This window comes from Salmo trutta, chromosome 21 (assembly GCF_901001165.1).
Source record: "Salmo trutta chromosome 21, fSalTru1.1, whole genome shotgun sequence".
In the NCBI taxonomy this organism is placed as follows: domain Eukaryota; kingdom Metazoa; phylum Chordata; class Actinopteri; order Salmoniformes; family Salmonidae; genus Salmo; species Salmo trutta.
The window spans coordinates 17,794,496-17,938,674 of record NC_042977.1 but is presented as its reverse complement, the minus strand read 5'-3'; the positions used below and the strand labels follow the sequence as shown (position 1 = coordinate 17,938,674).

The window sequence follows — 144,179 nt, the reverse complement described above, 5'->3', positions numbered from 1 at the left end:
ATCAAGATTAAATTGTAGGATGGCCGGGGTGTTAAGCATGTCCCAGTTTAGGTCACCTAACAGCACGAGCTCTGAAGATAGATGGGGGGCAATCAATTCACATACTACGTCGGTAGTCCAGGGCACAGCTTGGGGCTGAAGGTGGTCTATAGCAAGCGGCAACGGTGAGAGACTTGTTTCTGGAAAGGTGGATTTTTAAAAGTAGAAGCTCAAATTGTTTGGGCACAGACCTGGATAGTAAGACAGAACTCTGCAGGATATCTCTGCAGTAGATTGCAACTCCGCCCCCTTTGGCAGTTCTATCTTGTCGGAAAATGTTATAGTTAGGAATGGAAATTTCAGGGTTTTTGGTGGCCTTCATAAGCCAGGACATCCGGGTTGGCAGAGTGTGCTAAAGCAGTGAATTAAACAAACTTAGGGAGGAGGCTTCTAATGTTAACATGCATGAAACCAAGGCTTTCACAGTTACAGAAGTCAACAAATGAGAGCACCTGGGGAATGGGAGTGATGCTGGGGGCTGCAGGGCCTGGATTAACCTCTACATCACCAGAGGAACAGAGAAGGAGTAGGATAAGGGTACGGCTAAAGGATATAAGAACGTTTGTGAACAGAGAGTAAGAGGAGCAGGTTTGTGGGCGCGGTAGAATAGATTCAAGGCATAATGCACAGACAAAGGTGTGGTAGGATGTGAATACAGTGGAGGTAAACCTAGGCATTGAGTGACGATGAGAGAGGTATTGTCTCTAGAGACACCATTTAAACCAGGTGAGGTCACCGCATGTGTGGGAGGTGGAACAAAAGGGTTAGCTAAGGCATATTGAGCAGGGCTGGAGGCTCTACAGTGAAATAAGATAATAATCACTAACGAAAACAGTAATAGACAAGACATATTGACATTAGGGAGAGGCATGCGTAGCCGAGTGATCATAGGGTCCAGTGAGTAGCTAGGCGGGCTGCAGACACGGCGATTCAGACAGCTAGCGGGCCGGGGCTAGCAGGCTAGCAGAAGGGCCTTAGAGGGACGTTGCGACAGAAGAAGTCTGTTGTAGCCTCCTTGTGCGGTTACGTCGGCAGACCAGTCGTGATGGATCAGCAGGGCTCCGTGTAGTAAAAGGGTCCAGGCCAATTGGAAAAATAGGTATAGTAGCCCAAGAAATTGGCTGATGGACCTCTTCAGCTAACAGTCCAATATGCTCTAGACAGCTAGCGGGCCGCGGCTAGCAGATGGGCAATCAGGGGACGTCGCGACGGAGGAGCCTGTTGAATTGGAGGAGCCTGTTGACTACGTCAGTAGTCCAGTCGTGATGAATTGGCGGGGCTCCGTATCGACAGTAAAAGGGGTCCAGGCCAATTGGCAAAATAGGTATTGTATCCCAAGGAGTGGCTGATGGACCTTTTCAGCTAGATGGGAGATGGGCCTAGCATAGGCTAGCTCCAGGCTAATTGGTGCTTGCTTTGGACAGAGACGTTAGCCAGGAGTAGCCACTCGGATAGCAGCTAGCTAGCTGCGATGATCCAGGTGAAAAGGTTCAGAGCTTGCGGTAGGAATCCGGAGATATGGAGAAGAAGAAGTCCGATATGCTCTGGGTTGAATCGTGCTGTGCAGACGGCCAGGAGTTGTCCGGGATTAAGGTTAGCTGATGACCGCTTCTGTTGGGTGTTCCGGTTGTAAAGTAAAGAAAATAGCAGATTCATACCACATTGGGTGAGGCGGGTCTCATGAGAGTATGTTGAAATTGAGGCTAAGAAAAATTTTAAAAATATATGCGAAGAAAAAGGATATAGCAAGATATATACACGGGACACGACAAGACGAAGATAAAGACGCCTGACTGCTACGCCATCTTGGATTTCCGGCTATGCAACGTCATGACAGTATTCATAAAATATTAAGGACATTTAAACTTACAGATGTTGCCAGCAATAAGGGCTATAAAAGACAGGATGATAAAGGATGGAAGATGATTACATTCCGGATCGTCAAAAACAGTAGCTCGCTAACAACAACCAACTACTTCCTTCTTTGTCTTCTGCGGTCGCGAAAAGCCAGTGTAGTCTGTTGTGACTACTTATTTACTACCAACATCAAGTAGTAAAGATCTACCTATTTACTACTGGAAGCACTGTTTTCCTACTGAACACTACAAAACTCTACTTGCATATCCTGAGTAGTGCATAAACTACACATTCACTGAACAATCCCTACAAGTCTCTACATAGTCACTACTGCACTAAAGTGTTTGTGCAGTAATTCAGTAGTTTTTTTTCATAAGCGGGAGGTGCCTTACAACTGGGCTTACTCTCCCAGATGACCTGCTAGGCTCTACTGCTGACACCTTCATCCTGTCCCTGAGGAGCAAAGGAGCATACGCAACAAAAGATCACTTCAACCCCAGCCTTTCCATCAAATCCAGTGGTTACGACAATGGTTATGACAAGGCGCTTATCACAATGACGCAAAAGCAAATCTACCTGGTAGTCGTTGCCTGTTTGATGTTATGAAACAAGTTTAACAAAGGAAAATAATTGGCCAGTTCACACTTCAGAACAGACACCCAATAAGGTAGGGGCCTGGCTGGTATCCAATAAACCGCGAGTAACCTAACGTAGCAGATGTAAAAGAAACGTCTGAAACTAGATCCCCTACATACTGGTCTTGACAAGAAGAAAACAACTGTTGGGGGGAGGTTCTGTTCTACACGGTTCAACCAATCTGGTAAATGTGGAGGAGTTAAGATGGAGTGTTGCCTTGTTAACGTCCAAAAGCGGAAGTCACGTCACAGGATCTCTCCATTTCCCCTAAAAAACAGAATATCCGATTGTTGTGGACTCGGTAGAGGCTAGTATCCAATAAACACCCACCAGATCAGCCCGACTTAGACTGAAATCCAATAAGAGATCCTGAGTCTAGCCCGACTCAAAAATAAAAAAAATCATAAAATATAAATATAGGACAAAACACACATCACGACAAGAGAGACAACACAACACTACATAAAGAGAGACCGAAGACAACAACATAGCAAGGCAGTAACATATGACAACACAGCATGGTAGCAAGCAACACAACTTGACAACAACATGGTAGTATCACAACATGGCAGCAGCAAAACATGGTACAAACATTATTGGGCACAGACAACAGCACAAAGGGCAAGAAGGTAAAGACAACAATACATCACGCAAAGCAGCCACAACTGTTAGTAAGAGTGTCCATGATTGAGTCTTTGAATGAAGAGATTGAGATAAAACTGTCCAGTTTGAGTGTTTGTTGCAGCTCGTTCCAGTCGCTAGCTGCAGTGAACTGAAAACACGAGCGACCCAGGGATGTGTGTGCTTTGGGGACCTTTAACAGAATGTGACTGGCAGAACGGGTGTTGTATGTGGAGGATGAGGGCTGCAGTAGATATCTCAGATAGGGGGGAGTGAGGGGGTTTTATAAATAAGCATCAACCAGTGGGTCTTGCGGCAGATATACAGAGATGACCAGTTTACTAGGAGTATAGAGTGCAGTGATGTGTCCTATAAGGAGCATTGGTGGTAAACCTGATGGCCGAATGGTAAATAACATCTAGCCGCTCTAGAGCACCCTTACCTGCCGATCTATAAATTCTATAAAACGTCTCCGTAATCTAGCATGGGTAGGATGGTCATCTGAATCAGGGTTAGTTTGGCAGCTGGGGTGAAAGAGGAGTGATTACAATAGAGGAAACCAAGTCTAGATTTAACTTTAGCCTGCAGCTTTGATATGTGCTGAGAGAAGGACAGTGTACCGTCTAGCCATACACCCAAGTACGTGTATGAGGTGACTACCTCAAGCTCTAAACCCTCAGAGGTAGTAATCACACCTGTGGGGAGAGGGGCATTCTTCTTACCAAACCACATGACCTTTGTTTCTGCAACAGACCTGCTGAGGACATGCCAAACGTACGTTGTCAAGACAACAGACAGTGAACAAACAATATTGCCTTTGACCAAACTACGCTGTAAAGTTGTAACTACATTATGTGAGATGGTAATGTGTGGCATTGGAGAAGTGCTTCTGTATCTCCAACTCGATCTCATGGCGGTTTGTTTGTTGTGTTGTCTTCCTCTTTTATGAAAGATAAAGCTGTTGAGTCATTTCTGGGATAATTACTGAGCAGGTGGTCAGTAAGTCGGGGTAGAGAAAAACATACCAAAGAAGACTCTGAGCCTTTATATTGAGTATAGAGGAGGGTGGGGGTGGAGGGGATGTGTGTGCTTCATCTGTGAGAAGGCTTATTGTAACGAGCCTAAAATAACTGCAGCCAATAAAAGGGCATCATTAGCTTTGCGTCGCTGCCAGATGCTTTGATGTTGTAACCAGACAAAGATGTGGCAACATGTGATAACATGCTGCGTTCCCATCCCAATCCCTTACCATAAACACATGACGTGACCCGTCTTGTGTTGGAGAGATGCTAAACTCGAAGATTAAAAAAAACAAAACAATGACTTCCGATGGCTCAGTTGATAGGAACACTAGTGCTTGACGGAAACAAAGTTGAGGGTTTGAGTCCCACATGGTACCACATAGACTGAATGTGTGAGTAGACTGTAAGTTGCATTCTCATATGACATTATAACTGATAATAAAAATGCAACTGTGTGTTGTGATCTGAGCAGCCTTGGTAGACCGCAGAATTTCATTATTTGAGCCACACAGTGATGAGAGGTGCTATATCTAAACAGGCCAAGGAAGCAGCTGCCAACTGTAGCGCGCGTGTGCTTATGAATGGAGTGGCTCCACGTCTGCCCTCTAATTGATATATCTCCAAAGCGCTAGATCAGCAAGCCCTCGTAATATCGATACGGAGCGCTTTGCGGGCGTGTTTAGGGTAATGAAATATTTTGTGTATGAAGAGTGGGTGGGTGGCGGGCGGGTTGAATTAAGAGTAAACAATGCATAGAAAATGTATAAATGTCTAATTCTTGTGCAATTCATATCTACAGACTACATTGAGGGTTTCCTTTCAATATTTTTATCTGGCATTAGTGCGTAGTCTAAGCCTAAGCTTTAGGGCCTTATTGTAGCGTGCCAAATATTGTTTTTAGTTTTTATGTCTTTTTTTATTTAACTAGGCAAGTTATTTAAGAACAAATTCTTATTTACAATGACAGCCTACTCCAGCCAAACCCAGACGACGCTGGGCCAATTGTGCTCCGCCCTATGGGACTCCCAATCACGGCCGGATGTGATACAGCTTGGATTCTTGCACTGAGATGCATTGCCTTAGACCACCGCACCACACTCCAATTGCCAATTGCTTTTGGGAACTTGGGCAGAAAAAGATCATTTCAATTCACTGAGGCAAAAAGGACAATGTCGGATTTTAGAAAATCTTTCAAAATGGAGAGTTGAAAAGAAGAAGGGAGGGCGAGAACAGTAGCCTAATGTTTGGGAAAGATTTGGTGAAGTGGTAAAAGAGGATGATAGCAGTGCTGGCTATGTTATGCGTGATGATTGTGAGGCGCTAAACAAATTCAACAGTCACAAGATGGGGACTTCGAAATGGCACATCAAGGGAACTGTAGGCTACTGTTCAGATGGGTTAAATGGAATCTGGACATTGACACTAGGTCTGTAACCTCTCATATAGCCTAATATAATATTAACTCCTGCAGAATTAATCATTTCTTGCAGTAAAATGATACACCAAATGTACATTTTTACTCAGGAACAGGAGTGGAGAAATATTATTTCTTTCTTTCAGCATCTTGAGAGAATGAATGCGCAGTTAGGGACCGTCTGTAAAGATTCTATCTTTATTGGCATCATAAAAGCTGATAGTATTTCAACCACATTAAATATGCATCCAAGCCGAGCTGATATCTTGCCAGAAACATGTTTACACAGCTTTTAATTTCCTTACAAATTATGTAATTTGGAACATATTGCATTTTCTCTTTGGTCCCTAAATGTCTTTGCTGCACGAGAGAAGCACAGATGAAAGAGAAAAACCTTACCAATGCCAACTAAAATGAAGCATTCATTCTACTGATTTATGACATTATTCTGGTGAGCGAGGGATTATTTTGTATTCTAAGGCATCAAGTAATGACAGAAGAGATGTATGTACCTAATTATTGCATGTACCTAATTATATTCAAGTTGACTAACAAATAGCTTACCAAAATGTTGGAAATTATAAGCAGAAACATAGGCCTATCTAAAAAGGTCTGTAAAAAAAATTGCTGCGCTATCTCTGTACAGCACATTTTCTATTTTTGTGGATCAGGGTCAGGTGCAGGCCTCAGATTTTCACTTATAGTTGGGCGGTTGCAGATGGGTTATTGCAATTGCGGACGGGTGTGAGTGAACAAACAAGCTGGCTCTAATGTTCCCCGCAGCCACACTCCTAAGGCGCACACGTGAATGAAACGCAGCACTGTAAACCTAAAGCAAACACAGAATTATTAAAAAAGCGAAGGTTTCGGCACTTCAAATATCAAGCGTTGCTATGCTTGGCATTTGATCTGAGAGTCTTAGTTGTACACACACACACCCTCGTATTCTCTCCCCCCCCCCCCCCCCCCCCCCCCCCCCAATCCCCTGGTCAGCACTTTGAAGAGGGAATGGGCCTGACCCAAAGCAATCTCTTCTGGACCACTCTAAATAAAAAGAAACAAACAAGAGTTTAGAGCAAATATGGTTGTGTTGAATTAGCTGGGGGTAGTGGAGTTGAGGGAGAGATGGAGGAAGTGAGTGAGAGAGATAGAAAAATAGAGTGTGAGCAATTAGATGGAAAACTGAAGGAGAAAAATGTAGAGCACTCAATTTAAGGGGAAAGTCTACTGGTCTGGAAACCCAGACCAGTAGACTTTCCCTCTCTACAGTACAGTACAGTATGGATGGAAACACAGCAACACATGCCAGTCATTCCAACCTTATGCCTCTTCTCTCACTTTGTCCCCAATCACAAACACACATATCAGTCCAAACCTCACTCTATCCTCGAGGCCTGTCAGCTGCTGTCTATAGAAAATAAAGGAAAGCCGCACACTCTAAGAGCTCAGATGCAAAAATTTTAATAACCAACGTTTCGACAGCTAAGCTGTCTTCATCAGGGTATCATCACAAACACTGAGAGATGAGTCATTTATATAGTGTCAAGAGACACACAGGTGTTTGTAATCATGGCCAAGTATGGCCTAATATCATTGGTTAACTGAAATATTAAAAAAATGGTATACAAGGAACATACAAAAAGACAAACAAATGGATAACATATGATCATAGCATTTGTAGTCTAAAAAGTATTTAACAAACAATTACAATGGCAAAATCACAATAATCACAAGAATGGCTTCAGATCAAAGTCTATGTTGAGACCGAAGGGAGCAAGTGTCTTTAAATTAAAGATCCAGGCAGCCTCTCGTTTTAACAATAAATTATCAAGGTCACCCCCTCTCCTCGGGAGGGTGACATGTTCGATGCCAATATAACGCAGAGACGAAATCGAATGGCCTGCCTCCAAAAAGTGGGCCGCAACTGGGTAAGTCAGGTTTTTGCACCTAATGGTGCTACGGTGCTCTGAGATACGTACTTTTAATTCACGCTTTGTTTTACCCACATAATTTTTACCACAGGGACAAGTTATAAGGTAAATAACTGACTTAGTGGAACACGTAATAACACCTTTAATTGGGATAGATTTCCCTGTTTGGGGGTGTTTGAAGGATCTACATTTGTAAGTGCCATTGCATTGAGCACAGCCATTACACTTGTAATTTCCATCCAGTATGGGCGCAAATAGGCGTTGTTCAGGAATATCTTGGGCTGGTAAATCAGAGTGTACCAATTGGTCTCTGAGATTTCTGCCCCGCGAGAATACGACCAGGGGAAGATCAGAAAACACATTACCAAGACTATCATCGTATTTCAGAATGTGCCAATGTTTGTGAACGATTCCTTTAATTTGTTCAGAGCACTTTGAATAGCGGGTAGTAAGAACGCATGAATGCGTCTTTTTGCGAGACTGACCTTGAAAAAGGTCATGTCTCGTTTTGTTTTGAATTTTCTCAATGGCAATATTAATCTGATCATTGTTGTACCCCCTCTCCTTGAACTTATCCTGAGTCTCAGCCATATTTCTGTCGAAATCTGATTGTTTAATGCAAATTCTTTTGATTCGACAGAATTGGCTGTAGGGCAAACTATTTTTCAAGGGAAGTGGGTGACAACTGTCAGCCCTCAACAAACTGTTACGATCAGTAGGTTTCCTGTAAAGATCAGTGTATAAAACATTATCTTCACACAAGATCAGAAGATCAAGAAAACTGATTTGACGTGTATCAGATTGCATAGTAAATCTCAAATGTTCAGAACAGGAGTTAAGAAAAGCATAAAACGACTGGAGCAGTTCTGCATCACCCCTCCATAGAACAAAAATATCGTCAATATACCGTTTCCAAATAATGATGTTAGGCAAGAAAACATTTTTGAGAGGGTTAAGCTGCTGTCTATACCCTGCCTGCTGCACTTTCACTGCAAGCTGTAAACGCTTGTCATGCAGCGGCTCAAATGCTTCCATTCAGACTGGTGACACCTTCACAAGGCCCAGTCCCCCTGCGTTGTCTCACAAGGGGCTTACAACCAGCTACCAGCTCTGCCTGGAAATTACATGCACCGTCCGTTGCCCGGGACGACGCCACCGCCACCAAAACAAACATAGTGAGTGGTTTGGATGCACCTCTAGGTATGTTCGACGGGAGGCTATCTGTTGCTCTTCTCCCTGTTACAGCAAACCGAGTCAGAAAACATTAAGTGGCAGTGGCCTCTACCCCTGGATGTGGTGCAGAGCGAGACACAGCCTGCCAGTGGCTGTGGTTTGTGTCTACATCGGTATTAGATGTCACATGGATCTGAGTCATCTCTGGAAGCAGCTAGTCATCTGCTCCTTTTCAAAGGACACACAACGGTTTCTAGGAGAGGGCAAGCCCGAGATTAAAACTCTTTTTTCACATCCACAATGTTCTTATTAAATTTAAATAGTAATCAATCCGGGCGTAGAAACCCAAAACAGTCAGGGTTCCTCAAGACGGCAAACATTATTTCTGTTTCCAAAACCGCAGATATTTGAAAAATGGAATAGCTAAGAAGAGTAGGATAAAGAGAAGAGAGGCTCGGTTGGCTTTGGTGAGGATAACCACCTTGTCCTCTAAATATTCCTTTGGTGAGGATAACCACCTTGTCCTCTAAACATTCCTTTGGTGAGGATAACCACCTTGTCCTCTAAACATTCCTTTGTGTTATTTTCACATGTGAAGGCATGAGAAGGAAAGACAGACAAATGTTACCACACACATCACGAAGAGAAACAGAACCACAGGGAAGAGAAAAGAGACAGGAGTGTAGTTAGGCCTGGTGATGATACAGATGTATGATCTTAGTTCGACCAGTATTGTCGCAGCAAAATAATCCTGTAGCAACAGGATTTGAACGTCCGTGAAGTTGCTTGATCTAACGTTAGGCTATTAGCTGGCCAAAATTAGGCTACATGAAAAGTGCAATACTGTTAATATACTGAACAAAACTATAAATGCAACATGTAAAGTGTTGGTCCCATGTTTCATGAGTTGAAATAAAAGATCCCAGAAATGTTCCATATTTGCAAAAAGCTAATTTCGCTCAAATTTTGTGCACAAATTTGTTTACATCCGTTAGTGAGCATTTCTCCATTGCCAAGATAATCCATCCACCTGACAGGTGTAGCATATCAAGAAGCTGATTAAAAAGCATGATCATTACACAGGTGCACCTTGTGCTGGGGACAATAAAAGGCCACTATAAAATGTGCAGTTTTGTAACAAAACACAATGTCACAGATGTCTCAAGTTTTGAGGGAGTGTGCAATTTGCATGCTGACTGTAGGAATGTCCAACAGAGCTGTTGCCAGATAATTGAATGTTAATTTCTCTACCATAAGGCGCCTCCAACATCATTTTAGAGAATTTGCCAGTACGTCCAACCGGCCTCTCAACCGCAGACCACGTGTAACCACGCCAGCCAAAGGACCACATCCGGCTTCTTCACCTGTGGGATCATCTGAGTGGGGATGGGGGTTCTGAGGAGTATTTCTGTCTGTAATAAAGCCCTTTTGTGGGGAAAAATGTATTCTGATTGGCTGGGCCTGACTCCCCAGTGGGTGGGCCTGGCACCCATGGCTGTGCCCCTGCCTAATGAGTTTATTTCAATTGACTGATTTCCTTCCATGGTCTGTAACTCAGCACATTTTTTTTAATTGTTGCATGTTGCGTTTATATTTTTGTTCAGTATTTAACCAACCGTGTGTTAGTGCAGGCTTTCAGTTAAAGTATGTAAATCATGAAGCTCATCTGCATTTCCTTCACTGTCACGCCCTGACCATAGAGAGCCCTTGGTTCTCTATGGTGTAGTAGGACAGGGCGTGACTAGGGGGTGTTCTAGTTTATAATTTCTATGTTGGTGCTAATATGGTTCCCAATTAGAGGCAGCTGTTTATTGTTGCCTCTGATTGGGGATCATATTTAGGTAGCTATTTCCCCACCTGTGTTTTGTGAGATATTGTTTTTGAGTGAGTGCATGTAGCCCCTCAGTACTGCACGGTCATTGTTTGTTTCTTGGTTTATTTTAAGTTTCACTAAAATAAAGATGTGGAACTCCAATCACGCTGCGCCTTGGTCCGTCACTCCACACGATCGTGACATTCATCAAATGAAGATCCTATATCTGTAAGTGCCTTGTTTCTCTCCTAGGCATCACCAGGGCTAAATATGCTGACAACCTCCTTTTGTTTATCTCCAACCCTGATACCTCATTGCCACGTGCCTTATCTGTTCTTAAAAGGTTTGGATCAATCTCAGGGTACAAGCTGAATCTAGGCAAGAGTGAGCTTTTTCCTGTAAATAAGGCTGCTTTAAAGTGCTCTTTTACAAGCTTTCAGTTTATTGGAAGGATTAATGTCATTAAAATGAGTGTTGCCCAATTTTTTTTCAATGTTTACCTATTTTTATTCAAATCTTTTTTTAATTCACTGAATAAAACATTCATGTATTTTATTTGGGATGGCAAGGTACCACGGATTGGTCGAAAACAACATTTACAGAAGCCTAAGGCATTGGGTGTTTTAGCTCTACCAAATTTTCAGACATGCTATTGTGCTGCAAATTTCAGAGCCCTTTTGTACTGGCTGCAGACTGATCCTACTGGCCCTAGACCACTCTGGGTCCAGATGAAGTCTGAATCGTGTAAACCTGCTGCACTTTCTTCTTTGTTGTGCTTGTCTCTCCCAGTGTCCCTAGGCAAAAGGTGTCAACCCAATTGTAAAGCAGTCTCTTAAAATTTAGAATCGGTTCCGTTTTAGCCTTTAGCCTCTGAGGCTTTTCTCTATCAGGCCCAATCAATCAGAACATTTTATTTCCTCCATCTTTAAATGATGGGGCTTTTGGCATCTCACTCACTAGGCCTCTCCTCACTAGCCCAATTATTCTTCGATGATACATTTGCCTTTTTTGCTCAGCTACAGGAAAAAGTTCAACCTCCCCCAATCCCACCTTTTCCGCTATCTCCAGACTAGGAACTTTGTAGGCCTGCGAATACAGCTATAGAGAGCATCTTTGAGCTGAACAAGCTTCCTAGGGGTGCAATTTCAGATGTATATGCAATCATTAATTACTTACAGAACCCTTTGGTGCCTTTAAAGACTCGATGGGAAAAGGATTTAGGGGAGGAACTTGGGGAAGACACCTGGGAATCTGTGCTGCACAGGGTGCATTCGTCCTCTTTTAGCACTAGACACAGCCTCATTCAATTCACGGTGGTTCACCGTATCCACTGGTCCGGGGCCAAACTAGGAAGAATATTCTCTGATTTTGACCTGTGTCCGATGTAAAACGGAACCAGCCACACTGTATCATATATTTTGGGACTGTCACAAACTGTCAGGTTTCTGAGAATTAATATTTAAACGTTTCTCTGATATATATATGACACTGTTATAGATCAGTCTCCCCTTACAGCCCTTTTTGGAGTACTGCCCATAGGTAACCTCCTGTCAAGAATTCAGTTGGACACTGTTGCTTATACAACTCTTTTAGCTAGACAGCTAATACTACAGAACTGGAAGATGGCAGCTCCCCCATCTTATAAATATTTGGTGAGAGATGTGTTGTGCTCTCTGAAACTAGAAAACATTCAATTCAATACACGTGGGAACCCCAAACTGTTTTATGAGGCCTGGGCTCCATTCCGGTCTTACTTTAAACAGTCCATCCTCATACATTCATATTAAAACAAACATAAGTCTGTAAATGACTCCCCTGTGACTTAAGAGCTGGATGAGCATTTCTTTGGGGGGGGTTTTTTTTGGGGGGGGGGGGCATTAAGGTTGAAGTGCTTATTGATTGTGACCTGCGGATGCCTTGTTCATCTTGCCCGGTCAGAGACTAAAATGTGAGCTTGTTTTGCCTTGTTTTTTAATTTTATTTTGTTCATGCTTACATAAAATTATTATTATTTAAAGCATTGTAAACTTTATTTTTTGTCCATTGGATGGTCGGTCTGTGGCCATGACTGTCTGAGTGGTTGCATTTCTCCACCCCTATCCCTTGACTGTTTACAGGAACGATGGTGAGGTGTCCGCTCTGTACCTGTACTACAGATTGCCCTTTAACCTTTGTAGCCTTCTGCCCGGTTTATTTAACTTGTCTAAAGTACGGTATCGTTAAAGCTTTTTTTTTTATTTGTATTTTTTCTAGTTGAGTATATTATTTATATTGTTCTGTGTTGTCTTGTGTGTAAAACTGAATAAACAGAGTTTAATTTAATTTTTATTTTTTTATCCATGCCTTTTGCGGACCGGAGTGCTGCTTTGTGTCCTTCTCCCTGAGTGTGCTGCGCAATCCGAAGCACCTCTCACTCACATGGCTCTTGGTCACGTGATCGGGTCTTTCTCACAGGCTACAAGTGAAGACATACACATTGGTGATGCAACTGCATGCGTCCTCATCCAATTCCGAGGTGCATATTGAAGATATTGGAAGAACTGTCCACGTTTACTTTTCATCAGCCAACAAGATGAGTAGGCCTAACAAACAGAAAAAGCACTAGCCTATGTCAATCTACTATCCCCCATAGTACAAAAGTTGACCTATTCTGTGCGAGAAATAAATATTCCAAACATAGTCTGGGACAGTTGTGGGATGAGATAGATCCCAAATTAATACCACTAGCATCAAAAAAACGTTTTTATGTAATGTGTCTGACGCAACAGATCAGAACGTTTAGCTTAAAATGTTGATAAACTATTTGACTATTTCTTCACAATATAAGCGCAGCAATGCGCACACGGTAGTAGGCTATAATCGTGAATGTTCCATTAGTGGAAAACACATTATCAAAAGTGACCACAAATGCAATTATTCATGTAATGCTTTTATTATAAAGGTGCATTTTTATGGTGAAAATTATCTTCCCCAAACTTGTAACTCACGCGTTGCTTATGTATTCCAGTTAGGCTCTACACTCCTTGTAAAGCAGTTTAATGTGCTTAATTTTCAGAAGTTATTTGGCCACTTTAGTGATACAAACCTTATCAAAACATGTAGGCCTATGGGATAGGCTACATGAGGTGTGTGACTATGATTCCAACAAGTCGTATAAAAAACATTGTTTCTAATGCTGGGCATCATTCACAAGTGATAATATATAATTCACAAGTCATAGGCTAGTATTGTCACCCATCAGACTATTCTTGACTAATCTTGTCTTTACGTGAGTAAAACATTTAAACGTGTTAACCCTCGCAAGGCTGCAGGCCCAGACGGCATGCCCAGCCGCGTCCTCAGAGCATGCGCAGACCAGCTGGCTGGTGTGTTTACGGACATATTCAATCAATCCCTATCCCAGTCTGCTGTGCCAACATGCTTCAAGATGACCACCATTGTTCCTGTACCCAAGAAAGCAAAGGTAACTGAACTAAATTACTACCGCCCCGTAGCACTCACTTCTGTCATCATGAAGTGCTTTGAGAGACTAGTCAAGGACCATATCACCTCCACCCTTCCTGACACCCTAGACCCACTCCAATTTGCTTACCGCCCCAATAGGTCCACAAACGACGCAATCGCAATCACACTGCACACTGCCCTATCCCATCTGGACAAGAGGAATACCTATGTAAGAATGCTGTTCATCGATTACAGCTCAGCATTTAACACCATAGTACCCTCCAAACTCGTCATTAAGTTCGAGACCCTGGGTCTCGACCCCGCCCTGTGCAACTGGGTCCTGGACTTCCTGACGGGCCGTCCCCAGGTGGTGAGGGTAGGTAACAACATCTCCACCCCGCTGATCCTCAACACTGGGGCCCCAAAAGGGTGCGTTCTCAGCCCTCTCCTGTACTCCCTGTTCACCCACGACTGCGTGGACATGCACGCCTCCAACTCAAACATCAAGTTTTCAGACGACACTACAGTGGTAGGCTTGATTACCAACAACAACGAGACGGCCTACAGGGAGGAGGTGAGGGCCCTCGGAGTGTGGTGTCAGGAAAATAACCTCACACTCAATGTCAACAAAACAAACGAGATGATCGTGGACTTCAGGAAACAACAGAGGGAGCAGCCCCCTATCTACATTGACGGGATAGTAGTGGAGAGTTTTAAGTTCCTCGGCGTACACATCACGGACAAACTGAAATGGTCCACCCACACAGACAGCGTGGTGAAGGTGCAGCAGCGCCTCTTCAATCTCAGGAGGCTGAAGAAATTTGGCTTGTCACCAAACACACTTTTACAGATGCACAATCGAGAGCATCCTGTCGGGCTGTATCACCGCCTGGTACGGCTGCTGCTCCGCCCACAACCGCAAGGCTCTCCAGAGGGTAGTGAGGTCTGCACAACGCATCACCGGGTGCAAACTACCTGCCCTCCAGGACACCTACACCACCCAATGTCACAGGAAGGCCAACAAGATTATCAAGGACAACAACCACCCGAGCCACTGCCTGTTCACCCCGCTATCATCCAGAATGCGAGGTCAGTACAGGTGCATCAAAGCTGGGACCGAGAGACTGAAAAACAGCTTCTATCTCAAAGCCATCAGACTGTTAAACAGCCATCACTAACATTGAGTGGCCGTTGCCAACATACTGACTCAACTCTAGCCACTTTAATAATAAAAAATGTATGTAATAAATGTATCATTAGCCACTTTATATAATGTTTACATACCCTACATTCCCTGTGGCTCAGTTGGTAGAGCATGGTGTTTGCAACGCCAGCATGGTGTGTGCAAGGCCAGGGTTGTGGGTTCGATTCCCACGGGGGGCCAGTACAAAAAAAACTAAACAAAAATATATACAAATGCATGAAATGAAATGTATGCATTCACTACTGTAAGTCACTCTGGATAAGAGTGTCTGCTAAATGACTTAAATGTAAAATTACTCATCTCATATGTATATACTGTACTCTATACCATCTACTGCATCTTGCCATCTTGATGTAATAACTGTATCACTAGCCACTTCAAACAATGCCACTTAATATAATGTTTACATACCCTACATTACTCATCTCATATGTACATACTGTACTCTATACCATCTACTGCATCTTGCCTATGCCATTCGACCATCACTTGTGTGTATAAGGTAGTTGTTGTGAAATTGTTATGTTAGATATTACTGCATGATCGGAACTAGAAGCACAAGCATTTCGCTACACTCGCATTAACATCTGCTAACCATGTGTATGTGACAAATAAAATGTTATTTGATTTTGATTTGACATATACTAAATAATATGTGTGACATTTATTTTGATTTAGAATGGACCATTATCATGCACCTGTAACAAAACAGGGGAAGCAGAAAAATGTCATCAATGCACTTAAATAGCGAATGGAGGATGCTTTTCCCTGTGGTTTATTTTCATCCCAGCCAGGTAGGCTATACTCCTGCTGTAAATATAAGCAATGTGCTTAATATTAGGAAAGTTGAGAAATAAATATATTCGGCCTAGCTAATAGAAAGCTGATGGGATCCTCCTATTTTTATTAGCGGCCATCACTCTGTTTTCTCCTGCAATTGCATAGCCTATAGAAATGTTGTGCAACATGAGCTCATGGGCTCTCATGAAGTGTTTGAATAGATTTTTGATTACGTTTGCACTGATGTAAGAGTGATTAAAAGGACAATAGAGCGCTGAGTACCAGGCAGTTAGCAAGTTTGGTAGACTAGTAATGACGAGCAGCATCAGAGCTTGGAGAAGACTAATTACCGTGACTAAACGGTAATGTGGAATTTGACTGCCTTCATAACTGGTGACCGCCGGTGTGGCGTTAATCATACGGTCACCACAACAGCCCTAGGGCCAACCAAGGTCCACTGTCAACCAGGCGCCTGTGCCCAACACATCAACTCCCTCCTGCCCACAGTTATAGCCAACTACTCTAGTATTGGCACCATCATCACCCACATTGGCTTTAACTACATTCGCTTTAGGCAATCTGAGGAACTGAAGAAAGACTACAACACTCTCTTGAACACCCTTGTTGGCAGAAGGAAGAGAATAATCTTCTCTGGCCCCCTGCTGTGCTTTAGAATGGGTTCGGAACGTTACAGCCGCCTCGCTGCACTAAATGAGTTCCTGAAGAAACTTTGCAAAGACAGGAATGTCTCCTTTTGTGACAATTTTGACTTGCTGTGGGAGCAACCAACTCTCTTTAAGAGACGGGATTCACCCTAACCGCAGGGGTTCCAGGATTATCCACATCAACATAGCGGCCTGCGTAAGAGACTGACGGTCTGGGCTTGGTAGCGCACCAGTCCTCCCTGACATAATAAGCAACAGAGGACATGGATATCGTATTATAGCCCAGAGAAATAGAAGTGCAGTCAACGTAAGTAACCTAATCTATGTTCCTATGTTCCTGTTCCTCGGCTCAAATATAAATGTCACTAACATGTCTACCTCGGATCAGCCCCTCAGAATAGCACTAATAACGTATAAGCAACCCAGAAAAGGATTAAAAATAGCCCATATTAACACATGTAGCCTGAGAAACAAGGTTCATGAAATTTACAACGTACTAACATCAGAAAACATTCATATTCTGGCCATATCGGAAACACTTAGATAATTCCTTTGATGATGCAGTAGTAGCTATACATGATCATAGAATATATAGGAAAGATAGAAATGCAAATGGGGGTGTTGCCATGTATGTCCAGAGTCATATTCCTGTTAGGCTGAGTAAGGATCTCATGTCAGATGATGTGGAAGTAATATGGCTACAGGTTCACCTGCCTCACCTAAAGCTTATTCTCGTAGGAAGTTGCTATAGACCACTGAGTGCTAAAAGTCAGTATTTGGACTATATGTGTGAAATACTCGATAATGTATGTGATATCAACAGACAGGTATATTTTTGGGGGGTGACCTAAATATTGACTGGTTGTCATCAAGCTGTCCACTCAAAAAGAAGCTTCAAGCTGTAACTGATGCCTGCAATCTGGTTCAGGTTATCAGTCAACCTACCAGGGTGTTTACAAACAGGACAGGAACTAAATCATCCACGTGTATTGATCACATCACATCTAATGCTGCAGAAATCTGCTCGAAAACAGTATCCACACCCAGCAGATGTAGTGATCATAATATAATAGCCATGTCTAGAAAAACCAAAGTTCCAAAGAGCGGACCTAAAACTGTGTATGAGCGATCATACAAGAGGTGTGTAATGACGCCACACTTGAAGAATTTATGAAACTGTTTCTTCCGGTTACTGATAGGCATGCGCCCATTAAGAAACTGACTGTTAGAACTGCCAATTCCTCTTGGATAGATGATGAATTTAAAAACTGTATGGCTGAGAAGATGAGGCAATGAGAATAGCAAATAAATCTGACAACACAGCAGACTGGAAAACATACTGTCACGTCCTGACCAGTATAGAGGATTATTTGTATTATTTGGTCAGGGCGTGGCATAGGTAAGTTTGTTTTGTATGGTGTTTTTTTTTTGTGTATAGCTTAGAGGGGTGTGTTATTTATGTGTTCCGGGGTTTTGTGGTGTATGTTTTAGTATGAATAGGTTCTAGATTAAGTTTTCTATGTGCAGGTTTGGTTGCTGGACTCTCAATTGGAGGCAGGTGTTTCTAGTTGCCTCTGATTGGGAGTCCTATAAGTAGGTGTGTGTTTTGTTTGTCACTTGTGGGTAGTTGTATGTTAGCACTGCTTTTGTTTAGCCTGCTACACTGGTCCTGTCGTGAGTTTTGTTTATTGTTTTTTTTCCCCCTCGTGTTCTCATTTAAAATAAAAGATGATGAGCACGCAATCCGCTGCATATTGGTCCACTTTGTCCGACAGCGATTTCAACATATCTTCTGACGAAGAGGAATGTGACACATACAGTAAATTAAGTAATCATTAAACAAGAAGAAGACGAAAAGGTACTACGGAACAACTACGGAACAACTATAAATTATATAAAGAATGATCGTAAAAAGCTCTGGAGGACTTTAAATGAAATTCTAGGCAAAAAAGCGAACAGCTCCATGTTTTTATTGAGGCAGACGGCTTGTTCATAACAAAACCCGATATTGCCAAACACTAATGCATTTTTTGTTGACAAGATTAACGTGTTACCAGTGCTTAGAAAACTTTTGGGAAAAAATGTGTTTGAGCAGATCCAAAGTTATTTTCCAGAAAACAAATGAACAACAGACTATCAGCATGCTTATAGGAAAGGGCACTCAACATCCTCAGCACTGACACAAATGACTGAGGATTGGCTGAAAGAAATTGATAGTGAGAAGATTGTGGGAGCTGTTTTGTTAAGAGTTCAATTCAGCTTTTGAATATCATTGATCACAACCTATTGCTGAAGAGAAACGTAGACTTTATGGATTTGCATCCTCTGCCTATTCATGGGTTGAGAGTTACCTATCGAATAGAACACAGAGGATTTTATTTAATGAAACGCTCTTATTCAGATCCGTTTGAGTGTCGGTTACCGCAGGGCAGCCGGCTTGGACAATTGTTGTTTTGTTTTTACTAATGACCTTCCACTGACCTTGAATTAAGCCTGTGTGTCTATGTACTCTGATGATTCAACAGTATACACGTCAGCTACGACAGTAAAATAAATAACTGACACCCTTAACATTAAGCTCCAGTCAGTTTCAGAATGAGTAACTAGCAATAGGCTGGTGCTAAATATCTCAAACGAAAAGCATCGTTTATGGGACAAATCACTCGCTCAACGCTAAACCTCATTTAGATCTTTTATTGAATAATGTGGCGATTGAGCAAGTTGAGGAGACTAAATTGCTGGGCGTAGCCCTAGATAGCAAGCTGTCATGGTCAAAACATATAGACTCAATGGTTGCTAAAATGGGAAGAGATCTGTCCATGATAAAACGTTGCTCTGCTTTCTTGACATCTCAATTGACCAGCCAGATCCTACAGGCCCTAGTTTAGTCGCACCTGGACCACTACCCAGTTGTGTGGTTATGTGCAGCAAAGAGGGACATAGGTAAATTGCAGTTGGTCCAGAACAGAAAAGCACGTATTACACTTAAATTGTACATGGAGGGTGATGTCAACAACATGCACGTTAATCTCCCATGGCTCAAAGTTGAGGAGAGATTGACTGCATCACTACTGGTCTTTGTGCGAGCTGTTGATGTGTTGAAGGTACCGACTTGTCTGTTCAAGCAGTTGGCACACATTTCAGACACTCATCAGTACATCACAAAACACGCAATCAGAGGTCTCTTCACAGTCCCCAGTCCAGAACCGAAGCTGGGAAACGCACAGTATTAAATAGAGCCATGACTACATGGAACTCTCTGCTACCCCAGCTAACTCAAGCTAGCAATAAAACCAGATTAAAAAAACAGATAAAGGAATACCTTATGGAACAACAGGGACTGTGAAGAGACATCTGCTATTTCTGAAGTGTGAAACAGAGATGATGTAATGTTATGTATATTATATTGTTTCGTATTTGTTCTGAATAGGTCCAAAAGTATCCGATCTCAGCATCAGGCAGGCATGAAATTATTAAGAGAAATCTGACTTCTGAGGAAAAATCTGAGGAAAACATCAGTAACCTTGTTTCTTGAGAGGTTCCAGTCCAGCGTTTCCCAAACTCGGTCCTGAGGACCCCAAGAGGTGCACGTTTAGATGTTTTGCCCTAGCACTACACAGCCCCCTTGGGGTCCTCAGGACCGAGTTTGGGAAAAGCTGTCTGGTCTATGAGAAACTCTCTCCTCCCTCTGGTTTTCTCCAGCTGAAAAGCTTGGGCTTCAGAAGTCACATGTGTCTCACTGCTGAGTGCTCTGACAACAAAATTAGCAAAATGATTCATTAATTTCTCAAGGCAGAATGTTTGCTTGGTAAGCAGCTGGTTGGGCCTGTGAAATATTTTAATATTTTAAGATTCTAGTTATTTATTCAATATTATTGCCAAGTAGATACAGGGATGCTTAGCTGTGATATCAAAACATTCTAATTAAAACAATTCTCAGTAGGCTATATAATAACTCTGTAGCAGTTAGTTGCATTGCATGCTCTTCCAATAAGAAATCCAAATGTGTGTGCTTTATACTGCATGGCAATTCTTGATAAAGTGACAAATGCCTATAGCAAAACACCTGTTTAAAGGCCCTAGAGGAACCTTCTCCTCTAGTGCAACATGTATGAGTAGATTATACTTTTGTAGGCCCGTCTAATCGGCGAGATCCCTGTATGTTGTTATAACACCATCCTGCAGCTGTACGCCTGTCAGGGCTGAGTCAAAACCTTGGAGGTGTCTGTCAATTTCTATTCCTTTACACCGACTCTCAGCATATGACTCCTCTCTCAACCACGTGCGCTCTTGACATGAGCAGGATGAACGACAATACCGACTGTGAATCTAAATTTCACGAACTCCTTTTCCATACTTGTGCATTTTCTTGATCGAAAGTGTTGACAAATGAGCTGTGTTCGCCTTCTAACATGCGCGACACTTCTCATGTACCTACAGAATTGACATTTCAATAGGCTAAACGTACAAGAGCAACAGCGTTTAGATGTGAATAGGTTACATTGAACTAACTACTGGAAAGCAATGCAATAGAAATGCTTTTCTATTTGAGTGCAAAACTATCAGTCGGCATGATCTCGCTGCAATGTGCAGAACTAAATGTAAACGGAACCCGTCACTGTTGACCCGCGGGAAATGCAGACGGTTACCTGTTCCAGGTGTCTCCGGTACCCACTTCAGCGGACCAATCTGTCGCACCTGGAAAGCGGTCTTCACCTCATGACAGCTGTACGCGCCAACATCCTCTACTTTCAGCAGAAACAGAACAGCCAGCCAAATCCAGCAGAAGTTTACACGTGTGCATATTGCTCGGAACATTGCCGCATCTCAATCCAGGTATCAGTAGGTTAGTGTAAATCGATGATTTCACCGCCGGTTAAGAAAATGTACGACACAAATAAAATGGAGCGGTTGTTACAATTAAACGTCCATGACACGAGGTCTGCATCGGGTTCTCACATTATTGGTTTTGATGCATAAAGGCCCTTCCACACTGAGCCTATAGGATCTTGTCTTGAGGGGAGAGACGGTATTGTAGTAGACGAAGATTTGTAGACGTCCCACACTCAACAGGCGCTGTTCGACTGCGTGCATGCTTCTCTCACCCAAGCCATGCGCTTCTCTCTCCGAAGCTATGCACACGCGTTCACTCTCCCCCCACCCTCTATGATCAGTTAACTGGTGTCAGATATGAATAAATCATATCTCATTTTCAGGTTGGGCTATTTCATTTCATCAAAGATTTTCTGGAGGCTATATTTCAAGTGTCACGTTTTTAATGTCACATGCACACAGTGAAATGGCTATCTTGCAAGCTCTAACTGCAACAATGCAGTAATCGATAACAATGTAATACTAAACATAACATATGGCTTCGTGATGGATTGCGCATTAACATAAAACTATATCGTGTTCCCATATGGTCTAGACTCATTGGTGGGTCACTGGGGATTCCTTTTAGGTCAGGCTGACATTTTATTCATGTATTAGACCTCTGGGAAATCCATAGCCTACACTTTACATCTGTCACACCCACAACACAACAAAGAAGGAGACCAAAATCAAATCAAATGTCAAACGTTCATTTGACGTCTATGCCCAGTGGGTAGGATATTTATATTTGGTATATGGCCAATATACCATGGCTAAGGGCGTTTTTTATGCACGACACAGTGCCCGGATACAGCCGTTAGCCATGGTATATTGGCCATATACCACAAACCCCCGAGGTCCCTTAATGCTATTATAAACTGGTTACCAACGTAATTAGAGCAGTAAGAAGTCATTTTGGGGCATACCGGTAGTATATGGTCTGATACACCATGGCTTTCAGCCGATCAGCATTCAGGGCTCGAACCACCCAGTTTATTAAACAGTATAGATAATGACATCTTATTTAACCCAATAAAGTGCATGGTTGATCAATTCAAAATATACATCTTTAATGGTTTCAAAGTGTCACTTGAGTTTGACAATCTGGCATCAGGCTCTTTATAAAACAACTTTCATAAAAACATTTTCAACAATTATTTATTATGCAAATAGGCCTATATGGTCTTAGGAATCAAATTCCAGATGACAGAATAATATTTTGGTGAATGGTGACAGTGAAAAACTTACCCGAACACGACCTTTCTGACTACCATGCTAGAGCAAATACAGGACTGTTTTGTGTACTTTTACTGCCCTCTGCTGGTGAAATTGCAAAGCACACAATTTATTTCATTTAACTAGGAAAGTCAGTTAAGAACAAATTCTTATTTACAATGACGGGCTACCCCGGGCCAATTGTGCACCGCCCCATGGGACTCCCAATCACGGCCGGATGTGATGCAGCCTGGATACAAACCAGGTACTGCAGTGACCCCTCTTGCACTGGGATGCATTGTCTTACTCGGGAGCCCAATACACTTGCATCCTATGAATTCAGATAATTCACACAAATTACAACATTTATTATTTGCTACATTCTATCGTTTCCAGGTTATAAAATGCTTAAATTAGTGGTTGTGGTAGTCAGTGGTTGCGTAAACAAACCCAAAAGGCAAAGGGTGCATTGCAGTCTCTCCTTTCTCATTGCTTTGAATGTAAGGAAGGCATTTTTGCAATTTAGTGGACTATCCCATTAGACCAGGGCTCTACATTAACGTTTTTCGCCACTTGTCATTCGGGATAGTAGGACTGATTCTTTACATGTCCGAAAGCTCAAGCTCTGATACCATGTATTATACACTGCTCAAAAAAATAAAGGGAACACTTAAACAACACAATGTAACTCCAAGTCAATCACACTTCTGTGAAATCAAACTGTCCACTTAGGAAGCAACACTGATTGACAATAAATTTCACATGCTGTTGTGCAAATGGAATAGACAACAGGTGGAAATTATAGGCAATTAGCAAGACACCCCAAATAAAGGAGTGGTTCTGCAGGTGGGGACCACAGACCACTTCTCAGTTCCTATGCTTCCTGGCTGATGTTTTGGTCACTTTTGAATGCTGGCGGTGCTTTCACTCTAGTGGTAGCATGAGACGGAGTCTACAACCCACACAAGTGGCTCAGGTAGTGCAGCTCATCCAGGATGGCACATCAATGCGAGCTGTGGCAAGAAGGTTTGCCGTGTCTGTCAGCGTAGTGTCCAGAGCATGGAGGCGCTACCAGGAGACAGGCCAGTACATCAGGAGACGTGGAGGAGGCCGTAGGAGGGCAACAACCCAGCAGCAGGACCGCTACCTCCGCCTTTGTGCAAGGAGGAGCAGGAGGAGCACTGCCAGAGCCCTGCAAAATGACCTCCAGCAGGCCACAAATGTGCATGTGTCTGCTCAAACGGTCAGAAACAGACTCCATGAGGGTGGTATGAGGGCCCGACGTCCACAGGTGGGGGTTGTGCTTACAGCCCAACACCGTGCAAGACGTTTGGCATTTGCCAGAGAACACCAAGATTGGCAAATTCGCCACTGGCGCCCTGTGCTCTTCACAGATGAAAGCAGGTTCACACTGAGCACATGTGTCAGACGTGACAGAGTCTGGAGACGCCGTGGAGAACGTTCTGCTGCCTGCAACATCCTCCAGCATGACCGGTTTGGCGGTGGGTCAGTCATGGTGTGGGGTGGCATTTCTTTGGGGGGCCGCACAGTCCTCCATGTGCTCACCAGAGGTAGCCTGACTGCCATTAGGTACCGAGATGAGATCCTCAGACCCCTTGTGAGACCGTATGCTGGTGCGGTTGGCGCTGGGTTCATCCAAATGCAAGACAATGCTAGACCTCATGTGGCTGGAGTGTGTCAGCAGTTCCTGCAAGAGGAAGGCATTGATGCTATGGACTGGCCCGCCCGTTCCCCAGACCTGAATCCAATTGAGCACATCTGGGACATCATGTCTCGCTCCATCCACCAATGCCACGTTGCACCACAGACTGTCCAGGAGTTGGCAGATGCTTTAGTCCAGGTCTGGGAGGAGATCCCTCAGGAAACCATCCACCACCTCATCAGGAGCATGCCCAGGCGTTGTAGGGAGGTCATACAGGCACGTGGAGGCCACACACACTACTGAGCCTCATTTTGACTTGTTTTAAGGACATTACATCAAAGTTGGATCAGCCTGTAGTGTGGTTTTCCACTTTAATTTTGAGTGTGACTCCAAATCCAGACCTCCATGGGTTGATAAATTGGATCTCCATTGATTATTTTTGTGTGATTTTGTTGTCAGCACATTCAACTATGTAAAGAAAAAAGTATTTAATAAGATTATTTCATTCATTCAGATCTAGGATGAGTTATTTTAGTGTTCCCTTTATTTTTTTGAGCAGTATATATCTCCTGCCGTTGTGGCCTTGAGCAAGGCACTTAACCCCCCACAATGTAAAATACTTCACTGATAGTCTTCTGATTTAAAACACATGTGGTCCGTCAACCCTCCATCTGCAGAGCTACTGGGTGTGCAGGCTTTTCATCCAACCCTGCTCAAACACACTTATCAAGGTCCTGCTGAGCAGCTGATTTTTATTTTTTACAATAAGGTGTGTTCAAGCAGGGTTGGAGCAAAAGCCTGCACATCCGATAGCTCTCGAGGACTCTCCAGGAGGGTTGGCCACCCTGCAACACTATAATAACAACCAAATATGTTTTATGGCTTTATAAAAAATGATTCCCTCACTCAATGAACCAGGGGTCAAATGGCTAGGGTGCGCGAGGTAGCGAACTTATGTCACGTCCTGACCATAGTAAGATGTTATTTTCTATGGTAGAGTAGGTCAGGGCGTGACGGGGTGTTTTGTGTTTTTCTATGTTTTCTATTTCTATGTTCTTAGGTTCTAGTTTTTGTATTTCTATGTTGGTTTGTTTGGGATGATCTCCAATTGGAGGCAGCTGGTCCTCGTTGTCTCTAATTGGAGATCATACTTAAGTAGGGGTTTTTCTTCCTGGGTGTTGTGGGTGATTTATTTTTGAGTAGTGTTTGTTTCTCTGCATCACGGTTTGTTCTTTTGTCGATTCAGTTATTTATGTATTGCAAAGTTTCACAGATTAACTAAAATGTGGAACTACACACACGCTGCACTTTGGTCCTCTACTCCTTTCGACAGCCGTGACAGAATCACCCACCACCAAGGGACCAAGCAGCGTGAGATGGACCAGTGGACTATTGAGGAGATAAGGAGGAGTATATCCAGGGCTTTAGAGGATTTAGGTGCAGGAGAAAGGCGCCTCCCATGGGAACAGGTGGAGGCAGCGAGAGCGCAGCAACAAGGGAAGCACGAGAGGCAGCCCCCCACACGGGGAGATTGGCAGAGTCAGGTTGGAGACCTGAGCCAACTCCTCGTGCTTACCGTGAGGTGCGTGTCACCAGTCTGACGCCACCTGTGTCAGCCCCACGCATCAGGTCTCTAGTGTGCCTGCCCAGTCCGGTGTGTCCTGTTCCTGCTCCTCGCCCTGAGGTGCGTGTTACCAGTCTGGCGCCACCTGTGCCAGCTTCACACATCAGGCCTCCAGTGTGTCTTCCCAGTCCAGAGCTTCCGGCGACAGTTCCTAGTCCAGAGCTTCCGGCGACATCCCCCAGTCCGGAGCCTCCAGCGACGTTCTCCAGTCCTGTGAGACCTGTTCCGGCTCCACGTACGAAGCCTCCAGTGATGATCCATGGCCCGGAGCCTGTAGGGATGATTCATGGCGCGGAGCCTGCAGTGACGATCCATGGCATGGAGCCTGTAGCGACGGTCCCCGGCATGGAGCCTGTAGCGACGGTCCCCAGCCCGGAACCTCCTGAGACGGCCTGCAGCCCGGAGCGGCCTGCAGCCCGGAGCCTCCGGTGGCGGCCTGCAGTACGGAGCCTCCGGCGATGATCTACAGTCCGGTTCTTCCTCCGATGATCCACGGTCCGGTGGTACTGAAGCAGAGGGATCAGCGGGTGGAGCGGGGGTTACGCCCCGGAGCCGCCTCCTGTGCTGGAGGATCCGCTGGAGGATAAGGTTATGTGGACTGCACTAGAGCCGCCATAGACAGGAGTTACCCACCCTACCCTTCCTTTTGTTTTTTTGGGGTGGGGGTTGTTGTGTTTAGGTGCCGGGGGGGGGGGGGGGGTAGTAAGATGTTACTTTCTATGGTAGAGTAGATCATGGGGTGTTTTGTGTTTTTCTATGTTTTCTATGTTCTTAGGTTCTAGTTTTTGTATTTCTATGTTGGTTTATTTGGGATGATTTCCAATTGGAGGCAGCTGGTCCTCGTTGTCTCTAATTGGAGATCATCCTTAAGTAGGGGTTTTTCTTCCTGGGTTTGTGGGTGATTATTTGAGTAGTGTTTGTTTCTCCTCTGTGTCACAGTTTGTTGTTTTGTCGATTCAGTTTATTTATGTATTACAAAGTTTCACAGATTAAATAAAATGTGGAACTACACACGCTGCACTTTGGTTCACTTCTCCTTTCGACAGCCGTGACAACTAAGATGTTTGTCTATTTGTAAGGTTAAAATGTTCAGTGGCGATGATGACAGCATAGGAGTTACTTCTCAATTAGGCTATTCTAATAATATATATTTTTGACTTTGTCAGATTTACATGGCCAGCATCGAAGAGAATCCTAGCAAATTTTGAGCGCTTGAGAGACGGTTTTACAACAGGGTATGCAGCGTTGGTTTCATCAATTGCGACCCATATATCAACTGTTAGCCATTTGCGGTTAAGTTATTTTAGAACATCGGACACGACATGAATACATGCTAATAGTTAACTAGCGAAATAACCCAGCCAAACTACACAATATGATTTGAATTGGTTATCTAGTTACAGTAGTCTGTTGTATATCATTATTTGACCTGCTGCGCAAATGTCTCTCTCTCCTCTGGCAACAGCCCACTGGCGCACACGCAGGTGATGCACACACCATGAACTTTCCAGGATTTTCATTGAACAAAAATATGATAGAATTTGGAAAATAATTCAGCAGAAATTATCAACAAATGTGCAAACGCGGCTCCCTTTGATCTCAAACGCATCTCGCGACGTCATGATTGAAAGACCGCTCGTGCCTACAATAATTGTACTGATATTTTATTTCGATTTTTTTTATTCATCATACAAAATAATCAATTTACATCCCTACAAACATTTCTAACAAAACACAGGTATAAACAAGAAAATACTAAATACATATAAAAAGTATATATTAAACTTTTTTTTTAGAGACAATTCTAGTGCAATTGTATTCTCAGAAAAAAATAATGATTCAGAAGGATGTTATTCACTATGGATAATGTCTTAAAAAATTAGTAATTTTGGTATAGAATTCTGTAATTTTGTTTGTATATAGTATTTGGCAAAAATAATTGTAAAAAATCCCAATTATTTCAATGGTCTTGTTATTGCAATAGTAACAAATCTTCATATCAAAAACATGGGTAATGTTCATAATGGTAAATAAGTATTCTGCAAGGTTTTTCTATCACAGATTTACATTCATAGAATAAGTGAGTCAGATTTTCACTTTCTTTTTAGCAGAAAATGCAGATATCAATATCTATTAGGAATCAAGGTAAGACCCAGATGCAGACTGTCGAAGTAACAATGTTTATTATAGCAACAGGGGCAGGTAACAGGTCAAGGCAGGCAGGGGTCGATAATCCAGAGTATAGGGGCAAAGGTACAGGACGGCAGGCAGGGTCAAATCAGGCATAGGTCGGTAATCCAGAGGTAGGGCAAAGGTACAGCAGGCGGGCGGGCTCAGGGTCAGGCCAGGCAGAGTAGTCGGGCAGGCGGGCTCTTGGTTGCAGACGGCGATATGATTGGTTGTCGCAACCAGAAATTTCCTCGACTCACGGTTGTCAGGGGCAAGGAGACACATCCTATACCTGCAAGGGGCTTTTGACTATCAACATTTTATGTAAAAAAATGTATCTTGAATATATGTGCGTTAGTGGTACACTGTTATTAGTCCAAATCAAAATAAAAGGCTAAAAGAAAGACTGTTTACTGAAAGAAAAACATGCTGCAGCCTGAATCATTGTGAGTACGCATGGCAGAGTACTTTCAGGCCACCCCATCCCCCCCCCCCTTTGAATACACCACATGCCATGTCAATGAAACATAACTCAGGGCTGGATGGATAAAAAGATAGCAATAGAATAACAGAACAAAGTAAAAGAGAGTAAAAACCACATGACTAGAATCAAACTTCATTCTAACACAAAAAGCAACTGCGTTGGCCGGGAATCGAACCCGGGTCAACTGCTTGGAAGGCAGCTATGCTCACCACTATACCACCAACGCTGAGCTGAAATTTAACGCGGAGGGTTCCGTTTTTGAAAGTGACAAAATGTATAAGTTACATGAAGAGATTAATTACAAAGGGTGATTCAAACAAAATATCTAATTTCATTGGACGAGAATCGATCCCGAGTCTACAGCTCAGGAGACAGCTACACGTAACACTAGACCACCAACGCTTGACTGCATATCTAGCTGTAACTGTCCGCTTTTGAAAGTGAAAGCCTACGTCTTACATTTCCAGATCAATTTCATTTTAATGTTAGGATAAACAATCTTTGCATTGTAACAAACACTTTGCATTATAGCACCTCTACAACGTACCATTAGCCAATTGAAGTGTTTGAATTTGATATAAATTTGAATACAATTTCGGCACAGTACAAACACTAAATTATCTCGCCTACTCTCACGTGGCTAAAGAGACTGTTGGTAAAAACACTGCCCCCTGTGAGGATCGAACTCACGACCTTCAGATTATGAGACTGACGCGCTACCTACTGCGCTAAGGAGGCGTCTGTTGTATGCGATAATTACATCGTCCAAGAATGTTTCTGATTTGTCAATTCACTATTGGTCAATTCATTATCATATAAATATAGACCGTTAATTGGACATCAAAGCAATTATCATAACTGAGAGTAAAGAATACATCAACCCCTAGCCCTGTCCCTGTAATAATTAGTAAGTAGGCATTTCGTTGGACGGTGTACACCATTTGTAACCCATGGCGCCGGAGGGGATAGCTGCTGTTTTATGGGCTCCTGACCAACTGTGCTATTTTATTAGTCTTTTCGTGTTGGTTGTAACTTATTTTGTACATAATGTTGCTGCTAACTGTCTTTTATGACTGAAAAGAGCTTCTGGACATCAGAACAGAGATTACTCACCTCGAATTGGACAAATATTCCAACGCGAAGGATATACTGCTTTCTCGAGAACAAGCCCAAATCCTCGTCATTTGCGTGAACACGGCGAAAAAGGGGGCGGAGATCAGACTGCCTTATGAGAATTTGTAGGCGAGTGAGTAAACCTACACTGCCATCCGTTCTATTGGCCAACGTGCAATCACTGGAAAAATTAAATGGATGATTTACGATTAAGACTATACTACCCGGCCTCCCAAGTGGCGCAGTGGTCTAAGGCTAGCTGTGCCGCTAGAGATCCTGTTTTGAGCCCAGGCTCTGTCGCAGCCAGCCAAGACCGGGAGACCCATGGGGGCGGCGTACAATTGGCCCAGTGTCATCTGGGTTAGGGGAGGGTTTGGCCAGCAGGGATGTTCTTGTCCCTTCGGGCACTAGTGACTCCTGTGACGGGCCGAGCGCAGTGCACACTGACATGGTCACCAGGTGTACGGCGTTTCCGCCGACACATTGGTGCGGCTGGCTTCCGGGTTAAGCATTGTGTCAAGAAACAGTGCTGCTTGGCAGGGTTGTGTTTTGGAGGATGCACGGCTAACAACCCTCGCCTCTCCCGGGACCATACGGGAGTTGCAGCAATGGGACAAGACTAACTACCAATTGGGGAGAAAAAGGGGTTTACATTTTTATTTATTTTTAATTTAAAAAAAATTATATATATATATATATATATATATACACATACACACATACATACAATCCTACCACGGGACATTAAAAATAAATATATTATGTTTCACCAAGTCGCGGCTGAACGACGACAAAGATAATGGCTGGCTGGGTTTACTGTGCATCGCCAGGACAGAGAAGCTACGTCTGGTAAGACGTGGGGCAGGGGTGTATGTTTATTTATCAATAACAGCTGGTGTGCGATGTATTACATTATAAGGACCATAAGCAAACAACAACAAAAAACTCTAGACCACCTTTACTCCACACACAGAGACGCATACAAAGCTCTCCTGGACAAAAGGAACACTAATGTGAGAATACTGTTCATTGACTACAGCTCAGCGTTCACAACAGTGCCCACAAAGCTAATCACTAAGCTAAGGACCCTGGGACTAAACACCTCCCTCTGCAACTGGATCCTGGACTTCCTGACAGTCACCCCCAGGTAGTAAGAGTAGGCAACAACACAGCTGCCACACTGATCCTCAACACTGGGGCCCCTCAGGGGTGTGTGCTTAGTCCACTCCAGTACTCCACCCCTGTTAAGCCACGACTGCATGGCCAAACATGACTCCAACACCATCATTAAGTTTGCTGAAGACACCACAGTGGTAGGCCTGATCACCGACAACAATGAGACAGCCTATAGGGAGGTCAGAGACCTGGCAGTGTGGTGCCAGGACAACACCCTCTCCTTCTATGTGAGCAAAACACAACACCCTCTCCTTCTATGTGAGCAAAACAAAGGAGCTGACCATTAACATTGACGGGCTGTAGCTGAGCGGGTCAAGAGCTTCAAGTTCCTTGGTGTCCACATCACCAACAAACTATCATGGTCTAAACACACTAAGACAGTCACGAAGAGGGCACTACAACACCTTTTCCCCCTCAGGAGACTGAAAAGATTTGGCATTGGTCCTCAGATCCTCAAAAGGTTCTACAGCTGCACCATCGAGAGTATCCTGACCGGTTGCATCACCGCCTGGTATGACAACTGCTCAGCATCTGACAGTAAGGCACTACAGAGGGTAGTGCTTACGGCCCAGTGCATGACTGGGGCCAAGCTTCCTGCCATCCAGGACCAATATACTAGGCGGTGTCAGAGAAAGGCCCAAGTCGTAGACTGTTCTCTCTGCTACTGCACAAAAAGCAGTACCGGAGCACTAAGTCTTGGACCAAAAGGCTCCTTAACAGCTTCTACCCCCAAGCCATAAGACTGCTGAACAAATTGTATTGGTCACATACACATGATTAGCAGATGTTATTGCGTGTGTAGTAAAATGCTTGCGCTTCTAGTTCCGATAGCGCAGCAATATCTAACAATTCCACAACAACTACCTAATACACACCTTACCATGTCTACACCTGTTGTATTCGGCGCATGTGACTAATACATACGACTAATACAACTTCAAACTTAATTTGTATGGGCTGAAAGGGTGTGTGATTTCAACCCTGCCTACGAACAAGCCATTTATCATATAGGCACCATAATACTATAGCGCTCTCATTTGTACAGGTGGAGATCTATAGGGGAGGCATGTTCTGATCGTTTAATGGAACTGTTCCATCAAACTGTGCCTCCACGTAAAACCATGTCTCCCTCCCCTTTTTCTAGTATTATAGGTGTTCAATAGCCTTTGCACGGCAGCTACCTCGCTCAGTTTTGTCTGTTTTTGATACGGTCAATATGTTTTGTATCTAGTATTTATTTAGTAGGCTATGTGTCTAGAATTCATCGTTCATTAGTTAGAAAGCAACAACAATAAATGTCTGTGCCCAAACAGCCGAAAAAGCTCTCACCGAAGTCCAAAATGAACAAAAACGCCACAAAATGTCATCATAATACACTACATGACCAAAAGTATGTGGACACCTGCTCGTTGAACATCTTATTCCAAAATCATGGGCATTAATGCATTGGGGCGCAGGTAGCGATCTCCTGGCATCTGCCAAACCCAGATTCGTTCGTAGGACAACCAGATGGTGAAGCGTGATTCATCACTCCAGAGAACGTATTTACACTGCGCCAGAGTCCAAAGGCGAAGAGCTTTACACCACTCCAGCCGACTCTTGGCATCGCGCATGGTGATCTTAGGCTTGTGTGCGGCTGCTCGGCTATGGAAACCCATTTCATGACGCTCCCGACGAACAGTTCTTGTGCTGCCGTTGCTTCCAGAGGCAGTTCGGAACTCGGTGAGTGTTGCAAATGAGGACAGACGATTTGGGGTCTGAGTAGTTATGTAAATAAGGTATTTCTGTTTTTAATACATTTGCTAAAATTTCTAAAAACCTGTTTTTGCTTTGTCATTATGAGGTATTGTATGTAGATGTATTAAATTATTTATTCATAAATTTTAGAATAAGGCTGTAACGTAACAAAACGTTGAAGACAAGGGGTCTGAATACTTTCCGAATGCACTGTATATTATACCTACACAGTCCTCTCAGTGCCTAAGCCACAAAAGGGTTAGGGGCTATGTTCATAAAAATTTAACTCACAACCTTCCGATTATGAGACTGACGCACTACCTACCGTGCTGAGGCTTATATCAGAATGCAACATTTGATTTTGAAAGAGCACTTTTCATTGGTCAATTAAATATCAAATGCAGATTTAATTGGTCATCCAAAACAATCATCAAAACTGACAATCTATGGGCCTTGTGATAAAGGTTCACCTTCCAACAGGACAACGACCCTAAGCACAAAGCCAAGACAACGCAGGAGTGACTTTGGGACAAGTCTGAATGTCCTTGAGTGGCCCAGGCAGAGCCCGGACTTGAACCCGATGGAACATGTCTGGAGAGGCTTGAAAACAGCTGTGCAGCAACGCTCCCCATCCTACCTGACAGAGCTTGAGAGGGTCGGCAGAGAAGAATGGGAGAAACTCCCCAAATACAGGTGTAGCCAAGTTTGTAGTGTCTTACCCAAGAAGACTCGAGGCTGTAATCACTGCCAAAGGTGCTTCAACAAAGTACTGAGTAAAGGGTCTGAATACTAATGTAAATGTCATATTTCCATTTTTAATACATTTGCAAAAATGTCTAAAAACCTGTTTTTGCTTTGTCATTATGGGGTATTGTGTGTAGGCTGAAGACAAATTATTATTTTTTAAATCCATTTTAGAATAAGGCTGTAAAGTAAGAAAATGTGGGGGGGGGGAAAAATCAAGTGGTCTGAATACTTTCCGAATGCACTGTGTGCCTATGTCTAGATTTTGTGCAGCCGTTAGCGATGATGCTAATGATAACCTTCTTCTGGTAGACATGGAAAGGCTTTCCCAAAAACCTTCTCAATTAATGATAACTACAAAATAGCCTGGCAGAATGATATCATGACTATTTGCATCAATCCAGTAGCCATTTGTTTTGCAAACTCTGCAATCACATCATCGCTACAGCAACATCGCTAACCAAACAATGGTCTATTGCTGGTGCCACTTGCGTTAAAGGGTAACTAAACCCCAAAATACACATTTCTTAAATTTTTCCCAGACCTCAGAAGTGGTCTCCTGATATGGTTTAAGTATTGTAATGGACATAAACCATCCAATTTTGTTATTTTTCAACAACAACAAAAAAAACTGGTAGAAAACAGGAACCCATAAAAAAAAAGAAAATAACTGAATCTGCCCCCAAAAATTGAAATGAAAGATTATAGGACCATACACAGATCTAAGGGGAGGGATGTTGTATTGTGGGAGACCTTCTCTTGCAAGAGCTCCAAATAAATCTTGTGAGGATCAAACTCCCAACCTTCAGATTATGAGACTGACATGCTACCTACCGTCAACCCTGGCAAAGTCCATCTCTGGGATCGCATTCCCGACCACCTGAACAATACCTTGGACACCCACTTTATGGTCCACATCAGGCAAAGTGCGTTGCCATCCCTTGGGAAGACATACCTCTCTCAAGCGACAACAACATCCCCACACGATGAATAACGCATTGATGATAAATTCCCCAAAGAACAGGTCATCATATCACGAGACGTACTAGGCCTACACACTATATCTATTAAAATGTAAGTCATCACTATAAATACACCACACAAACACGTCGAATGAGACTCAGAGGCTGAGCACTTTATGTAATCACTTGATACTTGTAACTCCATTGGTCGCAGCATGTCTGACTCCTGTGACTCAAGCTGCTCTGCTGCTATAAGGAGCTCACCATCATCAGGCTCAGAGGCTGGAAGGGCTGAAAAGTAGAACTATTCAATAAATTAGATCAATAGATGAAACAACATTTGTTTTACTTATCTATTATCACCATAAAATAAAACACCACCATTATCATATAATGTATATTAACATAATAATATAGAGCTTACTAGGCTGAACCTTCCGAGGAGACATGAGCTTCCTTATTATGCTGTCGAGCTTCTGGGATGGGCGTAGTTTTCCAACCAGTAATGACCTGAGTGAGGATGTTGAGGACCTCTGGGAACAAGTGGTCATCTGGTCTTTTTAGCTGGGTGTTGGAGGATGGCTGGGTGGTGGAGGATGGCAGAGGATGGCTGGGTGGTGGAGGATGGCTGGGTGGTGGACTTAATCCTGATAGACTCCCAGCCCTCAGGGAAGAGCTCCATGTATATTCCTTGAAAGCAATCTTATTAGCAGCATGGTTTTTGAAATCACTCCTCACTGGCTGAGAGGCAGATTCTTTCTGCATCGATGTCACCAAATACCCAGCCCAGCACATTTTCAACCACCCACTTGAAGGTCTGCCCCTTATAAAGGCTAAACTGCATCTCATGCTGACCCAGCAAATGTGCCCTGCTTGCTGGGTTGCCACCTCTGAGCACTACAGCCCTCCTGGTTGAATCCACCACTTTGCCTGGAGACACAGCCCTGCTCCATGCTCTTTTAGTCGTTTTTGTCCTGTAAATCCTGGAATCCTAACTGTCCGTTAAGACAAGGCTTCCATTTGGCAGTTTTCTGAACCTGAGCTCCATGTCTGCTGTGAAAATAACGGGGAACGTTTGTATTTGGTGGTATGGGGGCTGTGCTTTGGCAAAGTGGGTGAGGTTATATCCTGCCTGTTTGGCCCTGTCCGGGGGTATCATCGGATGGGGCCACAGTGTCTTCTGATCCCTCCTGTCTCAGCCTCCAGTATTTATGCTGCAGTAGTTTATGTGCCGGGGGGCTAGGGTCAGTCTGTTACATCTGGAGTATTCTCTTGTCTTATCCGGTGTCCTGTGTGAATTTAAATATGCTCTCTCTAATTCTCTCTCTCTCTTTCTTTCTTTCTCTCGGAGGACCTGAGCCCTAGGCCCATGCCTCGGGACTACCTGGCATGATGACTCCTTGCTGTCCCCAGTCCACCTGGCCATGCTGCTGCTCCAGTTTCAACTGTTCTGCCTGCGGCTACGGAACCCTGACCTGTTCACCGGACGTGCTTGTTGCACCCTCGACAACTACAATGATTATTATTATTTGACCATGCTGGTCATTTATGAACATTTTAACATCTTGACCATGTTCTGTTATAATATCCACCCGGCACAGCCAGAAGAGGACTGGCCACCCCTCATAGCCTGGTTCCTCTCTAGGTTTCTTCCTAGGTTTTTGGCCTTTCTAGGGAGTTTTTCCTAGGGAGTTTTTCCTAGCCACCGTGCTTCTTTCACATGCATTGCTTGCTGTTTGGGGTTTTAGGCTGGGTTTCTGTACAGCACTTTGAGATTTCAGTTGATGTACGAAGGGCTATATAAATACATTTGATTTGATTTGATATTTAATAAGCATAAATTATATACATTTTAATCAGTGAGCAGACTGGATTAATAGATGGAACAATAAAATGAAGTATATAAACTCTAGCTACTTGTGTCATCTTAAGCTACTTGCTAAAGGACATTTCTACCATAAACAGACACCAGCATAAGCAAGAGCATAGGATATGGCTTGTGCCTTTTGATTCATAATTAACATGATGACCCTAGCCTATTTTATATCAAGACAGTGTTTGCCCTATAGCTATGTCTGGTCCAAATAGCTGAATTTAAAGAGAAAATATTAGCTATAAAAAAAAAAAATTAAATCACAAAAAAAAAACACTTTAGATTGCTAGCTATTGTAATAAGCAAATAATAACTCCAGTTTAGTATGGAAATAGTTGGGTTAACAGACTATTTTGATGGTCAGAGTCATCGGACGTTTTAAGCTAGCTGACGTTACTTCGATAACATGTGTCAGTGTCAAAACACCAGTTCACGAACGCGTTAAATAGCGTTACTGTAGCTACACTGTAACTCTTGATAACCATGCTAACACATTACTGTAGCCTAATACACTGATCTTACCTGCTAGATATTCCGATCGATGATGATGAATGAAAACGGCAGACAACAATAATTGTAGCTAACGTTACTCCAGAAAAGAAAGATATCTCGCCAAAATAACCTGAGAGGAAATATGTTTTTCCATGGTCTTCTTCTAGCGTTTAAAGGTCCCGCCATAGCTCATAGTAAACGTTACTTCAGAAAATAAAGATAACTCCCGAACAAAATTACCTGAGAGGAAATATATTTTTCCATGGTCCTCTTCTAGAGTTTAAAGGTCCCGCCATGGCTATATCCTAATTGGTTAATTATTGATTGCTTCGTGGTTGCACTGACGTCTCGGATTGGTTGGTGAGGGCAATTCTTGGTAACGTCTTGGTTGCGGACGGCGATATGATTGGTTGTCGCAACCAGACATTTTCTCGACTCACGGTTGTCAGGGGGCGCCAAGGAGGCTTGCGTCAAACTGAAAAACAGATTTTGAAAAAACGTTTCAGATTAGAAAATGTTGTCATATTAATATGATTAGGCTTAATATGATTGTGCAGTAAAAAATAATCAAACAATGATATTATTTGCCACTTATAGTTTAGTATAAAGTTTTTGATAATATAAATGATTTTATATTTTTTTGTTAGGATATACATTAGGATATACATTTCCAAATAGAAGTCAGCAAGGGACACAGCCATTTGACAATGAAATTATATAGTTAATTATACCGTATCTGACGCCTATAATATGAGGTCTGAAAAAAGTTGATCCGAACAATGAATTGAGGGACCCTCCTTTGTTAAGTTTTCAATGTGTGGGTCTTCCCAATTGGCAGACAGCTGAGCCACATTTGCCTGGTCACATACACTCTCCAAATGTAACATGCACCTGAAATGTGAGCCACCACCCCTCTTTTCGACTCAGCCCTATAGTGGACATCACATGTTCAAATCAAATCAAATTCTATTTGTCACATGCGCCGAAAAAAACAGCTGTAGACCTTACAGTGAAATGCTTACTTACAAGCCCCTAAACAACAATGCAGTTTAAAAAACCGAATAAGAATAAGAAAGAAAAGGAACAAGTAATTCAAGAGCAGAAGTAACATAACAATAGCAAGACTATGATTAGATCTTCAGGAGTCTTGTGGCTTGGGGGTAGAAGATGTTTAGAAGTCTCTTGGCGCTCTGGTACCGCTTGCCTTGCGGTAGCAGAGAGAACAGTCTATGACTAGGGTGGCTGGAGTCTTTGAAAATTGTTAGGGCCTTCCTCTGACACCGCCTGGTATAGAGGTCCTGGATGGCAGGAAGCTTGGACCCAGTGATCTACTGGGCCGTACGCACTACCCACTGTAGTGCTTTGCGGTCGGAGGCCAAACAGTTGCCATACCAGGCAGTGATGCAACCAGTCAGGATGCTCTCGATGGTGCAGCTGTAGAACCTTTTGAGGATCTGAGGACCCATGCCAAATCTTTTCAGTCTCCTGAGGCGGAATAGGATTTGTCGTGCCCTCTTTACAACGGTCTTGGTGTGCTTGGACCATGTTAGTTTGTTGGTGATGTGGACACCAAGGAACTTGAAGCTCTCAACCTGCTCCACTACAGCCCCGTCGACAAGAATGGGAACGTACTTGGTCCTCCTTTTCCTGTAGTCCACAATCATCTCCATTTGTCTTGATCACGTTGAGGGAGAGGCACCACACGGCCAGGACAACAATATTCTACCCACCACTGCGACCTGTACGCTCTCGTTGGCTGGCCCTCGCTTCATACTCGTCGCCAAACCCACTGGCTCCAGGTCATCTACAAGACCCTGCTAGGTAAAGTCCCCCCATATCTCAGCTCACTGGTCACCATAGCAGCACCCACCTGTAGCACGCGCTCCAGCAAGTATATCTCTCTGGTCACCCCCAAAGCCAATTCCTCCTTTGGCAGTCTCTCCTTCCAGTTCTCTGCTGCCAATGACTGGAACGAACTACAAAAATCTCTGAAACTGGAAACACTTATCTCCCTCACTAGCTTTAAGCACCAGCTGTCAGAGCAGCTCACAGATCACTGCACCTGCATATAGCCCATCTATAATTTAGCCTAAACAACTACCACTTCCCCTACTGTATTTATTTATTTATTTAGCTCCTTTGCACCCCATTATTTCTATTTCTACTTTGCACTTTCTTCCACTACAAATCTACCATTCCAGTGTTTTACTTGCAATATTGTATTTACTTTGCCACCATGGCCTTTTTTGCCATTACCTCCCTTATCTCATCTCATTTGCTCACATTGTATATTGACTTATTTTTCTACTGTATTATTGATTTACTCCATGTGTAACTCTGTGTTGTTGTATGTGTCGAACTGCTTTGCTTTATCTTGGCCAGGTCGCAATTGTAAATGAGAACTTGTTCTCAACTTGCCTACCTGGTGAAATATATATATATTTTTAAATGTACCGAATAAGTAAAAAAAAAAAAAAACGTTACAAACAACGCAAAAAACATACAAAAAAAACACATTAGGTTCGAAGCACGTAAAACGTCAGCCATCTTCTCCAACGCCTTGATGTTAGTGTGAAACATGAAAATGCTAAGCAGGCCTTCTCTGGCCTTGTGATACAAAGGATTGGAATTGAAGAATGTATGCGAGTGCAAATAGCAATCCTAGACCATTTATTTAAATAACTTGTCCTATAGGCTAATAACGGTATAATCTCGATCAATTACTTTATTTAAATCGGTTATAAGGTTTTTACAACTCGTATTCATTACAATTATTTCAAACTTCTTTCTTTCAGTTTCCGTAGTGTAGTGGTTATCACGTTCGCCTAACACGCGAAAGGTCCCCGGTTCGAGACCGGGCGGAAACATGTTTTACAGTACCCTAGGGAAAAAATTAATCCTTAGGATATTCAAATCCGGGTCTGGAGTCCTGCTCATTTTTTGTTCTACCAAATAACTAATTGGACAAGTCTGCATGACCGCATTAAATGGTCCCGCTCCGCTCCCCCAGGACACCTCTTCCCCAGAGCTAAACAACCATATCCACGTAAACAATGTTAATTAAAGCTTCAGCCATAACATAAAATAAGCATAAACCTGTACAACAATGTCATGAATTCCACAGAACATAAACCTGTGACCATAAACTTCAGTCGTCCTCCCATTTCTCTTCACTGAGCCAGTTGCAAAGACAGACAAGCCTGTTGACATTTCCAGATGATAAAGCTTCTCTTCTTCTGTACGATATGCCCAGAGTGTGAAAACAACCTCTCACAAGGTAAAGATGTGGCAGGCGTTGCCAGGTACCGGTGCAATGCAAGCAAGCCTGGTGTGTGCACCTACATGCTGTGACCACCACTACAGTGGACAGTCCTCCGTGTTGATGCTGGGCTCTGCTTTGTAATGCTCCACACGTTTCTCAATTGACTCCTCCTCTTCATCAGACTCAGACTCAACAAGAGGGCAGCTACCTTCTTTGCTGGCTCAGACTCTATTGCTTTATCAGGTTGCTGTGCAGGCCTCTCTTCCTTCAGCAAGTTGCTGACCAAAGCCCACACCTCAACCCTCTCAGATCTGCAAAGGCACTTCAGGTCCTTAAACCTTTTCAAAATGAGTCATTTTACGTTCCTGATTTGACGCAAACCCTGACTGAAGCGACTAATGCATTTCCTGTACATCAGTTGTGTAAATCTTAATTGTTTATGATGTCTGTAGCTCCCCATCAGACTGCCAATCTGCACCCAGTCGGTGTCCCAGGTCTAAATTAGTCCTTGATTAGATGAGAAGAATGGGAAAAAAACAGGCTAAAAGAAAAGTCATTGGCCAGTACGGGTATCGAACCCGCGACCTTCGCGTTATTAGCACGACGCTCTAACCAACTGAGCTAACCGGCCGTATACGGAGGGAGAAAATAGTTAGGGATTAGATTTGATCGTTTTATGCAATGGGCATGGGTCAATATCACAAAACAGTACCATTTGAACCACGCAACATTTTCAATTTTTATTTCAGAATTTATATTCCTTTTCTGTTTTACTATAAAAAGCGAAATATTAGACTTGTAGAAAAACATGTTGGCCAAGCTCCAGCACTTAATTATAAACACATTTTCAGTGAATCAGCCATATAATATGTCCACCCTGTTACAGACATGCACTTAACTGTCTTTAATTACTTTCATTGGACTATTTTTTTAAATAATTGAACCGAAACCGAACCGACCTCAAAAAGCACTAGTCGCTAAACACTACAATCTGTATGTAGTGAGTGTAAACTGCAGTTGCTTCAAGCAAATTATAACAGAGTATTGTTGGAGCAAACAGTCGATTTTCACTTCTCGCTTGTAGTCTGCCACCATTCTCTGTTTAGTGATAGCAAACTGTGAAAAACTAGACATACCAATAAAACATGTATTGTGTTTGGACACAGTCAGATACGTGAAAGGTCATCCTGTTGTTTCAGACCTCGTGGCGCAACGGTAGCGCGTCTGACTCCAGATCAGAAGGTTGCGTGTTCAAATCACGTCGGGGTCAAATCTTTTAAAAAGTCTGTTATAATTGAAAAACTAAAATTGTTGCCACATAGCTCCAAGCTATAGAATCAGTGAGTATGTCATGAATTAAAACTGTTTTAATATTTAATCTAACATTCAAAATGTAAGCCCGAGACAAACGTAAGCAAACAACATGCCATTGCCAGGACAATATTTAAATATTTAACAACCTCATATTTGTCTCTGCTTGCACATGTGTGTAATGGGTATGTACTCTGTTTACAAAGGATCTATAACAATATGAATAGACAAATTTCGGCCGTATTCAATCTGAAATATTGTTAAACGTTTTGGATAAAATTATAACTGAAAGAGTATACACTTTGGGTGTGTTAGTAAATTCAATCTGGAGTGCCAGTGAGCGCTCTGGGCGTTCGTAAACTCGGAGCGTTGTCAGATTGTCCATTCGTAAATTCAGAGCGTTTCGGAGCACACACTGGAAGCTCTGGTCGAGGAGTGGTATGGGGGGTGATTCATGCCAGAATTAAGCCTCGTGAAGCTACTGATACCTCTCATCAAGTCACCTAACGTCTTCCTAGCGCCATAAAATAACGCCATTAATTAACGTTGACTGTCAGTGGAGACAAGTTTGTTTCTAAGGCGTCAAACTGCCGACGGCATTGGAATTATATTATGTAACCCTGATGCCTGTTTATTCATAAACAGCAGAAGATGGTAAATAACATTAATCGCAATGGTTAGCCTATGCAAATTAATAAGAATACATTTAGCCTAATTGGTAATATGACGTGGGGGAAAGTCAGGATCCTAGTCAAGCTTTTGTTTGTAAATTCCAGATTAAATATAGGTCTTCATGTGTATCAAATCTTTAGGCAATTGTGGGCTAAATCAATGACAAACAGCTTAAATGTTCAGGCTTCATCATGACCTGTGATCGAAACAGGCTGGGGTGTTTTCAGTTCCGTTTAGTCTAAGAATATGCATAAGAACGCAACTGCACTGAAATGAATAGCCTGATTCAATGGGATTCTCCTGAACAATAAATGTTTTTGTATGTTAAGCGGTTTTGGTCTATGCATAGACCCATACCAATTCTAACTTTTTGGTATTTTGCATTAGGCATAGCTCTACATTACAGAGCATTTAATTAACCAACCACATTTTCCTGGGGTGTTTAGGCTGCTCAAGACCTTCGATAGACTAGTAGACTGCGTAAATAGTCGTGGAGTTTATCATTGTTATAGCCTAGATCGCTTTATAAAATCTGTACCGTTGCTTTTCCTACGGCTAAGCAAACAAGTGGTAGCCTATGCTTTTTGTACATCTCTATAACAAGGCCTACATCCTCACATACGCCCTCAATTCGAACCCTGCTTTTAACCATCTCCACAGAAATGTATAGAAGAATAATTGCATGGTGACAGTGATTGTGTCTGTTAATCCAGTAACCTGAGAAGTGGGGGGAAAACGAGGTCAAATCATGACATCAGTCATTATTCAGGTCAGAGAAAGATGCCAGAAATTCCGAGTTGGATGACTGTTCAAAACAAAAATCCTAGTGTGAGCTCGTTTTTTTCAGAGTTCCCAGTTGTCATGAAAGCACTGAAGTCGGAAGATCATAAATTGCCGACTTCCGAGTTGTTTTGAGTGCGCCACTAGAGACCTAGACTACCCCAACAAAGAAAAGGAAAGGGGGATACCTACCAGTTGTACAACTGAAATATGTTTTCCGCATTTAACCCAACCCCTTTGAATCAGAGAGGTGCTGGGGCTGCCTTAATCGAAATCCACGTATTTGTAGCCCAGGGAACAGGGAAGTGCCTTGCCGGGGCGAAATTACAAAAAAAGTTAATCCTTGTTCATCCTTCTTCCAAGCCAAGTCATTCACCCAGATGTCGAACCACTTGGTCCCCTTAATTGTTCTCAGGTGGCTCTCCTTCTCATGCACCCTGTCCATGTTCAGTCTCACCTTGGTTGATAATAGAAATAAATGCAATTTTATTTCATATAATTACAAATACATCTCTTATATATCTCTTGGAAGGCCAGAAAATAAATTAACAGCTGACTATAATTTTTGCCTGGTCAAAAACTTCCACATCCTCCTCAGTGCATGCCTGAAGGTGGTCCTCGAATGTGTTTTGGTCTGGTTCCACAACTTCCACCACATCAGGTGGAGTATCAGTGACGTCAAAGTACGTTATACAAAAACAGCAAAAGAAAAACACTAAGTCAATCGAAAAAATTATACTACAGTATATGCAATGTTATATACAATTGCATTGTTTACGACAGTTAACTGCTGCGGCTCTCCTCCATATAGCAGGCGATAGAGTGAACACTGCTGTGTTGTGTGAAAAGATAATTACCTTCAGATTGTCCTTCCACCATTCCTGGTACTCGTCAAGAGCCTTGCCCACACACAGTATGGATGAATGATGAGTAGTCAATGGGATATAAATAGCACTCCCACAGCAATTCTCCATAGATCTGCTCTATAATATACTAACAAAAGAACAATTGAAATGTGTATCAAAGTCATTGTGATCGTATAGTGTATTTAACAATTTCTAATAATTCCTAATTTACTATAATAAAAATATATTGTTTCCATGTGTAATCTCATATTCACAACATCAGAATAAACTATCATCCATTTTAGTATTCAAAATATATCAAATGAACCTGAGAAATTACTCAACGTCACACTCTTGTGGCGAAGAAATATAATACCTAGAATGTAACACATATTTTCCTAAGCTAACAAAACCAGGCTAATACGCTGTTAGCTGGTGCTCATAAATTACTAAAACATATACTTTATACATTTGTCATAAATTACCTGCAATCATGGGACACACACAGTATGGATGAATGATGAGTAGTCGACAGGATATAAATAGCACTCCTAAAGAAGATGCATTTTCAAGTTAGCTACCAACTTCAAAGAGGGAACTTTAGCTAGCATAAAACCCACATGGCTAACTGAAATTCTGCAAATAACATGTAAGTGGCTTATTTGACTGCAAACCAACAACATTAGTTACTAATGACATAAATTGCCAATGTATGACGTAAAATGTGGATTTTATGATGTAATGTCAACTTTATACATTTCTATCACGGGACCATTCAATGTTCAACTCACCCACAGCAATTCTCCATAGATCTGCTGTGAATTACCCAGAATCCCATACCTTTATCACTGACCAAAATCCCATACCTTTACCACTGAGTGTATTAGACAATGTAAACACACTAATCCACCAGGAAGTGGCATAACACCCATTTTATGCAAGAATTTAACAACTTATTACACCGTTACACTGCAACCATTACATTAAACTGACATTGACTAAAACCAACTAGGCTAGGGCTAACTACTATAGCGCTTAGGCAAGCTAAATTTGGTTAGCATCAAGCTAGAGAACTGTTAAACGCTATTTTCATGTAAACCATTAACGTTAGCAACCTAGCCTAACTCCATTACTTACTTACAATGGGGAAAATACCAACCAGTTTTTCTCTCAGTTAAAACTGCTTTCAAACATTACCAGACTGTGTAATTAACCATGTTACCTCACTATTTTGAGTCATATTGCATTTTTGCACATTACATACCTGAATTAGTAGGGTAAAATGATGAGACGGAGAATCGTTCGTTTTCAGAAATAGACATTCTCCATAATGAAGAACAAAAGTTAAATATCTCACTAACTCACTTCATTGACGTCACAGCTCCCCTAGCGGCAGTAATTATATACATACATTAAATGCAAATACCTGGGAGGCAAAACAAACAAAATAAAACATAGAAAATATGACCATACATATGTGTGTCACATACACATGGCATATGCTTGAGTACCACCTTGGCATCTCTGATCTGCTTGCCTCAATAAATTAATACTAGAACATTGGTAGCCAGAATTAGCAATTTCAAATCAAATCAAACTTTGTCACATGCGCAGAATACAAGTGTAGACCTTACCGTGAAACGCATACTTACAAGCCTTTAACCAACAGTGCAGTTCAAGAAGTTTAAGAACCTTTTTACCAAATAAAAAGTAACACAATAACATAACAATAACGAGGCTACATACAGAGGGTACCGGTACCGAGTCAGTGTGCGGGGGTACAGGTTAGATGAGGTAATTTGTACATGTAGGTAGGGGTGAAGTGACTATGCAAAGGTAATAAACAGCGAGTAGCAGCAGTGTACAAAACAAATGGAGGGGGGGTCAATGTCGCAGCAGCAGCGTATCTCGTCTCCTAGTAATTGCATAACGGTGCAAGTTAAACACGTTATCTTTTGTTTGCATGTTTTTTATTGAACCTTTATTTAACTAGGCAAGTCAGTTAAGAACAAATTCTTATTTACAATGACGACCTACCCCGGCCAAACCCTAACCCGGACGACGCTGGGCCAATTGTGCGCTGTCCTATGGGACTCCCAATCACGGCCAGTTGTGATACAGCCTGGAAACAAACCAGGGTCTGTAGTAATGCCTCTCGCACTGAGATGTAGTGCCTTAGACCGCTGCGCCACTTAGGAGTCCCAAGCATGGCTTTTTTGTTGGTCCTGTCAATGTTGAGTGATCACACATGCCTATGCACACATAGGTTACTTTGCAAATGTGTGCTAAAAGTGGGGATGTTTCATAGTATTTCTGATAAACTCGACACCACCAATGAATTTAATTTTTCACAGATATCCATGGAACCACGACTGCAATATAGGCCTATACTCAGATAAAAAGGTGCTATCTACAAACTAACAGGATTCTTCCGCTGTCCCCATAGAATAACCCTTTTTGGTTCCAGGTAGAACCCCTTCTGTGTCTAGGTAGAACCCTTTTGGGCTACATTCCACAGAGGGTTCTACCTGGAATCAAAAAGTTCTCTCCTTTGGTGATAGCCAAAGAACCCTGTTGGAACCCGTTTCTCAAAGAGTGTACTCAACAAGTTTAGCCTGTTAAGTTTACACCATTTGATTCTGTACTCAAACATCTGCCTGGTATTCAAGATAACATGCAACATAGCACCATAACCTTTGAAGGTTTTCGTCAACCTCTGTGGTTACTTGTGGAGGGAGAACAGTGAGGGCCGTGGGTTGAGCACCTGCAGTGAAGCTGATTGGTTGCTCTGGCTCATCACATCTTGACTAAAAGAAAGAGATTTAGAAATTAGTTCGACATTGCCATAGTTCAACAGCTGAAAAGCCGTCATTAACATACTCCCAGAGATAGCAATATATTCAGTATTCACTGAATGAAGTAGCCTACCCATCCCCATTTACAATTGTATTCATCAATGAAATAAATTATACTATAGCACATTCAATTACATTATTATTGTAGACTATAGACTACTCCTGTATCTACCTTGTACAATAACGTAATCATTGAATGAAATAGCGTACCCATCCACATTTACAATTTAATTGATCAATTAGATAAATAATACTAGCAAGCACATACAGGTACATTGTTGTAGAATAGGCTACTACTGTATCCACACTATATTAGGATACCGTTGTGATATTGTCAGGCATGAGTTTAGGTCTTCGATCGAAGTTGCATGTTGTACCTCGTTTCCCTTCAAATGAAAAGTAGTTATTTCATTTACAATTTAATTAATCCATTAAATAAATAATACTAGCACATCAAATTACGTTATTGTACACTAGCCTACTCTGCTATCGACACAGTAAATAATATTGCCTACGTGCTTTCGACAATACGTTATCAACAAAAAAATATTATTTTCAAATAAACCAAATTTCCCTTAACACTGCAGACCTAAATATTTCCTAATAATATCACAACTTAAATATAGCCTACTTAATCCTCAATTGGATCAAGGACATCTTGGTAATTATTTTCATTGTGTCGAATAAGGAAACTATCTGGGGCAGACACTCAAATCGCTTCTGCCGCTTGTAATATATATTTTTTTATTTAAAAAATGTCTGTGTCGCCACTGAGCTCTCAAATAACGTGCCAGTCTCTCACTCTATGAACGGTCACTGCAATCAGGATTCCTTGGGACGTCCTTACCCTAAACTAACACTAAATTTAATCAATTTACATTTATACTTGATAGCGGTGTGGACAGCCCAAGGATTCTGAATAGCACGGACCCTCTGGAAAAGTCTATGAAGTGCTCTATTATAAAAACACAGTCTGTGATTGGCTAACAACATTTAGATCTGTATACAACGAGATAAGATAACATACCATGCCATGAGGTGTCGAGGGAAAGACAGATTATCTATAGATTGGACATAATCTTTTCTTTTCGGTCCGGTGTGGCTCAGTTGGTAGAGCATGGTGTTTGCAACGCCAGGGTTGTGGGTTCGATTCCCACGGGGGACCAGTATGGAGAAAAAAAATGTATGAAATGTATGCATTTGCTACTGTAAGTCGCTCTCGATAAGAGTGTCTGCTAAATGACTAAAATGTAAATGTAGGCCATTAGTGATAACAGGAAATACACAAGCTGTAGGCTCTAAGTAATAGTTCAAGGTGGCTATGTTGGAATGTCTGCTTGCACAGGAAAATATGTAAGTTTCTAACATTTCGGGTTGTGATTTAATTAATATAAATCTAAACTATGCACATTATAACATTCATTAACACATGATGCAGGTGTCACGCAGACGTTGGTATCAGGTCATGTAAGGCAGGCGTTGGTGTCATTCAGGTGGTACGGTTGCCTAGGCTTATATATGTCCCTTATTACCCCCCATAGAGTAGGGTTGATCCGAGCGTTCTGCCCTTACAACTGCAGTCAATCACCCAAGCTAACGTTGGCTAGCTTGCTAGTTACTTCCAAACACAAATGAGAGAACACCTCACTCTGAACATTTTACTCACCCTAGCAGAGCTGGTTAGGCTGTTTTCATGTTATCCAGAGCGTTGGTGACTGTAACTGTGCTGCTGGCAACAATTTAATTACGCTTTTTTTGCCGACGTTTACTGACACAACCATATTCAACTGGTGTTGAGCGTTCGTACGTTCATAAATGATCCTGCACTCTGGCACACTCAGACGAGAGCGCTCTGAAATCGGAGGAGAAACTAGAATGAATTTACGAACGGTATCCTTTGAAAAAGGAGGGCTCGTCCGGGATTTGAACCCGGGACCTCTCGCACCCTAAGCGAGAATCATACCCCTAGACCAACGAGCCAAGATACACGTTTCCGGAATGATGTAGTTTTCTTCATGCTACAACAATGGCGTACTATCGTTTTTATTATCAAGGCCTGGTTTCCCGATGGCGATTAAATAAAATAAAATGTTATTAGTCACATGCGCCGAACACAACAGGTGTAGACCTTACAGTGAAATGCTTACTTAGGAGCCCCTAACCAACAATGCAGTTAAAAAAAATACGGATAAGAATAAGAAATAAAAGTAACAAATAATTAAAGTGCAGCAGTAAAATAACAATAGCGAGACTATATACAGGTGGGTACCGTACAGAGTAAATGTGCGAGGGGAACCGGTTAGTTGAGGTAATTTGTACATGTAGGTAGAGTTATTAAAGTGACTATGCATAGATGATAACAACAGAGAGTAGCAGCGGTGTAAAAGAGGGGGTGGGGGGGAGCAATGCAAATAGTCTGGGTAGACATTTGATTAGGTGTTCAGGAGTCTTATGGCTTGGGGGAAGAAGCTGTTTACAAGCCTCTTGGACCTAGACTTGGCGCTCCGGTACCGCTTGCCCTGTGGTAGCAGAGAGAACATTCTATGACTAGCATGGCTGGAGTCTTTGACAATTTTTAGGGCCTTCCTCTGACACCACCTGGTATAGAGGTTCTGGATGGCAGGAAGCTTGGCCCCAGTGATGTACTGGGCCGTTCGCACTACCCTCTGTAGTGCCTTGCGGTTGGAGGCCGAGCAGTTGCCATACCAGGCAGTGATGCAACCAGTCAGGATGCTCTCGATGGTGCAGCTGTAGAATCTTTTGAGGATCTGAGGACCCATGCTAAATCTTTTCAGTCTCCTGAGGGAGAATAGGTTTTGTCGTGCACTCTTCACGACTGTCTTGGTGTGCTTGGACCATGTTAGTTTGTTGGTGATGTGGACACCAAGGAACTTGAAGCTCTCAACCTGCTCCACTGCAGAATTTGTAGGCTTACGAGTGTTGTTTTAACTATATGTATTTCTTATAACATCCAAAGCTGTAATATGCGTTTCCCAAAGCACCATACAGAGAGAACGTTCGCTATGTGTGTCTTTTATTTATTTATTTATTTTTATTTAACTAGGCAAGTCAGTTAAGAACAAATTCTTATTTACAATGGCGGCCTAACAAAAGGCAAAAGTCCTCCTTAATAAATTAAATAACAATATAGGACAAAACCCACATCACGAAAAGAGAGACAACAAAGCACGACAGAAGACAGACCTAAGACAGCAACATAGCATGGCAGCAACACAACATGACAACAACATGGTAGCATGGTATCAAAACAACAAGATAGTAGGAATACCGATTGGATTGAAAGAAAGACCGCGCCGCTCTTGGATCAGCATTCTCCCTTTCAAATCTTACGGTAACATTTGAATTATTCCACAATACTGACGACGGATCAGCTCCTATGAGATATTATCACATATGGTTAGAACTATTGAGGCGGCAATTTCTAACGCTTACCCTATAATAATGCAGTAAAAAAAAACTTGACACATCATTGCGCATATGTAGGCTGCACATCATGAAATGTATTGAGACAAAAATAAGACAGTAGCATACAAATAGCTACGCTAAATTAAACTCAATTGAATTAACAAAAATATATATCAAAATAATTAAAATATATAGGTATACTGTGGAAGTCGGAAGTTTACATACACCTGAGCCAAATACATTTAAACTCAGTTTTGCACAATTCCTGACATTTAATCCTAGTAAAAATTCCCTGTCTTAGGTCAGTTAGGATCACCACTTTATTTTAAGAATGTGAAAATGTCAGGATAATAGTAGAGAGAATGATTTACTTCAGCTTTTATTTCTTTCATCACATTCCCAGTCAGTCAGAAGTTTACATACACTCAATTAGTATTTGGTAGCATTGCCTATAAATTGTTTATCTTGGGTCAAACATTTCGGATAGCCTTCCACACGCTTCCCACAATAAGTTGGGTGAATTTTGGCCCGTTTATCCTGACAGAGCTGGTGTAACTGAGTCAGGTTTGTAGGCCTCCTGGCTCGCACACACTTTTTCAGTTCTGCCCACAAATCGTCTATGGGATTGAGGTCAGGGCTTTGTGATGGCCACTCCAATACCTTGACTTTGTTGTCCTTAAGCCATTTTGCCACAACTTTGGAAGTATGCTTGGAGTCAGTGTCCATTTGGAAGACCCATTTGTGACCAAGCTTTAACTTCCTGACTGATGTCTTGAGATGTTGCTTCAATATATGCACATAATTTTCCATCCTCATGATGCCATCTATTTTGTGAAGTGCACCAGTCCCTCCTGCAGCAAAGCACCGCCACAACATGATGCTGCCACCCCCGTGCTTCACGGTTGGGATGGTGTTCTTCGGCTTGCAAGCATCCCCCTTTTTCCTCCAAACATAACGATGGTCATTATGGCCAAACAGTTCTATTTTTGTTTCATCAGACCAGAGGGCATTTCTCCAAAATGCAGTTGCAAACTGTCGTCTGGCTTTTTTATAGCGGTTTTGGAGCAGTGGCTTCTTGCTTGCTGAGCGGCCTTTCAGGTTATGTCGATATAGGACTCGTTTTACTGTGAATATAGATACTTTGTACCTCTTTCCTCCAGCATCTTCACAAGATCCTTTGCTGTTGTTCTGGGATTGATTTGCACTTTTCGCACCAAAGTACGTTCATCTCTAGGAGACAGAACGTGTCTCCTTCCAGAGCGGTATGACGGCTGCGTGGTCCCATGGTGTTTATACTTGCGTACTATTGTTTGTACAGATGAACTTGTACAGATGAATTTTTTTCCAGCAAGCTTTCATCTGATTTGGGTCCCTGTTCTCTTTAAGCCATTACATTTGTCGCATAAAATGGCCCAGGTGTCTTGGTTCTTTTTGACAGTCGTGTTGTCTGTCTTTTTATCTTCCAGTACGTTACTAAATTCATCCATCGTCAGCTCCGACAAGAGTTTTTGTTTCATAAGCGGAGAAATGTGAACTTCTTTGACGTTCCATGATCAGGTGGCAAGCGGACAAACAAAACATAGTTAAATAACTTTAAGTAATGACAATAAGAAATAATATTGTATGCTAGCTAGCTTGGTTTATAAACTAGCAGTACAGTAGCTAACGTTAGCTAACAAATTCGTTTTCTGTCTAGTACTGGCAAATAACAGATTTTATTTCACCTCAGCCAACCCATGAGAACCTTTCACGATGGAGTTGCAGTAGTTCTAACGTTACATTTTTATAATTTTATAACAGCAACTTTGTGGTCTCATTTGTCAAGTAGGCTAGATGCTTAGTTTCAACTCACAAAGTACCTCATATATTGGTGTAACATGTCACTAATCATAGTTTAAAACCGTTAATCATAGATTTACTGATCCAGATTTAAAATGAAGTAGTGCAACACATCTTTGATTAATTATAAACCTAGATTTACAAAACCTAGATTAGCTCTAATTTACACCATATTGGTGCAACCCACCCTTAACGATGTTCCTACAAAGGTTCTAATGATGAACATAGCCTTACATGCTGACCAGATCGGACATGTCGCATGCGCAAGCGTTGCAAAATAAATGTAGAAATCTATGTTATTCAATTATTACACCCACACTGCTCGCGCACGCCAACGAGTGTCTGTGTTGCCAAGGGCTAAAATAGAACTCCTTTCTATTTCTGATGCAGATCGCGCTGCAAGTCCTGTCTCTCCCATCTCCTCATTGGTTTATAGAAGCAGGTACTCACGTGCCATCTCCTCATTGGTTATACCCACGTGGGTGATTGAAAGACAAACTATTTTGCCGGTTGTCGTGGTAATACTATGGAAGTGTAGATGCGATCACCATATAAGTTCAAAGATGAAAAAGCCTGGAAGGAGGAGAGATGACTAGAAACGATTCGGTTGGCCGTTTTAAGTGTGGATTAATTGTCGGAGTAGAGGACCTTGTGCATTTCAGGTAAAATAGCAACTCAATGTTTATATCCCAGGACAAATTAGCTAGCAACAGCAAGCTAGCTAAATAGGACAAATTAGCTAGTAAGTGCAAGCTAACTAGCTAAATTGCCATACATATTTAATGCTTTTCGACCTGTCCCCAAATTAATGTCATTGGTTCAGAGTTTGTTTAGATTTTTTAACCTGCGTGTCGTGATCGCGTTTGGTGTAGGGGGACAAAATAAATGTATGCACGATAGCGCACGATGGCGCACGCACACAGCCGGTTTGGGTTCCATGTTATAGGCCCTTTCTCACCAAGTCTGTCATTTTCGGACAAAAACAATTCTAACCAGAACATGTTGTTGAGAAATATCGTCCTGTCGCAATTATTTATTCGGAGCAGGTTTCAGTTTAGGATATTCGCATGCAAAAATAAGCAGTTGATCCATAGAAATTGTTATCTGGGTCACTGACACAGGTCCGGTCCTGGCTGTTTTGAGTCAAAATAATTGCTGCCCCTACTTGAATAGTCCCAGTAAGCAAAATGACGCTGAAAATATGTCTAAAATAAGTATTTTTCCAGACATTGAAGTTAAGTTAAATTTAGATTCTGAATGAAAGGTGAAAGACGTATTTTCCAGATGTTGGAAAGACATTTTAATTTGACCTGTCCTGCTTTTAGGATATGTTGTTAGTTATTAACGTTAGCACATTTTCTTTATTTGATTGGGTGCCATTTTAGGTTAGGTTATTTGATCAGAGAAACCATTTTTTTTAAATCCATGCTTTTGTCACTTCTAGATTAGACTACTGCAATACTCTACTTTCCAGCTGCCTGGATAAAGCACTAAATAAACTTCAGTTTGTGCTAAACACGGATGCTAGAATCTTGACTAGAAGCAAAAAATGTGATCATATTACTCCAGTGCTAGCCTGGCTTCCTGCTAAGGCTGATTTCAAGGTTTTACTGCTAACCTACAAAGCATTACATGGGCTTGCTCCTATCTATCTTTCTGATTTGGTCCTGCCATACATACCTACACGTACGCTACGGTCACAAGACACAGGCCTCCTTATTGTCCCTAGAATTTCTAAGCAAACAGCTGGAAGCAGGGCTTTCTCCTATAGATCTCCATTTTTATGGAATGGTCTGCCTATACATGTGAGAGACACAGACTCGGTCTCGACCTTTAAGTCTTTATTGAAGTCTTTATTGACTCATCTCTTCAGTAGGTCCTATGATTGAGTGTAGTCTGGGACAGGGGTGTGAAGGTGAACGAAAAGGCACTGGAGCGACGAACCACCCTTGCTGTCTCTGCCTGTTCCCCTCTCTCCACTGGGGTTCTCTGCCTCTAACCCTATTACGGGGGCTGAGTCACTGGCTTACTGGTGCTCTTTCATGACGTCCCTAGGAGGGGTGCGTTACTTCAGTGGGTTGAGTCTCAGACGTGAACTTCATGTCTGGGTTGGCGCCTCAGGATCGTGCCGTGGGGGAGATCACCGTGGGCTATACTCGGCTATGTCTCAGGGTAGTAAGTTGTTGGTTGAAGATATCCCTCTAGTGGTGTGGGGGCTGTGTTTTACCAAAGTGGGTGGGATTATATACTGCCTGGTTGGCCCTGTCCAGGGACGGGGCCACAGTGTCTCCCGACCCCTCCTGTCTCAGCCTCCAGTAATTGTGCCGCAATACTTAATGTGTCGGGGGCCTAGGATCAGTCTGTTATATCTGGAGTATTTCTCCTGTCTTATCCGGTGTCCCTGTGTGAATTTAAGTGTCCTCCCTCTAATTCTCTCTCTCTTTCTCTCTCTTTCTCTTTTTTCAGAGGACCTGAGCCGTAGGACCATGCCTCAGGACTACCTGGCCTGATGACTCCGTGTTGTCCCCAGTCTACCTGGTGGTGCTGCTGCTCCAGTTTCAACTCTTCTGCCTGCGGCTATGGAACCCTGACCTGTTCCCCGGATGTCCTACCTTGTCTCGGACCTGCTGTTTCGACTCTCTCTCTCTACCGCACCTGCTGTCTCTAACTCTGAATGATTGGCTATGAAAAGCCAACTGGCATTTACTCCTGTGGTGCTGACTGTAGCACCCTCTACAACCACTGTGATTATTATTATTTGACCCTGCTGGTCATCTATGAATGTTTGAACATCTTGGCAATCTACTATTATAATCTCTACCCGGCATAGCTAGAAGAGGACTGGCCACCCCTCAGAGCCTGGTTCTTCTCTAGGTTTCTTCCTAGGTTCCTGCCTTTCTAGGGAATTTTATTTTGCGTCCCTGTCTTTGTCAAAGTGGGCACTGCTTATCACAGGGCGGCATCAGCTCTCACCTAAAAAGCTCATATGCCACTGGTTGAAAGAAATTGTCATCGTTTTGGGGCAGAATTATGTGATGTTTTATGTGTTGTTGGTGTGTCTTGGTCAGTTTAGCTCAGAAAATGTTGTCCTGCCTAATGATTTGGCCCGGCCCTGCACTGACAGGCAGCGCACTGCTAATGACAGATCTGTGGGTTCGTTGTGTGAATAAATAAATTAATACATTTCTCTCTGCCTGTTTTTTAAAGTTTGCAATGCATCAGTGCAGAAATGTAGGCCTTTTAATTTAGCCAATCATCACATCACACTATACATTGCTCTCGCCATTCAAACTTCGCTGCCAGTTTATTACCAACTCTGTAGCCTATTTTAGCCATTCAGCAAGCAAGAGGATCAATCGATGCTTCTCTCTTCGAATAGGCATAGATCTATTAGTTTGCTCGAAATAAGTTTTAAACTACACTACCGATCAAAGGTTTTAGAACACCTACTCATTCAAGGGTTTTTCTTTATTTTGACTATTTTCTACATTGTAGAATAATAGTGAAGACATCAAAGCTATGAAATAACACATATGGAATCATGTAGTAACCAAAAAAATAGCCACCATTTGCCTTGATGACAGCTTTGCACACTCTTGGCATTCTCTCAACCAGCTTCACCTGGAATGCTTTTCCAACCGTCTTGAAGGAGTTTCTACATATGCTGAGCACTTGTTGGCTGCTTTTCCTTCACTCTGCGGTCCGACTCATCCCAAACCATCTCAATTTGGTTGAGTTCAGGTGATTGTGGAGGCCAGGTCATCTGATGCAGCACTCCATCACTCTCCTTCTTGGTAAAACAGCACTTACACAGCCTGGAGGTGTGCTGTGTCATTGTCTTGTTGAAAAACAAGTGATAATCCCACTAAGCCCAAACTATACATTGCTCTCGCCAAGTTAATCAATATATGAATGCATCATTCATATAGCCTATCTATTAGGCTATATATTATAGGCATGCTAAACTGAATCCAGGCAACAAACTAACAAAAATAAACAAAAATATAGGCAACCCTAAGATCATTAGGCTATATTCAGGTTGCTTGCATGTGTTTCTATTTTCTAATTGTTGTCAATTTCATCTTCATATCCTATATCACAGCTGTCTCCATCTCCCCCTTAAAACTTTCCTCATCAATTTATATGAAAGGCTACATTGATTAAGCGTGTATCCTATAATGTAGAATAGGGCCCTGACTGTTTCTGCATTGCTCTTGGACTGATAATCTATTCATCGTGTTTACTTGTTGATCAATGTTATGTTGACCAGCGAAAAATAACATAATCAGCCCTATCCAGGCAGGTAGTAATAGTGAGGTACTGGAACCCACCAAATAGAACCAGGAATAGATGCAGGCAGCAAACTTCATCATATGGTGAAAATGGTGCCGACAGAGAGGGCTGCCTTGCTTCTTGCTCTTTTGAAACTTTGCAGTATTTTGTTTTTTTTATGTATTATTTCTTACATTGTTAGCCCAGAAAATGTTTTGTGTTATTACATACAGAAGCGGTAATTCACCAGCACTACCAGCATCACGACCCGGAATACGACCCCCATCACGACCCGGATCCTTTGTTCGCACCCCCCAGGGCAATTGAACTGATTCCAGAAGCCGACCCAAAACAACTCCGGAAAAGGAGAGGTACTCGGAGTGGTCTTCTAGTCCGATTTAGGAGGCGCGCACACCACCCACCGCTTCCGAGTATTGTACTCGCTAATGTTCAGTCTCTGGATAATAAAGTTGACGAGCTCAGGGCTCGGGTCTCTTTCCAGAGAGACATCAGGGATTGTAACATACTCTGTTTCACTGTGTTGGGTTCTAATTCTCAGAGAAAAAAACGAAACAGAAACTATGAAAGCTTAACCAAGTTTAATTCTTCCCAGAGGATCAATACAGCTGCATTAGACAAAATGTTTCCACAAACCCAAGTATATATACTCCAATCTAAATGCACTCCTCCTTCTCTCCAACCCTTACATCTTTTATGGTTCAACAGGAAGACGGTCACGTGTGCTCCCTCTCCGGCCTCCAGGTCACCAGGCAGCTCGTTATGGCGCACACCTGTCACCATTGTTACGCGCATCAGCGCATTATGACACTCACCTGGACTCCATCACCTCCTTGATTACCTTCCCTATATATGTCACTCCCTTTGGTTCCTTCCCCAGTCGTCATTGTTTCTGTTCCTATGTCATGTCTGTGCATTGTTCGTGTTTCTTATTTTGTATTATGTTGTGTTTATTTATTAAAACACTCTCAGCGCACATCGTTACAAAGACGAAGTGATGGGGTAATAAACTGTTCCTTCTCCTTTAAGGTGATCTGACCTGACCTCAACCCCCTTGATGCCTAATCCAAAGCACTCCACCCGTATCACCTATAGCAATCCTGTGACTGCCTCCCCTCTACCCAGCACATTCCAAAGCCATCTGGCTCCTACAGATAACCATTAACTTCTAATGTAAAAACCAGTCTCTATCACTCCTCAGATACTATAGTATTACTTCTGATGTATCATGTGTCTAGTATAACAATGTTCCAAGTTTAACCCAGAATCTAACAATGGAAACATGGCTATCTCGGGATATACTGTCCGATTCGGTCCAGCCAGCAGGATTCTCAGTTCATCTTGCAGACAGGAATAAATATCTCTCCGGGAAGAAGAAGGGTGGGGGTGTATGTTTCATGATTAACGACTCATGGTGTAATTGTGATAACATCCATTTGTTCACCCAATCTAGAATACCTCACAATCAAATGCCGACCGTATTATCTCCGAAGAGAATTCTCATCGGTTATAGCCACGGAAGTGTATATCCCCCCTCAAGCTGATACCACGACAGCCCTCAAAGAACTCCACTGGACTTTATGCAAACTGGAAACCACATATCCTGCGGCTGCATTTATTGGATTTTAACAAAGCAAATTTGAGAAAAGGATGCCGAAGTTCTATCAACATATCAACTGTAGTATTTGTGCTGCCAAAACACTCGACCACTGTTACCCCAACATCCGGGATGCCTATAAGGCCCTCCCCCTTCCTCCTTTCGGCAAATCTGACCACGACTTAATTTTGCTCCTCCCTTCCTATAGGCAGAAACTCAAACAGGAAGTACCCGTGCTAAGGACGATTCAACGCTGGTCTGACCAATCGGAATACACGCTTCAAGATTGTTTTGATCATGTGGACTGGGGATATGTTCCAGGTAGCTTCTGAGAATAACATTGACAAATAAACTCAGTCACCGAATCAGTGTATCAGGAAGTGTATAGGAGATGTTGTACCCACTGTGACTATTAAAACTTACCCGAATCAGAAACCGTGGATAGATGGCAGCATTCGCACAAAACTGAAAGTGTGAACCACCGCATTTAACCATGGCAAGGTGACTGGGAATATGGAAGAATACAAACAGTGTAGTTATTCCCTCGGCAAGGCAATCAAACAGGCAAAATGTCAGTATAGAGAGAAAGTGGAGTCGCAATTCAACGGCTCAGACACAAGACGTATGTGGCAGGGTCTAGAGACAATCATAGACTACAAAAGTAAAACCAGCCACGTCGCGGACACAGACGTCTTGCTTCCAGACAAGCTAAACACCTTCTTTGCCCGATTTGAAGATAACACAGTGCCACCGACGTGGCCCGCTACCAAGGACTGCGGGCTCTCGTCCTCCGTGACCGATGTAAGACATTTAAGCATGTTAAACCTCGTAAGGCCACCAGTCCAGACGGCACCCCTAGCTGCGTCCTCAGAGCATGCGCAGACCAGCTGGCTGGTATGTTTACAGACATCTCTCCCTATCCCAGTCTGCTGTTCCCACATGCTGCAAGATGGCCACCATTGTTCCTGTACCCATGAAAGCAAAGGTAACTGGACTAAATGACTATCACCCCGTAGCACTCAGTTCTGTCATCATGAAGAACTTTGAGAGACTAGTCAAGGATCATATCACCTCTACCCTACCTGTCACCCTAGACCCACTTCAATTTGCTTACCGCCCCAATAGAGCCACAGTCGATGCAATCGCCAATCCTACTGCACACTGCCCTATCCCATCTAGACAAGAGGAATACATATGTAAGAATGCTGTTCATTGACTATAGCTCAGCATTCAACACCATAGTACCCTCCAAGCTCATCATTAAGCTCGAGGCCCTGGGACTGAACCCCGCCCGGTACAACTGGGTCCTGGACTTCCTGACGTGCCACCCCCAGGTGGTGAAGGTAGGATACAACACCTCCACTTCGCTGATTCTCAACACTGGGGCCCCACAAGGGTGCGTGCTCAGTCCCCCTGTTCACCCATAACTGCGTGGCCAAGCACACCTCCAACTCAATCATCAAGTTTGCAGATGACACAACAGTAGTAGGCTTGATTACCAACAATGGTGAGACAGCCTACAGGAAAATGTTACTATTTTTGTCATTTTTGCATTGTAGCCCATCACCAATCATAAATATTTTACTTTCATTTAAGTTTAGGTTCACAAGATCATGATAGGGTATTTAATCTGTAAATGTCATGCATAATGTATTTGATAATGGTATGTACAGCTAACTGCCAAAATAAAGGAAACACCAACATAAAGTGTCTTAATAGCTTCAATGCACCTAAAAAGATCACCGTTTCGAAACTGCAGTAACTGCTGTTGACTGCGGTATTTTGGATGCAGTAATTACATAATAACTGCAGTTGAACTACAGTTATACTGCACTGCAACTGCAGTTACACAGCAAAGTTACTGCACCAAAAAAACAGTGTTATTTTGGACAGTATTTGCAGCATACTGCAGTTGTACTGCACTCTAACTGCAGTTATACTGCAGTGTACTGCACTAATATTGCACTCTGACTAATATTTTTCATAGGGGCATAGATTCAATAAGTGTCTGGCATTTTATTGGAGCATTGCACTACAGTGGTAGGCTTGATTACCAACAACGACGATACTGCCTACAGGGAGGAGGTGAGGGCCCTCGGAGTGTGGTGTCAGGAAAATAACCTCACACTCAATGTCAACAAAACAAAGGAGATGATCGTGGACTTCAGGAAACAACAGAGGGAGCAGCCCCCTATCTACATTGACAGGACAGTGGTGGAGAGGGTGGAAAGTTTTAAGTTCCTCAGTGTACACATCATGGACAAACTGAAATGGTCCACCCACACAGACAGCGTGGTGAAGGTGCAGCAGCGCCTCTTCAACCTCAGGAGGCTGAAGAAATTTGGCTTGTCACCAAACACACTTTTACAGATGCACAATCGAGAGCATCCTGTCGGGCTGTATCACCGCCTGGTACGGCTGCTGCTCCGCCCACAACCGCAAGGCTCTCCAGAGGGTAGTGAGATCTGCACAACGCATCACCGGGTGCAAAGTACCTGCCCTCCAGGACACCTACACCACCCAATGTCACAGGAAGGCCAACAAGATCATCAAAGACAACAACCACCCGAGCCACTGCCTGTTCACCCCGCTATCATCCAGAAGGCGAGGTCAGTACAGGTGCATCAAAGCTGGGACCGAGAGACTGAAAAACAGCTTCTATCTCAAGGCCATGAGACTGTTAAACAGCCATCACTAACATTGAGTGGCCGTTGCCAACATACTGACTCAACTCTAGCCACTTTAATAAATGGAGAAAAAAATTCAACAAAAAAATTCAACTCTAGCCACTTTAAACAATGCAACTTTATATAATGTTTACATACCCTACATTACTCATCTCATATGTATATACTGTACGCTATACCATCTACTGCATCTTGCCATCTTTATGTAACTAAATGTATCACTAGCCACTTTAAACAATGCCACTTATATAATGTTTACATACCCTACATTACTCATCTCATATGTATATACTGTACGCTATACCATCTACTGCATCTTGCCATCTTTATGTAACTAAATGTATCACTAGCCACTTTAAACAATGCCACTTATATAATGTTTTCATACCCTACATTACTCATCTCATATGTATATACTGTACTCTATACCATCTACTGCATCTTGCCTATGCCGTTCGGCCATCACTCATTCATATATTTTTATGTACATATTCGTATTCATTCCTTTACACTTGTGTGTACAAGGTAGTTGTTGTGAAATTGTTAGGTTAGATTACTTGTTAGATATTACTGCATGGTCAGAACTAGAAGCACAAGCATTTCGCTACACTCCCATTAACATCTGCTAACCATGTGTACATGACAAATAAATTCGATTTTGTGACGCCATTCTTCCACAAGAAATTCCATTATTTGGTGTTTTGTTGATGGTGGTGGAAAATGCTGGCTCATGCACTGCTCCACAATCTCCCATATGTTCAGTTGGGTTGCGATCTGGTGACTGAGATGGCCATAGCATATCGTTTACATAATTGTCATGCTCATCAAACCATTCAATGACTACTTGTGCCCTGTGGATGGGGCCATGTGGGCATAGCCATGGTGAAAGCACTTGCTTTCAATACACTTGGTAACCCCTCATTTAATCAACTGTTTCCATTATTTTGGTACTGGCAGTTACCTGCATGTATGTATGTATGTATGTATGTATGTATGTATGTATGTATGTATGTAAATTCAATCTGGAGTGCCAGAGAGGGCTAAATTCAGAGCGTTGCCAGATTATCCATTTGTAAATTCAGAGCCACACTGGAACCTCTGGCCGAGGAGTAGGATTGATCCGAGATTTCCGCTGCGTCTACGGCACTGCATCTCAGTGCTAGAGGCGTCACTACAGACCCTGGTTCGATTCCAGGCTGTATCACAACCGGCCGTGATTGGGAGCCCCATAGTGCGGCGCACAATTGGCCCAGCGTCGTGCGGGTTAGGCCGTCATTGTAAATAAGAATTTGTTCTTAACTGACTTGCCTAGTTAAGTAAAGGTTCAATACAAAATAAATAAACAACGGTAACCAAGCTAACTGGCTAACATTGGCTAGCTACTTCCAGACACAAATACTCGCCCTAGCATAGCTGGTTAGGCTGTTTTCATGTTATCCAGAGCGTTGGTGACTGTAACTGTGCTGCTGGCAACAATTTAATTACGCTTCTTTGCCAACGTTTACTGACACAACCATATTCAACTGGTGTTGAGCGTTCGTAAATTAATCAGTTGTTCTGCGCTCTGACACACTCAGACCAGAGTGCTCTGAAATCGGAGTAGATAGCCAGAGTGAATTTACGAACGCGCCTGCATACGGGTCTTTATCGGGATATGTGTTGTCGTCACCCATTCTCAGCCATCTTGTTGAAACGGAGAGAGCCACACACCTCGAATATAAACCCTGTGCTGTCAGTAAAAGCAGAGGTAAGACAGCGAAGATTAATTGCACAGTTTTGCTATAAAATAAAGCTAAACTATCGAAACAAGCATTCACGATGCTAAAGAGCCCAGTTGTAGCGATTTGAATGCGTTTATGAGGTTGTTATAGCAGCATGTTTGCTTGGCCTTGAGGCTTGGGACTCAAGTATGTGGGAGCACCGCATTGGATCGGAGCGAGGTGGGAGGTATTTCAGCGTTGTGGCGGAGGCCGCACGGAGGTTTGGGGGTTAAGGATTAACTTGTCAGTTCATTACTTCTGTGCGATTTGGTGACAGTATGCCTTTTTGATTGTTTTCCTTTCGAGAAACTTAGCATTTTTGTAGAAATGACTGAGCATTAATGATCGATTGTTGCTTAAAGCTTTGTAAAACTAAGTTCGCTAGCTGGTTAACAGTAGTTATGCTAAACAGTTAGCTACTATAGCTAGCAAACTAACCTCGCTAACCTTATCGATATAACGTTAGTTAACTATTGGACCAGCTAGCTAACTGTCTTTATAATATTTGAACATGGTATCATTATTGGTGGTTAAATACAGTAGCTACTACGTCAATGATTCTGCAAACGGTTTGATTATCTACTGTACAGTAGCTGTCATGCTGTTACTTAGCTAGCTAGCATGTTACTACCTATTAAGCTAGTTTAGATACGTTAGTTTGCCAACCAACTTGGCAGCACAGTTGCACATTGACTAACTACCTAGCTAGTTACCGATAGTTGTTTTTAAATGTTAACTGTCAGGTTAGTTGCACTAACATTAGCTAATTAACAGCAGTATTGCTAGTTAGCATCTAGCTAAAGTTACGTATGGGGAACGTGCGTGAGTCAGTCGGATTAGCAAGCTAATTATGGTCAACCAAATGGGAAGTTGGCTAGCTACTGTAGTTCATGTATCTGAAAAGAAATGACGGTGCGTTGTGCAAGTTTATGTAACTAGAAAAGTTTGTTGTTAGCCAGGTAGCTAATTTGCGAAAATTCCTTGTCTTATAACAACGTTATTATACAAAATGAATCAGACATAGACATGCATATAAAGTCATTTGAGCCTAGTACATTGTGTCGGCATGAAACATTAAGTCCAATAGTATTGGCTACTTGAAATGTGTAGGTTGAAACTTGAATATTTTCCTTACAATTCCATTGGCCGCAATTTGTTACTTTTCACAACCAGGCTACAGTACTGACAGGGACATACTGTTTGGAATATAATAAATCATTTGTGACGGGTGTTTTGGTGTAGGATTCATTTTTATTTTTTTGACAGGAGTTGGCAGTTTCTTTTGTTTCTTGTCACTATAAATAATCAATCAAATTCGAATGTTGATTGGATGTAGCCTGCACTTGGCTTGCAACAGGCGAAAAGTCCATCCCATGCACGCTTCCTGTTTATCCTATAGCCAGACAGATTGCACTTTGAACATACCTTTAGGTAGCTGACTAAACGCCACAGTGAAGGAAGTTTCTGATCAACTCCACCAACAACGGAGTGGCACAGAGACCAGGCTTTGTGGAATTCAGATCAGACTACATTGACTGAACCAAGGTCAATATTTTGTGGAATTTGTGTGGAGTTGCAATTTTAGAGCAACAGCAATGAGCAAACAGCCAGTGGTTGCATTTTATTAAAGGAATACTTCGGGATTTTGGTAATGAGGCACTTTATCATCTTCCCCAGAGTCAGATGAACTCACGGATACCATGTTTATGTCTGCGTGCATTTTGAAGGGAATTGCTAACTAGCCCTAGCGCAATTGCTAACTAGCATTGGTGCAATGACTAGAGGTATATGGGCATCTGCTAGCATTGAATCTGGGGAAGTAGATAAAGGGCCTCGTTGCCAAAATCCCAAAGTATCTCTTTAATATTTAGTGGAAAAGTATGGATTGCCGCAAACAAAGGCACGCAACTACAGAGGAAAAACATACTGTAGGTCCAAGATAAGAGTTTCATAGTTAACATAATTTGAAGTGTTGACCTTGAGCAAATCGATGTAGTCGGAGCTGAATTCCACAAAGCCTGGTCTCTGCTCCACTCCATTGGTGGAGTTAATCAGAAACTTCCTTCACCATGGAGTGGAGTTTATTCAGCTAACCTAGGGCCATTATCTAACTGGTCTGTGAACTTTAACTAGGTAGCCTGTATACAGCATACAATAACTTGTTTGTTATTATGGAAATGTGCATGCAAACATCCAAGTTTATTGTAGTATTTCCAGAATAAAGCCTGTCTGGGCAGGGAAAGGGAGACAATGTTGTCAATTATTGCTGTCTGAGGAGCCTTTTTCCTAACTGGGCAACTTCCTAAAATGGCTTCAGTCGATTGAAATTGTACTCCTTGTGTAAGGGAGGGATGGGGCTATCCTCTGGAATGAGTTGGAGTACCATAAACTCACTCTAAGATCCAATCGGCCTACATCTAAAACATTAATCATTTAGGAAATTGATTGGCTGCTGCAATATTTGTTACACCATCAAAACATATTTTTTAACCATAATTTGGGTCTGTAATCTTTGACGACTAGAAATGTATATACGATTTTCAGTTGCATTGGCAGATCGATTACTGAATACATCTCCAAGAAAAATATTCAACCTGAAGTTTGGTGTTTGTTGTAATAGGCTAATAATGTTGGCCCTTTCCTCCCCATAGAAGTTCTAGAAAGAATGGCAGAAACTCAGACACTCAACTTCGGACCAGAATGGTTAGTAAATATGAATTCTTGTTGAGCTGAAATGTTGTATCAGGTTGATTAACAGGGATCTGGGTTGTTAGGCTGGTTTTTCGTTTGACACCTGGTGCAGTGGAGCCTCGCATTTTGTGGCCTGTCAGTTGTCCTCAACTTCACTTTTGTCTTTCTCCTTCTGTCCCTTTTCCTATTCCTCCCCTCCCCCTCTCCCTTTTCCCCAGGCTCCGGGCCCTGTCTGGGGGTGGCCATGGGGGTGGTAGCAGCAGTAGCGTTGCCACCTCACCACCACTCTCTCCTGCATTGCCAAAGTATAAACTTGCGGACTACCGCTACGGGAGAGAAGAAATGCTAGCACTTTATGTCAAGGATAGGGAGGTGAGGCATATGAATTCTGATGTTCTAAAAGGATACAGAAATATATGATTGCCATACAAATAAAGTGACTTGTATCGGCATGTTCTAAAAAGTGTGACATTTAGATGTATCCTTTTGTGGAGTAATTCTTCCTTTTTTTTACATTCAAATATATAATGGCACTTTCCTGTAATTTGTGTATTAAAACCTGACATTGCAATGGCTCATAGACTTTTTTTCTCCTTTTCATCTCCTTATCAGATCCCTGTAGACCTACATGATAAGGATTTTCTGCCCATTTTACAAGAGGAGCCCCTGCCACCGCTGGCACTTGTAGCTTTTACAGAGGAAGAGCAGGTTGGTGCTTTCACTGTTCATATAGGAGGCCATGCTAGAATGAATATGCAAAATGACAACTATGCCTTTCTCAGTGTTCTTACCCATTTTGTTGCTAACCTAATAAGTATAATTGTTGGCCATAGACATGTCTTTTTAAAGTCTTGTCAGTCTCCCTCTCTTTCTTCATCCCCCTCTTTTTCCCTCTATCTCCCCCCACAGAGAAATTTCTCCATGTCTGTAAACAGTGCAGCGGTGCTCAGGCTGATGGGAAGAGGAGGGGGTCCGGTGGGGCCAGGGGCACCGAGGGGTCGAAGTACTTCACGGGGAAGAGGTGAGGTGGAGTGTCTTGTTGTGTCAATGTGTGCATCCCAATAGTCTAACGTGACTTTGCTTGTCTCTTCTTCATCTGAAAACAGTCTCGCTGAAAGTGTTATGTAGAAGGCAAAGCATACAGTTGCTTTCAACTGTTAAATTATTTTAGTCAGTGCTGATTTTAAGGAAAGGAGAGGAACCCACTTTAGATTATATTGACTGAGACCCACCCTTAAGAATGTTAACAATCTTGCGCCAGCTGCACAGAAGGGAATTAACAGTATCACTCTGTTTCTACGCTTGATTATGCCTCTGTCAGTAGAAGCTATCGTAGCTGGTTGAATTCATCATCACCAGCTAGCGCCAACATTAAAGTGTAGTGTATGTGTTTGTTCTAATCCTTCTCGAGTGTAGTGTGATTTGTGGATTCCAATAAAGTATTTAAAATGTGTATCTGGCAGGACGGGGTAGAGGAGACGGAGGGTTTTACCAAAGAAGTTTTGATGACGTGGAGGGAGGCTTTGGCCGCGGAGGCAGGGAGATGCACCGCTCCCAAAGCTGGGAGGAGAGGTAATGGACTACCCTCACTAGAGACACAAGCGCAACTGGAATTTTACGCACATTAACCTTTGACTTCAATGGATGATTTATGCAAATGTTGAGTGGGTGCATCTTAAGTTGGTTTCCAGGCTAGTGGAATGAGAATGGTCTGGACCATGGCTTTCCAACCCTGTTCTAGGAGATCTACCATCCTGTAGGTTTTCACTCAAACCCTATTCTAGCCTGATTCTAATAGTTAGCTGGTTGATGCACAATCAGGTTAGTTACAACAGGAAGGTAGCTCTGAAGGAACAGGGTTTGAGAGCCCTGGTCTAAACCCATTTGTTTTATGAGATTTACATATTGTCATGTTGCTTTGTCTGTTTTTACCTGCATGCTCAGTCATCCTTTTTGTCTTTTTTCCTTTTCTTTTTTCAAAGTCACGCTGAGTCTATTTTCTCCCCATCTAGGGGAGACAGAAGGTTTGAAAAGCCAGGAAGAAAAGAGTCAGGTTTGTGTCAATACTTTCTAATCAAGTAATCTATGCAGTATGAATGTAATGTACTTAAATGTCGGTTACAGCATTTACAGGTAATCATTTATTTTTCTTTGTCGCTCCTCTGTCTCCATTGACTTGGCAGAAGTTGCTCCTGCCCACTTTCCGATGAATCATAGTAAGTTTGCCCTCCACGCCCTTGCACTTATACACGTCCCTTTCTTGTCAAGGGGAACTAGATGCTGTTTCTCCAAAGAATATAAACTCAGCAAAAAAAGAAATGTCCTCTCACTGTCAACTGCGTTTATTTTCAGCAAACTTAACATGTGTAAATATTTGTATGTGTAACAGTGTAGGTTCCGTCCCTCTCTTCGCCCCAACCCGGGCTCGAACCAGGGACCCTTGCACACATCAACAACTGACACCCACCGAAGCATCGTTACCCATCGCGCCACAAGAGCCACGGCCCTTGCAACGCAAGGGGAAACCCACCGCTAACTAACTAGCCATTTCACATCGGTTACATATGGACATAAGATTCAACAACTGAGACATAAACTGAACAAGTTCCACAGACACGTCACTAACAGAAATGGAATAATGTGTCCCTGAACAAAGGGGGGTCAAAATCAAAAGTAACAGTCAGTATCTGGTGTGGCTACCAGCTGCATTAAGTACTGCAGTGCATCTCCTCATGGACTGCACAAGATTTGCCAGTTCTTGCTGTGAGATGTTACCCCACTCTTCCACCAAGGCACCTGCAAGTTACCGGACATTTCTGGGGGGAATGGCCCTAGCCCTCATCCTCCGATCCAACAGGTCCCAGATGTGCTCAATGGGATTGAGATCTGGGCTCTTCGCTGGCCATAGCAGAACACTGACATTCCTGTCTTGCAGGAAATCACGCACTGAACGAGCAGTATGGCTGGTGGCATTGTCATGCTGGAGGGTCATGTCAGGATGAGCCTACAGGAAGGGTACCACATGAGGGAGGAGGATGTCTTCCCTCTAACGCACAGCGTTGCGATTGCCTGCAATGACAACAAACTCAGTCCGATGATGCTGTGACACACCTCCCCCAGACCATGACGGACCCTCCACCTCCAAATCGATCCCGCTCCAGAGTACATGCCTTGGTGTAATGCTCATTCCTTCGACGATAAACACGACCATCGCCCCATGTGAGACAAAACTGCGACTCGTCAGTGAAACACATTTTTTTGGTAGTCCTGTCTGGTCCAGCGACGGTGGGTTTGTGCCCGTAGGCGACGTTGTTGTCGGTGATGTCTGGTGAGGACATGCCTTACAGCAGACCTACAAGCCCTCTGTCCAGCCTCTCTCAGCCTATTGCGCACAGTCTGAGCACTGATGGAGGAATTGTGTGTTCCGTGTGTAACTCAGGCAGTTGTTGTTGCCATCCTGTACCTTTCCCGCAGGTGTGCTGTTCAGATGTACTGATCCTGTGCAGGTGTTGTTACACGTGGTCTGCCACTGCGAGGACGATCAGCTGTCTGTCCTGTCTCCCTGTAGCACTGTCTTAGGTGTCTCACAATGCGGACATTGCAATTTATTGCCCTGGCCACATCTGCAGTCCTCATGCCTCCTTGCAGCATGCCTAAGGCACATTCATGCAGGGACCCTGGGAATCTTTGTTTTGGTGTTTTTCAGAGTCAGTAGAAAGGCCTCTTTAGTGTCCTAAGTTTTCATAACTGTGACCTTAATTGCCTACCGTCTGTAAGCTGTTAGTGTCTTAACGACCATTCCACAGGTGCATGTTCATTAATTGTTTATGGTTCATTGAACAAGCATGGGAAACGGTGTTTAAACCCTTTACAATTAAGATCTTTGAAGTTATTTGGATTTTTACGAATTATCTTTGAAAGACAGGGTCCTGAAAAAGGGACGTTTCTATTTTTTTCTGAGTTTCTATTTTCTATGCTATAACTGAGGGTAAATGCGTACTTCACAAGGGCCTAACTGTAATGCTGTACATTGCTTAATCAGGCAACGATACAGTGCTACAAATGTTTAGACAATCTCATCACTTATTTATTGTCATCAGAGACAGTGTCAGGCTAAAAGATTATGTATTGCTACATATGTAATTGAGTAAAAATAAATAAAATGTTGAACTTGATGTTCCCCTTGTTATGAATTAAATTCAAGTTATTCAATTGTTTTCCCTCTCCAGTCCGTGCTAACTACGAGGATGTTGGGACCGGCGTGGGAGGCCTGCCTGTGAGGAAGCACGATTTTACACGCTCAGAGAGTGAGAACTGGCGCACGTCCCGCGACGAAGCAAATGGTGAGGACGGTGACGAGGGGGGCTGGCGCCTGGCGGGTGCCTTGCGACGCGACAGCGACCGGTGGTGCCCCCCGAGTCCAGGTGTGCCCTGTAGTGATCCAACACTGCTGCCACCATATTGTCCCGTTGGCAGGCGGTGGTTTTAATTGCAGTCCTAACGCGCTACAGGTTGATTTTTAAAAAGGCAGTCTTATTCTGAACTCTTAAATCACAACGGACACCTCAAATCATACTACAGTCCTGTAAAATAGCTTGTCAATATGTCTCTTGTTTAGGACACCTAAGAGAATGGGTTTTCAACAGGGAGTACTGGAATCCATTCAGACACACAATAACATCCCCCCCAAAAAAGTATCACATTGATCTAAAGTAGTGGGCTTCAATGTGAGAGAATGCCTGGGGTAAAGCTGAGTGACAGGGTCTCTAAACCGCTCCTCTCCTCAGACGGGCTGCGGTCGGCAGTGCGGCGAGAGGTGCACCCGGTGGAGCAGCCACGGCAGCGCCGGTTCCCGTTCGACGCCAGAGAGGACGAGCGCGGCTACAGGCGTCCCCGGTCAGGCAGTGGCAGCCTGGAGGAGGATGGGGGCAGCCTGCCAGAGTGGTGCCTGGAGGACGCTGAGGAGGAGACGGGCACCTTCGATTCCTCCGGAGCCTTCCTCTCGCTCAAGGTTCGAGTGAGTGTGAACTCCATATAGTCAAACAAACATCACTTGTTAAAGGGATGCTTCGGGATTTTTGCAATGATGCCCTTTATCTACTTCCCCAGCATCAGATGAACTTGTGGATACCATTTTGTATGTTTCTGTGTCTAGTATGAAGAAAGTTAGAGGTAGTTTTGTGAGCCAATGCTAACTAGCGTTAGCACAATGACTTTATTTATTGTAATTTTATTAGAACTTTTATTTAACTAGGCAAGTAAGATAAGAACAAATGATCGAACCAGGGTCTGTAGTGACGCCTCTAGCACTGAGATGCAGTGCCTTAGACCGCTGCGCAACTCGGTAGCTGCTAGCAGATACCCATAGACTTTGTCATTGCGCTAACGCTAATTAGCAACTTCCTTCAAACCACATGCAGAGATATAATAAATGGTATCCACGAGTTAATCTGACTCCTGGGAAGCAGTTAAAGAGCCTCATTGCCAAAATCCCATAGCATTCCTTTAATGGGTGCTGGGACAAATAAAGGTTGAAGAAATTAAGTAGGACCTGCACACATGTTTGAGGTCTATTGAGTAGATATGCAATGATTATTTGTTTTCCCCGATGGGCAATTTGTTTGCAGCTATTACAAAAAGTATGGCACAAGGAGCACTGTGGCACACGGAGCACTGTGGAGCACTGTGGCACACGGAGCACTGTGGAGCACTGTGGCACACGGAGCACTGTGGCACACGGCGCACTGTGGCACACGGAGCACTGTGGCGCACTGTGGCACACGGAGCACTGTGGCGCACTGTGGCACACGGAACACTGTGGCACACGGAGCACTGTGAATGCAAGGCTGCTATGCGAAGGACATATGGAGACTTTCATGACAATTCGTGTGTATACAGTATATATTTCTCTTCCACAGAAAGCTCCCAAGGAGCCCATCCTGGAGGAGGCAGAGCTGGACTTCAGACCCCTGGAGGAGTGTGACGAGGGCCTTGAGGAGGACGGACAGCCCCGGGAGACCAAAAACCCAGACGGAGAGGCAAGGAGAGACCCCGACAGAAAACAGGGTGAGTTAAGAGGAGTAGAAACTATGTCCGGCATACTGTATCTTTTTTTTCTCCCAGTAGTAAACTGTGGAGAGAGAACATCAATGAAGGTATCTTGTCTTGTTTCTTTTCCCAGATGTGGGGAGAGGGGTAGTGGAGGCGCCGCCTGCTCCCTCGCCTCCAGAACCCCGGCCTGCCGCCCCTCTGCTGCCCCCCAGCCAGCCCGACAGAGCAGAGGAGCCTGAGAGGCCACTTGAGCGACCCCCAGCCCCGGAACACAAGCCAGAGGCCAACAAAGTCCCCCTGCACGTCCCCATGTCGATGCCCATGTCCAACACAATGCTGGAGTCCCTCCCCATCCCCCACACCGCAGCACACACTCTCACAGGTAGGCTTACACAAGAGCAGGGGAGGAGTACAGTCAAATCTGCCACATTTGTGCCCGCTAAAGGCTGATTGATGACACATTGTAATTGACAATGGTATTTCCTCCAGTAACCTTGTGCTTCAAATATACACACTCAGGATTGCATGTAGTTTGAGGTTGTCACCTGCACATAGTATCTAGAAGCTCCACCTCCATCTGTGACAGACTAACCCTACACCCTCTGTCCTGTCCAGTGTCTCCAGTGTCGGCCCCTTCGTCCACCATCCAGATGCAGCAGAAGCCCCCGGATGTGCCCGTGGCTATGCCCGTCCCGCTGCCCTTCAGCACCAGCCTCATGGCTCAGAGCACGTCTATCATGACCCCCAACATTATGGCCCCCAGCACGGGCCTCATGGCTCCTATTGGAAGACCCACGGTCATGCCACCACACCACACCATGGTTGAAGATGAGAGACTGAAGCACTTTGAACAGGTAAGTAGACAGACAGTAGGCAGGTTTCTATTGGCCCAGGTTTATTTGACAAAAGCTGTGCAGCAAGTAAAATTATTGCGACATTTGTAATAGACACGGCAGACGTAGGATCATTTTTCAGAAGAATAATTTATTTTATTTAAGTTTATTGCGACAAATGATGGAAATTGATTTCTTTTCTAATAAATTGATTGGTGAATAATTATGAAAGTAAGTGGGGCACGTGATGTTATCACATAACTATAAAGCTCCACCACATGTAATTATAAAAGCGTGTTGCTTGCAAAATCCATTTATTAAACTATAATAATGTTTATTTGCTAGATGAGGATTGTCTTGACTTTCAAGAATGCCTGAGTTGCTTTGAATTGCAATTTGAAGTTTGACCATGAAATTGTTTGAGATCTCTACTATGACTGCATGTTACACTATGGCACGGACTCTGGCCATAATAAGTAGGCACATGAGAATTATTAGAATAAGGTATGGCAAATATTAGTCAATTCCTGCATTCTATCCATGCTGGCTTTTGCAGGCTATTGAGACATGAAACAGATGGGTGGGCAGGGCATATAGGCTGTCACTTTATTAATAAACTATTTGTCTATATGGATAGTGGAAACACTTCAACCACTTCATTTTTATTTCAATTCAGTTCTTTTTTGCATATTTTTTTAGTTTTAGGTGTGACATCATTACGTCCAACTGTTTTGATCTACATGACAGTTCAATGGAAACTCACTGTGGCAGCCAATTGGCACATCTACTTTCCATCCGGACTTTCTAAATGTTGACGAAAGAAATTACTGGACAAGTAAATGGAAACCTAGCTAATGGCGGTTTCTAGTAGGAGTTAGTTGGTTGCAGAGCTGCGTGTTGAGCAGGATAGGGATTGTTAACAAGCTGGTTTTGGTGAAACTGAATTTGGAGCATCTCTGGATATGAAAAGTGCAGTGTGGGTTCACTTCTGAAACACGCCAAGAATACGGAGAGGATGTTCATTGAATTGTAATGAAATGGAAAACACGTTATTGCCGTTCTGTATATTCCTCTGGGATAAGCTGAGCTAGTGGTGTTTGTTTTGTGATACTGTATACTATCATGATGCTCTACAGGACTAGACAAACATTTTTGGATCCCATGTAAAATCTCCTGCTGTTGTGCTCTTAAGCAAGGAGCTTTACCCCCATCAAGTAAAATAATTGCACTGTTAGGCTACTGTATAAAACACGTGGTCAAGCCATCTGGAGAGCTACTGGGTGTACAGGCTTTGGATACAGCCCTGCTCAAATACCTGAGTCCACCTATCAAGGTCCTGTTGAGCTGCTGCTTTAAAAAAAAAATTGTAACAATGAGTGGGGCACGAACAAAAGCCTACACACCCAGTAGCTCTCCTGGAGGATGTAAACATTACAATTACCAACCAAATACAATGCAATAATCAATAACAATGTAATACTCCGAAAAACCCTACGAGAAATAACAAATATGAAGGACACTAAGGAAGCATGGGTCAGTTCCAATAGCAGATTTACAGTTCATAAATAAAGTATTTAGACCCGTTCACCTTTTGCACATTTTGTTACGTTACAGCGTTATTCTAAAATAAATGTACTTTTTTCCCCTCATCAATCTACACACAATACCCCCAATACAGGTTTTTAGAAAACTTTGCAAATGTATTAATAATAAACAGAAACCTTATTTGCATAAGTATTCAGACATTTTGCTATGCGACTCGAAATTGAGCTCGGGTGCATCCTGTTTCCATTGATCATTCTTGAGATGTTTCTACAACTTGATTGGAGTCCACCTGTGGTAAATTCAATTGATTGGACATGATTTGGAAAGGCACACACCTGTCTACATAAGGTCCCACAGTTGACAGTCCATGACAGAGCAAAAACCAAGCCATGAGGTTGAAGGAATTGTCCGTAGAGCTCCAAGACAGGATTGTGTCAAGGCACAGATCTGGGCAAGGGTACCAAAAAATGTCTGCAGCATTGAAGGTCCCCAAGAACACAGTGGCCTCCATCATTCTTAAATGGAAGAAGTTTGGAACCACCAAGACTCTTCCTAGAGCTGGCCGCCCGGCCAAACGGAGCAATCGAGAGAAGGTCCTTGGTCAGGGAGGTGATCAAGAACCTGATGGTCACTCTGACAGAGCTCCAGAGTTCCTCTGTAGAGATGGGAGAACTTTCCAGAAGGACAACCATCTCTGCAGCACTCCACCAATCAGGCCTTTATGGTAGAGTGGTCAGATGGAAGTCACTCCTCAGTAAAAGGCACATGACAGCCCATTTTGGAGTTTGGCGAAAGGCACCTAAACGACTCTCAGACCATGACGAACAAGATTCTCTGGTCTGATGAAACCAAGATTTGAACTCTTTGGCCTGAATGCCAAGCGTCACATCTGGAGGAAAGATGAACAGAGCAAAGTACAGAGATCCTTGATGAAAACCTGCTCCACAGCGCTTAGGACCTCAGACTGGGGCAAAGGTTCACCTTCCAACAGGACAATGACCCTAAGCACACAGCCAAGACAACGCAGGAGTGACTTTGGGACACGTCTGATTGTCCTTGAGTGGCCCAGCCAGAGCCCGGACTTGAACTATATACATGCATACATGCATACATACATACATACATACATACATACATACATACATACATACATACATACATACATGGGGGTACCGGTTAGTTGAGGTAGTATGTAGAGTTAATTAAAATGACTATGCATAGATGACAACAGAGAGTGGCAGTGGGGAGGGGGGGGGGGGGGGGGGGGGTTGCAAATAGTCTGGGTAGCAACTTGACTAGATGTTCAGGAGTATTATGGCTTGGGGGTAGAAGCTGTTTAGAAGCCTCTTGGACCTAGACTTGGCACTCCGGTACCGCTTGCCGTGTGGTAGCAGGGAGAACAGTCTATGACTAGGGTGGCTGGAGTCTTTGACAATCTTTAGGGCCTTCTTCTGGTGTAGAGGTCCTGGATGGCAGGAAGCTTGGCCCCAGTAATGTACTGGGCCATTCGCACTACCCTCTGTAGTGCCTTGTGGTCGGAGGCTGAGCAGTTGCCATACCAGGCAGGGACGCAACCAGTCAGGATGCTCTTGATGGTGCAGCTGTAGAACCTTTTGAGGATTTGAAGACCCACGCCAAATCTTTTCAGTCTCCTGGGGGGGGCTGTCATGGTGTGCTTGGACCATGTTAGTTTGTTGGTGATGTGGACACCAAGGAACTTGAAGCTCTCAACCTGCTCCACTGCAGCCCCGTCGATGAGAATGGGGGCGTGCTCGGTCCTCTTTTTCCTGTAGTCCACAATCATGTCCTTTGTCTTGACCACGTTGAGGGAGAAGTTGTTGTCCTGGCACCACACGGCCAGGTCTCTGACCTCCCTGTAGGCTGTCTCGTTGTTGTCAGTGATCAGGCCTACCACTGTTGTGTCATCTGCAAATTTAATGATGGTGTTGGAGTCATGGTGTGCCAAGCTTGTAGCGTCATACCCAAGAAGATTCGAGGCTGTAATCGCTGCCAAAGGTGCTTCAGCAAAGTACTGAAAAAAGGGTCTGAATACTTATGTAATTTTGATATTTAAGTTAGAAGCCTTTCTAGAAACCTGTTTTTGCTTTGTTATGTGGTATTATGTGTAGATTGATGAGGGGGGGAAAACTATTTAATCCATTTTAGAATATTCCTTTAATGTAACAATGTGGGATAAGTGAAGGGGTCTGAAGACTTTCCAAATGCACTGTATTGATGAAAGTAATATATTTAGAGCCTATACATGGTCCATATTATCAGGCAGGTGTAGTCTTTTAGCAAAAAGCATTAGCCTATCACATGTATCCTGATGCATCATAGTGGCTACATGGCTTAAGCATGGCTTAAGCATGGTGTTGCTCCTCTGCATTGTTTACCGCAATGGGCTAATCATTAGTGAGATCAGTGTTATACAAATAGTATAATTGTGTGAATTTTACACTGGATATAGGCCTACCCTTTATTCAGTTGAATGGCGAATGGACGATGAGCCAGGCACTGATTTGTGAAACGCTGCCAATTGCTCAGTATTTGGAGTTGAGAAATAAATCATACAGCACTGGAATGCTGGGATCCCGTTCTTTTCAAGTGATGGCGGTCTCTTCCCGAGATGGCATTTAGGAATGTTGCGCAGTGACTGGACTTACTTGAACACATTGTTGCGTGGAAAGCAATCGGCTGTATGAGGAGTTGCGCTCTCTTGCCGCACGACAGTTGACGTTCCGCTCGAACTAGGCTATATGTGCGTGTGATAAATAAATTAAATGGCTCATTAACATCTTCGGGAACTAATAATAGTTTAAAAAACAGATTAAGACTACAGCCCTCAAACTCCACTCTGGACCTTGAAGCCAGTTCCACTGCATTTTTTTCATTGTTCACCATTGTTAGACCTGGGACACCAGGTGGCGCGTGTGTAATTAATTATCAGGTACAACTGAAAACCAGTAGGTTCCGGACCTCGTAGGGTAAGATTTGAATACCCCTGGACTAAAGAATAGCATCATTACAATATTTTTTTTTCTCTGGCCAAAGCGGTGCCTGTCAATACAATACATGATTCTACTCCGATGCGCTCTGCAGATGTTGGGAGAACAGTGCACAACACATTGCATTCGGAGGACACATTTTGATACAACTCTGAACGAGTAATTTATATATTTATTTTAAATGTATAACTTAAATCTATATTCTACTTGTCCAACAATTTGTTTCACTTGTCCCGGACACAAGTGTTAATTAATGTCGAGCCCTGCTCTACATGTACCCTTTGAATGTACAATAAAGGTGTCTACGTTCACCCCCATCTCTTTCTCACTCTTCCCGTTTTCACTGTCTCTACTTGTGAAGGAAGCAGAGAAGATGGTGGCGTATCTACAGGACAGTGACGACCGGCTGGCTGCCAAGAGCTCAGCACCCAAACCAGCTGGCCTGCCGCTCACACATGAGGCTGCTCTGAAGTGGTTCTATAAAGACCCCCAGGGAGAGATGCAGGGTAAGACAGAGGGAGAGAGTGAAGGGAGGGGGGGGCTTCTTTGAATGAAAATCTGCATGCTCTGCAACCAGTATCATTTCAACTAGTCACCACTGCTGGAGAGAGACTGGGTTCTTTATCGATTATCAATGGCGCGGACTGCTCAGAGTGCATACACGTGCATTTCATGGTATAAAGTAAATTATGAATCTGATTCGAAGGGTTTGTACAGCCCTGGAATATAATTTGAAATAGTCAGACTCAGAACAACTTTCATTTAAAACATAAAAAAAATAATTAATGGACAAATGTAAAAGTGACATTTGTTAAGTGTAATCATCTCCCCCTCTCCAGGTCCATTCAGTAACCCGGAGATGACAGAGTGGTTCCAGGCAGGCTACTTCACAATGACCCTGCTGGTGAAGAGAGGCTGTGACGAGGTCTTCCAACCCCTGGGGGAGATCATCAAAATGTGGGGCAGGGTCCCCTTCGCCCCTGGACCAGCACCGCCACCCTTACTGGTAACCATCACACACACCTGAGCTCCATCTAGCATTCACTACTTTGAAATATTGTCAAATAATCTTGATAATAAACACTTCTGCGAGCAGGCCTTTCTAATCGACCTGGCCGGGGTATCCTGGAATGACATTGACCTCATCCTGTCAGTAGATGATGCCTGGCTATTCTTTTAAAAGAGCCTTCCTCAACATCTTAAATAAGCATGCCCCACTCAAAAAATGTAGAACTAGGAATAGATATAGTCCTTGGTTCACTCCAGACCTGTCTGCCCTTGACCAGCACAAAAACATCCTGTGGCGTTCTGCATTAGCATCGAATAGCCCCCGTGATATGCAACTTTTCAGGGAAGTTAGGAACAGATATACACAGGCAGTTAGAAAATCCAAGGCTAGCTTTTTCAAACAGAAATTTGCTTCCTGTAGTACTAACTCAAAAAAGTTCAGGGACACTGTAAAGTCCATGGAGAATAAGAGCACCTCCTCCCAGCTGCCCACTGCTCTGAGGCTAGGAAACACTGTTACCACCGATAAATCCACTATAATTGAGAATTTCAATAAGCATTTCTCTACGGCTGGCCATGCTTTCCACCTACCCCTATCCCGGTTCACTTGTCCGGCACCCTCCACAGCAACCCGCCAAAGCCCCCACCATTTCTCCTTCACCCAAATCCAGATAGCTGATGTTCTGAAAGGGCTGCAAAATCTGGACCCATACAAATCAACCGGGCTAGACAATCTGGACGCTCTTTCTAAAATGATCTGCCGAAATTGTTGCAACCCCTATTACTAGCCTGTTCAACCTCTCTTTCGTATCGTCTGAGATTCCCAAAGATTGGAAAGCTGCCGCGGTCATCCCCCTCTTCAAAGGGGGTGACACTCTAGACGCAAACTGCTACAGACCTATATCTATCCTACCCTGTCTTTCTAAGGTCTTCGAAAGCCAAGTTAACAAACAGTTTTACCGACCATTTCGAATCCCACCATACCTTCTCCGCTATGCAATCTGGTTTCAGAGCTGGTCATGTGTGCACCTCAGCCACGCTCAAGGTCCTAAACGACATCATAACCGCCATCGATAAGAGACATTACTGTGCAGCTGTATTCATCGACCTGGCCAAGGCTTTCGACTCAACAGCCTTGGTTTCTCAAATGATTGCCTCACCTGGTTCACCAACTACTTCTCAGACAGAGTTCAGTGTGTCAAATCAGAGAGCCTGTTGTCCGGACCTCTGGCAGTCTCTACGGGTGTGACACAGGGTTCAATTCTTGGGCCGACTCTTTTCTCTGTATATATCAATGATGTTGCTCTTGCTGCTGGTGATTCTCTGATCCACCTCTACACAGACGACACCATTCTGTATACTTCTGGCCCTTCTTTGGACACTGTGTTAACTAACCTCCAGACGAGCTTCAATGCCATACAACTCTCCTTCCGTGGCCTCCAACTGCTCTTAAACGCAAGTAAAACTAAATGCATGCCATTCAATCGATCGCTGCCCACACCTGCTCGCCCGTCCAGCATCACTACTCTGGTCGTCTCTGACTTAGAATATGTGGACAACTACAAATACCTGGGTGTCTGGTTAGACTGTAAACTCTCCTTCCAGACTCACATTAAGCATCTCCAATCCAAAATTAAATCTTGAATCGGCTTCCTATTTCGCAACAAAGCATCCTTCACTCATGCTGCCAAACATACCCTCGTAAAACTGACCATCCTACCGATCCTCGATTTTGGTGATGGTATCTATAAAATAGCCTCCAATACCCTACTCAATAAACTGGATGCAGTCTATCACAGTGCCATCCGTTTTGTCACCAAAGCCCCATACACTACCCACCATTGCGACCTGTACGCTCTCGTTGGCTGGCCCTCGCTTCATACTCGTCGCCAAACCCACTGGCTACAGGTTATCTACAAGTCTATGCTAGGTAAAGTCCCGCCTTACCTCAGCTCACTGGTCACCATAGCAGCACCCACTCGTAGCACACGCTCCAGCAGGTATATCTCACTGTTCACCCCCAAAGCCAATTCCTCTTTTGGTCGTCTTTCCTTCCAATTCTCTGCTGCCAATGACTGGAACGAACTGCAAAAATCTCTGAAGCTGGAGACTCATATCTCCCTCACTAGCTTTAAGCACCAGCTGTCAGAGCAGCTCACAGATCACTGCACCTGTACATAGCCCATCTGTAAACAGCCCATCTACCTACCTCGTCCCCATACTGTATTCATTATCTTGCTCCTTTGCACCCCAGTATCTCTACTTGCACATTCATCTTCTGCACATCTACCATTTCCGTGTTTAATTGCTATATTGTAATTACTTCGCCACCATGGCCTATTTATTGCCTTAACTTACCTCATTTGCACTCACTGTATATAGACTTTTTGTTTTCTTTTGTTCTACTGTATTATTGACTGCATGTTTTGTTTATTCCATGTGTAACTCTGTTGTTGTATGTGTCGAATTGCTATGCTTTATCTTGGCCAGGTCGCAGTTGCAAATGAGAACTTGTTCTCAACTAGCCTACCTGGTTAAATAAAGGTTAAATAAAAATAGTTCTATAGGCAATTCAAAATTATTCGGACGCACCCTCGACCACTTTAGTCTTCTCGTTGTCAAGACAAAGCAAGTTTGTGTTGGCCGCCTGCACTTCAGAAGGAAAATGTTGAAGTTATTTATTCTACAAGTCAGAGGCGTGTTAGCTGTACATGTATTGCACTCCACAACGTTGTGCCATGTTGAACGCATCCAAGGGGGTCGTCCGCTTGCCGATCCCCATGTCTAACTCTCCGTCTGTGTTCACAGGGTGACGCTGGGGACCAGGAGCGTCTGAAACTGCAGCAGGAGCTGACTGCCCTCAACCTGTACCAGCTGCAGCAGCTGCAGTACCAGTACCTGTTAAGGCAGCAGTATGCCCAGGCCCTGGCCCAGCAGAAAGCCCAGGCCCTCAGCTCAGCGCCACACCAGCAGCAGCAGCAACAGCAGCAGCAGATCAACCTGCTCCTCCAGCAATATCAGGCCCTGAAGATGAGGTCAGCGGAACACACGTAAGCGTACCCGTGCGCACACACCTCTACTGCAGTACCAGGCCCTTAAGATGAGGTCAGCGGAGCATACTGTACGTAAGCACACACACACACCTACAGTAATACCAGTGTCCGAGAACATGTCAGGCACACATTAACACAGAGTAGGGTGAAGTTGCCCCTTGACACTAATCTTGGGTCAGTATAGCATTTTCCCCACTAATGGTTAAGTTTAGAATTGGGGGAGAGGAAACTGATCCTAGATCTGTAGTTAGGTGAAACGTCATCTTGTAGATCCCTCACACACACACAGCAATACCTCAAGCCCTCAAGATGACATCACACATACAGATAATGCAATGTCGATTGTGTTAATGTTGGTAATGTAACTTGTTTCTCTGTCGGTCTCCCTGTCTAGAACATCCGAGAGTCTCTTACCTCCGGTGACGCGGTCCATGTCTGTACCAGACTCCCAGGGTTCTGTGTGGGAAATGCAGCACCCCTCCTCTCAGGTCTCTTGCACACCAAACATCCAGCAACCTGCCCCAAGTGGTACGTCTCAACCCAGAACACACAAACTTGCACAGAATTTGTTTTGGCTGATGTTTTATAGCATATAGAGCTTTTGGTAGTTTGAGGATCTGAACCTCAATTTACAAAAAGAAGAAAAACCTCAATTGTATGATCTATAATGGCCTGACTGTCTGTTTTGTGTCCTGTGTAGCGTGGGAGGGCAGCAGTGTGTGGGATCTGCCCATAGACTCCATGGCCCAGGCCCCCACCATAGAACAGATGCAACAGCTGGAGAAGAACAAGGCTGCTAAAGTAAGAGCACCGTATTGTCTATACGTATGCAATCCTTAGTTTCAGATCTAGACGTAGTGCTCAGGGGTTGGGCTCAATGAATGGGGGAATAGGAACATTTGAAACACTTTTTTTTTTTAAGCTAGACTAGATTCAGCACCACAGATACTGAGATACAACCCTTTGCTCTCACAGTCACACCTGAGCAAAACAGCGGTGGAGTTTGGCCTTGCGATTTCAATGATCTTAGTTGTTGCGGAAATCAGCCTGATATTGCCGTTTAATTAGTGCCTCGCTGAATCTACCTTTTAAACAATGCTATGAAAATGATACAATGTGATTTGCTTTTTAAAGGTCTCTCCTCCTCATCTACTGGAGATGGAGCGGCATGAGGCTGAGCTGAGGGCCAAGAGGGAAGAGGAGGAGAAGGAGAGGAAAAGACTGGAGGAAGCGTTACGGGCCCGACAGGAGGAGGAACGCAAACGCCTGGAGGAGGAGCTAGCACGTCATAAACAGGTTAGGGGGGGTGGTAATCAGACTGTTTCCTGCTGAAATAAGATGGTCATAATACCACGCTTTAGAGACGTTGGTATGAAATGTTTAGAATTTCAGCTGCACCACACCTAGTCTTTGATGTTCAGTACATGTTTGCCTAGAGTTGCAAGTTTGACCCAGTAGCCGGTCTATTCCTAGAAGAGGCCTTGATTTCTGTTTAATGCAACTCATTTGATGGATTTTTACTATACACAGGAGGAGGAGTTGAGGCAGCGGGAGCAGGAGGAGGCACAACGCAGACAGAAGGAGGAAGAGGAACGGCAGGCACAGGAGGAGGCCCTCCGCCGACTGGAGGAAAGGAGGAGGGAGGAGGAAGAGCGGAAGCAAAGGGAAGAGTTCCTCCGTAAACAGGTACTGGGCTTCAGAATAAAGACCGTATCAGGGCCCATAATCATGAAGCGTCTCAAAGTAGGAGTGCTGATCTAGGATTAGTTTTCATTTTAGATCACATGTAAAAGTACTCCCTCACTGCGATGGTTATTTTCAAGATCATTGTAGATCCGTAATAATGGTTTGGAGATGACATGGCCTAAAAAGGCGTCAGCATGCTTCTGTTCGGCTGGTCCCTAGCCGAACTCTGCTTACTGAACGAGTGTGCTCACATACTCCCTTAAGACCGTAGCTTGAAAAAAACGGCAATAGTACTGTTTGTCCATTATGGGACGCCGTTGGCAGAATACACTTCCTCAAAATAGTCAGAATGAATCGAAGGTAACTCACGATATGTCATTAATTTTGACGTTTTTGCCGAAGAGATCTGGCAATTTTACATCTAAGGTGTTTGGTGCAGTATTTAGCACGAGTCGTCTCGTTGAATGACAACAAAGACTTTACTGAAGAATCCCTACTGTTGACCAATCACCGATGAAGGGGCGTAGCAGTCGGCTCTTAACTTAAGCTTGCCTCCAGAAAAAAAATGTGTGCCTTAACAACCGGGGGAAAAAACTCACTGAAGTCCAGAACGAACAAAAGCGTCACTAAATGTCATAATGTACACTACCGTTCAAAAGTTTGGGCTCACTTAGAAATGTCCTTGTTTTTGAAAGAAAAGCAATTATTTTTTCCATCAAATTGATCTGAAATACAGTGTAGACATTGTAAATGACTATTGTGGCTGGAAATGGGAGATTTTTTATGGAATATCTACATGGGTGTACAGTCCATTATCAGTAACCATCACTCCTGTGTTCCAATGGTACGTTGTGTTAGCTAATCCAAGTTTATCATTTTAAAAGGCTAATTGATCATTAGTAAACCCTTTTGCAGTTATGTTAGCACAGCTGAAAACTGTTATGATTAAAAGAAGCATTAAAACTGGCCTTCTTTAGACTAGTTGAGTATCAGCATTTGTGGGTTCGGTTACAAGCTCAAAAATGGCCAGAAACAAAGAACTTCCTTCTGAAACTCGTCAGTATATTCTTGTTCTGAGAAATGAAGGCTATTTCATGTGAGAAATCGCAAAGAAACTGAAGATCTCTTAAAACCTGTTAGGGCTAGGGGGCAGTATTTACACGGCCGGATAAAAAACGTACCCGATTTAATCTGGTTACTACTCCTGCCCAGTAACTAGAATATGCATATAATTGTTGGCTTTGGATAGAAAACACACTAAAGTTTCTAAAACTGTTGGAATGGTGTCTGTGAGTATAACAGAACTCATATGACAGGCAAAAACCTGAGAAGATTTCATGCAGGAAGTGGCCTGTCTGGACAAGGTGTCGTTCTTCTTGTCTCTGTTTATTGAAGAGTGAGGATCTTAGCTGTAACGTGACACTTCCTACGGCTCCCATAGGCTCTCAGAGCCCGGGAAAAAGCTGAACGATATCGAGGCAGCCCCAGGCTGAAACACATTATCGCCTTTGCCAAGTGGCCGATCAGAGGACAAAGGACTTAGGCGCGTGCCCGAGTCGACCCCATGCTGTATTTTCTTTCGGCTGTTTACCTAATTGCAGATTCCCGGTCGGAATATTATCGCTTTTTTACGAGAAAAATGGCATAAAAATTGATTTTAAACAGCGGTTGACATGCTTCGAAGTACGGTAATGAAATATTTAGAAATCTTTTGTCACGAAATGCGCCGTGCGCGTGACCCTTATTTACCATTCGGATAGTGTCTTGAACGCACGAACAAAACGCCGCTGTTGGAACATAACTATGGATTATTTTGGACCAAACCAACATTTGTTATTGAAGTAGAAGTCCTGGGAGTGCATTCTGACGAAGAACAGGAAAGGTAATCAAACTTTTCTAATAGTAAATCGGAGTTTGGTGAAGGCTAAACTTGCTGGGTGTCTAAATAGCTAGCCCTGTGATGCCGGACTATCTACTGAGAATATTGCAAAATGTGCTTTCACCGAAAAGCTATTTTAAAATCGGACATATCGAGTGCATAGAGGAGTTCTGTATCTATAATTCTTAAAATAATTGTTATGCTTTTTGTGAACGTTTATCGTGAGTAATTTAGTAAATTGTTAGTAAATTCGCCGGAAGTTTGCGGGGGGTATGCTAGTTCTGAACGTCACATGCTAATGTAAAAAGCTGTTTTTTGATATAAATATGAACTTGATTGAACAAAACATGCATGTATTGTATAGCATAATGTCCTAGGTGTGTCATCTGATGAAGATCATCAAAGGTTAGTGCTGCATTTAGCTGTCTTCTGGGTTTTTGTGACATTATATGCTAGCTTGAAAAATGGGTGTCTGATTATTTCTGGCTGGGTACTCTGCTGACATAATCTAATGTTTTGCTTTCGTTGTAAAGCCTTTTTGAAATCGGACAGTGTGGTTAGAATAACGAGAGTCTTGTCTTTAAAATGCTGTAAAATAGTCATATGTTTGAGAAATTGAAGTAATAGCATTTCTATGGTATTTGAATATCGCGCCACAGGATTCAACTGGCTGTTACGTAGGTGGGACGATTTGGTGCCACCTGCCCTAGAGAGGTTAAACGCTGTGTACTACTCCCTTCACAGAACAGCGCAAACTGGCTCCAACCAGATTAGAAAGAGGAGTGTGAGTCCCCGATGCACAACTGAGCAAGAGGACAAGTACATTAGTGTCTAGTTCAAGAAACGGACACCTCCCAAATCCTCAACTGGCAGCTTCATTAACGCAATCGTCCCACACTATTCAACAGCCAGTGAAAAATCAGAGCGCCAAATTCAAAACCACAAAATGTCATAATTCAAAGTTGTCAAACATAGGACTATTTTACACCATTTTATAGATACACTTCTCCTGAATCGAACCACATTGTCCGATTTCAAAAAGGCTTTACAGCGAAAGCAAAACATTAGATTATGTTAGGAGAGTACATAGACACAAATAACCACACAGCCATTTTCAAAGCAACTACATGCATCACAAATACCCAAAACACAGCTAAATGAAGCACTAACCTTTGACGATCTTCATCAGATGATACTCCTAGGACATCATGTTACACAATACATGCATTTTTTTGTTCGATAAAGTTCATATTTATATAAAAAAACAGCAATTTACATTGACGTTCAGAAAATATTTTCCCTCAAATACTGCCGGTGAATCAGCACCACAATTTACAAAAATACTTGTCATAAACGTTGATAAAATATTAAACTGTCATTCAAAGAATTATAGATGAACATCTCCTTTATGCTAACGCTGTGAAAGATTTCAAAAAAGCTTGACGAGGAAAGCACACTTTGCAATAATCTGAGTACTGCGCTCAGAAAAATACACTAGGCAATACAGATAGCCGCCATTTTGGAGTCATCTAAAATCATAAATTGCATTAGAAATATTCCCTTACCTTTGATCTTCATCAGAAGGCACTTCCAGGAATCCCAGGTCCACAATAAATGTTGTTTTGTTCGATAAACTCCATAATTTGTCCAAATAGCTCCTTGTTGTTCGCGCGTTCAGTTCAGCTACTCCAAATGTAGGAAGCGCGCCGAAAATGTCACGAAGAAAAGTAAAAAAATATATATATTTACGTTCGTTCAAACATGTTAAACGTTGTAAAGCATCAATCTTTAGGGCCTTTAGAACGTGAAACTTCAGTAATATTCCAACAGGACGGTTCCAGTGTCTTGAAAAATGTTTTGGAACATAGGTCCCTTCTGACATGAATGCGCGCCAATGAACTGATGGGTCTACAAATTCCCAGCCTTCTTGTTCGGTCTCTGTTCATCATAGACGCCTCAAACAACTTTCTAAAGACTGTTGACATCTAGTGGAACCCTAACTCACTGTGTTCGATTGGCAATGACTTGAAAGGACTACAAGCACCAGAATTCTCACTTCCTGGTTAGATTTTTCTCAGGTTTTTGCCTGCCATATGAGTTCTGTTATACTCACAGACATCATTCAAACAGTTTTAGAAACTTCAGAGTGTTTTCCATCCAAATCTACTAATAATATGCATATTCTAGTTCCTGGGCCCGAGTAGTAGGCCGTTTTAATTTGGGTGCATTTTTCATCCGGCTGTGAAAAGTCTTCCCTGTGGCTCAGTTGGTAGAGCATGGTGTGTGCAACGCCAAGGTTGTGGGTTCGATTCCCACGGGGGGCCAGTACAAAAAAATAAATAATATGAAATGTATGTATTCACTACTGTAAGTCGCTCTGGATAAGAGCGTCTGCTAAATGACTAAAATGTAAATGTATAATACTGCCCCCTACCCTAGAGAGGTTAAATAGTACCCGCAAAACACCAGTCTCAACGTCAACAGTGAAGAGGCGACTCCGGGATGCTGGCCTTTTTAGGCAGAGTTAATAAAGAAAGATCCATATCTCAGACTGGCCAATAAAAATAAAATATTAAGATGGGCAAAAGAACACAGACACTGGACAGAGGAACTCTGCCAAGAAAGCCAGCATCCCGGAGTCGCCTCTTCACTGTTGACGTTGAGACTGGTGTTTTGCGGGTTCTATTTAATGAAGCTGGCAGTTGAGGACTTGTAAGGCATCTGTTTCTTGAACTAGACACTCTAATGTACTTGTTCTCTTGCTCAGTTGTGCACCGGGGCCTCCCACTCCTATTCTGGTTAGAGCCAGTTTGCGCTGTTCTGTGAAGGGAGTAGTACACAGCATTTAAGGGATCTGCAGTTTCTTTGCAATTTCTCACATGGAATAGCCTTCATTTCTCAGAACAAGAATAGACTGACGAGTTTCAGAAGGAAGTTCTTTGTTTCTGGCCATTTTTGAGCCTGTAACCAAACCCACAAATGCTGATACTCAACTAGTCTAAAGAAGGCCAGTTTTATTGCTTCTTTAATCAGCACCACAGTTTTCAGCTGTGCTAACATAATTGCAAAATGGTTTTCTAATGATCAATTAGCCTTTTAAAATGATGAACTTGGATTAGCTAACACAACGTGCCATTGGAACACAGGAGTGATGGTTTCTGATAATGGCCCTATGTAGAGATATTCCATAAAAAATCTGCTGTTTCCATCTACAATAGTAATTTACAACATTAACAATGTCTACACTGTATTTCTGATCAATTTGATGTTATTTTAATGGATAAAAAAATGTGCTTCTCTTTCCAAAACAAGGATAGTTCAGAGTGACCCCAAACTTCTGAACGGTGGTGTATGTACGAACTCTACTGAACTGTTTCAGCTGCGAAGCATGCTGAAGCCTTAAAATAGAAGCATGTCTGTTCTACGAAATACATGACTAAATAAATGTATTCTCAAAGGTTGTATTTTCTCTCTTAACGCTGTGTGTACTGAACTGACGTGCATGATTGTTGCTGACACTCCGATGTTTAGAAGAAGTGAATTAAACTGCGACGCTCAACTTGAACAGCGGTGTGTAGCCTACTGTTGCTGCTGGCAAAGTCATTTAAAGCCTATACTTTATCACTGAGGATGTAACTTTATTTACAGTTATAATGTTTTTGCCATGTAATGTTAAAACAGTCAGACAACCCCATTGTAAAATATTTAACTGTGTTCTATGCCAGATAAATATTCCTCTCGAGACGCATCCTATGGCTCTTCACAGAGAGGGAAACATTCATTCTGACCATTTACAATTATACTCATTTTGGAGTAGAATGTACATTTTTAAAAGTTACCGGAACTGAGTTTCTCAGTCCTTCTACATCGGAATCTGTACTCCCTAAGCAAGGGGACTGGAATTGGTTACATTTGCAGTTTAATGCATGTACAAAATTATCCTTGCTGTGGCTAATGCTAAAAGGCATATTGCTACATAGTGTTAATACTGAAGTTGACCCTGTTCTAACAAGCACATTTCTCCCCAGGAGGAGGAGCGCCGGAAGCAGGAGGAGGAGCGCCGGAAGCAGGAGGAGGAGCGCCGGGAGGAGGAGCGCCGGAAGCAGGAGGAGGAGCGCCAGAAGCAGGAGGAGCTGGAGGCCCTGAGGAGGTGCGAGGAGGAGAAGCGGCTGGAGGAGGCGGCGGCGGTGGCGTTGGCACGGCAACAGCAGGAGGAGGCGAAGAGGAGGGAGCAGGATGCCGCGAGGCAGCAGGAGCTAGCCAGACAGAGGCAACAGCAGCAGGAGGCGCTCCGCCGACTACAGCAGCAACAGCAGCAGCAACAATTAGCCCAGATGAAGGTGACTAATATTATAACACAGCACAAAATACACCTTACACTACAGCAGCAGCAGCAACAACTAGCACAGATAAGGGTAACATACTTAGTATGCACACACACTATACACACCTACCACTACACTACACACCATATATAACTACCAAAGTAACTTTGTAGTCAGAACATCACTGAATACTGTATTTTAAGGTACCTACAATTTATCATGAAAAATGTACTGGTTACCGGACTACCTTCGCTCCTTTTCCCTGTCTCGTAGCTGCCGTCGTCCTCTAAGTGGGGCCAGCAGTCAGCAGTCACGGCAGTAGCCATCTCCCAGTCCCAGAACGCCCTGTCGCTCGCTGAGATCCAGAAAGTGGAGGAGGAGAGGGAACGACAAGCACGAGAAGAGGTGTGAGCATAGGGGCTGAGTTCGTAGAGGGATACAGAGGCGCTGCAGTATAGTGCTACCAATCTGGACAATGCACAACAGCATTTTGGATACCATAATACAATTTCACTTTTATATCAACTATTGTTTAAAACGGGTCTAAACTGTTAAATCCTTCTCAACCCAACTCTACCTTTGAGTTTTTCTCACCTCAATCACCTGTCAATCACCAAACTGTTTTCGTGCAATGTTTATAAGGAGCGCAGTAGATCTCTCTCCCTCTCCCCTCCCTCCATGCAGCAGCGGCGCCAGCAAGCAGAGCTCCTGAAGCTCCAGCAGCAGCAGGCCCTGCAGGAGGCCCTGCAGCCTCAGGCCAAGCTCTCTGGTTGGGGCAGCGTGGCCAAGCAGCCGGCCGCCACCAAGTCCCTGCTGGAGATCCAGAGGGAGGAGGCCCAGCAGGTGAAGCAGAGGAAGGAGCAGGGTGGTGGGAGCCAGCAGCCCAGTCACCCCACCGTCACCCAGCAGAACCGCGCCCAGAACAGAGCTGTGAGTCACTCGTTGGTCTGGTCTGTTCATTCATTCATTTAATTCGTCTGCATTCATTCTGGGTAGGTCTTCCATGTCATTTATTAGGACTGTGTTGATAGTGGTGTCTAAAACGGTGTTTCTCAAACCTTTCTTTGAGGACCCCCAGATGTTTCAAAGATTAGCACACCTGATTCATCTAATCAAGGGATTTGATGATTAGTTGACAAGCTGAATCAGGTGTTCTAGGTCTGGATGAAATCAAATACGTTGAACGTCTGGGGGGCCCAGGAGAAGAGGTCGGGCAAACACTGCTCTAAATCAGACTACCCTAATTTCCGGACTATTAAGCGCACCTGAATATAAGCCGCACCCACTGAATAAAAAAATATATATATATATATTTTGAACATAAATAAGCCGCACATGTCTGTAAGCCGCAGGTGCCTACCGGTACATTGAAACAAATGAACTTTACACAGGCTTTAACGAAACACGGCTTGTAACAAAAATAAATAGGCTTTAACGAAACACGACTTGTAACAAAAAATAAAAAATTAGCAGTAAGCTTTAGTTGTCTTTTTGCACTGAGTCAATTCCTCACGCTGCTGTTTCCAACGTCTTATCATCGACTCATTAAGACCAAGCTCCCGTGCAGCAGCTCTATTTCCTTTTCCAACAGCCAGATCAATCGCCTTCACCTTGAAAGCTGCATCATATGCATTTCTCCGTGTCTTTGCCATGATGAGGGTGACAAAATGACTACCGTAATCAGAATGATGGGAAGTTTGAGAGTGCTCGATTTAATCTAAACAGTAAACCAAAAAGTTGTTTGACCTTAACCCGTTCAGCAATTTCATTGGTCTAATGAAAGCTTCATGCCGCCAAAAAACTGAGCACGTCACAGAATGTGTTTTGTTGGAGAAAAAAAAATTGAAAGCTGGAAAAATCCATATATTAGCCACGTCATTGTTTAAGCCGCGAGCTTCAAAGCCTGGGAAAAAAGTTGCGGCTTATAGTCCGGAATTTACGGTACTCTGTTAAAAAACTTCCCTTCATTATTTGCCGTAATGACACTGGTTTACTTTAGTTAAGTTTATTAGGATCCCCATTAGCTACTGTACATACAGCAGCTACTCTTCCTGAGGACCACATAAAACGTAAAAATACATGACAAACACAGTAAAAGACAAGAGCAACATAAGATATTACGTTCAATTCAAAATAAAATAAATTATAAAAGTAAAATAAGTTATATATAGGAAATACAACAGAAATACTATTTACACACTATTCTTATGTACAGTTAAATTTGATTTTTCAATAGAGGATAGGCACTCTGATGCCAGATGTTTTTTGAATCTGTTTTTTAACCTCTAGTATCAGAGCATTCCACGATGACATGGCTTTGTACATAGCTGGTCTGACCAGGTTGGATCTCTTTTCCCCCAGACCACTGCTCTGAGTTCCTCAGTGTGGGGCTCGGTGGCCACCAGCAGCATGGGCGGCGGGGCTCCTAACTGGGGCGGGGAAAGCAGCAGCATCTGGGGCGACAGCACCAACTCCAACATGGGCTTCTGGGACGAGGCGGTGAAGGAGGCGGCCCAGCCCCCGCCACAGGCCCCACCCCCCGCTAGGAAGCCCAACGCTCAGAAGAACAACAAGGCCAACGCCAACCTCAGGTACAACCTCGGGACAGCTTTACAGCTCACACCTGCTTGTCTATTTTGGCTGCTAGACTCGAAAGGTCGTGGTCAGGACAATTCTCTACCACATGGCTATTTTTTACATTTGAGGTATTAAGGGGAGAAGCCTATTTTCCACTTAGTCACATCAAATTTTATTGGTCCCATACACATGTTAATGCGAGTGTAGCGTAATGCTTGTGCTTCTAGTTCCGACCATGCAGTAATATCTAACAAGTAATCTAACAATTTCACAACAACTACCTGATAGACACAAGTGTAAAGGAATGAATAAGAGTATGTACATATAAATATATGGATGAGCGATGGCCGAACGGCATAGGCAAGATGCAGTAGATGGTATAAAATACACTATATACATATGAGATGAGGAATGTAGGATATGTAGACATTACTAAAGTGGCTTTATTTAAAGTGACTAGTGATACCTTTATTAAATCCATTTATTACATTTATTAAAGTGGCCTGAGATTTGATTCTGTATGTTGGCAGCAGCCACTCTGTGTTAGTGATGGCTGTTTAACAGTCTGATGGCCTTGAGATAGAAGCTGTTTTTGTCTCTTGGTCCCAGCTTTGATGCACCTGTACTGACCTCGCCTTCTGGATGATAGTGGGGTGAACAGGCAGTGGCTCGGGTGGTTGTTGTCCTTGATGATCTTTTTGGCCTTCCTATGACATCGGGTGGTGTAGGTGTCTTGGAGGGCAGGTAGTTTGCACCCGGTGATGCGTTGTGCAGACCTAACTACCCTCTGGAGAGCCTTGCGGTTGTGGGCGGAGCAGTTGCCGTATCAGGCGGTGATACAGCCCGACAGGATGCTCTCTATTGTGCATCTGTAAGTGTTTTTGGTGACAAGCCAAATTTCTTCAGCCTCCTGAGGTTGAAGAGGCGCTGTTGCGCCTTCTTCACCACGCTGTTTGTGTGGGTGGACCATTTCAGTTTGTCCGTGATGTGTACGCCGAGGAACTTAACTTTCCACCTTCTCCACTACTGTCCCGTCGATGTGGATAGGGGGGTGCTCCCTCTGCTGTTTCCTGAAGTCCGCGATCATCTCCTTTGTTTTGTTGACATTGAGTGTGAGGTTATTTACCTGACACCGCACTCCGAGGGCCCTCACCTCCTTCCTGTAGACCGTCTCGTCGTTTTTGGTAATCAAGCCTACCACTGTAGTGTCGTCTGCAAACTTGATGATTGAGTTGGAGGCGTGCATGGCCACGCAGTCATGGGTGAACAGGGAGTACAGGAGAGGGCTGAGAACACACCCTTGTGGGGCCCCAGTGTTGAGGATCAGGGGGGTGGGATGTTGTTTCCTAACCTCACTACCTGGGGACGGCCCGTCAGAAAGTCCAGGACCCAGTTGCACAGGGCGGGGTTGAGACCCAGGGTCTCGAACTTAATGACGAGTTTGGAGGGTACTATGGTGTTAAATGCTGAGCTGTAGTTGATGAACAGCATTCTTACATAGGTATTCCTCTAGTCCAGATGGGTTAGGGCAGTGTGATTGCGTTGTCTGTGGACCTATTGGGGCGGTAAGTAAATTGGAGTGGGTCTAGGGTGTCAGGTAGGGTAGAGGTGATATGATCCTTGACTAGTCTCTCAAAGCACTTCATGATGACGGAAGTGAGTGCTACGGGGCGATAGTCATTTAGTTCAGTTACCTTCGCTTTCTTGGGTACAGGAACAATGGTGGTCATCTTTAAGCATGTGGTGACAGCAGACTGGGATAGGGATTGATTGAATATGTCCGTAAACACACCAGCCAGCTGGTCTGCGCATGCTATGAGGACGCAGCTAGGGATGCCGTCTGGGCCAGCAGCCTTGCGAGGGTTAACACGTTTAAATGTTTTACTCACGTTGGCTGCGGTGAAGGAGAGTCCACAGGTTTTGGTAGCGGGCTGTGTCTTTGGCACTGTATTGTCCTCAAAGCGAGCGAAGAAGTTTAGTTTGTCTGGGAGCAAGACATCGTGGTCCGCGATGGGGCTGGTTTTCTTTTTGTAGTCCGTGATTGACTGTAGACCCTGCCACATTCTCTCGTGTCTGAGCCATTGAATTGCGACTCTACTTTGTCTCTATAATGACGCTTAGCTTGTTTGATTGCCTTGCGGAGGGAATAGCTACACTGTTTGTATTCGGTCATGTTTCCGGTCGCCTTGCCCTGATTCAAAGCAGTGGTTCACGCTTTCAGTTTTGCGCGAATGCTGCCATCAATCCACGGTTTCTGGTTGGGTAAGATTTTAATAGTTGCTTTTGGTACAACATCACCGATGCACTTGCTAATAAACTCGCTCACCGAATCAGCGTATACATCAATGTTGTTGTTCGACGCTATCCGGTAGGGCTGGGCGATATATCGATATAAAAAATATATCGATATATTTTAAATGTGATATGAAATTAGACCATTTCGCATATATCGATATAGTTCAAATTTGCGCTTTGATCCTTGCTCCAAGCAAGCTGCAGACCCGGAGCTCTCTGCGCTGCTCCCCGCGCCCCGCCCCTCTTTCATGCACAGAGGGGGGAGGGGCAGGAACAGACACTTCAACAAACATGGAGGAAGCAACAGCGTCTGCGGAGCGTTTTGAGGAGGAATTGGTTAGTAAAAGAAAAGCATTGGCTCAGTAATTTGGAGATGGTTCGGATTCAAAGTATCAGATGAGCAACAAAATCACGTTTTATGTAGGCAGTGCCATAAAAAAGTTACAGCCAGGGGTGGAAGCACTACAAATCTTTTTCACCACCTAAAACAGTGGCACAAACTGCAATACGAAGAGTGTGTGAAACTGCGCGCTGCAGAAGCCCCAGCCTAAAGCCGTCGACAACCCGAAAAAGCTCCAGCCCCGAAACAAAGCTCACTGTTGCAACTGTGGAACTGTGGAACAAGTCAGATTCAAAAAGCTACTGAAAACTATGGACCCAAGATATGAGCTTCCCAGTCGCAACTACTTTGCACGAGAAGCACTGCCACAAATGTACACTGAAGTCAGGCACCTTATGGAGCTTTGATTTCAAAAAAGGTACTCCTGTTGTTATATAGTGTTTATGTTTACATGTTATTGTTATTTGAACAGCTGAGCATTTAATCTGAACCAGGTGAAGAGCCCTGTTTATTATTTATTCATTTGATTTTTCAACTGTTCACTGTTCACTGAAATAGCCGGTTTCAATAAAACTACTTGAGACGTCATATCTGGCTTTGACTTTGACTGAACATTTGCTCTCATTTTGCGTAAAAAATATCGGGATATATATCTTATATCGATATTCAGCCTAAATATATCGGGATATGACTTTTGGTCCATATCGCCCAGCCCTACTATCCGGAACATAACCCAGTCCACGTGATTGAAGCAATCTTGAAGCGTGGAATCAGATTGGTTGGACCAGCGTTGAACAGACCTGAGTACGGGCGTTTCCAGTTTTAGTTTCTGTCTATAGGCTGGGAGCAACAAAATGAAGTCGTGGTCAGATTTGCCAAAAGGAGGGCGAGGGATGGCGTTGTATGCATTGCTGAAGTTAGAGTAACAATGATCCAGAATTTTCCCAGCCCGGGTCGCGCATTCGATATGCTGATAGAATTTAGGGAGCCTTGTTTTCAGATTAGCCTTGTTAAAATCCCCAGCTACAATAAATGCAGCCTCAGCATATGTGATTTCCAGTTTACATAGAGTCCAATGAAGTGCTTTCAGGGCCGTCGAGGTGTCTGCTTGGGGGGGATGTACACGACTGTGATTGTAATCTAATAGAATTCTCTTGGTAGATAATGCGGTCGGCATTTGATTGTAAGGAATTCTAGGTCAGGTGAACAAAAGGACTTGAGTTCCTGTATGTTATGATCACACCACGACTCGTTAATCATAAGGCATACACCCCCGCCCTTCTTCTTACCAGAGAGATGTTTGTTTCTGTCGGCGTGATGCGTGAAGAAAACAGGTGGCTCTACCGACTTTGATAACATTTCCTGAGTGAGCCATGTTTCCGTGAAACAGAATGCTACAATCTCTGATGTCTCTCTGGAAGGCAACCCTTGCTCGGATTTCGTCTACCTTGTTGTCAAGAGACTAGACGTTGGCTAGTAGTATACTCGGGAGCGGTGGGCCCGTCTACGGAGCCTGACCAGAAGACCGCTCCGTCTGCCCCTTCTGCGGCGCCGTTGTTTTGGGTCACCTGCTGGGATCCGATCCATTGTCCTGGGTGGTGGTCCAAACAGAGGATCCGCTTCGGGAAAGTCGTATTCCTGGTCTTAATGTTGGTAAGTTGACGTTGTTCTTATATCCAATAGTTCCTCTCGGCTGTATGTAATGAGACTTAAGATTTCCTGGGGTAACAGTGTAAGAAATAATACATAAAAAAACAAAATACTGCAGTTTCCTGAGAACGCGAGGCGGCCATCTGTCGGCGCCGGATGTGGTACATCATGTTTTATTAGTCTCCCATTGTTATTGACATCAATGTATGACTAAGTGAAAATTTGACTTACAGATGCAGCCAAATGTGTTTGGCACCCTTGTATCGTTTACTTTTTATTAAAAAAAAAATGTTAAAATTGAGCACAGAATTCCTCCCTACACATGCTAGGTATAGAAGTTGGTTGCATTTACCAGAAATTCCACTAGTGTGACTTTGTCCTAGTGTTTCTTGGCCCTTTACATTTTGTTGACACCCTAGGTTATTTTTCAATGTTAGTTTGTGTTTGATGCCAGGGTTAGCCAAGAGATTCTCCACCGCTACCACGGCAACCTCCCGCCCCTAAAGGGGCAGCTGAAAATGTCTCACCTAAGTGACTCATATTTGAGGGTACATTATGCCTGACTGAGCATGGAATACTCCCCAAATTCTGGGATCATTTCTTATCATTATAACACTTATAACACATTATAACACCTCAAATAGTTTCATTGTTCTCATGTACACCTTGTAAAACATTTCAGAGTAGAGACCTGTATGATTAGTGTTTATTTACATGAGTTGTTGTATTAAGTGAAACTGACAGCTTTTTAGCTACTTTGTAGATATGAAACAGGCAATCATATCAGTCAAAAATATCAAATTCCCAGTTAATGCTACAAAACCAACTTCATGAGAGGTTACTTTTTTTAATATTTGACTCAACATTCCATGACGTAGAGTAAGGCATTGTTGGCGGAGTAGATGGATGCAGTTCAATGTATGATTAACATAATTCACCAACACATTTCTTGGCAGTCCAACAACTATTGCAACATGTTGTAAATCATGTTTGCTGCCTCATGCCATTCAGGATGCTCCGTTTCACTAACTACATTTCCATCCCAATTTTTTTAGGTGATAAAGTCATACCGTATAAAAGAAAACGGGTTTCAACCGAAATAATTTTCCAATCGTTTCGTTCTGAACAGAAGCAAAAAATCTATTGTTCCGTTTCACTGTTCCAACCAGGAAAATAAAGTTCTGAAGCAGTTTATATCGTTCTTTGGGTTCCTTCTTTAACCCCCTAGTGTCAATGTCCGTGCCCCTGTGGAAATCAAATTACCATAAATATATAAAAAAGATACAAATCTGTCAGTTTAATCTAGATCTGTTTTTTTTGCATTGGATGCATCTCAATTCATGTCGCATCTGTGGTGAAAGGTGACGGAGCTAGAGCGGTGTTTGTCAGACCTTGTCAGATCGGTCGTCTCACAAAATCGTCGGTAGCATCCAAACGGTTTGGTCTACAAACTATGACTATTATGAGGTTTACACCACTCCAGCCTACGCTTGACATTGTGCATGGTGATCTTAGGCTTGTGTGCGGCTGCTCTGCCATGGAAACCCATTTCATGGAAACCCATTTCATGAAGCTCCTGACGAACAGTTCTTGTGCTGACGTTGCTTCCAGAGGCAGTTTGGAACTCTGTAATGAGTGTTGCAGCCGAGGACAAACTATTTTTATGCGCTTCAGCACTCAGCGGTCCCATTCTGTGAGCTTGTGTGGCCTACCACTTTGCAGCTGAGCCGTTGTTGCTCCTTGATGCTTCCACTTCACAATAACAGCACTTACTGTTGACTGGGGCAGCAGAAATTTGACAAACTGGCTTGTTGGAAAGGTGGCATCCTATGACAGTGCCATGTTGAAAGGCCATTCTGCCAATGTTTGGAGATTGCATGGGGGTGTGCTCGGTTTTATCCACCTGTTTGCAATGGGTGTGGCTGAAATAGCCGAATCCACTAATTTGAAGGGGTGTCCACATACTTTTGTGTGTATAAATACATTTTTTATATATATACTGAAAGTTTATCATGACATGCATTGATGATCTGTCTCCCCAGACAGGAATACATCAGTATTCAATGCACCTGTATTTGACAAGTTGTTCTATAGAGGTGTATAAAGACAAGTAAAACACAAATCTGGTCTCACATCTCTAATACTATATATACCGTAAATTCCAGGCTATAAGCCGCAACTTTTTTCCCAGGCTTTGAAGCTCGCGGCTTAAACAATGGCGTGGCTAATATATGGATTTTTCCCGCTTTCAATTTTTTTTCCTCCAAAAAAACATTCTGTGACGTGCTCAGTTTTTTGGCAACATGAAGCTTTCATTAGACCAATGAAATTGCCGAACGGGTTAAGGTCAAACAACTTTTTTGTTTACTGTTTAGATTAAATCGAGCGCTCTCAAACTTCCCATCATTCTGATTACGGTAGTCACTTTGTCACCCTCATCATGGCAAAGACACGGAGAAATGCATATGATGCAGCTCTCAAGGTGAAGGCGATTGATCTGGCTGTTGGAAAAGGAAATAGAGCTGCTGCACGGGAGCTTGGTCTTAATGAGTCGATGATAAGACGTTGGAAACAGCAGCGTGAGGAATTGACTCAGTGCAAAAAGACAACTAAAGCTTACTGCAAATGTTTTATTTTTTGTTACAAGTCGTGTTTCGTTAGCCTGTGTAAAGTTCATTTGTTTCAATGTACCGGTAGGCACCTGCGGCTTATGTGCGGCTTATTTATGTTCAAAATATTATTTTTATATAATATATATATATCTCTTTTTAAATTCAGTGGGTGCGGCTTATATTCAGGTGCGCTTAATAGTCCGGAAATTACGATATATTGTGCATATCATGATTAACTTTCAGTCCAGACCAAGGAGCCCTACTCCCCCCTACCACAGGACACTATTTTGAAATATGTGTATTGTGTAATTGTTATTCTCTGAAAATAAGCAAATATTCGTTCACTTCATATGGACTTTCCACAAGTTTCACATTTTTGGGCCCTTACCAGTTTGCATCCCTGAATATGATGAATCACTTATAAATAGAATGATGGTTTAACAGGAAGTCTTTAAAGTTTTGGGGCCAGTGTATCTAATTGTGTGTGTATGTGTGGTAACTGTGTGAGCAGCAGTCGGGCCAATAAGAAGGTGGTGGAGGAGGAGGAGAAGCTGCTGAAGTTGTTCCAGGGGGTTAATAAGAGCCAGCAGGATGGCTTCATGCAGTGGTGTGAGCAGACCCTGCACACCCTCAACACCGCCAACAACCTGGATGGTGAGTATATAATATGCGCACACACACCGCCAACAACCTAGATGCGTCCGAAATGGCACCCCCTATTCCTTGGACCCTGGTCAAAAATAGTGCACTATATAGGGAAAGGGTGTCAATTCAGACGCACCCTAAAGATACCTTGAACCTAAAGTTCTGTGTGTGATCCCACCTTTAAAACTCACCCGGCCCTCTTCCTCTAGTCCCGACATTTGCGTCTTTCCTGAAGGAGGTGGACAGTCCGTACGAGGTGCACGACTACGTGCGCGCCTACTTGGGGGACACGTCCGAGGCTAAGGAGTTTGCCAAGCAGTTCCTGGAACGCCGTGCCAAGCAGAAGGCCAACCAACAGAAAGAGCCCCAGGCCCCACAGAACCAGCAGCCGACTCTCAAACAGCAACAGCAACAGCAGGTGAGAGAAACATGGCACAGCAGTTCATTGGAAAACTGGGGTGTAGCTATCTTGTAGTAACCAAACGAGACAAAAACGGAGAAGGAACTTCCTGATTTTGTCCAAAAGAAACTTGTTTTTGTTGCAATCTGTTTTCCATTGCAAAACCTTTTGCTTTGGTGTGCACTAATGAATGGTTTGGAGTGGTTGTAGTCTATAGTTGTATGATAATCGATTGGACTTATATTGCGCTTTCCCAAAACACCCAAAGCGCTTTAAACAGTAGGGGGATGCTCACCTCATCCACCACCAATAGTTGAACTACCTAGTGTTGTCACGTTGGTAATATTTTATTATCGATACGATAGAAGGTCAAGTAACGGCGATACAACCGGGGAAACATTTCAGATATGTCTGGCGTCCTGTTCACCTTGTCCCCTGACACTTGTTCATATATTTTCTTAACGTTATGCTCATGTGCTATACAACACCTGTCACTGATATTCACATTTCTACTCAATACAACACATATTACTTTACACTGTTCACTTTATAATAGAATACTGCATAGAATGGCTAATTTGCTCATATTTGCAAAGGCCTACCTGTGATTTGGCTGGAAGAATGGAGGAAGGAATATATACTGAACACAAATATAAATGCCACATGCATTTTTAGGGAGTTACAGTTCATATAAGGAAATCAGTCAATTGGGGTGCCAGGCCCAGCCAATCAGTGAGTTTTCTTCCCCACAAAAGGGCTTTATTACAGACAGAAATACTCCTCAGTTTCATCAGCTGTCCAGGTGGCTGGTTTCAGACGATCCCGCAGGTGAAGAAGCCGGATATGGAGGTTCTGGACTGGCGTGGTTACACATCGTCTGCGGTTTTGAGGCTGGTTGGACGTACTGCCAAATTCTCTAAAACGACATTGGAGGCGCCTTATGGTAGAATGAACATTAAATTATCTGGCAACAACTCTGGTGGTGAAATTATATACAACTATGTTCGCGCTGCTCCAATGTATCACAGAAGACTGATCAGGGTCTCCATCCACCCTCGCCATCACAGCTAAATTATATTTTAAAATCTGATGGAGGATTAGATGTGCATGAAGAGCGGACAGAGAAGCAGGTGAGTGAGGGCTGGAAGGGGATGCGGCTGGCGGATTACAGCTGTCAAGGTTGTGCGCTACTGGTGGAGAAGTCACTTTATTTTAGGCAGAGGCAATAAAACAGACAGACGCCACTGCGTCAAAACCTCCAGCCAAAGGTAAAAGTGCAAGGCGCGAAACAGTCACAAAAATGATCAAATGTTTTACAATAAACATCCTTCGTGGAAAAAACACAGAATAACTGGGAAAAACCCAGCCTGGCGCGTACACACGAAACACGTAACAAAAACCAATTTCACACAAAGACATGGGGGGGAAACAGAGGAATAAATACATGCAGTGTGATTGGGAATGAAAACCAGGTGTGCAGGGAACAAGACAAAACAAATGTAACAATGAAAAATGGAGCAGCGATGGCTAGAAAGCTGGTGACGTCGATCGCCACCCGAACAAGGAGAGGAGCCGACTTCGGCGGAAGTTGTGACAACAGCTGCCACACGTAATATGCGCATAGAAGTGAAATGTAAGTTATTGGACCAGCGTGTAAAAGAGACTAGTATTGCCAAAGCAGCAGCTAATCTTCCTGGGGTCCAGCAAAATTAAGGCAGTTAATACAATTTTAAAACATTACAATACATTCATAGATTTCACAACACACTGTGTGCCCTCGGGCCCATACTCCACCACTACCACATATCTACAGTACTAAATCCGTGTATGTATAGTGTGTATGTTATCGTGTGTGTGTGCCATTGTTTGTGTTGCTTCACAGTCCCCGCTGTTCCATAAGGTGTTTTTTTAAATCTAATTTTACTGCTTGCGTCAGTTACTTGGTGTGGAATAGAGTTCCATGTAGTCATGGCTCTGTGTAGTATTGTGTGCCTCCCATAGTCAGTTCTGGACTTGGGGACTGTGAAGAGACCTCTTGTGGCATGACTTGCGGGGTATTCATGGGTGTCCGAGCTGTGTGTTAAGTTCATGTTTTAAGTATCCCTATATTTCTGTTATTACGGGGCTATCACTCAGTCAAGAGTGCGCCTGCGCAGGGAGTCTTGTCGTTGATGGACCTAGCCTAGAGTGGAATGGCTACCTTGTACTGTGTTCATACGGTATAGTAAACTTTGTTAAACTGGAACCTTGTCGTTGTGTCATTTCGAGTTAACACTGGTAGCAGAGGATGGCTAATAACTACAATGTGCCACCTCGCTTCGACGAGAAGAGGTCGTACGAAAGTTGGAAAAATGAACTTGGAATCTGGACACGGGTTACTAATCTGGACGCGATAAAGCAAGCACTTGCGGTGGTATTATCGCTCGAGGAAAGAGCGAGAGATACAGCACTGGAAATATCCGTTGAGGAATTGAACAAGGATGATGGTATGGGAACTTTGATCAGAGCACTGGATTCTGTGTTTCTTAAAGAAGAGAAAGACCGTGCCTACGAGGCATATTCAAACTTTGACAGTGTTACGAGAGATATTTCGGTTGCAATGACAGCCTACATCATTGATTTGGAACAAAGGTACAATAGGATGCGCAAGTACGACATGGTTCTCCCGGATGCAGTGTTAGCTTTCAAGTTGCTAGATACTGCCTGTCTAGATGGTAAGGAGAAACAGTTGGCTTTGACTGCTTGTACTGTACTGACTTCTGCATCAATGAAGTCGGCACTAAAAATAATTTTTGGTGAAAAGACGTCTGTCGCGCCAATAACAGATGGATTGCAAGTGAGTGACGCAGCATATTACACTGAGCAGCAGAGAAAAGGCACCAACAAGTCACGTTCTCAAGACAACCAGAAGGGGGCGCCATTTCCCGGCACAAATCCACTGGACAAATATGGAAGGAGATCAAAGTGTGCTATTTGTCAAAGCACTTACCATTGGGGTAAAAATGAATGAGTTAAACTAACAGAGGAAAATGTAAACACAGAGCAGTGTAACATTACACTGTTTTCAAATGAATCTGCTTCTGATACTGAGATTTTTATAGTTGAATCCTTAGGATCTGCTGTGATTGATACTGCATGTACACGGACAGTGTGTGGTCAGTGAACTAAATATGAAAGAAGTACAAAATATGATTGACACACCAAGCAACAGAGCTTTCAAATTTGGAGATGGGAGAATTGTCCATCCTACCAAGAGTTAAGATACCAGCAAAAATTGGTCAGACTAAGTGTCACATTGAAACAGAGGTGGTCCCTGCAGATATCCCCTTACTATTAAGCAAAGCTTCCCTCAAGAAGGCAGGGGCTGTACTAGACATAATACATGACAAGGCAGTGATGTTTAAACAACCAGTGACTCTTGAACTTACTACCTCAGGCCACTATTGTGTAAACATTTTAGACAAAGACATCACACAGAGTCCATGCAAAAATGAGATTCTGATGGACACAGAGCACATGGAGATTCTGACAGTCACAGAGAACATGAACACAAAAGAAAAAGACAAAGTATTGTTAAAGCTTCACAAACAGTTTGGACATGCTACAGTTGACAGACTTCAAAGTTACTCAGCAGTTCAGGGAATAATGATGAGAGTATTTCCATTCTACAGCAGATAGTTAACAGTTGTGAGACATGTCAAAAATACAGTAAGCCTAAGCCCAAACCAGCTGTTGGTTTGCCACTGGCTTCCAAGTACAATGAAACAGTGGCTGTAGATCTACATGAGTTAGGACCAAGTGTGTGGTACTTTCACATAATCGACCACTTCACACGCTTTAGTGCTGGAAGCATTGTGAATACAAAGAAACCCAGTGACATCGTCAAGCACTTCATTCATTCCTGGATATGTGTGCATGGCCCTCCCCAGAAATTGTACAGTGACAATGGAGGAGAATTCAATAATAATGAAATAAAAGAAATGGCAGAGAACTTCAACATGGAAGTAAAGACAACTGCTGCATACAGTCCATGGAGCAATGGACTTGTGGAGAGACACAATCAAACAGAGATCATGCTGAAAGTGAAGCAAGACAATGGATGTGACTGGAACACAGCCCTAGATTGTGCATTGAGTTTTTTGCCATCAAAGCACAATGTTCATGGTTACAGCCCATACCAACTAGTGTTCGGGCAGAACCCTAATCTTCCCTCTGTACTGGTTGACAAGCCACCAGCACTAGAAGGGGCCAGTGTGAGTGCATGGGTGGGACAGCACCTGTCAGCACTACATGCAGCGAGAAAAGCGTTCACTGAAGCAGAGTGCTCAGAAAGAATTCGCAGGGCTCTGCGGAAACAGCTACGACTCACCGATGACAAGTACGAAACTGGAAACAAAGTGTACTACAAACGATTTCACTGTCAATAGTGGAAAGGAGCGGGAGTAGTCATTGGCCAAGATGGTGTGGTGATATTTGTGAGGCACGGAGGCATCATTGTCAGGGTGCATCACTCAAGATTGCGTGAAGTAAATGATCAACGAGATAGAGGGGCTGTTGCTGAGAATGTTTCCTAATGAAAATGACAAAAAGGACACAGTAACAGACACAAACCTACCAGATGTTGCATCCAATGATATGGACACGGAAACTGACACAGGAAATTAAGCAGACCTTCAAACATGCCACAGATAATACTGTTGAGCGTTCAAATGAGGAAAACATTCAACATCAGCCACGTGTTAAGAGAACATGGTTGTTCCAATCTGAAAACTGGACAAACTGTTAAATACATGGACAGAGAAAGTGGTATTCCACATACTGCAACCGTCATTGGACGAGCAGGAAAAGCCAAAGGAAAACACCAGAACTGGTACAACTTGCAGTACTCTGAACCAGTTACACTTTCTGGTACAACAGGGTCAGCTGACCTGTCACTTGTAGATAATCTCAAAATTGAACCAATAGAAAATCGAGAAAAACAGTGACATTCAAAATGATGATGTACTTGAAACAAAGGACGTGTCATTTGACTCAGCTAAGATGAGCTCAGTAATTGGAGGAAAAATTGAGTGTTTGAGGAAGTCAAAGACATTGACCAAAAATGTCTCAACAAGGTGGGTGTGTACCCTTAAAGAGTCCTTAACTGGAATAGTGCCTAAAGCACATCTAGTGGCTAGAGGTTTTGAGGAGCTGGCTGCTAAACAACTCCCAAAAGACTCACCGACATGCGCCTCAGAGTCACTCGGATTGCTAATGTCAGTGATCTGCCAGAAAAAAAATGCAAACTTAATTCCATAGACATCAAATCTGCATTTTTGCAGGGAACAGAGCTGTCAAGGGACATTCACATCCGACCTCCGCCTGAAGCTAAAAGCGAAGGAACACTGGAAACTAAAAAAGTGTGTGTATGGACTGGCAGATGCATCACTCTACTGGTACAACAAAGTCAAGGCAACAATGCTGAATACAGTTGGAAAAATGTCACAAGTGGATCCTACAGTCTTCTATTGGCTTGATCAAGACTGCAGTGTGACTGGAGTACTTGCCTGTCATGTTGATGACTTTATCTGGGGTGGCTCACAGACCTTTGCTACAAATGTGATTCTACACCTCAAAGCTGTTTACCAGGTCGACCACAAAGGAACAGCTTTCTGACTAAAAAAGGCGCATCCTGTCTTGTGCTCCTACGGGCTCTCAGTAATGGAAAGTGGCAGCTTGAGTAATACAAATAAAAACTGTCACTCAACCCATTTGTAATGGGGAACTTGAATAATACTTGGACATTTAATTATGTTGTTTTATTTGTCTTTAAAGAAAAGGGGGAGATTGTTAAGTTCATGTTTTAAGTATCCCTATATTTCTGTTATTACGGGGCTATCACTCAGTCAGGAGTGCGCCTGCGCAGGGAGTCTTGTCGTTGATGGACCTAGCCTAGAGTGGAATGGCTACCTTGTACTGTGTTCATACAGTATAGTAAACTTTGTTAAACTGGAACCTTGTCGTTGTGTCATTTCGAGTTAACACTGTGTGCCAGTAGTTTAGACAGACAGCTCGGTGCATTCAACATGTCAATACCTCTCATAAATAAAAGTAGTGATGAAGTCAATCTCTCCTCCACTTTCCGCCAGGAGAGATTGACATGCATATTATTAATATTAGCTCTCTGTGTACATCCAAGGGCCAGCCGTGCTGCCCTGTTCTGAGCCATTTTGCCATTTTAACTTATTCCTTGCCACCCACTCTGAAACCAACTGCAGCTCTTTGTTGATTGTTGCAGTCATTTCAATCACTGTATAGTGTTGTCATCCGCATGCATAGAAACTCTGGCTTTACTCAGTCAGTGGCATGTCGTTAGTAAAAAATGTAAAAAGCAAGGGGAAAAAACAGCTAAACAGAATTCCTGATTCTAACTGGATTATATTTGAGAGGCTTCCATTAAAGAACGCCCTCTGTGTTCTGTTAGACAAGTAACTCTTTATCCACATTATAGCAGGGGGTGTAAAGCCATAACACAAGTTTTTCCTGCAGCAGACTATGATCAATAATGTCCAAAGCTGCACTGAAGTCTAACAAGACAGCCCCCACAATCATTTGACCATCAATTTCTCTCAGCCGATCATCATTTGTGTAAGTGCTGTGCTTGTTGAGTCATCTGATTCAATAAATGAAGGAGCTGAGTTGGCTTTTTTTCTCCAAATTTCATTTAAGGTGCCCCAAAGCTTTTTAATATCATTCTTTATATAATTTCTTTGTTTCATTTCTTTTTATTTAGTTTAGTCACATTTCTTAATTTGCAGTTCTTTTGCCAATCAGTTGGGCTGCCAGACTTAATTGCCATACCTTTTGCCTCATCCCTCTCAACCATACAATTTTTCAATTCCTCATTAATCTAAGAGGATTTAACAGTTTTTACAGTCCTTTTCTTAATGGGCGCGTGCTTATTAGTAGCTGGAATAAGTAGTTTCATAAATGCGTCAAGTGCAGCTTCTGGTTGCTCCTCATTACACACCACAGACCAGCAAATATTCTTTACATCATCAACATATGAATCACTTCAAAACGTCTTGTATGACCTCTTATACACCATTAGGCCCGGCCTTTGGAACTTTGGTTTTCCTAGATATGGCTATTATTATATGTAACGATAATAGTATTAAAAAATGCTGGGATCATATGTATTATGACCTTTTGGTACCGGTATACTGTGCAACACCACTAGTTAGTAATTATCTCACCCCTCATTTTCCCTGTGACTCCATTTCCCAGGATTCAGTGTGGGGCGTGAGCGGGACGGGCTCTCAGTCTCGGTACCAGTCGAACCACACAAGCCTCCAGCAGCAGGCACGTTTCGAGACCGTCACCTCAGGGAAGAAGAAGAAAAAGCAGAAGATGGTCCGGGCAGACCCCAGCCTGCTAGGTGAGGACAAATACAATTATGCATTTTTTTAAGGAGTTAAGAGTATGACAGTAATTTGTTATTGTATCACCTTCATTCCTATATCACCACTTGTAATTGATACAGCCTTAACCTGGCAACTCACAGCATCAATTGATAAGAAGTGCTCTATCGTTTAACTGTTTGACATTGACTCTAACGCAACTTTTCCTGTTCTCTCCCCAGGTTTTTCTGTGAACGCGGCGTCTGAGAGGTTGAATATGGGCGAGATAGAGACGGTGGAGGACTTTTAAAGGGACCGCTCTGCCGCCACTGACTCAATCCGTTTTGAACAACTGTCATTTTACCCGCCCACGCGTTCCGTCCCCCACCTCCCAATCCCTTTACTTTTCTTTTTTGATAATGCATCCTCTTTCTGTTCTGTTTAAGTTCATTTAATGTTTGTCATTGGAAGCTGGGGATGCTTTCCAGTGCCAAAGGACCCCAACCCAAAAAACATCCCTAATGAGTATTTTGCCCTATGGGAGACCGGGAGAAGGCTAATGACGCAGCCAGACAATCAAACGGAACATTCACGCAATGAAACATTGAATGAACTGAACAAAAAAATCTATGAATTGAAATCTAACTTCTCTCGGAGAAGAGAGCCGAGCTAAGGGGATGAGGAGGATGTGGATGTCTCTCCCTGTCTATGGTCGGCTGTTTAGTTCCCTCCTAGTCGCTGGTGTCTGAAAGTACCCAAAAGAGAGGCCATTTCCTGATGCAATCATCTACCCATGGAATTTTTTAACGCGTGGACATAAGGGTGGGGATGCGGGGGGATTTTCGGTGAAAAAAAATTGGCATTTATAACCCTTTTTGTTTTTTATTTATTGAAAGTTTTTCCTCCCCCTTCCATTTTGTTAAATTTTCCCTCCTCACTCCTGTTTTCTGCCAGTTGTTTGTGGATGATGGTTGCGTTGTAGGAGCTAAGGATGTGTGCCCGCTGATGTCCTGTTTTAAGGACATGTTCAAAAGTTCCAAGTAGTTATCCATTTCTTGTAAAATACTAGGCTGTTTAAAGAATAAACGTTCAATTCTGCATCTGTATTATAATATATGAAAATGATGAACTACTGGAGTCATACTTTTCTATTGCGGTATGAAATAAAACAGTCTCTTGTGTGGGCTGTTCACACCTCTGTCTTTTGTATGAATGAACAACTTCAAAATACTGAAAGTGTATCATTTTGCCTTCTTGCCTGCACAATGTTTGTACTCCCAGCCCCCTCTGATGCCGATGCACTGTAGACAGATAAAAAAAACATTGAAACTCTTTAGGAAATTTGTTATCCTGTGTAAGATTCAAAGTTGTGTATTTATCTCATCCCAGTCACTGAGTTCAAATACTACTCTAACCCACCTCTGGTGAAGCAAAGCTCATATCTTCTCACAACCTATAGCTATCTCCAAGTGGCAACCTGACCTCCCATAACCTCTTACCAGTACCACAGATAATACTACCCCCAATACGAACTTTTGTGAAAAAATACCTGAGTCTGTATCGATGATGTCTACCAACTGGAAAGCATGGGACGATGGACTGAGAGGCCTGGGAAGCTGTTGGGATGGTGAGTTTTCCTCTCCACGTAGAAGTTTCCCGTAGGTAGATCTAGGATCAGCGCACCCTACCCCAGTCCTAACCCTAACTGTTCAGGTGGAAACGGTTTAACTAACCTTTAATCAGCATCTACGGGTATTTCCTTGTTTTTCTGAGGAGTATGAAGTGGGTGGACCCTCATCCGAGGTGTTGACAAAGTCTGCACTGTCCAGACACTTCTGTCTCCATACACAGTCCCTCCTCCCCCTCTTTCACCTCTCTTCCCCCTTTTCCTTCACTCCAGCCCTCACTAGCCCATGCTTCAGGAGCTCTGGAGACTCCCAGTCCAGTCATCCTCCTCACAGACACAGGAAACATGGCCAACTGCAGCAGCGTCTCCAGACTCGTCCTCATGGCCCTCCTCGGCCTCTGGGTAGCCACCCTCCACTCAGGTAAGCTCCCTGCCGGACAGTGTCTCCCCTGGTTTTCCTTGTATTAGTCATGGGAAGGAGTATAATATATGATACATAAGTCTATTTGGTCTTTACGTTTCGAATATCCCAAGTCTGAATGCATCAAAAAGTTCACACTACGGTAAATGTATTTATTACAATGTTATGAGTGTGTTTAGACATTGCCTTTAGACATCACCGCAAGAGGACAAGGGTTGGAAAGTTTGAAGGGACAAGGGTAGAACACTGGTTTGGTTGTTTAGTCATCTGTAGAGATGTGGATTAGAAATAAGTGGGTGTGCTTGTGAAAAACAGACTCAAGATTTGCAACCAGAAATGCAGGAGTTGTTGGAAAGTTGAAAGGGAAAAATTTACTCCCTGCTTTTTCTTTTGCTCCAACAAGCACATCAACAAGTAGTCTAATATTATGTGCAATTTCAGTGGCATTCAAATTTTATTCAAATCGACGTTCTACTTTATTTCAGTGGACAAATAATCAGAATATTCTAGGTATTTTTTCTGAATGTTTCTCATTTCAGTGGACATTGGGTAAGTATGGTCATATTTAGCTGTGCTCAAGGTGTGTGTGTACGTGTCATTTCCCCCCACTATTGACCTAGAGGCCCTGTTGCGAGAGGCCTTGCACTCTAAATGATGCAGTTGTTCGCGAAAAGGGACATTTAGAGACTGAAAGCTAGTCTTTGACGAACACGGTGACTCACTTGCTTTCATAATACCTCATGTTTTAGAACCTTTCTGAAACAGAATATTGGCGCAATCTGGATGTGGTTTCACTCTGCCAGGTGTCGGCAACCTTTTCTATGTGCTTCTTTTTAAGGTTTTGTCATTTTTATAGAGAAAATTGTTAAATGTGAGAGGAGCTTATCAAAGTAAAGCTCACAGCTGACATTTTAATTACTTGCACTGATGAAATGGTTAAAAATGACAGCAAGTACTTGGAATTTATTTGATGTCCCTCTTAACAGTGTAAGATTATTATTATTATTATTTTTTTACAAGAACCCTCTCTGTGGGTGTGGTCTTCCAGCGAAAGCTGATTCTGTATGTTGATCAGCAGGAAGTCTCACCCTCTCGTTTAGTTTTTCTCTTTCTATTTCCCCTTGTTTTTCTTTCAATCTTTCTCCCTCTGCTTTCTCCATTTCTCTTTCTCTCTCCCTCCATTTCTCTGTCTCTAGCTCTATATCCCTCCCATTTCTTTGTCTATTTTTCTTTCTAGTCCTCTCTCGGTTTACCTCTTCCTCTCTCGTTTACTTCTCTCTCTTTCTCCCTTCAATTCGCTCTTGTTCTCCTACTCTCACACTTAAGTGATAAGCCTAAGGAGAGGCATGGGAATGAAGGGGATTCCACAAAGCTGAGGATTGTGAGGGCCTTAGGAAAGCAGCACTGAAGGCCCTACGGGTCAGGGCAAGGGTTAAAGCCATAGCAAGCCACCAGAAACATGCCACTTTTTCCTCCAAACAATGACCTGTGCACAACTGGCAGTAATCAGTGAGTGGAACATTGAAAGCAGTGTGCTTGAGATGACAATGTCTTGTCGGAGAGTCTGACACTAGAATGATAATTACACACCTAAAGGATTTTTAGGTTGAGCTGGTTGGTTTGATGAAGTCTTCCCCCAAACGGTGACCTGTACAACACTGTTGCTTGGCATGCCCCAGGACAATGTTTTTTTATTAATTTTTATTTTACCTTAACTAGGCAAGTCAGTTAAGAACAAATTCTTATTTTCAATGATGGCCTAGGAACAGTGGGTTAACTGCCTTGTTCAGGGGCAAAACAACAGTTTTGTACCTTGTCAGCTCGGGGATTCGATCTTGCAACCTTTCGGTTACTAGTCAAGCGCTCTAACCACTAGGCTACTCTGCCGCCCCGTTTTTGTGACCAGGTTGAGCTTTTGACATCAATGTCATGCCGGAGAATGTAGCGCTAGGATGGCGTTGTCTGTCGCTAGAATGATTTGTTACACACCTGTATCATCGTAGGATGAGCTGGATGGTTTGATAGAGGTTTGGTAGACAAGTGTTGAGGTGTTACTGAGCTCACCGTTTCTTTTATCTACGTTTACATGATCAGTTTAGCATTTCAACTTGGAACCTTGTGCATTGTTTCTTTTTAAAACTGCACTTCCATTTATGATTTGTTCTTTTGATAATTTTGTGTTTCCTGTACCAATGATATGCATAAGATTCAGTATCAGCACCACCACATTATCAGCACCACCACAATCTGTATTTGATAAGATCAGCAAATCTCAAAGATAACCCATGAGACTTCTGTCATGGCCGGAACACAAGCTGTTAACTAAACCGTTTCCACCAAATCTTCCTTTTCTCATTTTTATTTCTGCTCTGAATCCTGACCTATCCAGCTCGTTCTTCTCTTAGTGGTCACGAAGAAAAGAAGACGACGAAAGAAAAAAAAACAGTATTTGGACCCAAACAAAAGTACTCCTATTCTCCTCTTCCAGAAAACCAAGCCCTCATCTTTTAGTGGTCGTGGAAGGGAAGTAGATAAGGACAGAAAGCTGTTTAGAATTATTTGGACGCAGCCATAGTATACTGCCTCTGTACTAACCTCATCTGTGTTTCAAGTTGTATTAGTCGTATGTACAGTTGAAGTCGGAAGTTTACGTACATTGAGGTTGGAGTCATTAAAACTCGTTTTTCAACCACTCCACAAATTTCTTGTTAACAAATTATAGTTTTGGAAAGTCGGTTAGGACATCTACTTTGTAATTTTTCCAACAATTGTTTACAGACAGATTATTTCACTTATAATTCACTGTATCACAATTCCAGTGGGTTAGAAGTTCACATCCACTAAGTTGACTGTGCCTTTAAACAGCTTGGAAAATTCCATAAAATGATGTCATAGCTTTAGAAGCTTCTGATAGGCTAATTGACATCACTTGAGTCAATTGGAGGTGTACCTGTGGATGTATTTCAAGGCCTACCTTCAAACTCAGTGCTTCTTTGCTTGACATCATGGGAAAATCAAAAGAAATCAGCCAAGACCTCAGGAAAAAAATTGTAGACCTCCACAAGTCTGGTTCATCCTTGGGAGCAATTTCCAAATTCCTGAAGGTACCACATTCATCTGTACAAACAATAGTACGCAAGTATAAACACCATGGGACCACGCAGCCGTCATACCGCTCAGGAAGGAGACGTGTTCTGTCTCCTAGAGATGAACGTACATTGGTGCGAAAAGTGCAAATCAATCCCAGAACAACAGCAAAGGACCTTGTGAAGATGCCGGAGGAAACCAGTACAAAGTATCTATATCCACAGTAAAACGAGTCCTATATCGACATAACCTGAAAGGCTGCTCAGCAAGGAAGAAGGCACTGCTCAAAAACCACCATTACAAAAAAAAAGCCACACTACAGTTTGCAATTGCACATGGGGACAAAGATTTTACTTTTTGGAAAAATGTCCTCTGGTCTGATGAAACAAAAATAAAACTGTTTGGCCATAATGACCATCGTTATGTTTGGAGGAAAAAGGGGGAGGCTTGCAAGCCGAAGAACAGCATCCCAACCGTGAAGGGGGGGGGCAGCATCATGTTGTGGGGGTGCTTTGCTGCAGGAGGGACTGGTGCACTTCCCAAAATAGATGGCATCATGAGAAAGAAAATTATGTGGATATATTGAAGCAACATCTCAAGACATCAGTCAGGAAGTTAAAGCTTGGTCGCAAATGGGTCTTCCAAATGGACAATGACCCCAACCATACTTCCAAAGTTGTGGCAAAATGGCTTAAGGACAACAAAGTCAAGGTATTGGAGTGGCCATCACAAGCTCTGACCTCAATCCTATAGACAATTTGTGGACAGACCTGAAAAAGCTTATGCGAGCCAGGAGGCCTACAAACCTGACTCCATTACACCAGCTCTGTCAGGAGGAATGGGCCAAAATTCACCCAACTTTTGTGGGAAGCTTGTGGAATGCTACCCAAAACGTTTGACCCAAGTTAAACAATTTAAAGGCAATGCTACCAAATACTAATTGAGTGTATGTAAACTTCTGACCCACTGGGAATGTGATGAAAGAAATAAAAGCTGAAATAAATAATTCTCTCTACTATTATTCTGACATTTCACATTCTTAAAATAAAGTAGTGATCCTAACTGACCTAAGACAGGGAATTTTTACTAGGATTAAATGTCAGGTATTGTGAAACTTAGTTTAAATGTATTTGGCTAAAGTGTATGTAAACTTCCGACTTCAACTGTACAGGATACAGATGGTATACATTGTCCAATTACATGCTTAGTTTCATGTTCCTTCTCAACAATACAACAACAATAAGAAATGGTAAAAGATAATTTGAACACAAGGTAAATGGCTCAGTAGAATATAATACATTTTTTAGCATAAGTATAATACAGGAAGGCACAATTTATAGTCCAATATTTAGACTATAATGTATTTATAGTCCAGTGATCATTGAAGTAAAGTACACAAGAAAAGGAAGCTGTTTTACAGTAATGGGACGCAGCCATAGTACACCTTCCTGGCCGACTTGTGGCCTTTACCAGCCTACAGGTGGTGACGAGAGGTCTGCTATAAATTCTGAACCTCACAAACAAACAGGATATTTGTAGCTATCGCCCTGTGTTTTGTCACAAGGGGTGTGGAGCAAACCCCCACCTGGGAGGCAGTCAAAGGGGTGAGGCGAGGACACGGGCACAGGCAATGCCCCTTTTGGAGGTGGGCACAGCCGCAGGACTAGGTGCCCGGGCAGTGTGGTGTTCACATACACCCGTTTGCAAGCTCTGTCATCTCTCCAGGCCGTGTGAAATCCTGACTGGACTGGAGAGGTCAAAGCCACCAACGTCTGTCTTTGTTTTTAGTGTCTGAGATCAGCCTTTTCCTAATGTCTGTGGTTCGTTGACATGTCTAGGTCACACTACAGTAGCTAACAGGGAGAAGAGGCACATAAGACTGAGATGGCATGTTCCGTCATGGGTTTTCAGTGAGGTAGACTTCGGATGTGAGGCAGATTAGCTGTGTAGGTTAGCGGAGTTTGGACCTGTTCCTCTGGGCGAATGAGACATGGAGGGATGCCCTAGCTTAACTGCAAAACCATGGAAATGTTCACATAATGTCAATGAGTGACAGAGAGCCTATGGGCTTACTCATACTAGATGTGATACCCATGTTAGTGTCTTGTCACAGACTGGTTGTGTGTAGACCAAGGTAGAAGGGTTTGGTAGACTGGTATTACCTGAAACCGGTAGCGAGAACACCTTTGGAAACTGCGTCATGAGAATAGATGCAGCTCAGTGTTGATCTGTGGAAGATGAAAGACAGAGGATTCAGCTGGTCAACGGTAGCACTGCGGTCAAATCTGGGAGCCATTACTGGAAATTACGGAGAAGCAAATTTCTCCTGCCCTCCTTGATGAGGCAAACAAACACCAACGGAAAAAAATATCACAGCGCTTTTTCGCTCTCCCCGTCTTCATTAAACAAAGCTGTCCAAGGAGGCACAGCCTTTTTACACACACACAGACTATTTGATAAACAACCTTGTTTGACATCCAGTGCCCGGCCATTCTAGGGGCTGGGGCTACTGTAGGTTTGGGGCTGGCTGGCCGTTACCGGTTGGAGCCTGCCTCTACTGCAGCCGTGCAGCCGCCCTCCCTGAACGCACAAGCTGCCTTTTGTGCCATGGGCTGAAGGCCTCATTGATTGCAGGGCTGGCCAGAGGCCCAGGGCTCTGTACCTGCAGCCAGCCCCTGCACAGGAAGCCACATGCTAACACGAGTCAACACACGCAGCAGAAATACTCACCCCACCCGCTTGCCCGACCTATACCCCGCCTGGGTAAAGGCCGCAGTACACAGGCCATCACTGAACTCTGAAAATCTCCAAACCAAGCATTCCCACTCACCATAGCTAATACCTTTTTATTTGATCATCTTGAAAATGCACAACCAAATGTATCAGTTCAAAAGATTGTCTGAGTACAGACCGGAGTACACAGGCCATCATCAACAGGGTTATCTATCACGAGTTTGTGTGTGTTGTTGGAATTATAAGTCGTAATGATGGGCCACAATGGACATAAGTTGTTGGACATTATTCTGTGTTTATTGTTGGTAGTTGGAATTGAATGTTCTAATGCGGGAGACAATCTTTTGAAGTGATGTGTTTGGTTATGTGTATTTTCAAGATAACTTATTAGCTATGGTGAGTGGGAATGTTTTGGTTGGGAGATTTTCAGAGTTCAGTAAGGTTATGAAGTTTCGAGTAGGTGTCTTCATAGCTGGAAGGTAAATATGTCTGTTGTAAATAGCCTAGGTGTAAATATGTTTGAATGGTTTTGTTGGTATGTGAAGCGTGAGCTTGGGTGGGTTGAGTCAGTGAGTGAATGGGTGGGCTTGTGTGTGCATCATACATGCGTGTGTGTGGACGGTTTGTTTTTCTTTGGAGATTGGGATCGAATATTCCCCGTTCCGTAGATTCATAAAAGCACGGTCGCTCAGCTGTGCGCTTAAAGGGGAACGGTGGTTTACAGTTAGTTAGCTGGCGTTCTCAATCCTAGTGTTTCCATTCCCCTTTAACACAAGCCATCGGGGACACAGTGTTTCATGTTGCAGTTTAGTCAATTTAATTGGCCGTATCCAGAATCCACTCTTAGTACTCTTGAGCCTTCCCTTCTACTGGGGTAACGCCAGAGACAGCTTTTGTTTAAGAGATCTGGATTCCATGGGTACTATGAAGGTGTGAAAAGTCACATACCACCTCAATGCTAGGACCTGTGGAATGTAGGTGAGAGGAGTGAGAGACGCAGGAGAGACTGAGAGAGGGGAGATGAAGGGTGGAGAGAAGAGCGAGGTGTGCGGCGGAGTTGAGCGAGCACACAGTGGAGGCTACCTGTACTGTGTACAGATAGTGCTGATCCCCCTACAAAGACTTCCTTTCAGGGTCTAAGGCTGCTAGCAGAGCAGCACAGAAAGCTAGTAATTGTTCCACAAATTCTGTGTCTTTTTGAGAAGTGTAACATGGGTAAAAAAAACAAAACAATTTCACCGCCATTTTAATATTCTGTCATAGAGCACATGTTCAGCTTCGTAAGAAATGTTTTCCCTTTTCGAGAGGTTAAATACTACAATTACTGTAGTAAGTGCCAAATAAAGTCACAGGGTTGACTATTTGTTTCTCAAATCCCCCTGTGACAGAGGGAATGGAAGCTTGTGTGCAACAGGGAGTGGCAAATGAATGCAAGCTTCACAAACCAAATGACATTGTTAACATTTTTCCAGCCTGTCTATCTATGGGTAACAGGGTTGACTTGTTATTCTTGAACCGCTCAGTTTTCCACCACAAAACACCAGGAAATGGTAGAACCAGCTCATCTGAAATCAGTCTTCCGAAATGACTTTTGTCAAAGTAACAAAATATCTAGGGCTTTACAATGATGGTGAAACTTGGAGACATTTTGGGATTAAGTGGGTCAAAATCTTCCTCGAAGTGATAGGGTTGACGGAGGGACTTGTCAAAATGCAGATTTATTGAATTTTCCGTGGTCTATATAAAAGGACACGTCATTGAATATCATGAATTTAAATAATGATGCACAATTTCTACTTAAAATATCAGAGACGCAAAAAATAGGAACTATTTTCGTGGAATGAACCACTAGCTTAGCATCTTTCCACTGCAGCGTCAAAGACCAGGGCTAACATATAGCTCTGTAAGTACTCTTGCTTACACTCACAGCTCTGTCCCTCACATTAACAGCCGCCTCACCAGCAAAGCTACTCCTTAGACAAACTATTACGTGTAATATAACAGTTCTCATTTTCAGTTCACACTTTTACCTCAGGGTTGGTTTTTTTATATAACTAATAGTAGCTGAAACTGAAAGTGTAGGGAGTTGCATGTATGACTGAGCTTGTTGAGTTATCCTTAGGGAAATGTTTTGTTGAACCAGTTAGTCCCATTGAGGTCAGAATGTCTGTTTTCCAATGGACTCATCTTTTCCACACTTTTGCACTACAAATATGTACAAAATGCTACATTTAAACAGTTATAGACTCTTTAACTATTTGAACAAGCCCAAATTGTAAACACACACACACACACTGTTGCACTGCTGTTGTTCACAGAGACTGTGGCAGACCCCACACCTACTTTACAAGGGGACAACCAGGACACGCTGTCCGGAGAGGGGGCATATGAAGTCACCACCAAAGACCCCTTCCAGGATATGACAGAGAGTGTGTTGACTTTCGAGTACGAGGACACCACCCACTCACAAGCCGTGGACGAGGAGGAAAGTGAGACATTTCCCATCACCAGTTAAATAATTTTAGAAATGTTATTCATATAAAGATTTTGGGTTATACCCAGAGGATTTAGAAAATAGTATATTCCGCAAACATTTGCATGTGAAGAGCCATTGACCAAAGCTCACTGGTCAGGTTATTTGTGTCTGTAAATTCACACCACAACCCCTGAATTGGTAATAAACCATACCATTGTAAAGTGTATCGAGACTGTGATGATGCACTTGAAATCAAATTCGACCTTGACTTGACAATCCTACTTTATACTCGAGTGTCAGGTTGGTGGCCTAACCTCTGACCTTTGCTTGTTGTGTGTTCTCTGTGTGCCCCTGTATCCAGGTGTTCTGGGCCCTGGCGCCATCACGGCCATCGTCATCGCAGTCGTCCTGGGGGCTTCAGTCCTCCTCGCCCTCATCGTCATCACACTCAGGAAGTTTACTGCTTCCTAGAGCCACTTCCTCCTCTTTCTTTCAATCTCTCTCTTTCACTTTGTCACTTCCATTCATCTATCTTTGTTTTTCCCGTTCTCTAAATTTTCTCACGTTCACTCTGTTTCCCTTATACACACATATTGTGAAAGTGAAACCCTCTACAACTCTGGATGCTATAATGGTATGTGGCAGGTCCCTTTGGCCTTGAAGAGCAACTGACAATGAAATACCTTCAGACTCTAGCTACTATAATCATTCTGTTCTTGTTGGCGCACATGTCCACTATTACATGCTGGTAGTTAGGATTTGCCCCTAAGAGGACATTCGAGACTGGCAGGTTCTTCCAGTGTAAAGTCAGAGCTTTAATACCATTGAATAGTGAAAAATAAAATCCCTTTTTATTTACTTGTAATGATCTGTAGTTGATAATTGTGTGCCCAAATGTTTTGTGGAGCTTTGATTTGTTTTTGCTGATCTTTGTAGAAGGGATTTTTTTCTGCCGGTTGTGTTGTGTGTTGCTTGTATCCTGTCTCTGTCTGTCTTTGTGCATGAACGGGTGTGATGATGAATCCACCATGTTCATTACGTTGCTGAGTGCCTACACATTTGGTTAAAAGTTAAGTGTTATTGACAGTACAATGAAAAATAAAATGATTTACCAAATGTACTATACAGAATTCACTTGTATGGTCAAATGTTATTTTGAATGATCATATCTCATGAGAGAATATTTTCACAATGCACACAATGTGCTACCTTGTATTGGCAAGTAGTTTATTTAAGAAACGTTTGCCATTTTCCATTGGAACAAATATATTGATAGTGACCCAAAATTATAATATTTTAAGATGAAAATGCTGGCGTCGTCAATAAATAAACATAAACAGGGTCATTTGTTTGTTTTTACCTGCAAAACGACAGAATGACTGTTGTGTTTGATGTGTTTTTGAGGGGGATTGATGGGAAGCATTGTATAATATTTAGATTTTCTCTGTATTGCTCTTGCGTTTTACCAATCAACTAACTAATGCTTATGTAAAACAAATATTCTTTAAGGTAATATCACCTGTTTGAACTATGTTTTATATTGTATAAATCACTTCCTACAACCAAATATTAGTCTTGTCATTTATTTAAAATGTATATGGTTAATATACTAGTACACTAAGTTTCTGTAAGGCAGAATAGAGGGCTTCATTCATCCAATCATAATACAAACAGGTGGTGTCATAAGTTATTGTATTGGACTGACGCAATACCCACTGACGAGTGGAAGTCACTCGCAGGTGCCGGATGTGCTAGTCAGCAGCAGGTTTGACGCTTAGCGAAACTGGTACAAATGAGTCATGGGAACACAATAATAATGTAAAACTGACCCTTGTCTGTGTCCTGATGACATGTGTCTCTTCCAAACCAGAACCCGTAGGGACAGTTCTAATCTGGAACAATGATGGAAAAGGTTAGAATGGCACACCAGTTGCTAGGGAAAAAGTAATGGATTATCATTCAGTCAGTCAGTGGTATAGTTGAGCAGTGGAACAGGAGAGATTGACCTCATCACTGCTTGTATTTATGAGAGGTATTGACATGCTGAATGTACCGAGCTGTCTGTTTTGAATTACTGCCACACAGCTTGACACCAATGCATACCCCACAAGACATGCCACCAAAAGGTCTCTTCACAGTCCCCAAGTCCAGAACAGACTATGAGAGGCGCACAGTACTACATAGAGCCATGACTACATGGAACTCTATTCCACATCAAGTAATTGATGCAAGCAGTAAAATTAGATTGAAAAAAACATTAAAAAATACACCTTATGGAACAGCAGGGACTGTGAAGCAACACAAACATAGACACACGATAGCATACGGACTATAAACACGTACACATGGATTTAGTACTGTAGATATGTGGTGGTGGAGTAGGGGCCTGAGGGCACAGTGTGTTGTGAAATCTGTGAATGTATTCTGTTTTTAAAATTGTATAAACTTAATTTTGCTGGATCCATAAATACATTCCACTAGGGGGAGTAAAAGCAAATGGATTTCCCTGTAAAACATTGAAGTTATCTTGATCCTAATCGGGGGCTTCCTCAAAGTTGTCATAAGAAAGTTGATATGGTGCAGTATGTTTTATATAGCTCATATCACTGTGCTTCTACATCTGCATTGCTCGCTGTTCGGGGTTTTAGGCTGATGTAAAAAGGGCTTTATAAATACTTTTGATTGTTTGATAGTCGCTCTGGATAAGAGCGTCTGCTAAATGACTTAAATGTAAATGTAAATAGTAGAATACTGTCCAGAAACATTCAACCTGATTGGAGAATAATGTTGCTGAGATCGTTCATTTTTGACCATCAATGATCTTTTCACGAATGAGTATGGTTTACAGTATCAAGAGTAAAAATGAGAGTAATAGCTTTGTATAACATCTAAAATGATAATTAGTCTTCAATCCCTTTGTTGAGAGAGATGACAGACATGATTCAACGTTGTTTCTATGCCTCCAGTCGAAACCAGGAAATCCTCAATTACTGTACATAAGATCAGATTGTCACGCAATCGTGAGCCCTTTCATGTCTGTTGTGTCATCAAAGTGTCTCAGACTTTATTTCAACATAACCTTCACAAGAAACCACTTAAAGTATGGTATGACCAAGAGTTTTTCCACAAGCATAAACTATACATTTGAATTCAACATTAGAGAAACTGTAAAAAGCACCTCAGTTTCTAAGTCTTCATTTTTCACGTTAAAAGTTTTCATACCCTTTGTTCAAAGGAATGTGGCTGTCTTGCCTATTTTTTTTATTTAACTCGGCAAGTCCATTAAGAACAAATTCTTATTTACAATGATGGCCCACACCGGCCAAACCTGGACGACTCTGGGCCAACTGTGTGGCGCCATATGGGACTCCCAATTACGGCCGGTTGTGATACAGCCTGGATTCAAACCACGGTGTCTGTAGTGACGCCTCTAGCACTGAGATGCATTGCCTTAGACCGCTGAGCCACTCGGGAGCCTTGTGTGGCTACACTACCGCAGACAGACTGACTCAATTTGAATATTTCTATAAGAAATAAGCACATTTTAAAAATCAGCATTAATATATTTTCATATATGTGATAGCAGGATGATACTATGTTCTCAAGTGATTGTTTACGTTGATTGTTGTGATCTGTTATTTCTTTGTCTTAAGGATGTCAAAGACTTCACCCAATGTTCTGCTGCATAGAGCGCCTATCCAGCTACTGTAGACTAACGTGACTATGTCACATATAGGAAGCGGTCATGGGAGAAAAAAAAGAGAACTGTGAAACTACTGTGTCTGGAACAGACAGACAGACAGACTGATAGACAGATGCACCAGCAGATTGTCATCTATAAGGTAAGGGTTCACTTGTACTGTATTCTATTTCATCATTACAACAGAATTGGCACAATATTTTTGATTTCATTACTTAATCTGCAACAATGTAATAAACAAAACCAGAAGTCATCTTTAACTCCTTTAAAGCATAACCCATTCAAATTGAACAGTCTGAATTGTGTTCACATTTTTCAAACCTTTATTTTACCTGTTTACTTTCATTGAGAGCTCTTTACAAGAGAGAGCCAGCCAAAATAGCATTTTTGTTTGGAATACTCTGGCTGTTTGACGAGCAGACGGGTAGTGAAGAGGTTAAGGATTCTCACATTAAATCAGGCAGGCACTGCTTCTGTACGTGAGAAGGATACAGATACTGTGCTCGCTCAAGAAAGGGAATGTGGTTTTGCATAATGTATGTGTGTATGTGTGTGTATGTGTGTGTGAGTGTGTGAGTGTATGTGTGTGTGAGTGTGTGAGTGTGCGAGCGTGTGGGTGTTTCACTTGCCATTCAAATGGTATCTGGGGTATATAGGGACAAGCTTGCTAAATATTACGGTAGTGGAAAAATGATTGTGAGGAAGAAAGCTAAACAATTATAAGATAGTATGGCTGTTACCTTTATGTATAATTAATCCACAATAAAAATAGCATAATTCCATTTAGAAGTCTTTCCCTTAAGATGTTTTCTTTTGTACATTTCTTTATGATTTATAAACCCATCCACCACCCCCCCTCTTCACCACCCCCCCTCTTCGGAGGACACATATCTTGTTTGTTTTTTACAGCTTTTCTGCTACATTTTCCATATACATTTAGCATACACATTTTACATACATGGTACTTTATTAAAAAGCGATCACATAACAATAATACGTTACAGTATGCCTTCATTAACTAAATAAATCACCAATCAGTTTCTCCCTTTGACCCCTCAGCGACACCATGGAACCCAACTGCTCCTTCGACGAGGTGGACCACCTGATGACATCACTGGAGCTCGTCATCTACGTGCCCATCTTCGTGTTTGGCCTTATCCTCAACGTCCTCGCCCTGGTTGTCTTCTGCATCTTCCTCCGCAAGTGGAGCGAGTCCACCATCTACATGACCAACCTAGCCCTCATGGACCTCCTTCTCCTCCTCCTGCTCCCCTTCAAGATGCACGCCACCAACCACCAATGGGCGGCCCACCACAGCTTCCTCTGCTCCCTCCTGGAGAGCCTGTACTTTGTGGGGATGTACGGCAGCATCTATACCATCACCTGCATTGCTGTGGACCGCTGGGTGGCCATATGCCACCCATTCCGCGCCAAGCAGCTCCGTTCCCCCCGGGCTGCTCTGGGGACCTGCATCCTGGTCTGGGTGGTGGTGCTGGGGGGCATCTCCCCCATCTATGGGTTCCGCAAGGAGGAAACGGGGTCCTTCCACTGCTTCCACACGTTCTCAAAGGAGGGCTGGCATCCAAAGGTGATCGGCTGCCTGTTGAGCTTCGGGTTCGTGGGGCCGGCCCTGGTGCTGGTGATGTGTTCAGCCCAAAGCATCCGGACACTGAGGCAGTCGGGCCAGGAGAGCCCTAAAAGCAGAAGCTGCGTGAAGATCATCTACAGTAGTCTCTGTGCCTTCCTGGTCCCGTTCACGCCCAGCCACCTGGGCATCCTGCTGCAGTTCCTGGCGAGTTAATAATAAGGCTGGAGATGCCATAAATACTTTCTTAAGGTTATCTTTTGTGCACATACAGTACCAGTCAAAAGTTTGGACACACCTAGTCATTCCAGGGTTTTTCTTTATTTTTACCATTTTCCTCATTGTAGAATAATAGTGAAGACATCAAAACTATGAAATAACTCATATGGAATAATGTAGTATCCAAAAAAGTGTTAACCAAATCAAAAAATATTTATATTTGAGATTCTTCAAAGTAGCCACCCTTTGCCTTGATGACAGCTTTGCACACTCTTGGCATTCTCTCAACCAGCTTCATGAGGTAGTCACCTGGAAGGCATTTCAATTAATAGGTGTGCCTTGTTAAAAGTTAATTTGTGGAATTTATTTCCTTCTTAATGCGTTTGAGCCAATCAGTTGTGTTGTGACAAGGTAGGGGGGTATACAGAAGATAGCCCTATTTGGTAAAAGACCAAGTCCATATTATGGCAAGGACAGCTCAAATAAGTACAAAGAAATTACGGTCCATCATTACTTTAAGACATGAAGATCAGTCAATACGGAACATTTCAAGAACTTTGAAAGTTTCTTCAAGTGCAGTCACAAAACCATCAAGTGCTATGAGGAAACTGGCTCTCATAAGGACCGCCACAGGAAAGGAAGACCCAGAGTTACCTCTGCTGCAGAGGATAAGTTCATTAGAGTTACCAGCCTCAGATTGCAGCCCAAATAAATGCTTCACAGAGATCAAATAACAGACACATCTGAACATCAACTGTTCAGAGGAGACTGTGAATCAGGCCTTCATGGTATAATTGCTGCAAAGAAAACACTAATAAAGGACACCAATTAGAAGAAGAGACTTGCTTGGGCCAAGAAACACGAGCAATGGACATTAGACCGGTGTAAATCTGTCCTTTGTCTGATGAGACGGAGAGTAGGTGAACGGATGATCTCCGCATGTGTGGTTCCCACCATGAAGCATGGAGGAGGAGGTGTGATGGTGTGGGGGTGCTTTGCTGGTGACACTGCCAGTGATTTATTTAGAATTCAAGTCACACTTAACAAGCATGGCTACCACAGCATTCTGCAGCGATCTGGTTTGCACTTAGTGGGACTATCATTTGTTTTTCAACAGGACAATGACCCAAAACACACCTCCAGGCTGTGTAAGGGATATTTTACCAAGGTGAGTGGAGTGTTGCATCAGATGACCTGGCCTCCACAATCACTTGACCTCAACCCAATTGAGATAGTTTGGGATGAGTTGGACCGCAGAGTGAAGGAAAAGCAGCCAACAAGTGCTCAGCATATGTGGGAACTCCTTCAAGACTGTTGGAAAAGCATTCTTCATGAAGGTGGTTGAGAGAATGCCAAGAGTATGCAAAGCTGTCATCAAGGCAAAGAGTGGCTACTTTGAAGAATCTCAACAACAACAACAAAAAATGTTAACTTTTTTGGTAACTGCATGATTCCATATGTGTTATTTCATAGTTTTGATGTCTTCACTATTATTCTGCAATGTAGAAAACAGTAAAAATAAAGAAAATCCCTTGAATGAGAGCAGGTGTGTCCAAACTTAACTGGTACTGTAATTGTCTGGGGGCATCTTCATCCTTTCGCTCTGGTCTGTTATTGCTAAGACCCAGAGTTTTTCCTGGCCATGTGACCTGACCTGACAGGCATAACCTCTATCTAATCCTCTATGTCCTCCCAGGTGCATCAAAGCCTGATCGAGGACTGCTTGGCCAAGACGAGGATCAGCTTGTACATTCAGGTGACCATGAGTCTGGCCAACATCACGTGCTGTCTGGACGCTCTGTGTTACTACTTCATCACCACGGAGGTGAGGAGCTCCAAGCAGACCTTCACCTTCAGGAGGTCCATGAGCCAGAAGAGAGCCACCACCAGCACCTCAGAGCTCTGACGAGACCCATGGAGGAAAAAACACTGAGCCAAACTGGTTGAAATGACGTTTTTACCATTTTCGCCCACTGGGAAGTTACTGGCTGTAATCTGACTAGGTTTGTGAGACATTCTGCCACTGTTGGAAGACAAGGGACGCCGACAAGGAAAAAGGAGTATTTATTGTTGAATACCTAGACAACAAGGTAGGTTGAAGGACAACAAGGTACTGTAGGTTGAATAGGAGAAGTCAGTTTGCTTACAATAGGCATTCATGAGCTCTATGTCATACAGTATGTGGGCTAAGACATACAGTCAGGTCCAAAATGATTGGATCCCTTGATATAGACGATCAAAAAAGACTGTATAAAATAAATTATACAAATACTGAGCTGTATTGTATGCTCAATTAAAAAAAAAAAGTATATTATTTTATGCTAATACAATTGCTCAGAGAAAGAGATTTTGTTTAACAAGTCATTTTTTTAAATCTCAAAAAGATATGGATCCCCATTTTTCAGTACTCCAGCACCCTCCCCTTGCAAGGATAATGACACTGAGCCTTTTTCTAAAATGTTTTATGAGATTGGAGAACACATTGGGAGGGATCTTTGACCATTCCTCTAAACAGAATCTTTCCAGAATCTTTCCTTCGTCTGCACTTATGTTCAATTCAAACCATAGGTTTTCAATGGGGTTCAAGTCCAGAAACTGAGTTGGCCATTGCAAAATGTAGATTTTGTGGTCAGTTAACCATTTCTTTGTGGACTTTGATGTGTGCTTGGGGTTATTGTCTTGCTGGAAGATCCACTTGCGGCCAAGTTTTAGCCTCCTAGCAGAGGCAACCAGGTTTTTGGCTAAAATGTCCTGGTAATTGGTAAAGTTCATGACGCCGTTGACCTTAACAAGGGCCCCAGGACCAGTGGAATCAAAGTAGCCCCATAACATCAAAGATCCACCTCCATATTTTACAGTCGAGATGAGGTATTTTCTGCATATGCGTTATTCCTTCGAAGGCCAAACCAACCAGTGGTGTGCGTGCCCATATACTTCTGTTTTCATGTCATCTGATCATAGTTCGCTAAATGGCATTGGCACTTAGATTGGAACCTGTCATATGACATATTTTATACAGTCTTTTTTGCTCAGTTTTATTAAGGGATCCAATCAGTTTGGACTCCATACGGGAAAAAAATCCCATTTATCTCTGTATACAGTATGCTGAATGTTGCTGTGAAGTTATGATAAAACATATGTACATCAACTATATACTATGTTCTGTATTGAATATTATGTATTACAATTGTATTACATTATTATATGATCATAGTTTTGTTCATTTCTGTAATTAAGGTAAAATTAGTCTATTTAAAATACATATGTAGTTGTACAGGATGGATACGATTAGGATATGTGATTTAGGTGAATTGTAATGGAATTAACCCCAACCCTGCTAAATTGTATAAAAATCCTGGCTGTTATTGTTTTAGCCTCATTCATTTACCCTCTTGTGTAAATTAATGACTGCTTTGTTAGACAACAGTCCAAACAGGAGTACACATTATTAAAGCTGACTATTCATATAACAGCTAAAGTAAGTTTTGTTCTGTCATTAGATTAAATCAAATTTTAAAAAGTAAACTGTGTTATTTGATCTGTTTTCTAAAAACAGTTGTTCCAAACAGTCCTTCTCAGTATGTTACATGTACCTTTAACTGGTGTTTTGAAACTGATAGGAGGGTGAACAGAAATTTGTACTGCTGTCTGGCTGAACTCTCAGGATCTTGATTTAGTCTGGCTTTTGAAGGAAAGTCAGTTTAAACCTTCACGGTGAAAAAAGAGAACGCAAATAGAACACAGTAGTAAAGACTTCCGAATAAACCCCTGGTCCATTTCCCTTTGAGGCCCGAAATGACTCACTTTCTTGTGACTTACTTTACACAGAATCAGAATCTCACTAATAACCACATATATACACTACTGTTCAGAAGTTTCGGGTCACTTAGAAATGTCCTTGTTTTTGAAAGAAAAGCTTATTTTTTTGGTCCATTAAAATAACATCAAATTGATCAGAAATACAGTGTACACATTGTTAATGATGTAAATGACTATTGTAGCTGGAAACGGCAGATTTGTTATGGTATCTTTCATAGGCGTACAGAGGTCCATTATCAGCAACTATCACTCCTGTGTTCCAATGGCACGTTGTGTTAGCTAATCCAAGTTTATCATTTTAAAAGGCTAATTGATCATTAGAAACCCCTTTTGCAATTTTGTTAGCACAGCTAAAAACTGTTGTCCTGATTAAAGAAGCAATAAAACGGTCCATCATTCAGTTTAAAGATATAGTTAACTTTTCTGAAATGTAAGAAAATTAACTATAACTTTAAGCTTTATTTTATGTTTTTGTTCTGTCCTTAAAGCTGCAATATGTAACTGTTCGGGCAAACTGACCAAATCCACATAGAAAAGTGAGTTATAGATCTGTCACTCATTGAAAGCAAGTCTACTTTCGGTTTTGTACACCAGCTTCAAACAGTTGAAAGTACAACATTTTTGGTTCTGGAAAATATATTTCACAGCGGTTTAGTTGGAACAATGATTCTCAACACAATTTCTTATTGATTTTATTTAACCTTTATTTAACTAGGCAAGTCAATTAAGAACAAATTCTAATTTACAATGACGGCCTACTTGCTTGTTTTGTCACATAAACTGAAATTAGGCGAACTATTAGAATTCTTGCAACCAGGAAACGGCGGAGCAATTTTTGCATAGTGCACCTTTAAAGTTGAATTAATTCCATTATGAAAACACAGGTGTAAACAGCTGCAAATGCTTAGCTAAGCCAATCTGACCCACAGTCTTTAGGAATTCATGGAATTATACAGAGGGACTCCTCTTTCATCTAGCTGTTGGGAGGGGTTGTTTGTGAGCAAACTGTGCCTCCAAAATGATGAGCAATGTCCTTTAACTGCTTGGACGGTTGTTGCGTAAGCCACTTCAAAGTTGTGATGTTTTGCATACTGCATTTCTCATTCCTCAACCTTGGTATAACAATGGCACCCGGTGGCAGGGGTTGTAATTGCAGCAGAATTAACCAAAGCCATGATTTCAGAACATGAATGTTACACACTACAGGCTTTTGAGCAACTCAGTGCAGTTTATTTGAATTAGGGGATTTAACAAAATCATGAAGGAATCCTTTCTGTCTGTTTCCTACGGAACCCAGGAGGTGACATTGACTGAGATCTTTTTTTTTTTAACGAGCTCACAATATTACTAAAAAATGCATGAATTGATAATAAACATGCTCATGATTTATAAAATGAGCTCACGAATTGTGAAACGTCCCCAAGAGGCTAGGGAGACAATCTCAAGCACCACCACCCATTCCTAAATTCTGACCAACAGAAACACACACACAGGACAACTGACACGCAACATGCATGTGCTGCTTTCCAAGGTAAGAGTGTGTGGTAGGCTATTACATTGAACTTTCCATCTAACGTTATCCATTGAAAAAGTCCCGAAAGCAGTTGCTTCATGTTCTTATTCATTTGCTCTACTAAGTTGAGCGTGACAGTGGTGGCACCTTTCCATCCTTTTCCTGCTCCTTCAAGGTATACATCTTAGTCTTACTAACTAGCTACGTGGTTTTTCTTTATGATTATGTCCATTATGTGTGGCTCTTACTAACTCCTTTGTGTTGTATCTGTCACGCGGAATGACGCTGGAGAGACGAAGCCGGTGCGGTAGACGAGACAGGAACAGCGTCAGAAACAAAGACAAAAACAATCAATGCAGCAGCGGAGAACAGAGCTGGGGAACTGACACATATAGAGGAGGAAATAACAGGTGATAAGTGAGTCCAGGTGAGTCCAATACCGCTGAAGCGAGTGACGAGGGAGGACAGGTGTGAGTGATGATGGCAGGAGCGCGTGATGCAGGGTAATCTGGCGCCCTCAAGCGCCAGGGGCAGGGAAGAGCGGGAGCCGACGTGGCAGGATCCACTCAATGGAGAGGGTGTGTGTGTGTGCGTGTGTGTGTGTGTGTGTTCCCGCCAGTCGAGCATCCAGTTTAGGATGCTCCTCCATTGTCCATTCATTCACTCACAAACACTCAACGTATACAATGTCCTCCACCTAAACTCAACCATGTTGATGCTGTCCTCTAATGATTTGAACATGTTCTTTATTGAAGCTGGGTTGTGCTCATTAGAGCAAATTGCAGTGGGCCTACCATTTGAAAGGAAACACTTTGAAGTTTGTGGAAATGTGAATTGAATGTAGGAGAATATAACACAATAGATCTGGTAGAAGAAAATACAAAGAAAAAAAACCAACCGGTGTTTTTTTACCACCATCTTTGAAATGCAAGAGAAAGGTCTCTGTTAAAGCCATCACTCTGGTTGTAATTCCGATAGTATCCACAAGATGGCAGCAGTGTATGTGCAAAGTTTCAGATGGATAACTTGGAGAATGACTGATCCTCAAGACTTTTACTGTGAAGTCCCCATGTCCATTTGGGCAAATCGTGAAGAACAATCGCATTCATATTCCATTTTATTGCAAGAATATCGTCAAATCTGTATACTTGGACTTTGATTTAGCTTTCCAAATATTCGTAGCCATATAAGTTCAACATTTGCAAAATAACCAGTTTCCATAACTTCATAACTCTGAATATCCTTATAATTTTTGTCCAAAATAAAAAGGCATGCTGTCATACAAGGTTAGAAGCTACATTTTACGACATATACATTGTTTCCGGGTACTCCCGTAAAGCCCAGCTCATTGGCTATCGAGCTAGCTTTGTTTGACCCCAATTGGTGCTTATTTGACAAAGATACAGTCGTTCAAGAGATGGCCGCCCGCGTCATCAGCGTGCCATGAAGGCGTCGCTCTCTGACCAAATATGGTGTCCTATAGGATATACTACACCCCTAATGAAATTATGAAGTTTTGTTACCTTCTAGGATCTCTGAGGAATAGATAGATATGTACTGTACATAGCACGCTGGGTATGTACATAGTCAATGGTAGGCTTCGAGGGGACTCCTATGGTAGGTACACCTACAGCTCATCTCTTGGCAGTAGTACTGTAGACTACTTTATCACTGACCTCAACCCAAAGTCTCTCAGAGCGTTCACAGTCAGCCCACTGACACCCCTATCAGACCAGAGCAAAATCACAGTCTACTTGAACAGAGCAATACTCAATCATGAGGCATCAAAGCCAAAGGAACTGAGTAATATTAAGAAACGCTATAGATGGAAGGAATGTAGTTTGGAAACCTACCAAAAAAAAATTAGGCAACAACAAATTCAATCCCTTTTAGACAACTTCCAGGATAAAACGTTCACTGTAATAGTGAAGGTGTAAACTTGGCAGTAGAAAATCTTAACAGTGTATTTGACCTCTGTGTTACATTCGTCGTAAAGATTGGACCAAGGTGCAGCGTGGTAGGCGTACATTTTAAATGTATTAAATGAACACCGAAACAAAACAAATACAAACGAAAACGTAACGTTCTGTAGGGCATACAGCACAGTACCAAAAACAAGATCCCACAAACAAAGGTGGGAAAAAAGGCTGCCTAAGTATGATCCCCAATCAGAGACAACGATAGATAGTTGCCACTGATTGTTGGCCGGGTATGGTTCTCAAAGAAATAGAAAACAGATTTCCCACCCTAGTCACACCCTGACCTAACCAAATGGAGAATAAAAGGGATCTCTAAGGTCAGGGTGTGACACTCAGCTTCCTTGTCAAATCTAAAAATCGCAAATAGAAAACTGAAGAAAATGAACAACAATGACAAATGGTTAGATGATGCAAAAGTCTAAGAAAGAAATTGAGAAACCTGTCCAACCAAAAAAATAGAGACCCGGAAAACCTGAGTCTACGCCTTCACTATGGTGAATCACTAAAACAATACAGAAATACTCTACGGAAAAAGAAGGAACAGCACGTCAGAAATCAGCTCAATGTAATTGAAGAATCCCTAGACTCAAACCACTTCTGGGAAAATTGGAAAACACTAAACAAACACAAATAATTATCTATCCAAAATTGAGATGTATGGGTAAACCACTTCTCCAATATTTTTGGCTCTATAACAAAGAACAAACAGCAAAAACATATACATGATCGAATACAAATCTTAGAATCAACTATTAAAGACTACCAGAACCCACTGGATTCTCCAATTACCTTGAATGAGCTACAGGACAAAAAGGCATGTGGTGTTGATGGTATCCTCAATGAAATGATCAAATATTCAGACAACAAATTCCAATTGGCTATACTAAAACTCTTTAACATCATCCTTAGCTCTGGCATCTTCGGCAATATATGGAACCAAGGACTGATCACTCAAATCCACAAATGTGGAGATAAATTTGACCCCAATAACTACCGTGGGATATGCATCAACAGCAACCTTGGGAAAATCCTCTGCATTATCATTAACAGCAGACTCGTACATTTCCTCAGGGAAAACAATGTACTGAGCAAATGTCAAATTGGCTTTTTACCAAATTACCGAACGACAGACCACGTATTCACCCTGCACACCCTGACAAACAAACCAAAACAAAAGGCAAAGTCTTCTCATTGTCACGACTTTCTGAAGGATCGGACCAAAACGCAGCGTGTTCATAGTTCCACATCTTTTTTTTTTTATATATATTTTATTTTTGCATTTTCCAATTAAGAACATTCAAAACAAAAGTGAAAATATGTTAGACAACAAAGGACAAAGTGACGGTAACAGACGAGCGTAATAAAAAATACAAATTATATATATGGGCATACATAATACATAAAAAACATACATGATACATAAATCATAATAAAATAAATAAAAATTATAATAATGAGACATTGATTCATATGGTCACCTGCTGTAAGCTACATATTATACACTACGTGTGAACCATTATATAAGAATTATATAGAGATTTAATCAATGTGATGTGAGGGGAGATTCTCCATATGGTCAATAAAAGGTTGCCAAATTCTGTAGAATGTCTTTAACTTATTCCTCAAGCAGTAAGTGATTTTCTCCAGTGGGATACAACTATTAACTTCCGATAGCCACATTGCAACTGGCAGGAGGGAATCCGATTTCCATTTCAAGGCAATACATTTCTTGGCAATCGCTAGCAATATTTCTGTTAGCTTTATAGTATGACTTTGCCTAAGATTGGTGTTAGTATAGTTACCCAGTAGGCAGACCTCCGGGTCTAAAGGGAATGCAACCCCATGGATTGAGGATATGGTATTGCATACCCCCTGCCAGAAACCATGTAGTTTTGAACACTGCCAAGTGGAATGGAGGAATGTTCCTTCATCTGAGCCACATCTAAAACATAGGGAGGAGACATCAGGGTTGAACTTGTGCAGTCTAGATGGGGTGATATAGAGCTGATGGAGGAAATTAAACTGGATCAGTCTGTATCTGGAGTTCAATGTGGATGTAACACCATCCCTGCATAGGTCACTCCATAGGCCCTCATCAAGATCAATACCCAGATCTTTTTCCCATCTAAGTCGGGGTTTATCTAGCTCAGGCAGTGTTAGTACTGACATTAGAGCATCGTAAACACGGGAAATGGTCTTCAGTAGTGGTTGGTCTGCATGGCAGAGTTGTTCAATAGGTGACATCTTAGGTAGGTTCCATTGTCCCTTGAGAGTCACCCTAATAAAGTCTCGTAGTTGTAGGTAGCTAAAGACATCCCTGTTAGGCAAGTGGTATTTCTGTTTCAGCTGTTCAAAAGACATAAGAACTCCCTCCTCATAACAGTGTTCCAGAAGAGTGATCCCCTTATCAGACCATGGTCTAAAGTTACTATTCTGGAAAAACATAGGGATCAATCTATTGTTCCATAAAGGGGTTTTAGGGGAGAGAAATCCCCCTCGTCCGAACAGCTCATGCAGTTTACACCATGCCAGGACAGAATGTATGATTAAAGGGTTGTCTGTCCTGGTTTTTATAGATTTTCTGTCCCATTTGTAAAACAATTCTGCCCCCGTGTCATCATTCATCTCAAGCTTTTCAATGTTCAACCATGAGGGGGAGGGACCATTGTCAAACCTCTGAGCCAGAAACCTAGACTGTGCAGCCCAGTAGTACATTCTAAAATAGGGGAGGTTTAAGCCCCCTTGACCGTAATCCAGGGTCAGTTTGTCCAGGCTAACCCTCGGGGTTTTGCCATGCCAGATAAACCGTCTGGTCAGCTTGTCGAGAGAGGAAAAGAATGCTGCGGGCACAGGGATAGGGAGAGATTGAAACAAATATAGAAATCTGGGCAGGATATTCATTTTAATCACATTGATTCTACCCAGTAGGGTGAGAGGCAAGTCCATCCACCTACACAGGTCACCTTCCACCTTTTGCAACAAGCCGGCCAGATTGAGTTTATAGAGGTTGTTCAGGTTACCATCCACCATTATGCCCAAATATGTGAAGCCCAGAGGCGACCATCGAAAAGGAAACTTGTGCTTGATGGTATGATGGTCAAAGACAAACAGCGGTAAGATTTCGCTTTTATCGAAGTTAACCTTATATCCAGAGAAAGAACTATAACACTGTAGTAGGATCTGCAAGTGAGAGAGGGAGTGTTCTGGGTTTGTTAGAAATAAGATAAGGTCGTCCGCAAAGAGTGATAGTTTATGGGTATGGGGGCCCACCTCAAAACCATGTATGTCAGGGCACGATCTAATAGCCTCAGCCAACGGTTCGATGGCGAGGGCAAAGAGGTGGGGGCTAATTGGGCAACCTTGTCTGTTCCCCCTATAGAGAGGGAAAGAGGAGGAAGTAATCCCATTGGTAGCAATCCTAGCTTTAGGAGATTTGTAGAGTGATTTTATCAAATTTACAAACACGGTACCTAAACCAAACTTTTCCAAGACGCGAAAGAGGTATGGCCATTCAACCCTATCAAAGGCCTTTTCAGCGTCGAGGGAGACTGCGACACTAGGTATTTTGTTTTTGTTAGCAAGGTGAATTATATCAAAAGAACCTTCTGAGATTATTGGAGGACAGTCTATTAATTATGAAGCCAGTCTGATCTGGGTTGACCAGCAGAGGAAGACATGACTCCAGTCTCTTAGATAGCATCTTGGTGACCAGTTTACAATCTGTGTTAAGGAGAGAGATTGGTGACCAGCTTACAATCTGTGTTAAGGAGAGAGATTGGTGACCAGTTTACAATCTGTGTTAAGGAGAGAGATTGGTGACCAGTTTACAATCTGTGTTAAGGAGAGAGATTGGTGACCAGTTTACAATCTGTGTTAAGGAGAGAGATTGGTCTATAGGAGGCGCACTTCAGCGGGTTTTTCCCGTTCTTGTGGATTACAGTAATCACTGCTTGAGAGAAAGACTCTGGAAAGCAGTTGTCTTCCCCAGCTTTTTTAAGTACCTCCATGAGGTAGGGGACCAACAGCTCCCTAAATTCTTTATAGAACACTGGAGGGAAGCCATCCCCCCAGGAGATTTATTAGAAGGTAAGGATTTAATGGCTTCCACCAATTCAGGAACAGAGAAGTTTTCACTCAGGCGCTCTCTGTCTTCCTCTGACAGGCACCGGAGGTTGAGAGAGGAGAGAAAGGAGTCGATCTCCGACAGATCCTCTCTTGATTGGGAAGTGTAGAGGTCTTCATAGTATTTCTTAAAGGTATTATTAATTTCGGTAGGGTCGAAAGATCTCATTAGTAAGGGTTTCTATAGCATTAATTGTCCTCTTACTTTCCTCTGCTTTCAGTTGCCATGCCAGTACTTTGTGAGCTTTCTCTCCAAGCTCGTAATAACGCTGTTTTGATTTAGTGATGGCCCTCTCAGCTTGATATGTGTTCAGAATATTATATTTCAGTTTTTTATTTACCAAAAGCCTATATAGATCTTTAGTCGGGCCTCTTTGGTAGGTTTTCTCCAGCTCAGAGATTTCAGATTCAAGGACATTCAGTTCCGCACCGTGTTTTCTCTTCAACCCTTTAGTATAGGAAATGATCTGTCCCCTCAGATAGTTTCATTCTTTGGGACACATTGAAAGTCTGTCAGGAGCGGAGGGTTTGTTTGTCAAAGTAAAAATATTGATCTGCTCTTTGATAAATGCACAAAATTCAGGTTGCTTTAGGAGTGTAGGATTTAGTCTCCATCTATATGCTCCATTTACCTTGTTAGGTTTGGAGATTGATAATACCAGAGGAGAATGGTCGCTAAGCAATCTGGGGAGATACTCGATATCTAACACTCTATGAAACAGTTGGGTCGATAGTAAAAAGTTATCTATGCGTGTGTGTGTCTTGTGTGGGTGTGAATAAAAAGAGTAGTCCCTATCCTGTGGGTGCAACTGTCTCCAGATGTCTAGTAAATTAAGATCTTTCATGAATGACATGGTGAGCTTGGCGGCTTTGGTAAGAAGGGAGGGTTTATCAGAGGACCTGTCAAGGACTGTATCTAAACAAAAATGTAGATCTCCTCCAACCAGTAGCCATCCTGGTGGTGCTTGAGCGACCTGAAGGAAGACATTCTGTATAAACATATGGTCATCGAAGTTAGGAGCATAAATATTCAACAGGGTCCAAGACTCTTAAAACATATGCCCCTGCACCGAAACAAACCTGCCCGAGGGATCAGAGATGGTGTTGTTGACGCAGAAGGGGATGTGTCTACTTATCAAAATTGCAGTTCCTCTTGCTTTGTAGTTAAAAGAGGACGCAAAAACTTGTCCTACCCATTCCCTCTTCAATTTCTTGTGTTCGCTGGCTGTAAGATGTGTTTCTTGTAGAAACAATGTCAGCCTTTAATTTCTTAAGGTATGTATATACTCTTTTCCTTTTAAATCGGGCTGTTAAGGCCTTTTACGTTGAATGTGACATATTTTAGTGGATTAAGCATAGGTTGGGTTTGAAATATGTAACCGAATGGAAATCTCTCATATGTAAATAGTCAGGAAATGTTTCAACTTTGGTTTGAACACAGAAGTGACCTATGTGTCTCTTTAGGAAGGAAACAACAATAAACATGGAAAAAAAGGAGAAAAAAAATCCCACCCACCCCGATTGTCAGACTAAAACAACAATCCCAACAATCAAACATGAATACACTTGTAGAGATACGTTGCTGCTCGCTTTCCACCTTACTCTTACTAGCTAAACCTTGGCGTAAACTAAAACCTGCGAGCTCTCTAAATTGAAAACAAACGTTGTGAATAGACATTTATGGCTGAATAATTACTGCCCACGGTAAGGGCTGCTTGAGTCTCTTTTCGGGAGAGGAGAAACATAAATGGGGGGGAAGCGGTGGGCCTAAACCTACTTATTGCTTCACCCAGTGGATATTGACTAAACCAAAATATAGTCTCCTGTAAATGTAATAGAACTCACCCCGGGGAAAAACGGTTAGTTGAAAATGTACAAATCAATTATAGCGACCGGATAGCGGGGTAAACGGATCCGATATCAGCAGTTCAGTCCAGATAAGAGAAAACAAACAGATTGGATCTTATCCCCCAGAGAGACCGTTTTTCAGTCGCGGTTCGGTTCTTTGAGAAAAGTGAACACTTCTCCCGGTGTGTTGAAGATATGGCATCGGCCTTTGTACTGAACTTTCATCCGCGCAGGGTGGATGAGGTAGCCGGTGATGTTCTTCTCCTTCAGTGCTTTGGCGGCAGGTCTGAACTGCTGGCGAGATCGGCACTCATATCCGGGAAAAGGCTGACCCTCTTGCCATCGATGGTGATGTCCCCTTTGGCTCTTGCGAGTTGCAGTATCTTCTCTCTGTCTTGGAAACAGAGGAACCTGACCAGAACGGCACGTGGGGGCTCCTCTGGCCGGGGTTTCGGCGCTGATGTTCTGTGGGCACGTTCGATTTCCAGCGGCTTGGTGAAGTTGATTATGCCTAGGACATCCGGGATCCATTGAGTGAAGAAGCGGACCGGGTCACGGCCCTCGCTGTCCTCTTTCAATCCCACCACACGGATATTACTGCGTCTGCTCTGGTTCTCCATCTGGTCTACTTTGTTTTTGAGGTAGGCATTATCCTTCTGCAGTTCTATCAGAACCTGGTCATGTCGAGCGACGGTGTCCTCAACTGTGCTAATGCGCATCTCGGCCTCAGTCGTTCTCAGAAGGAGATCATTCATGGAGGATTTCAGGTCGTCGATGGAAGAATGGAGTTCAGCCGATTTCTTGTCAATTTTCATAGAAAGACCTTTGTTACCATCCTGAATTTCCCGGAGGAGAGTAGCCAGCATGTCTTGCGAGGCTGCCGAGAGCAATAGTCTGGAACTGTCGTCTGAGATATGAGGGCTAATGCTAAACTTACTAGCTGTGGCGTTATCGTTGTCTTGGGATTCAACAACGTTTTGGTCGTCCTTCTTGCCTCTCGGTCGGAGGTCCATGGCTCTTTGGGAAGGTAAGTATTTGACAATTTATCAGCCGATGTTAGAATATTGTTTCAACGTTGTTATTTAGGTAATAATAGGATAAATTTGAAGAGCTCGGTTTGTCAACGTCTGTTCAGCTCCGCGGCATCACGTGTCTCCATTCCACATCTTTTTATTCATCGTGAAACTAAATGCAATACACCAACCACTTTAAACAACAAAAGCCGTAACGCAGAGCAGGCAAACACTACTCAAAAATGAACAACCCACACAAGGAAAACAGGCTACCTAAGTATGGCTTCCAATCAGAGACAACTGCCTCTGATTGGAAACCATACCTGGCCAACACATAGAAAAGGAAAACATAGAAATAGAAATCTAGAAACCCCACAATGAAACAGAAACCCCAAAACACACCCAAAACACCCCCCTGTCACGCCCTGACCACTACTATGGAAAATGACCTCTTACAAGGGTCAGGACGTGACACTCATCCTTTGTTGATTTAAAAAAAAGCCTTAGACTCAATTTGGCATGAGGGTCTGCTATACAAATTGATGGAAAGTGGTGTTGGGGAAAAACATACGACATTATCAAATCCATGTACACAAACAAGTGTGCGGTTAAAATAGGCAAAAAACAAAGCCGACCCCAACGGATACTAAATGAAACAGCCCATGGCAGACCACCCTGAGCTGACCTGGGGCGAACTGAGTACAGCAAGGGTGTACGGATAACACGTGGAGGTCCCCAACATGTTTAGCCGAGGCCAAAGCCATGAACAGGGAAGTTTTGTATCTTCAGATCCACTGACTCCAGGGGCTCAAAGGGGGCCACATACAGTGCCTCCAAAACCACCGCCAAGTCCTTTGTGGGTGCAATAGGTTTAGAGACCGATCTGAGACGATGTAGACCTTTCAGGAACTGCAACACCAGGGAGTGAGACCCCGTTGAGGTTCCGTCAATTCCCTCATGACATGCTGAGACAGCAGCCATGTACACTTTTAAAGTGGATAATGCTTGAAAATCTCCTGTAGGAACATGAGGATGTCCCTCACAGAGAACTGAAAAAGAACAAGTCCTTTAGCACCAGAGATCAAACGCTTGCTACTTATACACATACAACCCTCTCATGGAGGATTCCCTTGCAGACTGAATGGTAGCAATAACATTCAAAGGTAAACCTTTAGCCATCAGATTGGTCCTCTTAGTGGCCAGGCCATTAGGAACCAAATCTCCAGCCTCGCTTGTGAAACCTGCCCAAACCTGATCGGACAACCAGTCCCTGCGCAACGGGAGTTTCCATGGATCCCCACCTGAAAAGGAAATGATCTCTGCGAACCAAGGCTGCCTGGGCCAACGTGGAGCTACAAGAATCAATGGTAAGCCCTCCCGACAAACCCACTCCAATGTGGGCTGAATCAGAACAACTGGCAGAAACATTTAAAGGACGGTCCGAGCCCACTGGTGTACCAGAGCGTCCGTTCCCAGCGGGACACTCGGATCCATGCGTAAGATCTACGTCAGCCCTGCCAAAAATGTCCCATACATGGGAGAGCCTCCACTCCTGAGAGATAGGGTCTTACCTGGATAAAAGTTCTGCACCCAAGTTGAGGCAACCAGGGACATGCATTGCCCAAAGGGAAAGCATATGCACACTGCTCCCCAGCAATAGGGAGCGAGGTTAGGAGGGAGACAGACAGAGCATCTCCCCATCTATTCATGCACGCCGGAACTGACATATTGTCAGTTCTGACCACTACAAGCCGGTCTGACAAAAACAGTGGGAATCGCCTGAGTGCCAAACACTCCGGCTAATTGACATGCAGTGTCCATACCCCCCCCCAAAATCGAGTTGCCTTCGTACAGTGCACCCCACCCTCGGGGGGATGCGTCTGTTATGATCACATTGCGGGAAACAACACCCGAAGCGACCAGCTTATTTTCCCTGAGGGGCCCCTATATTATTATGGGGTATTGTGTGTAGATTGATGAGGGCAAAAAAATATTTGATCAATTTTAGAGTAAGGCTGTAGCGTAACAAAATGTGGAATAGGTCAAGGGGTCTGAATACTTTCCGAAGGCACTGTAGGAGTAGGCCAGGACATTTGTGATTCTTACTTCCAAGAGCATAGAAAGTCGGGGTAGCCTATAATTATGACATTCGATAGTGCCCATCCCTGCAACTTAAAAGGCTGTACAATTTAAATTCTGCATAATGGCACAGCATTTCATAAACTTTACTGTGGGAAAGTTTGATAAGTTAATATGCTTCAGTTTGCTGCCATATGACTGTTTTCACATTTGTCTCCAGCTATTATAAGGTAAATATATATTCCCATATCCAAATGGATTATTCATTTACCTAGCTCTTATCAATAGCTCTTATCAAGTTGTAAATGACATGGAGAATGGTGTTATTTCTATCTAAAAAAATTAAGTAGATGCTTTTTCCACTTGGAACCAGGCAAGTGGAAAAGACGCACCACTGCCACACCTTATTCAATCTCCACCCCAAACAAATAGTGGGTGAATAGCATGCTGTTCTCATGCTTAAAAGGCGCTGCATGGTCAATCCATTGTCTGCATTTGCCATGCAGCATTTATTGTGATACAGCCTCTGCAGAAGTCAGGGCATTCATACTTATTGCGATTCGCGGAGCAACGCAGAGCTGTTGAGCAAATCAGTTTCGAAGAAAGTTGTCAACGAAGTGACTTTGTGTTTATACAGGACCTCCCGCCCCTACCTACCATCAACCAATCATGTCAATGTGGAGCTATACGGAGCCCTCCGCATTTTTACAAGATTTGAGAGGCGTACAGTGATGCGGTACGGAGCTCAATTTGGCCTCTTCGTTCCTCTGGAGGCTCTGCAATTGCATCACACCCTACATACGGAGTCTCTGACCACATTTTTGTATGAAGCAAACATTGGCTTTAAGTTGAAGGTCAGAATAAGCATAGAGAGAAAAGTGCAAAAAAAAGGGAATTATGTTCCATTTACGGCTCACTTAAGTTTGGTCGGAATTGGGCCCGATGTTTACAGGGAATAAGTCTGGATACAAACTGCTGAGAAGTGCATAGGAAAGATGTGCATAGGAAAGGTGTACATTTCCTAAGTCGGAATCAGACCCTAAGAAAATACTGTATGTACCTACAAATAACATAAAAACATAGAAGACAATAAAGCAGTAGCCCCCTTTGAGACTTGCACAATATAAAATAGACATCAATGACATGGTAATGAAATCAGCAGCATTAACTCCAGCTATTCGTAGGCGAGAAAGATAACGTCACCATGTCATAATGATCATATGCTTAACAAAATGATGATTATAATTACCATTTTGGAATGAGAGGATTGTAGGTTGCTGCTGCTAGGGTACACATGAGATAGCAGCTCTGGCACAGTCTTCCACATTCACACTGAATGCTCAAACCAAGGTCTACGACTTCCTCTTAGAAGCTGCTGGCTTGTCACGCTCACAGGTTCCCCATAGGCTTTACTCACTAGCTTTGGTAAGAGACATCATGTCAACAGAAGAGAGAAGCCCCCTCTCCCTCCTCCTGTTTGCACTGGCAATTGAACCGCTTGCAGAAAGATTTAGACAGGACCCAAATGTAACAGGTATCAGTATTGGTAAACATGAATATAAACTAAACTTAACTTATTTGCAGGTGATCTCCTGATATACCTGACCAAAATGGAAAATTCAATGCCCCCTTTACTAAGAACATTTTCAGAATTCTCAAAGATCTCAGGTTTTAACATTAACATGGGAAAACACTAAATAATGGCAATAGGAAAATCCTTTAATGTGGAATTTCACCCTGGGGGAATCTCTGCTTGTTTTCATCATGTAAAACGTACAGTACCAGTCAAAAGTTTGGACACACCTACTCATTCAAGGGTTTTATTTATTTTTACTATTTTCTGCATTCTAGAATAATAGTGAAGACATCAAAAATATGAAATAACACATATGGAATCATGTAGTAACCAAAAAAAGTGTTAAACATATCAAAATATATTTTATATTTGACATTCTTCAAAGTAGCCACCCTTTGCCTTGATGACAGCTTTGCACACACTTGGAATTCTCTCAACCAGCTTCATGAGGTAGTTACCTGGAATGCATTTCAATTAACAGGTGTTAATTTGGGGAATTTCTTTCCTTCTTAATGTGTTTGACCCAATCCGTTGTGTTGTGACAAGGTAGACTGCTGAAAATGGCACCAACAGAGAGGGCTGCCTTGCTTCTAGCTCTTAGGAAACTTTGCGGTATTTAGTTTTTTTATGTATTATTTCTTACATTATTAGCCCAGGAAATGTTTTGTGTTATTACATACAGCCGAGAAGAACTATTGGATATCAGAGCGGCAGTAACTCACCAGAAATACCAGCATTATGACCAGGAATACAACTTTCCAGTAGCGGATCCTTTGTTCGCACCCACCAGGGCAATTTAATTGATTCCAGAGTTCGACCTAAAACAACACCGTCGAAGGAGAGGTACTTGGAGTGGTCTTCTAGTCTGACTTAGGAGGCGTGCACACCACCCACTGCTTCCGAGTATATTACTCGCTAATGTTCAGTCTCTGGATAATAAAGTTCACTAGCTCAGGACGAGGGTTTCTTTCCAGAGAGACATCAGGGATTGTAACATACTTCGTTTCATGGAAACATGGCTCACTCGGGATATGCTGTCCGAGTCGGTCCACCCAGCTGGATTCTCAGTTCATCAAGCAGACCGGAAAAAAATCTCTCTCTGGGAAGAAGAAGGGTGGGGGCAGTATGTTTCATGATTAACGACTCATGGTGTAATTGTGATAACATACAGGAACTCAAGTCCTTTTGTTCACCCGACCTAAAAATTTTTTACAAGCATTTAGCTACACCTGCAATAACATCTGCTAAACACGTGAATGTGACTAATACAATTTAATTTGATACAGAAGATAGCCCTATTTGGTAAAAGACCAAGTCCATCTTATGGCAAGAACAGCTCAAATAAGCAAAGAGAAATGACAGTCCATCCTTACTTTAAGACACGAATGTCAGTCAATATGGAAAATGTCAAAAAACGTTGAAAGTTTCTTCAAGTGCAGTTGCAAAAACCATCAAGCGCTATGATGAAACTGGCTCTCATGAGGACTGCCACAGGAAAGGAAGACCCAGAGTTACCTCTGCTGCAGAGGATAAGTTCATTAGAGTTACCAGCCTCAGATTTCAGCCCAAATAAATGCTTCACAGAGTTCAAATAACAGACACATCTCAACATCAACTGTTCAGAGGAGACTGCGTGAATCAGGCCTTCATGGTCAAATTGCTGCAAAGAAACCACTACTAAAAGGACACCAATAAGAGGAAGAGACTTACTTGGGCCAGGAAACATGAGCAATGGGCATTAGACCGGTGGAAATTTGTCCTTTGGTCTGGAGTCCAAATTGGAGATTTTTGGTTCCAACCGCTGTGTCTTTGTGAGACGCGGTGTGGGTGAATGGATGATCTCCGCATGTGAATTTCCCACCGTAAAGCATGGAGGAGGTGGTGTTATGGTGTGGGGATGCTTTGCTGGTGACACTGTCTGTGATTTATTTAGAATTCAAGGCACACTTAACCAGCATGGCTACCACAGCAGTCTGCAGCGATACACCATCCCATCTGGTTTGGGTTTACATTTACATTTTACATTTTAGTCATTTAGCAGACGCTCTTATCCAGAGCGACTTACAGTAGTGAATGCATACATTTCATTATTTTTTATTTTTTTTCTGTGCTGGCTCCCCGTGGGAATCAAACCCACAACCCTGGCGTTGCAAACACCATGTGTCGCAAACACCATGCTCTACCAACTGAGCTACAGGGAAGGCTATGGTTTAGTAGGACTATCATTTGTTTTTCAACAGGACAATGACCTCCAGGCTGGACCTACAGGCTGTGTAAGGGCTATTTTACCAAGAAGGAGAGTGATGGGGTGCTGCATCAGATGACCTGGCCTCCACAATCCCCTGACCTCAACCAAATTGAGATGCTTTGGGATGAGTCGGACCGCAGAGTGAAGGAAAAGCAGCCAACAAGTGCTTAGCATATGTGGGAACTCCTTCAAGACTGTTGGAAAAGCATTCCAGGTGAAGCTGGTTGAGAGAAGGCCAAGAATGTGCAAAGCTGTCATCAAGGCAAAGGGTGGCTATTTGAAGAATCTCAAATATAAAATATATTTAGATTTTTTTAACACTTTTTTGTTTACTACATGATTCCATGTGTGTTATTTCTTAGTTTCGATGTCTTCACTATTATTCTAAAATGTAGAAAATAGTAAAATAAAGAAAAACCCTTGAATGAGTAGGTGTGTCCAAACTTTTGACCGGTGGTGTATATAAAAATAAATGTGGAGCCTGTTTTGTGACACTAATACGTGTCACATATTAGTTTGCAAACAATGTAAAATTTTTTTTTTTTAAATCATTGAGTTAATAAAACTCTGTCTCTTTTTTGCTTTCTTGAGTAAAGCACCTCCAAAATGCAGGTGTTTCAGCCTAGCTCAGTGCTTTCTGTGGTGGTGGGGCAGCCATTAGAAAATACGGAGCGTATAGGTTGGCAATGTTCTCTAGTTTCTCCGTGATTGGCTCAGTATTCTGTCACTCATGGTGTCACGCCTGCTCCCGGCCCCCATCTCTGGTGCTCGAGGGCACCAGGTTGCCCTTCATTACACACACCTGTCACCATCATTACACGCATCTGCACTCATTGGACTCACCTGAACTCCTTCAGGTTTGTTGATTGCCCCTCTATGTTCCTCAGTTGGTTCCCCGTGTCAGTATTATTGTCATCATGCCATTTTGTTCCCCCTGTCCAGATGCTGTCCGTGTTTTGTTTTATGTCCGTTTTCCATGAAATGTTTACTCCCTGTACTTGCTTCTCGTCTCCAACGTCGGTCCTTAGACATGGGAACACTACGTCACCGCAAAATCTATGGGTAGAGCTAAAAAATTCAAGCCCCTCGGGTGCTGCCATAGAGTTACATTAGAAGTGCCCATCCAAGAAGGCTCAAGGTAATTGGCCACGATAAAATGACGTCAAATCACGTTATATCTACAGTAGCTTTGATTGGACCGATCATGTCAACATCATACTTTCAAAATCTTAGCTAGCAAGTGTTGGTTCTCATCTCATAAGGTGTACACCCAATACCTTTGTTAAGGCTGCTGCGCATTTTCATGAGGACAAGGGGCAAGCATTCCACCCAACTCATTTTTGTGGAATGGCAGGCTTTTGCAAGCCCCCCCTTTGATCATTTAATTAACCCTCTCTGTAATCCCGTTACTCAACGGGTGATAGATGGACACAAACTTCTGGTCAACACCCATCATTTTGGCCACTTGGGCAACCACATCTCCTATGAGATGGGTCCCATTGTCTGCAGACAAAACCTCAGGCACTCCGAACCTGAGTATAATTTCCCTGACTAGCAATTTTGCAACTGTTCGCGCGTCACAGTTGGTAGTGGGATGGTTCCACCCACCTGGTGAACCTGTCAATTATCACCAGGCAGTATCTCTTTCTTTCTTTTCGCTCTATCATGTCTATGAAATCCATAACAAGGTGAACAAAAGGTCCTTTTGGAGGGGAACTTCCCTGGTTCCAGGGGAGTTCCCTTGTCTATGTTATATAACAAACATGTTGCGCAACAATAAATGAACTGTTTTTTTTATTATTATTATTATTTTATTTTTTATTTTTTATTTTTATATTTTATTTTTTTTACACGTGCTGATTCAAATTTTGGCAAAACCATTGGGCCGAAATGTTCTCCTCCTAAATCTTCTGATCCTCCTAAATCTTCTCCTAAATCCCCCCTTTGACGAATGGCTCACTCCATGAGCCAATCGGCAAATATTAAAGATCATGGTTGATGGTAAACAGGGCATGCCAGACAAAAGATGTAGCCATAAGCCAGACCTATTAGTAAACCCTCTTGTTCTCCAAACCCCACTAACATATGCTGAGTCTGAGTAGACATAAGT

The 144,179-nt window shown here is 42.8% G+C and overlaps 4 protein-coding genes, 1 long non-coding RNA gene and 6 other non-coding genes across 14 annotated transcripts in view; 5 read left to right on the top strand and 6 right to left on the bottom strand.

Moving 5' to 3' along the window:
* LOC115156859 (glypican-5) overlaps positions 1-21,755 on the bottom strand; it is a gene marked incomplete at its 3' end in the record, with an annotated part of 150,966 nt that extends 129,211 nt beyond the window's left edge. The window contains exon 1 of the mRNA XM_029704637.1: positions 21,249-21,755. Coding sequence (XP_029560497.1) covers positions 21,249-21,417 — 169 coding nt within the window. The remainder of the gene's footprint in view (positions 1-21,248) is intronic.
* A 7,025-nt stretch (positions 21,756-28,780) lies between these two features.
* On the bottom strand, positions 28,781-28,852 carry trnag-ucc (transfer RNA glycine (anticodon UCC)). Its single transcript has one exon. It is a non-coding gene; the product is annotated as a tRNA-Gly (tRNA).
* Positions 28,853-29,291: 439 nt separating this feature from the next.
* trnam-cau (transfer RNA methionine (anticodon CAU)) lies at positions 29,292-29,364 on the bottom strand. Its single transcript has one exon. It is a non-coding gene; the product is annotated as a tRNA-Met (tRNA).
* A 10,153-nt stretch (positions 29,365-39,517) lies between these two features.
* On the top strand, positions 39,518-39,590 carry trnav-aac (transfer RNA valine (anticodon AAC)). The gene has a single exon. It is a non-coding gene; the product is annotated as a tRNA-Val (tRNA).
* Positions 39,591-40,542: 952 nt separating this feature from the next.
* On the bottom strand, positions 40,543-40,616 carry trnai-aau (transfer RNA isoleucine (anticodon AAU)). Its single transcript has one exon. It is a non-coding gene; the product is annotated as a tRNA-Ile (tRNA).
* Positions 40,617-41,183: 567 nt separating this feature from the next.
* On the top strand, positions 41,184-41,255 carry trnaw-cca (transfer RNA tryptophan (anticodon CCA)). The gene has a single exon. It is a non-coding gene; the product is annotated as a tRNA-Trp (tRNA).
* Positions 41,256-43,104: 1,849 nt separating this feature from the next.
* LOC115156858 (uncharacterized) lies at positions 43,105-44,216 on the bottom strand. Its single transcript, XR_003868336.1, has 2 exons — positions 43,606-44,216; positions 43,105-43,394 (listed from the first exon to the last, which is right to left on the bottom strand). It is a non-coding gene; the product is annotated as an uncharacterized LOC115156858 (long non-coding RNA).
* A 4,140-nt stretch (positions 44,217-48,356) lies between these two features.
* trnap-agg (transfer RNA proline (anticodon AGG)) lies at positions 48,357-48,428 on the bottom strand. The gene has a single exon. It is a non-coding gene; the product is annotated as a tRNA-Pro (tRNA).
* A 13,393-nt stretch (positions 48,429-61,821) lies between these two features.
* gigyf2 (GRB10 interacting GYF protein 2) lies at positions 61,822-107,222 on the top strand. 4 transcript variants are annotated; one of them, XM_029704634.1, is made up of 28 exons: positions 61,822-62,034; positions 64,699-64,750; positions 64,957-65,110; positions 65,351-65,446; positions 65,648-65,759; positions 66,202-66,310; positions 66,751-66,791; positions 66,922-66,954; positions 68,968-69,162; positions 69,526-69,755; positions 70,657-70,804; positions 70,920-71,171; positions 71,405-71,643; positions 76,537-76,681; positions 77,015-77,181; positions 79,992-80,233; positions 80,631-80,764; positions 80,937-81,037; positions 81,371-81,532; positions 81,767-81,922; positions 87,830-88,141; positions 88,400-88,531; positions 88,811-89,056; positions 90,488-90,717; positions 98,112-98,254; positions 98,455-98,663; positions 105,912-106,062; positions 106,267-107,222. In XM_029704634.1, exons 2-28 carry the CDS (start codon positions 64,713-64,715, stop codon positions 106,332-106,334), a joined length of 4,245 nt encoding a protein of 1,414 aa, XP_029560494.1. In that variant the 5' UTR covers positions 61,822-62,034; positions 64,699-64,712; the 3' UTR covers positions 106,335-107,222. The 4 variants fall into 4 exon arrangements, with proteins under 4 accessions (XP_029560494.1, XP_029560495.1, XP_029560493.1 ...); XM_029704635.1 differs by having other exon boundaries at positions 66,721-66,791; positions 68,968-69,081; XM_029704633.1 differs by having other exon boundaries at positions 66,721-66,791; positions 69,526-69,749.
* Positions 107,223-107,547: 325 nt separating this feature from the next.
* Positions 107,548-117,935, top strand: LOC115156857 (protein SNORC). The gene is made up of 4 exons (XM_029704636.1): positions 107,548-107,651; positions 107,925-108,072; positions 116,211-116,381; positions 116,730-117,935. The coding sequence occupies exons 1-4, from the start codon at positions 107,649-107,651 to the stop codon at positions 116,837-116,839; spliced, it is 432 nt and encodes a 143-aa protein (XP_029560496.1). The 5' UTR covers positions 107,548-107,648; the 3' UTR covers positions 116,840-117,935.
* Positions 117,936-119,836: 1,901 nt separating this feature from the next.
* LOC115156855 (G-protein coupled receptor 55) lies at positions 119,837-124,178 on the top strand. Its single transcript, XM_029704631.1, has 3 exons — positions 119,837-120,210; positions 121,128-121,860; positions 123,569-124,178. The coding sequence occupies exons 2-3, from the start codon at positions 121,135-121,137 to the stop codon at positions 123,776-123,778; spliced, it is 936 nt and encodes a 311-aa protein (XP_029560491.1). The 5' UTR covers positions 119,837-120,210; positions 121,128-121,134; the 3' UTR covers positions 123,779-124,178.
* Positions 124,179-144,179: the final 20,001 nt, after the last annotated feature.

Bases quoted from the DNA above. Each gene is read 5' to 3' on its own strand.
- gigyf2 (XM_029704632.1), top strand. From the start codon at position 64,713: ATGGCAGAAACTCAGACACTCAACTTCGGACCAGAATG. The intron at 80,765-80,936 runs GTACGTCTCAAC...TGTCCTGTGTAG, and splicing joins CCAGCAACCTGCCCCAAGTG to CGTGGGAGGGCAGCAGTGTG. The intron at 81,038-81,370 runs GTAAGAGCACCG...TGCTTTTTAAAG, and splicing joins AGAAGAACAAGGCTGCTAAA to GTCTCTCCTCCTCATCTACT.
- LOC115156857 (XM_029704636.1), top strand. The intron at 108,073-116,210 runs GTAAGCTCCCTG...TGTTGTTCACAG, and splicing joins GGTAGCCACCCTCCACTCAG to AGACTGTGGCAGACCCCACA. The intron at 116,382-116,729 runs GTGAGACATTTC...CCCTGTATCCAG, and splicing joins AGCCGTGGACGAGGAGGAAA to GTGTTCTGGGCCCTGGCGCC.
- LOC115156855 (XM_029704631.1), top strand. From the start codon at position 121,135: ATGGAACCCAACTGCTCCTTCGACGAGGTGGACCACCTGATGACATCA. The intron at 121,861-123,568 runs GCGAGTTAATAA...ATGTCCTCCCAG, and splicing joins GCATCCTGCTGCAGTTCCTG to GTGCATCAAAGCCTGATCGA.